At 37.3% G+C, this 144179-nt stretch overlaps 6 protein-coding genes and 1 long non-coding RNA gene across 29 annotated transcripts; 6 read left to right on the top strand and 1 right to left on the bottom strand.

Annotated features, from left to right (window-relative positions):
- The first annotated feature begins 10354 nt into the window (after nt 1-10354).
- Nucleotides 10355-11968, top strand: LOC131162874 (uncharacterized). The gene has a single exon (XM_058119479.1). The coding sequence runs from the start codon at nt 10355-10357 to the stop codon at nt 11966-11968; it is 1614 nt and encodes a 537-aa protein (XP_057975462.1).
- A 1050-nt stretch (nt 11969-13018) lies between these two features.
- Nucleotides 13019-14770, top strand: LOC131162873 (uncharacterized mitochondrial protein AtMg00810-like). Its single transcript, XM_058119478.1, has 3 exons — nt 13019-13079; nt 13299-13441; nt 13685-14770. The coding sequence occupies exons 1-3, from the start codon at nt 13019-13021 to the stop codon at nt 14768-14770; spliced, it is 1290 nt and encodes a 429-aa protein (XP_057975461.1).
- A 23760-nt stretch (nt 14771-38530) lies between these two features.
- Nucleotides 38531-46251, top strand: LOC131161457 (synaptotagmin-2). Of its 2 annotated transcripts, XM_058117227.1 has the most exons (12): nt 38531-38981; nt 40165-40263; nt 40359-40409; nt 40494-40617; nt 41214-41332; nt 41469-41570; nt 42044-42118; nt 43460-43536; nt 43632-43878; nt 44021-44371; nt 45573-45704; nt 45906-46251. In XM_058117227.1, exons 1-12 carry the CDS (start codon nt 38871-38873, stop codon nt 46035-46037), a joined length of 1620 nt encoding a protein of 539 aa, XP_057973210.1. In that variant the 5' UTR covers nt 38531-38870; the 3' UTR covers nt 46038-46251. The 2 variants fall into 2 exon arrangements, with proteins under 2 accessions (XP_057973210.1, XP_057973211.1); XM_058117228.1 differs by lacking the exons at nt 38531-38981; nt 40165-40263; nt 40359-40409; nt 40494-40617 and having other exon boundaries at nt 41320-41332; nt 41459-41570.
- A 4440-nt stretch (nt 46252-50691) lies between these two features.
- LOC131161456 (uncharacterized) lies at nt 50692-53465 on the top strand. The gene is made up of 3 exons (XM_058117226.1): nt 50692-50792; nt 52561-52780; nt 53047-53465. The coding sequence occupies exons 2-3, from the start codon at nt 52578-52580 to the stop codon at nt 53330-53332; spliced, it is 489 nt and encodes a 162-aa protein (XP_057973209.1). The 5' UTR covers nt 50692-50792; nt 52561-52577; the 3' UTR covers nt 53333-53465.
- Nucleotides 53466-84238: 30773 nt separating this feature from the next.
- On the top strand, nt 84239-113799 carry LOC131161453 (uncharacterized). 22 transcript variants are annotated; one of them, XM_058117222.1, is made up of 5 exons: nt 85401-85753; nt 87055-87140; nt 97780-98054; nt 98333-98449; nt 113433-113799. In XM_058117222.1, exons 3-5 carry the CDS (start codon nt 97780-97782, stop codon nt 113479-113481), a joined length of 441 nt encoding a protein of 146 aa, XP_057973205.1. In that variant the 5' UTR covers nt 85401-85753; nt 87055-87140; the 3' UTR covers nt 113482-113799. The 22 variants fall into 22 exon arrangements, 20 of the variants coding, with proteins under 20 accessions (XP_057973201.1, XP_057973198.1, XP_057973205.1 ...); XM_058117221.1 differs by having other exon boundaries at nt 85517-85753; nt 97755-98054; XM_058117224.1 differs by lacking the exon at nt 113433-113799 and adding an exon at nt 109587-109810 and having other exon boundaries at nt 85517-85753; nt 97755-98054.
- LOC131161455 (uncharacterized) lies at nt 100477-116651 on the bottom strand. Its single transcript, XR_009138472.1, has 5 exons — nt 115522-116651; nt 113411-113575; nt 104496-104589; nt 102729-103539; nt 100477-100688 (listed from the first exon to the last, which is right to left on the bottom strand). It is a non-coding gene; the product is annotated as an uncharacterized LOC131161455 (long non-coding RNA).
- A 1037-nt stretch (nt 116652-117688) lies between these two features.
- LOC131161452 (receptor protein kinase CLAVATA1) lies at nt 117689-121249 on the top strand. The gene is made up of 2 exons (XM_058117204.1): nt 117689-120641; nt 120741-121249. The coding sequence occupies exons 1-2, from the start codon at nt 118001-118003 to the stop codon at nt 121085-121087; spliced, it is 2988 nt and encodes a 995-aa protein (XP_057973187.1). The 5' UTR covers nt 117689-118000; the 3' UTR covers nt 121088-121249.
- Nucleotides 121250-144179: the final 22930 nt, after the last annotated feature.

Here is a 144179-nt window from a genome sequence, read left to right as displayed (position 1 = left end):
TTTGAACTAGGGATTTGGTCGACCGTCTCAGGGCGATTTTGAACCCTTTCGTGGGTTTGGTCGACCATGGTTAAGGTTCGGTTGATCGCACATATGGTTTAGTCGACTGTGGCCAAAATAAACTATACATTTGGTCGGCCGAACAGTTGGAGTGTCAGACGTTAATGGTTCGGTTGACCGAGAACGGTGTGTTCAAAACAGAACGATCGATCGAGCAAAGTCAAACATGTTGACTTCTAACTTGTTCGGTCGACCGAGGCATTTATACTATCAAGGATTCGGTCGATCAAACTTTTAAATTAAGCCAAAAAATCCAACGTCGGTCGACCAAAGGCTTTGTTTTTGCCCCAATTTTGACCCTAACCAATTTAAAGTATGAATTTAGTTGTTAAGAAAAAGGTTTTCTGTGAAGAGTATTGGTCCCTAGGGTCTGTCTAGGGTCATTCTAAGCATTTAAACATATCATGCGGATGCATGCATTATTAGAAACCAAAATAATAAAAATTAAATGTAATACAAGTAGAATCAAAATGTCTTCTTCTTTAACTCTTCATTTTCCATGAAATTTTCCAAGAAAGAGTGAGCTTTATGTTCCTGTTGGTATCCCATTTTCAGTATTTTATGTTCGTGCTGAAATGAAAACATTTTCACACACTAAATGCATACATAAAAAACTGGTGCTTTGTCAACATTGTTAGCTTTGGTGTATTCCCAAGAGGGGGGTTGAATTGGGTATTTAAAAATTATCGTTTAGGTCTATCTGTTTAACAACAGTATTACTCAACCTAAGGTTTGTTTATGCAATTGTAAACCCAATCATTCACAGTAGTAAAATATAAGCATTCATGTGCTGGAATTTAAAATGAGGAAATTAAAAGCACGCATAAGAAATGTTATCGGGGTTCAGCCAACTGTACCTACGTCCCTACCTCTAGCTCGCAAGCTCGAGGATTCCACTAAAGCTCACTTAATGAATGGAGCGACACCGATTACAACCAAGTCAATTAACGGGGTTGACCTCAACCAACACGCCTTACTAGGATGACGCACCTAACTTTCCTAATCGGGTCTAAGTCAGTTCGGGACTATTTAAATAGAGCTACTCTCCCTCTTTAGGCCCGTTCCTGGAATACAATCAATATGAAATTTTCATACAAAGAAATGTGCTTCTCAATTAAGCAGGTATGTACTATAATACGCACAGTATACTCAATCAACCACACATCAACAATATAGGAAATGTAAACTCAATGATGTGATTTTGTGCAAGCAACACTCAACAAAGTATTATCACTAATATGCTCAAGAGTGTTCTAAACAAGTTGTATCTTTGAAACAAAATAAATGAAATCTCAATAGCAAATCAGCGTTTCAAAGATGTTAAAAAAATATTCAAACTAAGATTTCCTTCAATGAAATAAGTACACGAGTAGTTTGAAAAATATTTTAGCTTGTAGAAAATATTTTGCACAACAAAATCAAAACTATGAGACACTTGCAATGACAATGCAAATATCCTAAGCTTACTATTTTATCCCAACACAAGATTTATAATATTGAAATTTATAGGATAAAACTTAGCCAAACTCCCCAAAAACAATATCAATAACCAATCAAGCAAATGAGAGTTTTAGCACTATTTAGCAATTACAAGCACACTCACTAAGCTCTTACAATACCGAGATTTATCAAAGGAATGAGTATTTAATGGTATTTGAGTAAAGTGGAATTTTGAAATAAAGAAGATTTTTATTAATGATTTTCTGCTAATCACACACTAATCCATACAAATGAACTCATATATATAGGTTAGGATAAAATTATAACCGTTTGGGACCCATTGGGCATTTTTAGAAAATTTTTAAATTGTTTAAGCATAACTAACCCAAAATAACCTGAACTTACCACAGTTAAAATTTTTTTAACCCGACGAGGTTCGGTTGCTCGAACAGACACAATAATAAAAGCCTTTAAAATCAGTTCGACATCCCGAGTTATAGTTTGGTGGCCCGAAGTAAAGTTAGAAACATTTCTTTGAATTTTTGGGTGCCCGATTATAGGTTCAGTAACCCGAGCTCGTGTGTTCGGTCGCCCAGGGCTCAATTTGAACTAAACAGCTCGGTAGCCCGAGTTGGTGGAATGTCCTTTTCAAGTGGTTCGGGCGCCTGTGGACGGTATGCATAAATTTGGTCGGTCGCCCGAGTGCCTAAGTCAATTGTTGACTTCTTAACAGTTCAGGCGTCCAAGGAGTTTTGAACTCCTAGGGTCGGTCACTCGAGCTCTCTTAATTTCCCTAGTAATATTCAATTTAAGTGCATTTTTAACACTCTTGTATTTTTTATGATATATGTGAGAGTGTTGGGACCTAAAGTCATACTAGGGTTGATAGACTTGGTGTATTCCCAAAAGGGGGGTGAATTGGAATTTTAAAATTTATTTCCTAGGTTAAACGAGATAATCATATAATACAACCTAGGATCTTTCTATGCAATCCAAAATGCGCTGATAAATATAATATGCAGAAATTTAAATTATATGCATCATTCAGTAAATATAAAGTATGTAAATATAAACAGACACACGATGTGTTATCGGGGTTTGGCCAACTGTGCCTATGTCCCCCACCTCTAACTCGCAAGCCTAAGGATTCCACTAATGGCTCACTTAATGAGTGGAGCGGCACCGATTACACTTAGGTCAATTCAAGGGGCTGACCTCAACCAATACACCTTACCAAGATACCGCACCTAACTTTTCTAACCGGGACTATTCAACAGGGCTAGTGTGACGACTTGCTTAATTTTCATGATTTTTTTTCCATAATACAATAAAACCCATATAATAAATCCAGTAGGTCATAATCCACCTAGACCCTTGGGTACTAGGGATACATCAGAAACATATAACGGAAGCCTAAGCACAGGAAACATACAATCATAATATCATAATTACAAAATCATCCATCACAATACCAGAGTTACTACATCCACTGTATTTAAGTATATACATCCCAAAAGAAAGACCTAGGGACATTTTCCACAAAATTCAACTGTCCCTACCAAAACTTACCCTTCAGAGAGGGCAGATCAACAGTATTAAATCAGCGGAGCTTTACCCGCTCTCCTACCAGGGGCTTCTGAAATGTTTATAAAATTTTGGGGTGAGACACCTCTCAGTAAGGGAAATAAACTAACACTAGTGTGTGACAACATGAGTATTTCCATGTTCTATATATAATCATACATAAACATATCAGTATAACTATCTGTATCATATCTGGAAAACATATATTCTCATATCATGGTAGAACATACATGATTTTCATAAACATAATTCATCTCTTATAACATAATACGAAAACAACCATAGTAGATTAGCTGGCTGTTGTCATGTATTACCCTCACATGACTGGGTTGTGTGGCTTGAAGGCGTGACTTGACAATGGTTGGTCGACCACTGCCAAGTCAAAAGTACAGTCTGTAAGTCCGACGGGTTTGCCAAACCTAGTACGTACACCAGGGGCGCTCACACTTCTTAAAATCATATCGATCATCCAACCTCACGCCACTCCGTATAGCAGCGTTAACACAAATATCATGATAAATCATGAACACATAGGATATACTGAAACTATGATACATAGATATTTCATACCATTAATTACTAAATCAATTATATCATTTTGCATATGTACGTATATCATGAAAATCATCTGCCCGTACGCCGGTATTTCACATTTTACCATAGCTCAGCCCGTACGCCGACAAATAATATCCATAGCTCAGCCTGTATACTAGCAAACATATCTATAGCTCGACCCGTACGCCGGCAAACATATCCATAGCTCGGCTCATACGTCGGCAAATCATATTCATAGCTCGGCTCGTACGCCGACAAATTATATCGATAGCACAGCTCATACGTCGGCAAACATATCCATAGCTCAGCCCGTACGCTGGCAAATCATATAAAAATCTCAGCCCGTACACCGGAAAACATATCCATAGCTTGGCCCGTACGTCGGCAAATCATATTCATAGCTCGGCCCGTAGGCCGGCAAATCATATCCATAGCACAGCTCATACGCCGGCAAACATATCCATAGCTCAGCTCGTACGTTGGCAAATCATATAAAAATCTTGGCCCATACGCCGGTAAACATATCCATAGCTTTGCCCGTACACTGGCAAATCATATAAAAATTTTGGCCCGTACGCCGATTTTCATTATAAAAAAAAAATCCATATCTTTATCATATTCCTAGAAAACAGTATTTCATTATAATTTCTACTCATGCCACACGAAATAGGTTCCATACATATTTAAACATATTATCTTTTACAGTAATATTTTTCCAAACAAAAGCATATATATAAATATATTTATTTTCCTGAAATAAGATGTTGTAATAACATACATACATTTTCATAAAATAACTAACTTAATTTATCCCCTTACTTGATTCTTGTAAAAAGCCCCTAAAATAATCAACTCAACACCCTGATTCTCATACTACGCTTTCTATAACTGTCAAATAGCCAAATACTGAGTAGAAAGCCTTACCTTGAATATGGAATGAATTCCAAACTTGTCCCACCAATAATCCGCTCTGACAAATTTGAAGAGAACTCTCCTAAGAGTGCCGTGGTGGCTTCAGATCGTCGAATTGACGAAAATTCGGCCCAAAAATTGAGAGAGAAGGAAGGAGAACCGAAGAGGAGAGAAAAAATGAGAGTTGTGCATGAGTTTTCGGCCAAAAATGAAGATTTGGCCAATTTATACACTGGCCTTCGTCGACAAGGTCAATAGGCAATTCGTCGACGAACCCTTCACTCGCCAACGAAATTCAGAGATGTCTAAAACCCCCTCTCTGTATTTTCTCGTTGACGAAGAGTACCCTCGTCGACGATCCCAATACGTCGTGTCGTCAATGAACTTAAAGCATTTGTCGACGAAGACCTTTTTACCCCCTTTTAACTTTCCTTTTCTCCCTTCCTTTTATTATTTTGATATTATAAATTCTCTGGGTCACTACAGCTAGTCTCCCTCTTCAAGCCCGTGCCTGGAATACAAAAAATGTGTATAAATTTTTGCATACACGGGAATGTTTCTTACACTAAGCAGATTATGTACCACTAAGCACAGTATAATCAATCAATCAATGCACATCAATAATATAAGAACTATAAACTCAGTGCAGATACTACTACAACTCTCAAGATAATGTCACTAGTCAATCCACGTGTGAGAGTGTGTTTGCAATCTACCTTTGAAACTATATATGGATATATATATCAACAACAAATAGGGTTTCAAAGATTTCCAGAGAGTGTAATCAAAATATCTTTAAGATGATTTTCTTAAGATTTTGACACAAGAGATTGTAAGAACTCGAACTGTGATAGGTGGGTTTCATTAATTAAGAGAGGGGCGAGAAGGTAATTAAATAGGCTTCGTTGACGAAGCAAGAGTTCGTAGACGAAGGTCTTACACTTTTCGTCAACAAAATTCAAAGGCTCGTCGACGAGGAGAAGCCGAGGGTTTTCAAAAAATCGAAAATCCCAAGCTTGTCGATGAGGCCATCGTCTCATCGATGAGCTATCTATAAGGCCTCGTCGACGAGGACGCAATTCGTTGACGAGAATAGCTGAGTCAAGGGTACTATAAATATCCATTTTCATTACTTCTCAGCTAAGAAATTTTATTTTCTCTCTCTATCTCTCTAGAAACTCTTCCTACTCTCCATCTCTTTAGATTTCTTCGCCGTTCATTGTGAGAACCGTTAATCCGATGTTAACACAAGGATCGTGGAAGGATTCTCTACAAGTTCAATGGATTGGAATTTTATTTTCTCTCTCTATCTCTCTAGAAACTCTTCCTACTCTCCATCTCTTTAGATTTCTTCGCCGTTCATCGTGAGAATCGTTAATCCGATGTTAACACAAGGATCGTGGAAGGATTCTCTACAAGTTCTATGGACTGGATTTTCGGTTCGGCTATTTTTGGGTTTTGGCTCAAAATCGAGGTAAGGCTCGGTTTTCAATTCTGATCCTGTAGTTTTGTAGAGAACAATGTTGTGAGTATTTTATGTATTGGGATTTGTAGGTTTTGGAACTTGGTTTACTGTTTAGGAGCCTTGGAGTTCGGGATTTGATCATTGGGGGAAAGGTAAGGGGAATTATGTTTATGTCGGTTATTTTTGAAATCGGACTCGGTAGAACTATGGTTCACGGTTTTGTGTATGTTTTGACTACTCATTTGGGGGAATCTAATGGGGGAAAACTATGAGTTTTTCATGATTACAATTTTGGGAAAAAGGGGTCGACGGGCTACATCCCTGGTTTTGTTGAAAACCGAATGTATATGATGATTTATACTGTGTTATAGGGATGGTCGTGTCTTAACTTGTTTAAACTGTATATGTTTGGAAATTCATGATTTTAGATTATCAAATGGGTATGGTTTGTTTGGTTATATGAGCATGCATGTGTGTGTGATTGGTTGAAATGCGAGTAGGAACGTGGTTCCGAATTTGTTCCAGGTACTGAGAGTGTCTGACTCTATATCCGTGGGCGTATGAAATCGCTAGGGCATGTTGGAAAGAGTGTCCAACTCTATATCCGAGGGCGTGAGCCTTACCGGTCGATCATCGAAGGGTGTGGATCTACTAGTTTGCGCCGGTACGATGCCATGAGAGTCTGGGACTAGCCATGTGCCGATGGCACCGTGTTTTGCGGGTTGGCTACGGGCTAACGCCATATGTCGCTGGCTGACTTCGAGCTGAAAGGTGTGACGACACCGAGATTGCTTGATCATGTGTGTGTGCATGTATGCACTGTTGTAAAATTAGTACTAGAACTACATTTAACTGTGTATGTATTGTTGTCATGATAACACTCAAATGTTACACACCGATATAACTTGTATTCTTCCTTACTGAGAGGTGTCTCACCCTTACTGCAAGTACATATTTTTTAGGTCCTTCGAGTAACCGGAACTAGCGTCCTTGTGTCGGTAGTATAATAGAAGGTGTACTGCGGGTAGCACTTGGGTAAGTGCTAGGACTTGTGTTTTGCGGGTTGCCATGTTGAGATATGTTTTGCACCCGGATGTACGTTGTATGTTGGAGCCTTGACTCTGTTTATGTATAGACTCTGGTATGGTATCATGTTTGTATAGAATGACCTTTTTTTGCTGCGTATATTCTGTTGTGTATGGATGTGTATAGGGTGTCTGGGAATCACACAGGGTCGAAGGGACCCTCATCCATTGTCCTGTATTTTGGATGTTTTGTTTGATATAGAGACATGTTAGATTACATTTTCACCATTGGATTCCATTTTTGGGTTCGGGGCGTGACAGTTTGGTATCAGAGTTAACTAGATCGTTACTGTCGACACTTCAATTTTAACTAGGCCATTTTTGAGGAGACCCAGCATATGAAGAATTAATTTGAATCCCGAGAATGGGAGGATTTAATCAAATCCCGGTGAATTCTTGAATCTGGATGAATTTTTGAGTCCCGACGAATTTTAGTTATGGTCCAACATTCTAATTGAATCCTGGAATTCTAACTGAATCTTGGTGAATTTTGGATATCCCAGTGAATTTTAATTGAGTCCGGGTGAATTTTAATAGAGCCCCAGTATTTTAATCGGGTCTCGGTGAATTTTTAACCGAGTCGCTTGTGGGAGAATAAAATTGGGAGGAAAATACATCCACATAAAAAATATAATAAGAAAATAAAAAAGGAAAATTTTAGGTTCCCCCCCGATCGCCCAGTGCCACCTGGAAGCACCTCCCAAGCCTCCCTGCGCATCAAAAAAAGAATCAAACTATTAGGGGGGAAAATAAAATCCCAAAATATCAAATGCGCAGGGAGGAGGACGTTAAAAAAATATTCCCTGTCAGGATCCTGTTAAGGCCATCGCGAAAAGAGAGATTTTGGCGCCAAAATTGCACCACCCAATTCCTATAAGACCACAGTTCATGCATACGCAGAGTAGGAGAGAGGTCTCCAGCTGATCTGATTTCTCACGCAAGGCTGAAAAGATGGTCTGATTTTTTTCTTTTCTCTGGCACTGACCAACTCCCATCTCCATTTTCTCTCACCCTCCATTTCCTCTCAGCTCACCACCAGCTGCAACTCCATCGACCACCTCCAGCCGCTCCCCTCTGCCTCACAAACCACCACCATCCCTCACCACTTGCTGCGACACCCTCGGCCACCTCCAGCAACCCCCCATTCCTTTGCAACCGAAGAACCATCCCAGTTCTCCATATCCTTCACTCCAGCAGACCCAACTCCCACTCTCTTTGGCCACCTCACGACACAACTTCTGCCATAGCTCTTAACCCAGTATTACAGAAAATGATTAGTTTTTCAGTTTATTTTTTCAGTTGGGTTCTGTTAGTTTCTGTTCTAGTTTTTCTTCTTCTGTTTTCCCTTTCTTCTTCTTCCTCTGGTTATATATATATATATCAGAGGTCTCAGCTGTACGTAATACACATTGAATAAGAGAGAAAGATTTCTTTTCTTGCTTAACTGCTGCTATACTCTGTTTCATGGTATCAGAGCAGAAAGTTGAGAAGGTCCATGTAATGTCTACGTCATCCATTTCAATGAGCAATATGAAAGAAAAATGTAATCCATACCACTTACAGAGTGGTGATTCACCAGGCACAATGCTAGTTTCGAATGTCCATACTGGGAAAATTATCACACATGGAGTAGATCCATGATGATGACTTTGAAGGCGAAGAACAAGATTGGGTTTGTAAATGGAATAATTGCCGAACCATCCTTAACAGATGCTTTGAATGCTATGTGAGAAAGATGCAATAATATGGTATCTTCTTGGATCATTAATTCAGTATCAAGAAAAATTGGGGCTAGCATTATTTGTTCTCACACTGCCAAGGATATGTGGCAAGATCTCAAGAACAGATTTACACAAGGAAATGGACCAAGGATTTTTCAACTTCAAAAGGATTTATCCATTCTAGTTCAAGAAAAACTAATCATTTTCTGTAATACCCAGCCCCGACACGCCTCTATCCCCTGAAATCAACAAACACCCAGCCTACTCCCAGGCTCTCCCCTAGACTCACAGGCTTCCCCAACCACCATCCCCACGCTCCGGCTCTCCCCCGCCCGTCCATACTCTCCTTCATTCCTCACACCACCCTCACCCCCTCGCTTCTCCGGCGTCCCTGCTCTCTCCGACGTGTTGCAAATTCACAGACGAAGGCGCCTGAACCTGGGGTTGAGTTCTCCGCGTTCTTGATTTTCTGTGCTTTGAATGGATTGCGAGGGATCGAGGGTGCCGATCGGCTTTCTCGTTGGGTCTGGATTTTAAAACGAAGAAACAAACTCTCGTTCTGGCAACAGGGTCGGTTCGGGTCTCACTGCCTCGTCTTTGTAGTCTGTGGTTGCTCAGGTGAGTCTCTTTCTGGACCTCCCTATCTGAACCGTTTGATGTTTTAGGTCGATGAGCTCGAATTTGTTCTGTTATGCTGCGACGAATTCATGTTGCCATGCAATCTTTTTTCTGAGAATGGGTCGTTTTTGAACGTGCAAAATGAGAGCTGTGATTTGAGATTTAATTTTCCAAATTCTGAAATGGTTTTTTAAGTGACGTTTTTATTTCGGGATTAATGAATGTTTTGTCTGAGAGTTGCGACCGAGTTGTCGATAATGGCGGTGTGTCAAATAAATTCAGAAATCTAAGCGGTGCGATTAATTCTGTGAAGTTAGGGGGACATGAGTTTTGTGTCCGGTGAAGAAAACGGACACAGCAGGTCTCTGCAGATGAGATTGATGGCTTTGGGGCAACGAGATGTTGATGCAGAGATCATCGTCGCCAAGGAAAAGGCAGAGGAATAGAAGAAAGCCAAGGGAGGAAGAGCGTGTTGGAGCTTACAAGATGCCTTGGAGCAAGATCAATAACTAAAACAAAATACATAAAGCTATTATAACTAATATGTGTAGTTAGATTAGTTGTTCAATTGCTGTTATTGTATCTATATATAAGAAGACTACTTGTATAATAAAATAGTTGTTCTGTTTTTCTAATGAAAGAAAAGATAGTTGATTCTTTCTGCTTACTTCTCAAAGGCATTCCTATATTTTACATGGTATCAGAGCAAATGGCTTCCGACAGACAATTGATTGAACTTCACAGGGAAATGCTTATTGCAGGAGCAGCATAGTCATCTTCAAAATTCGAAATTCAACTGCAGACACAGCTGTGGTTGATCAAGGGAGTTTTTCAAAATTCAGAAATTAATTGATTCAATTTCTGATTGTTCTCTTAAATTTTTTTTTTTCCTTTCTCTTTACTGTTCCATTTCTATGGTGGAACCTGAATCTTCTATGCATTCTGCTTCTATGGCAAATGCTGATGAATCTTCAAGAAATCTGTCGGATGATTCTTCAAGTGTATATTATTTGCATCCATCGGATAATCCTGGAGCTCTTTTAGTTTCTGAAATCTTGACTGGTGCAAATTATATTGCGTGGAGTAGATCTATCTCCATTGCTCTTACAGTTAAGAATAAAATTGCATTTATAGGTGGTACTCTGCTTCAATCAAATTCTGGTGATTCTCGGATTCAAATTGCTTGGTTAAGAGCAAATAATCTCGTTTTATCTTGGCTAATGAATTCAATAGCAAAAGAAATTCATGGAAGTCTGTTGTACTTCACAGCTGCGTGTGATGTTTGGGAAGAACTCAAAACAAGGTATCTTCGAAGTGATGGTCCAAGAGTCTTTACTCTAGAAAAATCTCTTAATTCAATTTCTCAAGGAGCAAGATCAGTCACTAAATATTTTAATGAATTCAAGACACTCTGGGATGAATATATTAGCTACAGACCAATTCCAAGTTACAGATGTGGAATTCTTGATATATGTTCTTGCAATCTTTTAAAGATTTTTACAGATAGGCAGCAATCAGATTATGTGATGAAATTTCTCATTGGTTTGCATAATTCTTACTCTATGATGCGAAGTCAATTACTTCTCCAATCACCTTTGCCTTCTATGAGCAAAGTTTTTTATTTGCTACTACAAGAAGAAAGTCAAAGATCATTGTCTAATGCTGTTGGTTTTTCCATGGATTCTCATGCTATGATTGCTGCACAAACACAGAAATTTGTTATTACTAATGGTACTCGTTTCACAAAATCAAAAGCCAGAGGAAATATTATTTGTTCTCATTGTGGATATACTAGTCACCTTGCAGATAAGTGTTTTCATTTGATTGGATTTCCACCTAGATGGAAAGGTCCACGAGGCAAGAAAATTATTACTCCTCAAAATGGAAATACAAATACAAATTTGTCCAATGCAAATATTGCTTCTTCTTTGGAATTAAATTCAAGCATCTCAAATATATTTTCTCAAGAGCAAATTCAAAACTTGTTGTCTCTTGCAAATAGCCTTTCAAATACAAATGTAACCCCTACAGCAAATACAGTCTCTACATCAGGTATCATTTCATGTCATGTTGTTTCAGCTGACAAAAACTCTTCTCCATGGATTCTTGATATAGGAGCTACAGATCATATGATTTGTTCTCCTCATTTTTTCACTTCAATTCATCTACCAAAACAACCATTTGCAGTCCATTTACCGAATGGTCAATCTGCTCTAGTTGTTTTTATTGGAACTGTTCATTTTTCAGCTGATATTATTTTACATAATGCTTTCTATATTCCTTCTTTCAGTGTTAATCTCATTTCTGCTTCAAAGCTTACTAAAGAAAATTCTATTGGTTTATTTTTTCTTCAATCCAAATGTATTTTGCAGAACCTAATCAGTTGGAAGATGATTGGTCTTGCTGAAGTAAAATCTGGCCTATATCATCTACAACAATCTCCTGTTATAGCAAGGGATAAATCTGATCTCAAGTGTAAATCTTCTGTTTCTTCAGCAAATAATTGTACTATCAATGCTGATATTTGACATTTTTGCCTAAGACATATTCCCTCTACCAGAATGAAATTTATCAATGCTATAAATTCCAATGTATCAGCAAATCCAATTCATATATGTGAAGTTTGTCCTTTAGCCAAACAGAAAAGGCTTGTATTTCCTGTATCAAGCAGCTATTCAAATAAAGCTTTTCAATTAATTCATTGTGATATTTGGGGTCCTTTTTCACCTATTTCATATTCTGGTTTTCATTATTTTCTTACTATTGTAGATGATTATACAAGATTTACTTGGCTTTATCTCATGAAAACCAAAACAGGAACTCGTAATATTCTCACAAAATTTGTTTCTTATGTTCATACTCAATTCAACACATTTATTCAAACTCTTAGAACTGATAATGGCTAGAAGTTTAACATGCTTGATTTTTACAATAGTCATGGCATAATACATCAATTATCCTGTGTTGAAACACCTCAACAAAATGGTAAAGTTGAAAGAAAACATCAACATTTACTTAATGTGGCAAGAGCTTTGCTTTTTCAATCCAAATTGCCACTTTCTTATTGGACAGATTGTGTGCTAACAGCCACACATCTTATCAATAGAACCCCTTCTTCTATTCTTCAAAATCAAACACCATACTTTCTTTTATTTCAAAAACATCCAACTTATAACTATCTAAAAGTTTTTGGGTGTTTGTGTTTTGCTAGCACACTCACTGCTCATAGAGGAAAATTCCAACCAAGAGCTTCGAAATGTATTTTTCTGGGTTATCCCCCAAATGTAAAAGGGTATAAACTTCTGGATCTTGTTACTCTCAAAACTTTTATTTCCAGAAATGTAGTTTTTCATGAATCCATATTTCCTTCCATACCAGACACAATTCATACACCTTTTGTTTTTCCTAATTTTCCCTAATATTTTGATTCTTTAAAGTCCACTCATTCTTCAACTTCTATTACACATATTCCCCATTCCGAGGACACTTCCATTGAACATACTCATATTGATACTCTCAGAAGATCTCAAAGGATCAGAAATCCTCCTGCATACTTAAAGAATTTTTATTGTGGTAATATGGCTCAAACACTTTCAGCCTCTCAATCATCTTCCAATTGCAGCTCAGCTTCTGTTAAAGGTAATCCTCATTCTATTCTTCATTATCTTTCTACTTCTCGGTTATCTCCTAAATATAAAACATTTGTTGCTGCTGTTACTTCCACTTTCGAACCTCACACATTTAAATAGGCTATTGTTCATCCTCAATGGCAAAATGCCATGGCAGACGAACTTAAAGCTCTTGAATTAAACAATACTTGGGATTTTGCTATTTTACCATCCAATAAAACTGCAATAGGTTGTAAATGGGTCTATCGTGTAAAGTTCAATGCTGATGGCACAATCGCCAGGCATAAAGCCAGACTAGTGGCCAAGGGCTATACTCAACAAGAAGGGTTAGATTTTTTTGATACTTACTCTCCTGTTGCTAAAATGACAACTGTGTGAACATTACTTGCGGTTGCTGTTATAAAACATTGGCATTTACATCAATTAGATGTAAATAATGCCTTCTTACATGGAGATCTTAATGAAGAGGTATATATGCAATTACCACTAGGCTACTCTTCAGCAAATGACCCTCGTGTATGTAAACTCAAAAAGAGTATCTATGGATTAAAACAAGCATCACGCCAATGGTTTTCCAAGCTATCCACCTCTTTGTTGCAAATTGGTTTTACTCAGGGCAAATCAGATTCTTCTCTCTTTATCAAAACAACTCCCTCAGCTTTTATAGCTTTACTCATTTATGTTGATGATGTTATTATTGCTTCTGATAGTATTGATCATATTAATGAAGTTAAGAAATTTCTCCATGATTCTTTTACAATCAAGGATCTTGTTGAATTAAAATACATCTTGGGTTTGGAAATAGCCAGATCAGCTAAAGGCATTGCCATATCTCGGCGAAAATATGCCCTGGATATTCTCCAAGACAGTGGTTTCTCTGGCTGTAAACCAGCAAATTTTCCCATGGATTCTACTCTGAAACTCAGCACTGCAGATCTCTCTCCTTCCCTAGCTGATCCTGCATCATTTCGAAGGCTTATAGGTCGATTTTTGTACTTAACTATAACTCGGCCTGATATTGCTTTTTCTGTTCAAGCATTAAGTCAGTTTATGGCTAATCCAAGTACACTTCATCTTCGAGCTGCTGAAAGAGTTCTTAGATACATTAAATCTACACCAGGTCAGGGTATTTTTATGTCTGCAAACTCATCTCTTCATCTCAAGGCATACTCAGACAGTAATTGGGGTGGATGTTTGGATACTCGCAGAAGTGTGACTGGTTTTACAGTTTCTCTTGGCGATTCTCTTATTTCCTGGAAATCGAAGAAGCAACCTACTATCAGTAGATCATCTGCTGAGTCTGAGTACAGAGCTTTAGCTACAACTACATGTGAAATTCAATGGCTTCTTTATCTGTTAGCTGATTTGCATATTTCTCATCCTCAAGCTGCTTTATTATACACAGACAGCAAACCAGCTTCTGAAATTGCCTCTAATCTTGTACATCATGAAAGGACTAAGCACATTCAGCTGGATTGCCACCTGGTTCGAGAAAAACTGCAAGCAGGCCTCATCAATATAATTCATATTCCTTCTAAGCACCAACTAACTGATATCTTAACCAAGCCTTTTGGTTCAATCCATTTTCATCATCTTATTCACAAGATGGGAATGATAAATATCCATTCTCATCTTGAGGGGGGGTGTTGGAGCTTACAAGATGCCTTGGAGCAAGATCAAGAACCAAAACAAAATACATAAAGCTGTTATAACTAATATGTGTAGTTAGATTAGTTGTTCAATTGCTGTTATTGTATCTATATATAAGAAGACTACTTGTATAATAAAATAGTTGTTCAGTTTTTCTAATGAAAGAAAAGATAGTTGATTCTTTCTGCTTGCTTCTCAAAGGCATTCCTGTATTTTACAGAGCGATCTGCCGTTGTGTTGATGGCTCTCTCCTGCAGCTCTGTTTTTACCTAATTGGAAATGGAAATATGGTCTAGGAAAGGTTCAAGGGTTTCCCACTTTTGGGTTCTTCACCAATGAAACCTTGATCAGAGCATGGCTTTTAGCAGCTACACCCTGGCCAGCGTGGTTCTTAGAAACCCCCATTTGTGTTTTCACCAACTCCATTCTTCAACACATACACTTACACACCCACGTATACATGCACACAATTTCTCAAGAACACATGCATGCATATTTTCATACCCACTTTCACACCTACACCAACATCACGATCACCGCAGCACCACCCATATAACTAACCCACACCACAACACATACCTCCAAATACACAATACACATGCAGCATCACCCACTCACACACACCGTTGCACACACTGAAGCACATATTCACACACGCATGCCACTCCTCACATACACATTCGTACATGCATTTATGTACCCTCACATGTATGTGCATGCACGCAATTTCTCACATAGTCACACATTCATAATCACACATACACACATGCATGCACATGCATTCACACACTCACACAAGCACATTGTACCCGTTCATACATTCTAACACTCATGAACATGCAGCACTTTCATAAATTCAAACACGCTCTCACACACACGTACTCATACATCCATACACTCATGCATGTACATTGTGGTCTTACACACACGTTCACCCACTCATGCATGTATATGCATGCAACATACACATTCACACACTCATGCACATGCATACTACGTTCATTCATGGACTTGCACTCACACCACCCATGTGCACATATACACACGCACGCCGTTTCACATAGTCACACCACGCATGTTCGCGCGCATGTATGTGGGTGTTCACACATACACACACATTCACATTCAAGCATATGCATGCATGTACTCACGCACACATTCACGTGGTAATGCACATACATGCGTGTCATTTCACACGAACACGTGTACGCAGGCATTTATGCACCGAACATCGTTCGTGCACTCTAACCCGCACTTGAACACAACACAAACCACGCATAAGGCAATGCGTGTTGACTCAATGGTCTCGACCAAGACCTTAAACTGGTTTTCCCCCATACCGGTCGACGTTGGACCGGTTCACCATTCCCGAAACCAGTTCACGCCGATTTTCTCCATTTCACTTGTACATTATTATATAGATATTCAAAAATTCACAAAGATCACAAAATTCTCAGAAAAATTCTAAAAATATTTTCACTCTTTGATTTCCATTAATTTTCTTTGTGTTATTTTGAAGTTCTGGAAAAATCATAAAAATCGCAAAAAATATTTTTACACTTAGGAAAAATCACAAAATAGGTATAGAAAATCATTTTCATCCTGAACAAATTTTGAAAACCTTCCGGAATAGTATTTTCCTATTTAGAAAAAATCTACATATTTCAAAACCTCCGAGAGCGTATTTTGTACCATATTTTCGATTTTCCTTCCTGATGATTGCAACCAATGGCATAGACTCTTCGGAGTATTGGATTGCCCCAATTCTGAGGGAATACCTATATGGTATTTTCATTCTTTTGATTTTTGAAAGGGAGTAGTTTTGAAAGGCTTGTCAAGTTTATTTTTGGAATAATTTTTGATTAATTTGGTACCGTTCATAAGAACGGGCGCGTAGGGGGTGTTAATACCTTCCCCTCGCATAACCGTACTCCCGAGCCCGACTCTGGTGACGCAGACCGATTCTACCCTTAATGGGGTAACAATCAAGTGTTCTAACCGCACTTCAAAAGGTTAGTGGCGACTCCTTCACACATGTTTTCCACGAAAAATCACATTTTCAAAATACACGTTCCATTTTCCCTTGTTTGCAAGCCGAACCCACATTTTGCGCCCGATAGAGTAGGTTCTCTCTCCGGGTTGGCTCCGGGACATCGCAACAATTAGGTCTTGTAGACTTAGTTAGACTTAGCTGTGTGTACATACCAAAGTAAAGGATGTTGGATGTGGGTAGAGTGGGTTGAGGGTTGTTTTGTTACTAGACCGGGACTTGTCGGCGGTATTTTGTGTTTTTCCTAAAATGACGATTTCAATAAAAGTAAGGCAGACCATTGATGACTTTCGTGTCGGTGTGATATGACAGACCTGAACCTGACAGGGAGTAGTTGACATGATTAGTGCTAGATAATTGTGTTAACGGTACATGTTGTAGGAGTCTTGATAGAACTTTACTGTGTTGCAGCATGGAGCCCAAGGATAACAACTTGGGAAGTGGCTTCGAGGAGACTACGAGTGATGAGTCTTCGACTATGCCTTGGGGACTGACGAGGCAGGTCCTACGGGAGATCGAGTGAAGTGTTAGGAGATGCGAATGCTCTCCTAATGCTGCGGGGTGCACCGTTGAGAGGTTCACACGCATGCACCCTTCGAAGTTCTCAGGGGGACATGACCCGGTGATAGTAGAGGACTGGGTGGAGAAGATTGAGAGGATTCTGGAAGTTTTACGCTGCACGGATAGGCAGCGAGTCCTTTATGCTAACGTCCAGTTATTTAGGGAGGTAGGTTGATGGTGGACTGCAGTGAGTCTACTGAAGAAGCAGAGAGCCAGTCCAGTGGAGATGACATGCAGCCGTTTTAAGGAAGTGTTCTTCGACAAATACTTCTCGGCTTCTATACGTGATGCTAAGGAGGATGATTTTTCTACTCTGACTTAAGGAAGTATGATGGTGCAGGGGTATGCGGCTCGGTATATAGAGCTATCCCGGTTCGTGCCGTGTTTGATCTTGACCGAGTATGAGAAGACTCAAAGATTCGAGAAGAGCCTGAGAAAAGATATCCGTAGATTGGTGGGTATGCTTCAGATCCGCGAGTTCTCAGTTTTGGTGGATAAAGTCACTGTGATTGAGACCGGTATCCGAGAGGACGAGGTGGATTAGGAGCTGAAGAAGAGGTCAGTACCTTCTGGTGCTCAGTCAGGATCTCGTCAGGATCGTGGAAAAAGAGGAACAAGGGCTTGGGTTATCGTCAGAATACTGAGCGTTAGGGTTCTCAGGTAAGCCAGACTAGTGATCGTTGTACTAGATGTCATAGATGGCACGAGGGTGAGTGCCGGTCATTTGGGGATAACTGTTACAACTGTGGTCAGCTAGGTCACATGTTTCGTGATTGTCGTGCACCGAAGCGAGACGTGCCTGCATCTAGTGTGAACTAGGGGAGCAATCAGATACCTCGGGAAACCATTCAGGCGAATACAGATCCAGCCAGAGTATTTTCTCTTACTCCAGCGGATGCTGAGCATGCAGTGAACGTAGTGACAGGTACCTTATTATTGCTTTCAAATAAGGTTTCTATTTTGTTTGATTTGGGTGCAACCCATTCTTTTGTATCTGTGAGTTTTATTAAACGGTGTGGGGATAAGACCCAAGTCATGAACGAGGTGTTATCTATTACTACACCATCTGGGAGTATATCATTCTGTAGGAGGATGTTGGAAGACTGCCCAGTGGTAGTTCAGAGGAAGCTGCTATCGGCGAACCTTGTAGTATACGATATGTTGGGGTTCGATGTTATTTTGGAGATGGATTGGTTGTTCTCCGGTTATGTTGTGATCGACTGTCGTAGGAAGGTGGTAGTTTTCAGACCTCCTGGGGAGCAGGAGTATGAATTCGTGAGATCATGTGTCTATTCAACGCCACAGGTTCTATTAGCACTACAGGCGAGGATGTTACTCTTGGACGGGTGTAAAGGGTACCTAACTTGTGTGAAGGAACCGCCGTGGGATAAGTTGAGACTCGAGGATATTCGGGTAGTCAACGAGTTTCGGAATGTGTTTCCAAATGATTTACCCGGTTTACCTCTGGATCGTGAGGTAGAGTTCGCAATAGAGCTGCTGCCTAGTAAGACACCGATCTCTAAAACTCCGTACTGGATGGCTTCAGCAGAACTTCAGAAATTGAAAGAGTAGTTACAGGAATTACTAGACAGGGGTTTCATTCGACCTAGTGTTTTGCCTCAAGGAGCTCCAGTATTGTTTATGAAGAAGAAGGATGGGTCGATGCGCATGTGCATTGATTACCGTGAGATTAACAAGGTGACTATGAAGAATCGTTACCCTTTGCCTCGTATAAATGATCTCTTTGACCAGGTGCAAGGTACGCAGGTCTTTTCGAAGATCGACCTACGGTCAGGGTATCATCAGGTGAGGGTCAGATATGAGAATGTTGCAAAGACTGCTTTCCGAACCAAATATGGCCACTATGAGTTCATGGTTATGCCGTTTGGGTTGACCAATGCTCTGGCGGTGTTCATGGATCTGATGAACAGGGTTTTCTATAAGTACCTGGACCAGTTCATAGTGGTATTCATTGACAATATTCTGGTATACTCGAGGACTTCAGATGAGCATGAGAGTCATCTGAGATTAGTATTACAGATTATGCGAGAGAAGAAGTTGTATGCTAAATTGAAGAAGTGTGAATTCTGGTTGGATCAGGTTGCATTCTTAAGCCATGTGGTGATTGGTGATGGTATCTCAGTGGATCCTAGCAAGATTGAGGCGGTGGTCGACTGGGCCAAGCCAAAGAATGTGCAGGAGGTTCGAAGTTTTCTAAGACTAGCGGGTTACTATCGTCGGTTCGTGAAAGGTTTTTCTAAACAGTCTGGGCCTCTAACTCGATTGACCTGGAAGGGAGTAAAATTTGAGTGGACCAATGTTTGTGAGTAGTGTTTTCAGGAGTTGAAGCACTGACTGGTCACTGCTCTGATTTGGACCATTCCTTTGGGGGATGGCGATTTTGTGATTTATAGCGACGCGTCTCTGAAAGGTTTGGGGCATGGCAGAGATATTCGAAATCAAGCTTATTTGAGAAATAATTTACAAAGCACAAGAACAAGCCTTTGAATACTTGCAACAATAATGCAAGATTCATAAGCTCAAACGAGTTATCCTAAAATAATATTTATTAATGAAATAATCTAGGATCAACTCAAGCTAACTCTCTAAAAATAATTTCAACAATAATAAATGAGAGAGTATACTAGTTTTAAAATAATGTATGAAAACACACAAATATACTCACTCTTCAAGTTGCAACAATAATGCAAATGAAGAGAATACAATAAACGCTCTCTTTATCAAAGATGGTTTTGCAAAGAAGAATCAAAGAGAGTGTATAAAATTTTCTTGGAATATTGAGTATATAGCAAAAGGGGTATAAAATATTTGAGAGAAATTTTCCTAATCACTTTTGCTAATCTAATACTAATTATTCCAAATGAGGGGGTATATATAGACATCCCCTTGATTAAAGTCGTCGAGGACACATAGGGAATTAATATATTTGTTTTAAACATTTTAACCAAATTAACCCTATTTTATTATTTTAATTGCGGTAAAAATATTAGGGCAACCCGAGAGCACCGGTAGACCGAAGGCAAGTTCGATTGACTAAGTGTTTCAAGTTCGATCGATCAGGTGAGTTTTGAACTAGAAGTTTGGTTGACCAGATACCAGGGTTCCAAGGTGATTTTTTTTTATTGTGCGGTTCGATCGATCTGGAGGTTTTGAACTAAGTAGTTCGGTCAACCGGAGTGTTGAGTTCTCACACATGGGAACTCAGTGGACCAGGGCGTTGGCTTAAGAATTTGGTTCGATCAACCGTATGGTCAATTTGTTGACATTGAGGGAGTACGGTCAACCTGGTGAGAATGAACTAGCAAGTTCGGTTGACCGGGAAGTGGTCAAACTGTTGACCCGACACTGGTTCGGTCAATCAGGTGATATTGTACTTGTACAGTACAGTCGACCGAACATGCATATTTAGTGCATTTTGGTTAATAACACCCCGTGGTACCTTCACTGATCTGTCAGCCAACTGTAGCACAATGGAGGTCTTCTTCAGCTCACTTAACCCTAATTGCTCATATATTAAGAATGGTAGCAAGTTCACACTACTCTCCAAAACAAGTAGAGCTCTCCCAATGCGAGATTCATCGATCATAATAGAGATGGTGCGAGAACCAGGATCTCTGAGTTTCTGAGGAGTTTCACTCAATATTAATGCACTGACATGCTCTGTCAAGAAAGTTTTCTTCTTTACATTCAATTTTCTCTTCACTGTGCACAAGTCCTTAAAAAAATTTGCATACGAAGGAACTTGCTGAATGGCATCCAGAAGCGGGATATTGATTTTCACCTTCTTGAAGATCTCCTGAATCTCAATATGGTATTTGTTTTTCTAACCAGTTGTCAACCTTTAAGGATAAGGTACCATAGGTCAGTACTCTTTACTTGTCTCGGCGTCCACATCGACTGACTTCTTCAATTTCGGACTTACTTCCTCTGATTTTTCTTTGGCCTCATCTGCCTTAGCTGCTACTTCCGGTGTCAGGGCAACTATTTGCCTCTTAGTGGATATCTCAGGTCAAGAGAGTTCTTTCCCATTTCTCAAAGTAATGATGACCTTTGTCGTCTCAATAGAATCCCTTTAAATATTATGCATTGGCTATGACGTCTCGATTTTCATACAATTTTTTTTCCAATAATAAATAAATATTCACTCGTCATCCATAACATCCATAAATTGGCCACGTCAACAACCCTATTACCAACCATACGATCCAACCCTCATTGGGTACCGGGTAAACAATCATTTTATTTAAACAAACTAATAGCAAAAGACAGTATATACATATAAGTCAGAATACAATACCCAGAGTATCAACATACATCTATATACATCACCATAACATACTCAAAAACAACTCAACTCTAGACGAATTACACCTCTCCTAGTCCAGAAACCCACCCTATGTGTCAGGGTCCCAGCTCCCTATGATCATAGAGCTCTATCACTTAACCTATCCCTGTTCCCTGAAAAAATTTAGATAATTTGGGTGAGATACATTTCAGTAATAAGGAATAAATTATTTATAGTGTGTGGCCATATAAGTTCAGTTATAACATGCTTTACTTTTCAAAACAACATTTCATTTGAGAAAATACACTGATAAATATATTCTCATAATCATATAGATATACAACACAAGCTTTTATAAGTTTTAAAATCATTTCTCAAAATCAATCATTCTAACACATTTTTACCTGCGAAAGTTCCTGAGAATAGGGAAGATTACCCGCCCATACAGGTAGCTTCCCTTTGCCTTAACACGTTATGCTACTAGGTATGGCCCCATCTGATACCTATCAGGGCACTCACCTTACTCAGTAAGCCTTCAGGCGGAGAGTTTCACTTCGCCCTAATTATTTATATTATTAACTCACACGGTTCCATTTCTCAATTTTATCATTTTTTATTTCTCAATTACCATTATTTCTTTCATTTCTCATTTTAGCTAAGCCAATTTTATCATTTTTTCACTTTCCATTCCATTTTACTATCCATCTTATGAGTATCCTTAGTACCTCATACCAACATCGCGTCTGTAACTCATGGCTACCCTAAGGATCTTTCTCTCTACGTCATGCTTCCCCCCATGGTCAAGGTTGTGCAGCCTGAAGGCTAGATCTAAGCACAGTTGACGGACCCAGTTAGATCAAAATATCATATCGCGTCTGTAGTACGACTGACTGACCTATAGCCCTGATCTGGACTGAAGGGGCCCAACAACCCTACAAAATGGCTCAATCGACTATCACGCCACACGCTCCAAGAGTCCGTATGGTTGCACTACACCACTAGTAAAGGTACCGTGCTCAAAATCATAACCATCCATCAAGGTTCACTACCACATACCCACAATTATTATGCGGTATTGACATTTCATTAATCATATTTCAGTATTTCTCAATTCAGTTCAATATAAATATTCTTATCATTTTCTATGCACATTCCATCATCTTATAATAGTACATATCATATTTCACGTATTTCGACATTTCCCAAAATACTTATATCAGTAATTTATAAAATCTCATTTTTCATGCAAATAATTTATACTCACAAATAAATATCACATTTCATTATTTTCCACTAATCACATCAATCATTCTCATTTCAATATTTTCTCAGAAAATACCCATCGCTATATTTCACATTTTTCAACACATGTCATGTGGCACACAGTTTTCATCTAATATTCATAATATATTAAGTTCACACTCCAAAACATCACAATTTAATATTACTCAAATCCCACACAATTTATCTCATATTTATATCATAATAACTTTCAGGCAAAATTGTAACAACCTCAAAAATCTTAATATAAAATGAAATATAATAAATAGAAAAGTCAACCCGAACCCGTGGGTAACGGGGACACCTGTCAATCATAGCGGGAACCTAAGCAGCAGTAAATATAAATCATATTCTCAAAACCATAGAATACATAATATACCTAATACCAGAGTTCACTACATCACCAAAATACTGTATTTTTATACAACCTCCAAAACATCAAAATAGTCCTAGGATCATACAACAAAAATCTCCTGATCCTAGATCAATGCTTACCCTTCTAGTAGGGAAGCTCAACTCACTCAACGGCGGCCTTGACCCGCCGGTCTCTCTAGATTTCCTGAAAATCATTTAATATTTGGGGGGTGAGACATTTCTCAGTAAGGGAAAATAAACTAAATACAGTTGTTTGGCAACATGAATATTTATTGCAGTTATACATACTCAGTACATTTCATATATCTAAAAACATACATCATAACATGGTGGAATAATCATTTGCTAATAAATCATACTGGTCATGAAATTTCTGTTATAGCTAATAATACTGAAAACACACCCAGGATGAATAGTTAGTTGATGTCATGTATTACCCCCCATGACGGGTTGTGCAGCCCGAAGGTGGGACCCGATAATGGCTGGCCGACCACTGCTGAGTCAAAAATGTCTGTAAGTACGATAGGCCCGTCATACCCTGGTCCGAACTGCTAGGTGGACGTCCACACTCTACTGAAAGCCACATCGACTATCCATCTCCTACCCCCTTGTGGGGTGGTTAAACCCAATCTGATCATAGATATCTGATCTACAAGCTACGGTACCGTGCTCCTAAACTGAACTAAACTAACATCCGAGTTTTGATAACATATAATACATGATATTATAGCATTTTTCATCATTTCATAAATACTGCCTCACACCGAAAATCATTTCATAAATATGACCTCGCGTCGAAATCATTCCATATATACGGCCTCGCGTCAAACATTTCATAAATACGGCCTCGTGGCAAAATCATTTCATATATATACGGCATCGTGCTGAACATTTTATAAATACATACGGTCTCGCGCCGAAATCATTTAATAAATATATACAGCCTCGCGTCGAAATCATTTCATATATATCATTCTGAAAATAAATCAATTGTCATGTATTTTTAACATCATTTGTACTGTAACATTTCATATTCTTGAAAACATGTTTCATTCGTAACAAAGTCATATCGTAATACATTTCACATAAAGTAATATTCATGCCACATATTTGCTGTATAAAGTCATACATTGTATTCTAAAAATCATAATTTCTGGCATCTCATACATATATATACAATTCAACATAATAGCAGTATTTTCCCAAACGTGCATTTCCTTTGTAATATACATATATAATACATGCTTTCCTGAAAATAAGTTTACTCATACATAATATTAATTTGCATGGAAAATAACTGTTTTAATTTATTCCATTACCTGGCTACTGGGAAAAGCCCCTATAAATTCTAGTCTCACACCCGTAGGATTTCCAAATCAATACCTTGAAAATGAAAACTCCCACTACTAAACTTCAGTATTTTCATGCGAATATCATTTCCTATAACTATAGTAGGACCAAATTCGACATAAAAAGCCTTACCTCCACTCGGGAATGATTTTCAACAGAGTTCCACTGACGATCTGCTCCGGCAGATATGCAGAAAACTTCTCCAAGAGCATCGTGTGGCTTCAGATCATCAATCTGGTAAGCGACGGAGCCGGAATCAAAGAGAGGAGGGAGAGAAACCGAATGGAGAGAGAGAGAGAGAGAGAGAGAGAGAGAGAGAGAGAGAGAGAGAGAGAGAGAGAGAGAGAAAGTGAGATTTTTCTAAATTTTGACGTTTAAATTTGGGTTTTTGATATTTATAGGACTGGATTCGTTGACGAGACATGTCACCTCGTCGACGAGTCCTGTAGAAAGTTCGTCGACGAACCTGTACTTTCGTCAACGAATTTCAGACTTCCCCAAAACCCTCTCTCGGTATCTTCTCATTAACGAATCCTGTCTTCGTCGACGAGGTCCTCTTATACTCTCGTCAACGAATCCCCTGTGTTCGTCGATGAGGCCGTGATAATTTCCCATCCACTTTATTTAAATTACATTATTATTATTCGGGTCATTACAAAAATACCATATACTCATTTTCACATATTAATTTAAATAGTAATTCTAAAAATGTTGCTCTAATTTATTCCCCTTGCCTGGCTTATTGAGAGTCTCATTAACACCCAGATCCTACGGCCTTGGCGCCCGAAACTTAACTTTTGCAATTTACATTTTCTCCAAATTAATTAACTTATTTCCCTAAAATAATACCCATCTAACCTTTCCTAGGCTCCATATACCCGAAATTAACATTTAAATTAACATTTAACACCCCCACTAAATTCTCTAAATTATGCCTGCGGGTCCCAAAATTACACCTGCGGCACTCACCCGGGCCCTAAATTTCAGAAATCATACTTCAACCCCAGATGCTCAATATTTTAGCATATCTAAATTAATACTAATTAATTAAAAATAATCCCCTTAATAACCCCTATATCCCAAATTTAGGGTTTTACCCACAACCCCACAAGAAATCTGTCCCCCTAGACTTGTAGAGAATCATCCCTAGATTCTCGTTGTGGTGTCCGATTGTCAATCGGACTTATAATTTGCAAGAAATAAGGTAAAAAGGAAGATTTGGTTTACTCTAGGAGATATGTCTATGCCACTCCTACCACCAATCCGCTTTGGTAGAAATGACGGCATCGGAGAATGGTGCTCAACGATATTTTCTGATTCCCGATCAGACGAGTATTCATCGGGAAAAATGAGGAGAGAGAGAGAGAGAGAATGAGGAGAAAGAGAGAGAGAGAGAGAGAGAGAGAGAGAGAGAGTCCTGCGCGCAAAGAAGAAAAGAAGAAGAAGGGGAAAGGAAGCTTGAGGAATGATTAATAATAATAATAATAATAATAATAATAATAATAATAATAATAATAATAATAATAATAATAATAATAATATATTTTATTAATAAAAATAAAAATAAATTTTAATTATTATTATTTTTCTTTTCCATAAATTCGATTAATTAATTATTATTATTTTATTTTATTTTTTTTGGGAATCACTCCACTAATCTTGTATAGCCCTTTTTTGGGGGTTATTACATTGGCTGCTATTGCTACCGATATACCTGAAGATTAGGTTGAGGTTGTGCTGGGAATTTCCCTTTCTCCAAGGTACTCAACTGTGGTCTGAATTTGCATGAATTGCTAAAGAGTATCCTCAAGAGACCTTTTCGGTGGAACAGGTTCGATATTAGATGTAAATCCTAGAGGTGAGTAGTGCTGAGAAATCGGATGTGGCTGATATGGGTGCTGAGGTGATGGTGCACAAGACTGGGGAGGCTACTAAAACTGTGAAGAAGATTGACTAGACTGATCATTTCTCTATGAAAAATTCAGGTGATTCCTCTATCCTGGATTATAAGTGTTTGAGAAAGGCTGATTGAGAGCTCTATTAACCCAATTTGCTGACTGAATCTAATTAGACCTAATCTCCTGTACTACCATCAAAATCAGAAAATCCTGGGCCTTATGGCTAGAGTAGGCGCATAGAGAATACACCTCAATTGATTTCACCGCTTTCACCTTCTCTAACTCCATAACCTCTACCCTCCCAGCTAATGCAGCAATACGAGCTTGGATATCATTTTCCTCCTTTACCTTGTATTTACCTCCACCACCAATTGCCCTTAGAGGTTGCACCACCATTGGTGCCCGATCAAATCTTGTATTCCATTGTTATGCACTTTTAGCTAAGTAATCAAAGAATACTAGTGCCTCATTTAGTTCCTCATCTAGTTCCTTGCTAAAGAACTTCCCATGACACATAGTCAGAACAAACTGCTTACAATCAGGAGTGAGAGCAGTACAGAAATAATTTACCAACCTCCAAGACTCAAACCCATGATGCAGACATATATTTATCAACTCTTTGAACCTTTCCTAACAAGTCTGGAAGATCTCATCACCTCTTTGCATAAACTGACTGATTTGCTCCTGTAGGAACTGGGTTCTCTGAAAAGGAAAAAAATTATGTAAGAACTCATGTTGCATGTCAGTCCAATCAGTAATAAAATTAGGTCTTAGAGAATTAAACCAGATCTTTGTTTTATCTTTCAAGGAAAAATGAAATAAACGAAACTTAATGTATTCATCAGTTCCTGTTCTAGTAATGAAGGTAGTACATGCTAACTCAAAATCTGTCAGATGCTGATAAGGACTCTCAGAATCCATCCCGTGGAACTGAGGTATTACTGACAACATACCATGCTTAATTATGAAATTTTGAGCATTATTTGGCAAAACAATACAGGATGGTGTGGTGGTGCGTGTAGGTTGCAAAAAGTCTTTCAAAGTGGGTGGTGTAAGTAGAGGTGCAAGTGGATGTTCAGCCATAGTTTCCTCAAAATTTTCTTCAAAAAGATCACTCAAATCAATTTCAGTGTCCTCACTTATAACAAAAACAGGAAACTTACTATCTGTATTAGGTGACAGTTTGTATAGCCTATGTGAAATGTCTCTAACCCAAGACATCAAACATCAATCCAAATAGCAGACAGTCACCAACATAGTAGCAGACAAGCATTATAAAAAATTTTTTGTTTTTTTGTTTTTTTTAATATTATTTTTTTTTGTATTTTTTTAAATTATGAGAAAAATCAAAATAAATGGAGAAACACTAGTTTGAAACTAATTTTGGTACTCCCCAGTAAAGACGCCAAAAACTTGACTCACTTCTAAAAATGAGTAGCACTATGACTATCCCAAGTATAGGAGTTATGTCATGTAATAATTAGCCCAAACAGGCCAAATCGTCTCCTCGAGGAATGCATATTAGTTTTAAACCAGTGCGAAAAAGGAAAAGTAAATAAGAAAAAAAATTTACTGAACATGGTTCAGATTTGAAATCTTGGGGGTTTTGAAAATTTGTGGTGAAATTGAAATGACGTGAAACCTAAACCATAAACCTAACATGCATAGAACCAACCAAACACTCACTAATTAAACTTTCAAACAACAACTTCAACAAAAATAGGTAACCTCGGCTCTGACTTAGGAATTATAAACCGACTCAACATAATAATGACCTAATAAAAAAAATAAAGCAAGCAAGACTCACTCATTAATAGACTCAACTCAACATGTTAACAACTTAAATAAGGTAACAAAGCAACGAGATCTTAAACAAGAACAAAGAAAACTATATAACAAGCTAAAAAAAAATTGATGAAATAATAACCTAACAATGCTTAAACAAAAATGCTCTCAATAACCAACCCAAACTAAATATTAAAATGAGGAATAAAAAAATAAATAAGCAGTAAGGAATTCTTCAACAAAGAAATAGATTAAACACACTAATTAACCTAAATCAACATTTAACTCCAACACTAAATTTAAATAAAAACAAACTGAGCTCCACAATAATATAACCCAAACTAGATTTAACGGCCTTAAATAAAAAACAAATTGACTTCAATACTGACTATTAAACTAAACAATAGTTAACATTTAAAACGAAAAGAGAGAGAGATGTATACTTAGCTAAAATAATAAATTAATTCAAAGTAGAAGCATTCAAAATAACAAGTTGAAGGACAAGAAAATAATTAAACTAATACACTATTCAACCAATAAAGTAAACACTGATTTAATGCAACAATAAAATTTTCCCAACATTGTATTTAAAATAAGCATTAAAATAAAGTAAACAAGAAGAGAGAGAGAGAGAGAGAGAGAGAGACAGAGAGAGAGAGAGAGAAAGCAATGGAGTGGTGGAGATATGAGCTGGAGAGAAGAGCTTAAGCTGCTTGGGTCTCCACAGCAGCAGCAGAGCGGCGCAACTCCCAAAGAACCAGCAAACAGCACCCTCCCAATGTCCCACACGCAACACCTCAAAAACCCTAGCCTTTCTCTTTTTTTTTCCTAGCTTTTCTTTTACCTTCCTTCCCTCCTGCCAGCGTGCCAGCACCAGCAAAAAACCCACGACCAGCACACCCATTTTGCATTTTGAAAAGCCCTCCAGCACACACTTGCATTGTAATGACCTGCTAAATTAATTAGGGTTTTTTTTTTTTATATACTGTAAAATTTATAATGTTCTGATACCTACTAGATTAAGCCAAACCATCAACTTAAGTAGCGAGAAGCGGAATTCATATAAACACAATCAAGAAAATATACAATACCAGAGTGCTAAAATGTTCCCCAAAATATACATATATGATTGTTTCCCAAAATACCCTAAACTGTGCTAGGGCTATACATAAATACTCCCAAAAGTACTCACTCTACTAACAAGGCAATATTGAAGCCCCTCTATCTGCGACTCTGATCTGCTCGCTTACCTGAATCACCTAAAAAATGTTAAAGTAATAAGATGAGAAAATGCTCAGTAAGACGAAATATGTTATTGCTAGTGTATGGCAAATGAGTTACAATGATATGAAGATATGTTTCTATATAATCATGTATAACTGAATCTGTAAATATAGTACAAATGATATAAACCACCACCTTTTTTCCATGTTGCTTAACATATCTGTATTTTAGGTTTCTATACATAATACTTTTAATATATATACATATATCCCCTATTTCTGTAAAACTGTATATACATAATAATAACTGAAAACTTCCCTAGATGGATAACTGTATGTCATATGATTTAACCCCTCATGACAGGGTTGTGCGGGGATCTATTATGGCTGGCTGACCAGGATAAACTACTATACTCCGTCAGTCTGATTAGTCCTCCTCAACCCATATCTGATGAGGAGCCTGTCCACACATGGGCTCTATACGATCAACTTACATACCACGTATTATCTGAATAGGTGGTTGCACTTTATACTATATGTAGCAATGGTACTGTGCTCTGTAAACTGTATTTGTATGGTCCATCAGGGTCTGATACTATATACAACTATCTATTTTACCATGATTCTGTAATAACTATATTAATCATGACGTTGTGATAAATTGTATCTATATCAACTGTATTTTTGAAATGGACTATAAAATTGTATATCATGGTACTGTAAACTGTATAATTATGGTATTCTGTAATTACTGTAAAATATATCCACTGTCTGTATATTCTGTAAAATATAACTCTGAAAAATACTGTAAAACATGTTTCTGTACTATATCTATATTCTCAAGTCACGCAGTAATTTAAAACATATTATTCATAATTAATAAATTGTATAAAGTTCTACTGTGAATAATAACCTGGTAAAATATACATTTCATACTGAAAATCATTCTAAAACTGCCTAACATAACATATTTCCCTTATCAGGTTCCTACTAAAATTCCTCTACTATGACGGGTCCTACACCCGCAGGGTTTCTCCACTCAACACCTTGAAAATCATATATCCCAAAACAAAATATTGCTTGTGACGACCCAAAAAAATATTGATATTCAAATATTAAAGAGAGAGGAAAATAGATACAAAAACAGAAGGAGGCCGCAGATTTCGTCGACGACATTGCATTTTGGAGATAATATTAAATAAAAATAATTTCAGAAAAATTGCCAAGTTTCGTCGACGAACACAGGATCTCGTCGACGAAGGTCTTCAGAATTTCGTTGACGAACACAGGGCTTCGTCGATGAGAAAATACCGAGAGGGTTCTGAGGCAGCCTGAATTTCGTCGACGAATACAAGGTCTCGTTGACGAAATCCTCTGTTTATATATACGTGAATCCGAGAATAAATTCATTTTAAGAAGTCTCTCTCTCTCTCTCTCTCTCTCTCTCTCTCTCTCTCTCCTCTCTCTCCCTACGACTTTCTCTCCCTTCTCTCTTTGTTTCCGGCCACACCAGTCGCCGGATCAACGATCCGAGGCTACCACGACGCTCCTGGTGGAATTCTCTACAAGTTTGTCGGAGCGGATCGTCGAGAAAACGAAGTTGGATTTCATCCCAAATTCTGGGTAAGGTCTTTTATTGAGTTTTTGGCTTTATGGTAGTTAAAAGAAATGCCTTAGGCGGAAAAATAATAATATTTTGTTTTGGGATATTGTGTTTTCAGGAGGTTGATCTAGGAATCCTGCGGGTATAGAGCCAGATTTTTATAGGGGCTTTTCAAAGTTGAGGTAAGGAAAATATGCTATGCTAGGAGTTTTAATAGAGTTAATAGAGGTTTTATAAGCATATTTTTATGTCAATCTATTATACAGTTTTTATAGAAAATGAGCATAAATGTTTGTGTGGCCTAAGTAGACTTTCATATGAAGAATGAATTTATACAGTTGTTATGAAACATCATACTATACTAAATACAAAGATATAGATAGTATATACATTTGATATGGTTTTCCAGCATATGAGATTATATAGAGATAGATTTATATTCGCAGAGAAATGTACATGCATATACAGTTTTTATATGAATAGTTCAAGAAACAGATATATATATATATATATATATATATATACACACATATATACAGATACATGTATACAGTATTATTTAGATAAGTATTTATACCACAGCTTTATACAGAATTTGTTATGCCATGTTTCCTATTACCGTAATATACAGATAGAAATACAGAGGTAGCATCAAGATGCTACAGATGCAGTATACAGTTTTACAGTATATATATATAGTACATAAAGACAGCGTTATGGTAATTTTGGAAACATGATGAAAATAGTAAAAAAGTATATATGTATATAGTAACAAATCCCTGAGGAAAGGTACACAGACATATACAGATTACAGAGCACGGTACCGTTGCTAGATATAGATAGAGTGCAACCACATATCTCAGATAGTATGAGGGTACCGTCAGCCGTGCTCGGAGAGTATGCAGCTCCCCAGTACACTGGGTTGAGGGGGCCGATTTGACGAGGTAGTAGCCAGTCCCGAGCTTAGGAGAGGATGCAGTTTGGCCGGGCTGAGGTAGTGTAGAGTATGATGACATATCTGGAGGATCGACCAGATAGAGTCCCGCCTATGGGCCGCACAACCCTATCATGAGGGGTCAAATCATGACGTACAGAGTCCCAAGGATAAAAGCACAGTTATATATATATTTACAATTTTACAGTATATGATGAGAATAGTATGATATATATTATCAGTATGAAAAGTAGAAAATACAGACGATACATTGTATTTTAAATTGAGAAAGATAGATATGTTTGAAAGATATGTTTTACAGATTGTTGCATTATAGTTCAGTTGCTATATTTTAAAGTACCTTTAACTTAGTTGCCACACACAAGTGATAACATATTTTCACTTACTGAGCATCGACTCACCCCATTACTCTAACATTTTTTAGGTGAGCCAGTGAGGCGAGCAGACCAGGCTCGCAAATAGAGTGTAGCTCAGATCACCTTGGTTGTAGGGTGAGTTTTTGGCAGAGTTGTGTATGTTTTTGGGATAGATGATACTGGAGTGGCATTTTTGTATGGTCTGTATATTTTAGAATCTGGTATTGTACAGTTTATGTATAAATGGTTTTATGATTTGTGTTTCTGTTGCGTAGGAATGTTTATTGTATATAAAAAAAAAATAATGAAAAATGATAAGAATTTTGAGGTCGTTATATTACTATTTCTACGTCTACAACATTTTCTACAACTGCTGGAAAGTCAAATTTCAACAAAAATACCTTACCCTGAATCTGGGATGAAATCCAACTTCATCCCACTGACGATCCGTTCCAGCAGACTTGAAGAGAACTTCCCTAGGAGCATCGTGGTGGCCTCAGATCGTCGATCCGGTGACTAACGGGGCCGAAATCGAAGAGAGAAAAGGGAAAGACCGTAGGAGAGAGAAAATGAGAGAATTTCGCTAAAAAATTATGCTTTTAACCCGGATTTAGGCTATTTATACTGTGGGATTCATCGACGAGCCACGTCACCTCGTCAACGAGTCCTGTAGAAAGTTCGTCGACAAACCTGTACCCTCGTCGATGAATTTCAGACTTCCCAAAAATCCTCTCTCGGTATCTTCTCATCGACGATACGGGACCTCGTCGATGAGATCTTGAAGAACCCTCGATTAGCCAAGTTAAGTCCAATCTATGGACCGCACAACCCGTCATGAGGGTGAAACATGTCGATAAGTCCAATAAGGAAGGTTCTTTATGCAAATATGTAAATTATATAAATGGGGCCAAGTATGGGCCGAATTTTATGAATGGAAGGGAAAGTATGTATATCTAATTATATAGGCATAAGTAATAGTTTTTAAATGCAATTTCCTTAAAGTTAAACTAACGGTTATATTTTTTGTCCATATCAAAACTCATGTTAGTCACACACTGATGATAATCTATTCCTTCTTACTGGGAAGTGTCTCACCCCAATAAACATTTCAACTTTTCAGGACCTATAGGAAATCAAGCTTAGAAAGCTTTGGGAAGGGATTAGAAAATATAGTTTAGAGTAAGTGGATTGTATGGACTAAATTAACTTTGATTTTATATTTCCTTGGGATGTAATATTATTACTTTGAGATACCTTTATGTTTGTGATGGTTAGTACTCTGGTATAGCATTTGAGGTTGTTTAATTTATTCTCGCTGCTTATTTTGGACTAAATTAGGGAAAGTCTCATCCTGGACCCCCACAGGGTTCGGTTCGTATGATAATTGTGGTATCAGAGATTTTAGTTATTTAAAAGTGGCACTTCGGACCAAAGTTTCGGGTTCGGGCCGTTACAACTATCGAGTCACCTTCACACACTTTCATTTCTCCACATTCAAACTTGTAACAATATCCATTACAGTCTAAAATACCCAATGAAATAACATTCTTTCTTAGACCCAGTTCATGCTTTACATCACATATCATTCTTACAACACCATCATATATTCTGATTTTCACATTTCCAATAAAAAATATTCTACATGAAATATCATTTTCCATCAAAATATAATCAGCATAAACTAACCTGTAGGTGTCAAACCATTTTCTAGGATAAAAGCGTTCGGTGTCTAAGATCCAAGAATTACTTGTGAGGCACTCCGAACTTGATGAAACACATAACATATCTTTATCACTACATTTGGAATCTTTCTTCACTACATTTGCAGTTTTTGATGAACCCTTAGACATATATCGACATTCCAATTTTCGCCAAACTAATACCGGAGATATCTCATCCATGACGCAATACAACACGCCATTAGCCAAAACAAGCCGAATGATTGCTCCCAATTCATTCCAAGTCGCTGCATCCATACTATCTGGTTGAATTCTGTATAAAACTTATACCATGCTTTACTGCACCACAAAATCCTTCAATGCAAAGGTCATACAATACGCTCTGATACCAATTGTTGTGAAATAATAATGCCTATTAAAAAATGCACAGCGGAAGAACAATATTGTTGTAAAGGATCAAACACACATTTGCAACAATCTAAATGATGAATACAGAATACTTCCACAAACATAACAACATAAAGAAAGCAATAATAAGAGAAACGACATCAGAAATTACGTGGTTCGGTAAAACCTACATCCATTGGAGCAATTGGCAAGAGTTTCACTATGAAGATCAAAGATACACAATACAATTGATTACAATGATCTTCTCTCATTCTCTTACCCTCTCTCATATCAAAATATGCCCAGAAAAACATATATAACAACCTCTCAGAGGCTTTCCTCCAAATACCCAACTGTCCCAACGTTCTTATTCAAAATTTGAATTTTTCCTCACAGCCCCAGATCACTTGTCGACGAGCACATGGCACTCGTCGACAAGAGAGAGAAGACCACTCGTCGACTAGTATGGCCACTCGTTGACAAGTCTCAGAACTTTTGCAATTTTCAGGCTCTCGGTATCTACTCGTCGACGAGTCATTGCTGCACAGTACAAAGTCTTCATCCATATGTTTTTCTTCCTTTATTTATGATCCCAACAAGTATAAGAGCCACACACAAATACAACAACCATGATAAATTAAGACATAAAAATAATGATAAATACTCCCAAAAATATTATTAAAAATATATTACACTCTCTAACAACTTGCTTATTTTACTTTTATTTAAAATGTTTCTCACTTGAAACTTAATTATCTATGCTAAATGATCATTTATGCAAACATAAAAATATTAATTGTAAAATTTATGACACTTTTTACAAACTAACATGAAAACTGATATTTTCAAGAGAAAACTTAGAAGCATATGTTATTTTGTCCTTTAAAAAAAAAAAAAAATAATAACTTCAAAATTTTGTTATTGTTTTGACAAACGACAAGGTCCAACATGACCCGTGAAAATTCAAATATTGTTTTTGATACTTTTACTCTCTTCAAGATTCACCAATTTCAATCGGATCTTTGGTATAGTAATTCATCTTTTCATTATCCTTTACAAATATGAGAATTTAAATTCATTTAGGAGTACTTGAGTACTTGGGATTTCGAATATGTTTGTTATCATTTATGATATTTGATTATTAATTTATGAGCATTTGTGTTTGATTTATTACCTTTGGTTGTTACGAGTTTGTCCATATTAGAGATGTGTACATACAATTCTTTTAAAATATTGATGTTTAATATTAACTAAAGGAACAAATTATAATTTTTAATCTTTGTTTTATATGCTTTATGTTTTCAAAATGTTTTATTTTTAGGACAAAATATACTAACCTTATATGAGATTTGACAAAAAGATAATTATCTCTCCTAAAGTTTTAAAAATCGTAAGAGCCTCCTCTCAAGTTTGTGAAAAAAATACAATCCTCCTCTTGAATTTTACAAAATGACAAATTTTATTAGATAAATTTGTATCTTTTAGGCAAATTTTAGGAAATGTCTTAATATTTTTGAAATTTCGGATGAGTTTTGGATCATTTTTAAAATCTCAGATGAGATTTTTATATTTTTATCGAAAGGTGAATGTTTTTTATCGTTATTTTTATAATTTCTTATATAAAAATTTGAAAACTTAATCGGAGCCCAACCCAAACGCGAATCGGAATGGATAAATCTGTCGGCCGTAGTGAGTAGTCAATAGTGATAAAAGAAATTGCCGACTTGATTTGTCTTTCTGGATTGCCAGGATTGGATTTTATGCACTAAAATATGCAACGTTCCATGCCCCACGTTTCATGCTGGCTGTTGTCCTGTTACCAAAATAATGAGAGGGGCAGTTTTGTAATTTCGGCAGAGGCTTCGGGGTAATTCCGCCACTGGGGGCCAATAATTCAACGGCCCTCTTCATGACACCCTGAAGCATTGGTCGTTGGAAATGGTTTATATGGCGGGGTGGGGTCGCCCATGTCTGACCGTTCAAACTTATGATTTTTTTTTTCAATCTTTAAATTTACTCTAACTTTAGAATGATGTAAAAAAAAAAATCATCAAACCAAATTTTATAAAGGATTCATTTGGTTTAAATATTTTACTTAAAAAAATAGAATGAAAATTTTTTTATTGTATTTTTATTTATATTAAATTCTATTAAAAGTAAAAGTTTATTTTTATATGATTAAATTTTTTTTAAAAAATAAATAAAAAATTAAAGTTTGTTTATAAATTTGATATATTTTTTATTATATTTCATACTTTTCTCGATAATCAAACATGGAAATATGAATTTCTTTATATTTTCTTTTCTTTTTCATAATATTTTTCAAATTTCAAACAAAGTCAAAAAGAAGAAAAAAAAAATTATGTTAGTGATTATATATTTTAATTGAGCGCTAATTTTTTTCATATATTTTTTAAAAGTTAATAATTGATATTTTGATATTAATTCATAAAAATTAGAGTAAAATATTCTAACATTTCCTGAAATTCGACAAAAAGATCATATGCTCTATTAACATTTCAAAAATTTTAAGATCTTATCTTGAGATTTCAAGAATTTTAAGGATCTCTCTTAAAGTTTGTCAAAAAAACACAAACTTTCTCTTATATTTTACAAAAGGGTTCCATTTTTTTGGCAAACCTCTTATGAGATCTGTGATATTTTTAAAACTTTAGGAAAGATGCATGATATTTTTTGAACCTTAAAGAAGATGAGTATTTTTTAGCTTAAAAAATTATAATTTATCTTTATATTATAAGAAATTCTAAAAAGATAAATATTTGTATTTATCTTTTAGCTCATCGTACTCAATAAAATTTTTTAAAAAAAATTAGAAGACTTAAAGGGTGCTTTTGGCTATGTTCTAAAACTATAATATATAAAATTTCAATCGTATGATTAAGAAAAGAGTCAATTATTATTAAAGTTTAAAGATAAAACATCTCATAATTTGATAAACTACATGTCAACTAAAATGAGAGCATGTGCTAATTGACATACTTACCTTGATATTAAAGAGTGGATGTGGAAGTTTGACTTCATGTATTTTGATTATAAGAACGTTTTAACATATGTTTGAAATTTTTGTCACATATGCGATTCATCATGATTTAAAATCTTGCAATAATCAAATGTATTTTTATTGATTTACTCAAAACCTTGACTTTCATTATTCGTAATTGTATTTGACAACTAATAGAAATAGTAAATGTTTTTTTTTTCTAACATAAGGAGCAATGAATAATGTAATAAAGAAGAAATTAGGGTAACAAAACTACAACAAGAAGAATAGGGGCCATTTAGTCTCAAGTGAGTATATTAATTTATAATTTTCAGTATTTGTTTTAAAAGCTTGAAAAAAATTTATTTTTAAAATTAATTTCTAAATTTATAATATAAAATATTAGGAGAAAAAACTTTGAGCTCTTATTTAAATAGATTAGAAGACTTTAGGAATAGGATAATTATGGTTTGAAGTAGTCCCTCAATGTTCTTTTTTTGGCAAGCAACAATTTGAGTTTAGAGGAATAATAGCGCAATTTAAACTCATTTCCTTACTTGACGTTGTCTCCTTCGAATTTCAAGATAGATAACATAAACTCCTTATGACCAGTTTCAAAGCTGCCTCGTCCAATAACAATAAAAACTCTAATAATAAACCTACTTATCTAATAATTATTATAGATAGGAGTTCTTTATCATTTAAAAAAATTAAAATAACAGTTGAAAAATTGAAAAATAAGATCATAATTCTATTTCTAAGTCTTTTAAAATCAAAAATCAAAAATCAAAAGTAAGAAGTTTATTTTACCGCCGGCACAAGCCTTGATTTTGGAGAATTTTCATAATTGTTTATCCATTGATCATGACCGTACAGCACTATGCCGCCCAAAGCAGGGCGTCCCCAGTTTCTGGGGGGTTCAAATGATATCTGCGCTAGTGCATTGACAAAAATAACCCCGGCGGAGGCCTTACCGACACCACACGTCCAGTTGGGGAGTTCCCTTTTCGGGTTGTTGAACGCTTGAACGGTGGATTGCCCACAAATAAATGCTCCCTTTATTGTTCACTGATCAGCTTGCTGAGCCTGTTCACAAGCCCTCTTCTTCTCTCTCTCTCTCTCTCTCTCTCTCAGCAATGGCGATTTCATGAGTGTAGTTCCCTTCTTTCTTTCTTCCTTTTTTGTTTATACCGGACGAGTTTCTGTTGTGGGAAATTCAAAATTTCAGCATTTTTTCTCTTTAGTTTGAGTTTTTGTTTTGGGTTTTTTTTCGTTGAACGAGATATTTTGTGGGGGCAGTGAATTGGGAAGTTGGGGGGGAGATCTGGAAGGAGATTGGAAATGGGTATCATCAGTACTGTAATGGGTTTCTGGGGATTTGGAGTAGGAACTTCGATTGGGATTGTTATTGGGTACTATCTCTTCATCTACTTCCAACCCACCGATGTCAAGGTCTTCTCACTATCCTTTCTCTTTATTTTACACCTTGTATGCTTCCCTTTTAATTTCTTATTATGTTTCTCTTGGTTGTGTGGTTGGCTTTGCGGTTGTATTTTGTAAGTTCATGTTTGTGGTGAAATGCGTCTGCTGATGCTGTTTGTTTGTCTTTTTTTGTTTTTTTTGTTTTTTTGTTTTTTTTGTTTTTTTAAAAACCTATAAGAAACTGCTAGAGGGTAGGCAAAGCTCATGGGCTTGTCTGTTTTTCAACTTTTGGTTTTGTATATTTAATGGTTTGTAACTTTGTGCGACTGTGTCTTCTTCTTCTTCTTCTTCTTTTTAAACAAAATTTTGCTTTGTAATGGTTTCTTTGTTTAAATCTAAATTAGACAATTCTTTAGGTTGCCTTTTGGAGCATGGTCTCCAAGGCGAGGATTTAGATTTGTGTGAATTTGGAGAAATTTTAGTACAAATTTTATCTTGGCTGACACAATTCCAAATCCAATGCTTGAATTCTCTACGCTCTTGAAAGCGTTGCCGCCTTGTTCCAGCTTATGCAGTATGAAGAAGAAGAAGAAGAAGAAGAAGAAGAAGAAGAAGAAGAAGTTGGATCTTAAGTCAAGGGGACAATGGTCACAAACATTATTCGGAGTATTTGGATGTGAGCATAAAACCTCGGGCTCAGGCAAACCTACTTGGGCATGACAATTTGACAGTCCCTCATGGTTTCCCTGCTTAGGTGCTAGATTTGTAAATGCCTAATATCTTGACGATGAAATTATTCTGAAAATGCCCAAAGTCATCTGTTTCTAATTCAAATTGTATGATTGTTCTACTGTTTTCACCTAGTATTTACTGTCACAATATTTTTGCTCCCAAGCATAAGTGCATAACATATTCGTAACAGCACATGTTTTTGTGTTTTGCAATTGCCTTGCTCATGGTCCATAGTTACTTACCATTCCGTGGTTCTATCCTTTTTCCAGTTGAACGGTATTTTGAATGTTGTTAATTCCACGGTCTAATCTTCTTTTCGTCATTTGTGGCATTAATTTCACCCTTGATGGAAATATTTATTGCACAGCAAAATCATAAAAAAAAAAAAAGTATTTTCTGAGTGCATGATTATCCCGTTTCAACCTATTAATATGTAATTTTTTTATATTGATGTTGTTTTATGACATGCTGGCGTGCTCAGGATCCTGTGATTCGCCCTTTGGTTGAACAAGACTTGAAAACTTTGCAGCGATTGCTTCCTGAGATACCTCTATGGGTCAAAAATCCAGATTTTGATCGTGTATGTTGTAATTGTTCACCATAAACTTTTAGATGATGGTGTATTTTAAATGTGATTTTTTATAGTGGTTTTCTTATAATTTTGTTTTCATGAAGGTTGACTGGCTTAACAAATTTATAGAAATTATGTGGCCCTATCTGGACAAGGTCAGCATACTTTTAATGACATGTGCGCTATTGAATTTTCTACTACCATTTTTGTATTCAGTATTGATGGTTTAATTGCCTTAGGCTATATGCAAGACTGTGAAGAATATAGCAAAGCCCATTATTGCGGAACAGATTCCAAAATACAAAATTGAGTCAGTTGACTTTGAAGCGCTTACCCTGGGCTCTCTGCCACCAACGTTTCAAGGTTGAGAGGCTCTCTCTCTCTCTGATACCTGCATGCATTCGCACCAACATTTTCAGTTAAAATATCATATATGTTCTTTTCATTTTTTACCAAGATTCTCTTTCTTGAAGTGCACCATAGCAACTTATTCCCTTTTCTACTAGAGTACACTTTCTTCGTTTAAGTTCTGAGAGAGGATTAGTACTGAGAAACTTCATCTATAAAGGGTCCAGGTCCACATAAATGTATGGGGTTTGGGCCATTTGAGACTTGGAATAGCTAATATTATCATTATGTCTCTGTATTTATGAAAAGATATCTATGGTGTTTATGTTATAAGATGATCTTGTCTTGTGCAACAATGATATCACTAAATGCATCACAAGAAGGAGCAGCATTGTAAGGTTGAAGGCAACAGAAAACAAGAGAAATGGTAATAAGGTTGTCAATTGAACAGTGACACTGTCTATGGTCATGCATGTAGAGTGCCAATCAGAAAATTTGTGTTTGTTGATACTCTTTGTCTGTCTGACTACCCCTCTCTTTTTCCTTGTACAATGATCTATGTTTTATGCCTTCCAGTGGTGGTGTGGATTCCTGATTTGATTTCATGCCAGGTATGAAAGTTTATGTGACCGATGAGAAGGAGCTGATTATGGAACCAACCTTGAGGTGGGCAGGGAATCCTAATGTCACTATTGGGGTTAAAGCATTTGGGTTGAAGGCCACTGTTCAGGTATCAGCTTGATGCTCAACACAAATGCACATAAGCACCCCCCCCCCCTCTCATGAGTTCCTCTAAAAGAGAGAAAGGAGATTTTGCTGCATGCCAGTGTCCAGTAATTGGCATTGATTTTTTCAGAGTATTTCAGGTGATTGACCTGCAAGTTTTTGCTGCTCCTCGTATCACCCTAAAGCCCTTGGTTCCAAGCTTTCCTTGTTTCGCCAACATATATGTTTCTCTCATGGAGAAGGTTGGTTGTAATTAAATTTGTTACATTATTAATCTAATTTATTTCAAAAAATGCTCTTTCTCTTTGTTTCTCTGCACAATCATCAGATTTTTTTTTGTCTTGTGTGCATTTTGGTGTTGATGCATAATATGTTATGGTGATGATCAAACCAAAGGTGACCTTAGTCTAAGAACCATTTTATATGATCTGGAGCTATCTCTTATGACTTGAACCTCCATAATCAATATTCTCTTCTGATTCAGAAGGGAATAACTTGCATCAGTATCTTAATTTCAATTCAAACATGGGTTTGATTTACACTCCACGCTCTGAGAAATATTTACCATCTGAAAAGAGGATAAAACAGAGTCTTTTGTCTAAAGAAATGTGTTGAGAAAGGGCAGATGTATAGAACCTTTCAACAAGACAGTGCTTTTTAGCATTTTAACTCCTCTCTATCTGTTTAGTTATGTTAGTTTCTTTCTGATATGCAGCCACATGTTGACTTTGGACTAAAACTACTTGGGGCAGATGCTATGTCCATTCCTGGCCTGTATAGGTTCGTCCAGGTATGGTTGTTTTAGTTACTTTCTCATGATATTGTTTTTTTTTTTTTTTTTTAAATCTTTTCATTTGATTTTTCATTTAATCTGTGTTGGGTTAGTTTAGTAATACCATTTGGAAGAAAATTTGAATACAACATTGTCAACAATAAGAAGAGCAAGACAAAAGAAAAGAGAGGAGTCTAATTCGAATAAGGGCATTAGGTGATAAAAATTCCTTGTCATTCTGAATTTCTAACGTAACAATTCAGCATTGAGATGTCAAACAATTAAAGCTCCTTGCTAGGATTGATGAGATCATGCCATCTTGTTTAGAGTGTCACTTGAGTTCATTCATTCATTTCTAGTTTTCATGGCAGTCGTGTTGAGTTTATTTCAGACAATGCATGCATGGGGGCATTCTTATAATTCTAAGTACAGTAGTTGTACCTTCAGTATGGGATGATCATTTGTAGAATGCAGCAGCAGAACATTTATAGTGTGTGTGAACACATAGATTCCCCTTCTTTCTTTTTATTGCAATGTATTTGCTTTTATCTGCAACTTGAGTCACACATGGCTTCTCTGATTTTGTTTCAAGTAGGGGTGTACAAAATTTACTGAAAAACCGAGAACCAGACCGAAATCGAACCATTTGAAACTTTGGTTCAATATTTCGGTTTCGGTTTTGAATTTATAAAAACCGACTCTCGGTTTCAGTTTCACTAAAAAACCGAACTGACAAAACCGAAAATCGATTATAATTTTAAAATGATTATTTTTAATACTGTAGTCCTTATATATGTGTAATGTAAAATATATTATTTCTTTAATTGTATAACTAAAAGCATTTAATACTTTGTTTTATTAATTAATTATTTTGACTTATTAAATTTGCATTTTTGTTGAACTTGCTCAAGGATAAGGAAGGGGTGGGAATGGGTTTTATATAAGATGCATGACTAAATACTTATTTGGGTGATTTGGGACGAGAGCAGTGGAGAGTGGAAGATCCCGCCGCTGGGTTGAGGGAACCTTTGTTCCACCTCGGTTGGTGGAAGAATAGAAGCTTCCTCCCTTCCCATGTAAAGGTCCATCAGGGCATTCTATTATTGCATTGATTAAGGCTCTTCATTCAAGTTGTGTGAGTGGGCCAACCCTATCTACATTCAGATGGGCTCGATTTGGGTTTGGGCTCTTTTGCTCTTGCAAATCTTTTTTATTTGCTATGATTTTCTTTTGTTTTTAAAAATATAAATTTTGCATTAAAAATGGAATCACTGGATTTTTGTGGGACATATAATTGGCATTTGGTTTATCATTGTTTTTATGCTAGTTCACCATTTGTTTTTATGCTTTTCTTTCCAGGAGCTTATCAAAGATCAGGTTGCAAATATGTATCTATGGCCCAAAAGGCTGGAAGTTCCAATAATGGATCCTGCAAAGTGAGTGGGTGATGGAGCGTATTTCTCTTCTAATCCATTATGACTTATTCTTAACAAACATTTGCCTTGACTAACAATCATTCCTTGGTTGGCAGAGCCATGAGGAAACCAGTTGGGATTCTCAATGTGAATGTTCAGAGAGCAATAAAGCTAAAAAAGAAAGATCTGCTTGGGGCATCAGATCCTTACGTGAAACTAAAACTTACAGAGGACAAGCTTCCATCAAAGAAAACGACTGTGAAGCACAAAAATTTGAATCCTGAATGGAATGAGGAATTTCATATGGTTGTTAAAGACCCAAAATCTCAGGCCTTAGAGGTTATTGTATATGACTGGGAACAGGTATACTTATTATGATTGTTACCCTTTTAGGTACTTCTTGTTTTCCAGACTACAAATTGAGGCTAGAAGTGGTGGTGTTGGGGCTTTATTATTATTATTATTATTATTATGTTTCTCAAGCTTGATATACCCGCTTGCCTAGGTTGGTAAACATGAAAAGATGGGCGTGAATGTCCTTCCATTGAATGGACTTGAACCTGATGAGGCAAAAGTTGTTACTCTTGACCTGCTAAAGAACATGGACCCAAATGATGCTCAAAATGAGAAGTCCCGTGGGCAGCTTGTTGTGGAAGTGACGTACAAACCATTCAAGGATGATGAAACGCAAAATTACTTTGAAGATGCAAATGCCGTGCAGAAGGCCCCTGAAGGAACACCTGCAGGTGGTGGTTTGCTTGTAGTCATCATCCATGAAGGTCAAGATCTTGAAGGAAAGCACCATACAAATCCATTTGTGCGCCTGCTTTTTAGGGGGGAGGAGAAAAAGACAAAGGTATGTTATAACCTCTATTTAGAAAAGCTGCGCCAACTGAAAATACTGGAAATAAGTCGTGCATAAAGTTTAATTGTCAATCTTTTATACTGATGAGTCATATGAAGTTAGTCTTGTGTCACCAGTCGTAATGCTGTGCCTCTAACTGGTCACTTTTTTGGATGACTCTATGCATCATGAGGCATTCTTTACATTGAAATAACTGGTTCTTGTTTTCTTGCATTTACTCAGTTAGTGAAGGCTAACCGAATAAAAGAAAGAATGTATTGCAAGAAAATATGAAGAGAAAAACAGAGTCTTGGAGAGGAAAAATGAACAATAAACTTTTATTAATTTCTTGCATACATTTTACATGAATCAGACCTCTATTTATACACATGAATTGATAACTAACATAACTAATAGTTAACTAACAGAACTAACATACTGATAACAGATAACTGACCAACAGATTGAAAACCGTTGACGGTTTGTTTGAAACTGTCGACGGTTTCTTCCCGAGGCTAAACCATTGACGTAACCGTTTACCAAACCGTCGACGGTTCTTCCTGAAGCCCAGCGTCCTTGTTTGTAGGGGTAAGCAAACGGTCAGTTCGGTCAAATTCGGTTAATTAACCGAATTAATCGAAATTTTCGGTTAATGAGAACTATTAACCAAACCGACTGAATAGAGGGGCCTCACCAAACCGAACCTGACCGAATCACCTTTTTGGGTAATTCAGTTAACCGAATTTAACCAAATTAATTTGAAATTAATTATTAAAAACATAATATAATTGTAGATTTTTTTATCAAATAACTAATTAACATATTAACAAATTAACATATTAACAAATTAGCATATACTAATTAACATATTAAAAAATTAACATATACTAATTTATATTTAAATTTTATTAATTATTAAATCTGTTATTTCGGTTAACCGAATTAACATTCCTCTTAACCGAATCGATTAACCGATCCTGTGTTCTTAACCGAACCGAACTGACCAATTTCGGTCGGTTAATTCAGGTTTTACCGAATTATGCTCACCCCTACTTGTTTGTTTCCTCATCATGCTTTTCCTGAGCATTAATCTAAGTCACAAATTTAATAAATGCTCTTTTTAACAAAAATATGAAGCTGTTCTTGACCGGCTACGTTTGATTACTGCAATGGGGATATTCTGATAGTGATGAGTTTGCTTCTACTGATACAGTATGTAAAGAAAAACAGAGATCCAAGATGGGACGAGGAGTTTCAGTTTATGCTAGAGGAGGCCCCCACTAATGATAGAATTCACGTGGAAGTTGTTAGTGCCTCAAGTAGGATGGGTTTACTACATCCAAAGGTACAAATTACATTCGCCTTGAATTATAATTTTAGTGATTTTGGATTACCTGTCTGCATTCAAATGTGATTGAAATGGGAAGTGTAGAGTGTAGACGAACTTTTGAGGTTGTCCAAATGCGTGGTAGCATCTATCTTCAATTCTGGCCTTCCGGGAGTGATGGACTCATAATACTTCCTATTTTGCATGTTCTGAAACTAGGAACTTCTGGGTTATGTTGATATAAACCTATCGGACGTTGTCAGCAACAAACGTATTAACGAGAAGTACCATCTCATAGATTCGAGGAATGGACGGATTCAAATCGAACTTCAGTGGAGAACTTCATCTTGACAGTATCCCATTTTGTTCTTGTAGCCATTGTAGTTGAATTCCTGTAAATCTATTCCTATGCAGAGCAGTTATCTGTTTCAGTTCTTAAATGTTCTGTAATTAGACTTTGGTTTGTGCAAACTCTTTAACTCCCTTAGACAGATAACTTCTAATATGCTAGCGTGTCTTGGTTCATTTTTAGGATATTAGAAATAAATGCTTCAGTTTGAAATAATGTCATTTTCTTTTCGCTGAAGAAATTAGAGCCAAATTGAAAGATTCCACATGGTGGAAAGTGTGCATATTTCTCTTGGCCTAAGAAATTAGACAATTTTTTTTAAAAAAAAATTTAAGATTTGTGGAAAACAATTTTTATTTTCCAATTTCAATTTTTGCAATACTAAACCTAAAATATAAATAAAAGCTTGATATATTTTCTAAGCTTGTGGTTTTCTAAAATGTGCCATGTTACTATGTTGGGAATCTATGATAATTATGGTTCCACTAAACACGCAATATTAATGGTAAATTACTCTTTCATAAGGTTTTTAACAATTGTTTTTGTCTTGAGATATTTTAACTATACACCAATTTTCTTTTAAGCCTCATTTGAACTATGAGCATGATAAGAAAAGGAGAAAAATATTAAAAAAAATTCTTTTTTAATGTTTGATTATCAATAAAAATCAAAAATAAAAAATAAAATCTGTAGTAAATAAATCATTAATATTTGATTTTTTTTAATTTTAATTTATATTAAAATAAATTTTAATTTCTAATAGCAATTGATACAAAGAAAAAATACAATGGAAAATGGATTTCCTCCTTTTTCTTTCTTCAAATAAAATTCTTGATTCAAATGAAATCTCGATTTTTTTATTTTAGCATTGTTTAATATATTTTGTAAGCACCAAGTTTTGGATCCAACATGTATATAAAGTCACTCATACTTTATTTTTTGGTGCGGAACAATTCTCACAAGTGGAATTTTCAATAAACTCTTCTTCACTTACGAGTTTTCATAACTCTTAGATGAGTGAGAATCATCTACCTTTGTAGTCGATTCAACCCTCCAACAATTGCTTAAATGGATTTTACCACTTCTTTGATACGTCTCAAATTGCATTTCACATACCATCAAACTTATCCTACTTTCCATGTGTTGACTTCATTTGAATCAATTAATCTACTTGACAAATTATCATTATTGGCCGTTGTCAAACACTTAGTTATCTAATTATTAGCACGTCAAAAGAATTTCCTTTTACATCTTGATTTACGATTTTTTTTTCACTTGGAGTTATGAACCACTAGCTCTGAATACCATTTGTTAGCAACGAAGAGTTCTCATGCAGGCTTGATATATATAAGTGGGCATCAACTTGATCAAAAAGATTAAATTATAAGATGATTCCCATTTAAGAGAGAGTTATAGAAACTTACATGAGGGGAAACATGTTGGAAATTTCATTTTTTTTTAAAAAAAGAGAAAAAAAAAAAAGAGGGTGAGGGTGACACCTCCTAACTTTATTAGAAAATCTCTCACTTATAGCGGAGGAACACCGTGATTCCAATCTTGAGACTTTGGACATCAAAAACAAACTCCAAGACCCTAAACTAACTTAACCAACATAATCAAAACCAATAAACCAATGACTAGCAACCAATCAAAAACTAAAAAACTAAACAACTATAAAATGGAAAACAAACAAAACTCTGAAAGATAAACACAAAACATTACGAGCGCAAAGAAGGAAATCCCAACAAATCCAATCGAATCATTCCCTTGATTTGCTATGGAAGATCATCCTGACAACTATATGATCGAAAAATACTAGATTCACCCTGTTTGGTAAAGAAATCTGCACTTTTATTCGCCTCCCTGTAATCATGATCCACTTTAAACTGTATGCCTCTCAATGCTAACATAAGCTCTTCCCATAGATCCACTACTTTCCAAATCGAGCACTTCCCAGAATTTAACCACTGAACCAACAAAGTAGAGTCACATGCAATCTCTACTTGATCAAATCCGAGTTCTTTACATAAATTAATCCCTAAAATAATCGCCTTCAATTCAGTCATGTTATTTGTTCCATAACCTAATAATGAGGAAAAAGCTGCTTTAACTAAATCTTTTTCATATCTTATTATGCCTCCACCACCACAATTACCTGGGTTATCTCTACATCTCCCATCCACATTCAACTTAACCCAACCTATCCCAGGTTTACACCATCCGACTATACGAGGAAGACGAACCCCCACATTTTTCACTTGAATATCCAAAGCACGAAGGACTGCAATATCCATACAAGAAGCAGGTGCACATTTATTTAACTTGTCTTAAATGGATCTCAGCCAATATTTAATATCAAGCCATACAATTCTCACCGAATCATGAATTGATTCCATCCTGACTCTACATCGATGAGTCCAGAGTCTCCAAATGATGAAACTAGGTATGAGACCTACCAAAATGCCTAACTGCGAGGCCTGTCTTGCACAACTAAACTAGACATTAACTCTACCTTTCCAAGTGCTCATTGCCATAAAACTAACACCCAACGCCGCTGCTTCTTGTTTCCATACCTGCTATGCGAAAGATCTAGTGCAAAACACATGGTCTAGAGATTCAATCTTGACATTTGAACAACAATCACATCGAGAGGCCATCTGAACACCTACTTCTTTAATACAAGTATCAACCGGAAGACAAGCAAACCAAGACTTCCACATACAAATTGACACCCTTTTGGGCAACATAGGATGTCAGATCTATTTTACAACTGAGAATTCCTCTTTACGTTTCCTTATAATTTCCCAAGCACTTGCCGTGGTGAGTTTCCCACCTGTTGAAGGTTCCCAAATTACTGTATCTGGACTCTCCTTGCAAGAAATATCAGAGTTCATTACCTCCTCAGCCTGATCTTCACCTAACAAATCCACTAATAAATCAACATTCTACCCATCTCTATCCCAACAATCTAATGTTCGAAGCTTATGGTTACTGATTTCCTGAACCTTAGCACAAAGAGGACCAGAGGCTAACCATCGATCAAACCAGAAAGAAGCCGACCCTTCTTTAATTTGAACACGGACATGCTCTAAAACTTCAGGAATCACACGAACAATCGATCTCCAAAACCTGGTTCCTTTATCTAGTTTCATTTCTCTCAAGTGGTGTTTCTTATACAAATACTTGGCTTTAAAGAATTGAGTTCACAGATTATCCATAGTTAACAATCTCCACACAGACTTCATAAGCAATGATTTTTTTACCTCCTTCAAATCCCTAATGCCCAAACCACCCTCACCAACAGGCTTACATATATTAGACTAGGAACACCAATTTCTCTTCCTTTTGTCATTTACTCCACTCCAAAAAAAATTTGATAACATAGAATTTATCTTTGTAAAGACAGTATTTGGAATATCCAATATTGCCAGTTGATGAACCACCATTGATGACAATACATACTTAATTAAAATTAGGCGACCCCCTTGAGATAAAAGTTTAAATTTCCAACCTGCTATTTTTTTCCTCAATTTATCAACTAGGGGCTCTAAAATATGGGCCCTAAAACGACCCAATACCAAAGGAACGCCCATGTATGTAGCAGGGAAACCTCCTTCCGCAAAGCCAGTCGTCTTTAACAAAGATCTCTTCCAAGCATAATCAATTCTCTTTGACAGAAAAAAATACTTGACTTTTCTTTATTTATCAATTGACCAGACCAATCCTCATATTTTTTCAGAGTCTTAATAAACATTCAAATGGAACTTCTCTTATCATTGGCAAAAATAAGAATGTCATCCGCATAGAGAAGGTGAGATACCAAAGGCGCCCCACGAGGTTGATAGTAAGCCCCTATCTTATTCTCCATGAAATTTTTCTTTAGAAGCCGAGAGAGAACTCCCTGTAAAATAGTTGGAAATTTCACTTGTAAGAGTTCTCCTATATAAAAAAATTAAGAAAAAAATGAGTGGTTTATATAAATGATTGAACTCAAGACCTAGTAGCTTAAGCTTTTAGATCAAGATAGAGCTCACTCATGTAAATATCAAGCCATGAAGACCAATAACAATGTACTTATATATGTACAACAAGTTTGCATAAATTGTTGTGAGTTGTTAGAGAACTCATCCTCAAAACCTAGGTGTCAAGAAGAGAGAGTTAAGAGATCTTATACTGACTTTAGAATTGCTCACAGAGATAATGTAGGACTAGACGCACACTAATATTCTCCCTCGAGCTCATAGGGGAAAATGAGGTCAGGAGAAGTCCAACTCACTAAGAAGCCAAACAGCCCAAGGTCCAGCTCTGATACCATGTTAGAGAATTCATTCTCAAAATTTAGGTGTTAAGGAGAGAGAGTTAAGAATATTTTATACTGGTTTTGGAATTACTCACAGAGACAATGTGAGACTGGATGCACACTAATATGAATAGTTAGGAAAAAAAAAAAAAGGGCAATTAAGTTTGGATAAGGATATTGGTAGTAGAATTGTGTTTAGTTTAATTAGTAATAGAATTGTGTTTAGTTTAACTAAGTTCATTTATACATACATATGTTCAAGGGGTTTATTTATATTTTATGAATTATTAGGGGTTTATTTATAAATTCTATGCTTTAATAAGAGAGAGAATTAAAACCGAAGCGCGAAGGCTATTTACATCATTCCCGCGTTGGCGCTTTTTGAAATCTGACTCGGCTCGCTCCTCAGCAACCAGCGGGGAATAGAAGATCCGTCGGCGGCGTCGAAACTGAGTGTGTATGAATCAATGCTTAATACCTTTGTTCCTTTGATTTCTCCTTTACTTTCTCTCTTTGGATTACATTTCTTTCCACGTTGCTTGTTTAAAAATCTCATTCTTGAGGTTTCTGTGATTTCTCCTTTCCTTTCTCAATCTCTTTAAATTACATTTTTTCCATGTTGCTCGTTTAAAAATCTCAATCATGAGGTTTCTTAAGCCAAAAGGTTTTTGCCAATCAAGAACACTCTTAGCTATGGGATTTCTCTGTCATATCTTTTATGGGTTTTTCACCAAGCTTTGATCCAGGGTTTTAGGAGGGTTTATACAACTAAAAGGCTACTATTATGTTTAAATTTTCTTTTCCTTGTTCTAAAAGGTCCAAAATGCATTTCCGAACAAGAATCCAAGGAGGTTTGGGATTTCTCTGTCATTTCTTAGTGGGTTATTCGCTAAGCTTTGCTCCAGGGTTGTAGGAGTGTTTACACAATAAAAAAGACTACTGATATGTTTAGTTTTTTGTTTTCATGTTCTTTAAGGCTCTGGGGTTCGTTATGGTAATTTCTATTCATACTTTTGAGCTTAACTAATTTTAGTGTTGTTTTATATCTTTATCACATAATTTAAGGTAATTTGGTTAGGGTTTTAGGGTTCTTTTAGAACCTAGTTTAAGTCTATAGCCTTTATAGAGGCCAAATAAAATTTAAAAAATTGGTTTGGCCTGTGTGTTTTTTTTTTTTCTTTTCTCCAGACTAAAATATTGTTTATTTTTCTTGGAAAAGTTTCATAGTTTTTGCTTTTGATATAATTTGAAGACTAATAAATGTTCTACCTAACCATATCCAATTTGTCTAAGAATATAAATTGCACTCTCTAGATGAACACTTTGTTCAGTTTGTTTAGGTATTAAATTCTATGCCTCCTTGGCCATAGCTCTTCTGAATTTTTATTGTAAAGTGTAATGCTACAATACTAGATCTTTATTTATTGTTTTCATAAATAATTCAGTGCATTGCTTCGCCATTTTTATTGATGGGGATCTAAATGATCCTCAAGAAATTTTTTTAATGATATGAGGTATTGTTGCAGAATTTGTGTTGTCTTAAAGATTTTTGGGCAATTTGAGAAATTTTTATACTTCCATTAATTTGTTTAATTGTAATGATAGACCTAAATAAAATTATTTAGATGTATATTTTAAATTATGAATTTGAAAGTAGCTGTTTAATTGAAGTCTTATATTTTAGGAGAACAGTTTATGGTCTAAAAAATTAAAATGCTTGAGAATGGCATCCAATTTGAAGCAATTTTCTTCATTTCTCCTTTCCTTTCTGTATTCTTTTCGATATCCAAATGGAAGAACAAATTGGTGGAATCTTCTCGTACACATTTTCTCTGCAATTCTCCTCACAAGAGAAAATGCCCATTAATTTATTACTGGCCATTTTGAATGCATGGGGCTGCTAGAGTCCATGGTGATTTTACAATGGACAGAAAATTATAGGAGAAGATCGATGCTTCATGCATTCTAGTGAAAAAGTGAGCTTTCAAGGTTTTAGCTTTTCTTTAAAAATGGAAAAAAAAATGATGATTTACACTGTGTGTTTATCGGATTGTGGATTCATACACATTGTGGTATAGATCAAGTAGGTAATCCTGCTTTGGTAAATGGCTTTGAAAAGCCATTTATCAAGGGAGACAATGGTATTGAAATGCCATTCATCTTCATTGGCATTTGACTATTTTAGTACTTTATTTTTAACCCTCCTTTCATCATATTTGATGTAGAATTATAAGGCGGATCAATGGGACAAAATCACATGCCTTATTGGTCAAATATTGTTGCTTTCCTGTGTCTTGGCATTTCTGTATATGCATTCTATCCCCAAGAACTGCGTCTGCACCTTCTGGCTCCCTCAACTGAAATCGCCTCTCTCAGAAGTGCAGTGATCGCCTGTCTTTACAGTATTTTCCATAGGTTCAAATGGCTCTTACTTCATTATGATCAGTAAGTTGAGTAATAACTTGAATCTGTCAGATAAATTTTGCATCCTTTTTCTGCTTTTGTGATACCTCAAAGACATCACAAACTTGACAACTTTTTATTTTTGTGATTTGAATCTTTCATTATGATTGGTAAGTTGAATATTTTCTGCGGCCTTTTTTATGGCCGGAGGAGCCGGGAGAAAATGGGATTCAACTTCCTCTAGTAATTTCATTGAGCACCCTGTCTCAAACTTGACACTTTTTATTTTTTTGTCAATGAGCATACAGGGGACGGGGTGAGGTTATAATGGAACTTGTTCATATTTTTAGTGAAAGTGTGCTCGTCATCTATTTCGCTCACATAGTGCATTCTTATGATGTGGAAAATTCATCTGATCTCCGTAGAGACATGGAAATTCTTGTGGGAACAGCTATCTTATTCATTCACGTCGTCTTCTGTCTCATTCTGCGCCTTTCCTGCTGCAGTTACGAGTTATCAAGGAGAACGATAGAAGTCTCAATTGCCGTCTCTACAGTATCTCATCTTTGTATGAATCACATGTCAATGCTTTAGACTTACATCTGTATCACGCCTTGGGTGTTTTGGTTAGCCCGTGAACAGAGCGGAAAATGTAAGGGTACATTTATAGCATGTAAATTTGCGAAGAGAAAATCAAACAGCTCAAAAGTTGTGATGAGTTGATAAACATGTCGGGTATGGCTCGTTTTCTTCTTCTTCTCCTTCTTGTTTTTGTTTTTACTCATTATTGTGGCACAACCTATTAATCACCCTTGAGTTGATTTAAGAACTCTGATAACATTTCAAAGTAAATTTATTATATAAAATATCAACGTTCACTATACAATTACAGCCGTAACTTAAGCTTTAAGTTCCGCTAGGTAGAGTTGCTTATAAAAATCATTTTTTGTCAATTCACATGATCAATTTTCACTGTACTTATTCCAAAAATGGATTAAGATTTGGCATTTTTTTTTTATTTTTTATTTTGTAACTAATGCTTGCTAATGTTGATAAGAACACTAATTTTATTTGAGGTTTTAAAAAAAGCTTTTACCTCTCTTTTATGTATTACAATATTAAAAAGGTTGTAGTATCCTTTATATGAAATTATTATTTCAATTATATTTAAGTATTTATATTTATATTTTACATTAATTCATTACCAGAAGATATCCAGCCAGACTTACAGAGAAAGATTGCTTCTCTCTCTGGGCCTCTCAAAGATATCTTCTTAGAAGAAATTCATCAACTGGCACTCACTGCTCTTGAGAAGTTATGTGACACTCATCAATTGTTCTCAAAGATGATCAAGCAGAATCATAAGTTCACGAAGTAATGCAAAAAACCCTACTTACAGATCAAATGTAAAGAAAAGAATTGTATCTGTAGTCCCAAAAAGAAGAAGCATTTCAAAGACTACGGTTCTAACAAACTTTCCAAGAAAGATCACAGAAAGAAGAAAAGATTTAGATTCTTCAAGAAAAAGAACCGAAGAGGACATGATAAATCTCCTCGCTGTTTCATTTGCAAGAAGAAAAGACACTATGCAAAACAATGCCCGATGAACAGGACAAAATCTGCAAAGCTTGTCCAACAGTTACAAAATGAAGAAATTGATGCAGATGCAGAATCCGTTCTCTCAGAACAAGAAGAGATGACTGAAGACAATATTCTCGTCCTCATAGATTCAGAAGATTCTGATTCAGACATTGATGATCACTCGGACGAATCCCTTCAAGTTCAACCAGTCCAGCTTATCCTCTTCTCTCAAGATTCTCATATTAGTCCACATGTCCAGATCCAGCTCCTTCCTGAAAAACATGGTAAACCCATTCCTGCTGTTGCATTCATTGATACAGGATCTCATAAGACCATGATCAATCCTAAAGTCTTACCACCAGATTGTTGGTCTTCCCATACTCATTTTTTAGAATTTAATACTATACTGAATTAGAGGAGAAGTTTTGATCTTAAGGGGCATAAATGCAAAGAATATCAAATCTAAAGCAAATGTAATAATTTTTGCAATCTTAAAATCAAATTACGAGTCTGTTAAAACCAAAGTGCAAAGGCTATATATATTTATATTCATTATAGCATTCTCTATTGGGTGGTCTTGGGCCTTCTCAATCCCAAAAGCTAGCTCATGGGGTGAGACTTTCCTTCATACTTAATAACTGACAACCAAGCCCCTTCCACAACCGATGTGGGACAAACGCCAACAATCCCCCCCTCACACATCGGGCTCCAAACTCCATATGAATTGGGCTCACCAAATTGACAGAACCACATGCCCAACATCCTAGGTAGAAACCATGGGCTCTGATACCAGTGTTGGATGATCTTGGGCCTTCTCAACCCCAAAAGTTAGCTCATGGGGTGAGGTTTTCCCTCACATTTAATAACTGACCACCAAGCCCCTTCCACAACCGATGTGGGACAAACCCCAACATTCTCATTCCCGCATTCTCACTTTTTGAAATCTAGTTGGTGGCGGCACTGAGCAGGGAAGAGAAAATTAGTCAGGTGTTTGTCTGCTTTCATGATTTCTTCTTTGCTTTTTCTCTTTAGATAACATTCTTTCCATGATGCTGGTTTTAAAATCTCATTCTTGAGGTTTCTGCAATTACTCCTTTCCTTTCTCTTTTTTGATTACGTTTTTTCCCCCATGATACTTGTTTAAAAATATAAATCTTAAGATTTCTTAAGCAAATGCGTATTTCCAATCAGGAACCCAAGAAGGTATAGGATTTTTCTGCATTTCTTAAATGGCTATGCATTAAGCTTTGCTCTAGCAGGGTTTTACACTTTACACCAAAAAAAGCAGCCTCCTCGGGTTTTTTAGATTTTATTCCCCCATGTTATAGTACTACGGGTTCGTTCTAATCATTTCTATGAACTTTTTAGAGAGTAATTGTTGTGTCGGGCATGCCACTTGTGCCAAACACCAATACTAATGTTATTGAAAATATAAAGAACTAAAACAAATGCAGAACCTAATAATGAAATACAGTAAAAAAGAAAAAAATAAGTCAAGAATTTAACGAGATTCGGTACAGAATTACCTATGTCCTCGGGCGCCGACGATCAATCCACTATTTCTTGACAAAGTACAATTTTGAGGTGTGTTTTACAAATGGAGAGTTGAGCTCTTTATATAGCTTCAACCTTAAGTCTAAAAAACACTTCTCACCAATGTGGGACAAATAATACAAAAAATTCAAAATAACTTTTTATATTAATGTGGAACTATTCTACCAATGTGAGACAAAAAACAACAAATCTCCACCTTGACGATAAATTCAACAAATTTTTCAGTCACTTACATTTTCTGAAGTTCCACATCATTGACGCCTTCCAAAAATATTCAAACTTGCAGGATATTGATCAAGTCTAAATAATGTTTGAACTTGATTGTTGTCACAATCTTGGTCAATATATCTGTGGGATTTTCAGCTGTAGCAATCTTCTGAAGAAGTATTTTACCTTCATCAATAATATCCTGCATAAAATGAAATCGAAATTCGATGTGCTTCATTTGTGTATGGTAGATTTGGTTTTTTGGCAAATGAATAGCACTTTGGCTATCACAGAACACAACAATGTGCTTATGAACAACTCCCAAATTTTCAAGTAAACCCTACAACCAAATAGCTTCCTTAACAGCCTTTGAAGCTGCCATGTACTCTGCTTCTGTTGTAGACAAGGAAATGATAAACTGTAAGGTATAACTCCAACTCAATGGATCATTAGCAAATATAAAAACTTATCCAGTAGTTGATCAATGTTTATCCAAATCACCTGCAAAATCAGAATCCACATATCCAACAACCCATTGTTCAATAGTATTATTTTTCTCAAATACTATACCAACATCAATTGTATTCATAATATATCTCAAAATCCATTTCACAGCTTGCCAATGTCCTTTTCCCGGATCATGCATATACCTGCTCACCATACTAACAGCTTGTGAAATATCAGGTCTTGTACAAACCATTGCATATATCAGACTACCAACAACACTTGCATAAGGAACTTGTGACATATACTTACATTCCTTGTCTAATTTAGGAGATAAAACTGCACTAAGTTTGAAATGAGGAGTAAGATGAGTGCTTATTGGTTTTGACTGCTTAAACATGCCAAAACTCTGTATTACCTTCTTCAAATACTGTTTCTGAGACAAACTAACTCTTCCTCTCATTTTGTCTTTGCGAATCTCCATGCCAAGTATTTTCTTTGCTTCACCAAGATCTTTCATCTCAAACTCTTGATTTAACTGACTTTTCAACTTGTTGATTTCTTCCTTATTCTCTGAAGCTATCAACATATCATCAACATACAAGAGTAAATATATAAAAGATCCATTTTGTAGTCTGCAAAAATAAACACAATGCTCATGTTTGTTTTTGATGTACTTCTGACCCATCATAAACTGAAGAAATCATTTGTACCACTGTCTTAGAGGCCATTTTAAACCATACAACGATTTACCCAGTTTACATACCCAATTTTCTTTTCCAGTGACCTAAAATCCATCTGCCTCAGTCATATAGATTTCCTCTTCCAAATCACCATGTAAAAATGCAATTTTTACATTGAGCTGAACCAGTTCAAGATCAAATTGTGCTACCAAAGTCAACAAAATTAGAATGGAATAATGTTTAACAACTGGAGAAAATTCCTCATTACAATCAATGATTTCCTTCTGTGCGTAGCCCTTAACTACCAATCTAACTTTGAAGCAAACATTATTTGCATCTGGAAATCCTTCTTTCTTTACATAAACTCATTTGCAACCAATTATTTTTTTACCCTTGGGAGGGCTAGCTCCCAAGTTTGATTCTAATGAAGAGACTGCATTTCTTCATCCATCGCTCTTTTCCACTTGTTTGATTCAGATTTCCTCATTGCTTCTTTGAAAGTGTAAGGAACATTATCATCCACATCTGGAAGTGCATAGGCCACCATATCAGTATACCGAGCAAGTTTTTGAATTTCTCGTCTTGGTCTCAGAGAAATAATTGATTCTTATTGTTGTGAAGATTTTCGAATTGAAATCTCCTCTTTTTGTACACTATTCCCCATCGTAACTGGAGAGTTACCTTGTGTAGTCTCATTTATCACTAGGTTTTCCAAAATTGTCTCAACCTCCACCTGTTGTTGAGTATCACTGGTCTTCTCTTCAACTTGTGACTCCTTGCGTATTATTTTCTTCATCATCACAAGTTCATCAAAAGTCACTTCCCTACTTAAAATCATTTTTTTTGTCTCAAGACACCAAAGACAGTATCCTTTGATTCCTAAACTTATCCCCAAGAATATTGCTTCCTTGACTCTTAGATCCAACTTAGATTCTTTAACATGATAATAAGTTATAATATCAAATACATGTAAAGAATCATAATCACCAGCAGGCTTTTCAGACCATACCTCATAGGGTGTTTTTTTCCCTATTGCAAATGATGGTAGACAGTTGCTGAGATAATACACATATCTAACAGCCTCAGCCCAAAACCTTTTGTCTAACCCAGTATTAGACAATATACATCAAACTTTCTCCAGCAAAGTCTGATTCATGTGCTCTACCACCCCATTCTGCTGTGGTGTACCTCTAATTGTGAAGTGTCGAGCAATACCTTCATCCTGACATACTTTCATAAATGGGTTACTCGTGTATTCACACAATTATCTAATCTGAGCCGTTTAATTTTTATGCTTGTTTGAGTTTCAACTATTTTTTTCCACTTAAGGAAAATATCACACACTTCATTTTTATTCTTCATAGAATACACCCAAACTCTTCTGAAAAAATCATTAACAAAAGCGACAAAATAATGCATACCACCCTATGAAGCCGTTTTTGTGGGCCCCCATAATCTGTATGTATGTAATCTAAAATACCTTTAATTTGGTGGATTGCAGTGCCAAATTTCACTCTAGTCTATTTTTCCAGAATGCAATGCTCACAAAATTCAAGTTTGCACACCTTTGCACCCTTTAACAAACCTCACTTAGCTAATTGTTGTAAAGATTTTTCTCCTGCATGTTTCAATCGCATATGCCATAACCTGATCGTATCTGAACCTGTATCTTTCTCAAAAACAACAGTTGCTGAGCCAATAATTGTACTGCCTTATAAATAATACAAGTTATTTTTCCTTATTCCTTTTATTACCACCAGTGCACCTGATTTTATCTTTAAGGTTCCATATTTCAAAGTGATAGTGAACCCTTTAAATTCCAAGGTACCTAATGAAATCATATTTTTTCTTTAGGCTTGGAACATACCTAACATCAGTCAATGTTTTAATAATTTCATCTTGATATTTCAATTGTATTGATCCTATTCCAGTTGTTTTACATGTATTATCATTTCCCATAAAAACAACCCCACCATCTAAGTCTTCAAAATTAGAAAATAATTTCCTATCAGGACACGTGTGATAGGAACAACCAGAATCCAAAATCCACTCACCAAAATAATGTGACGAAGATGTTCCAATAAGAAAAAAATCTGACTCACTTCCATCATCATTGGCAATATTGACATTAGAATGTGTTTTGCCTTTATTCTTTTGCTGTAATTTAAGGCAATCTTTCTTCCAATGCCATCTCTCATGACAAAATGCACATTCATCTTTAGCAGGTCTCCCATGAGATTTACTCCTCCTTCCAGGCTTACTACTCTAAGAATGTCCCTTTATTGTTAGTGTTTTTGTTGTTTCCTTATGAACCATCCGATCCTTCTTTCTGCATTCAGTACTAATCAATGCAGTACAAACAATATCAAAATTAACTTTATCTTTCTCATACAATAAAGTGGTGGTCAGATGTTCATAATCATCAGAGAGAGAGTTCAACAACAATATGCTTTATCCTCATCTTTAACCTTTTCATCCAAATTTAACAAATCGGCCAAAATTTTATTGAAAGCGTTTATGCGGTCATTAATCGAAATACCTGGTTGATATTGGAAGTGAAACAATTTCTTTTTCAAATAGAGTCGATTTTCCAAACTCTCGGTCATAAATGTATCTTCCAATGTCTTCCACAATTTCTTTGCAGATGTCTCCCTCATAACACAATATTTATGATTTTTAGCGAGACATGGACGAATCGTACCACATTCCCAATGATTGATCTTTTCCCAATCTCTATCACCCATATCCACTGGTTTATAATCCAAAGCAATATCTTATTCTTGTTGATACAGGATGTCCATCACCTCACATTGCCACATACCAAAATTATTGGTACCATCAAATGTCTCCACCTCAAACCGAGCATTAGCTATCCTCTTTGATGTCGAAGTCGAAGGGGTTAGAGTTCTTGTGGACAGAGTTTCTTCTATTGCTGCACTAGTTTCTGCCATCTTCGATATATTCAATAGCAACCAACAAAGTAAAAGGCCTAGGATAAATAGTACGTACCAATTGTGTCTACTCTGTTTTATCCTATGAAATTCCAATTTTACCAAACCGACCTCCAAGGAGCGACTGAGCCGCAATGGTCTCTAAGCACTCGCTTAGACAATGTCTTTTTTAGGTATCAAACATGGAATCAAGGATCCGAACAAAGGAACACCTCCATATTGACACTATTCAACCTAACTCTGATACCAATTGTTGTGTCGGGCACCCCACGTGTGCCAAACACCAATACTAATGCTATTGAAAATATAAAGAACTAAAGCAAATGCATAAACTAATAATAAAAGACTGTAAAAAAAATAAGACAAGAATTTAACGAGGTTCGTTACAAAATTACCTACGTCCTTAGGCGCTAACGATCAATCCACTACTTCTTAACAAAGTACAACTTTGAGGTGTGTTTTTCTAATGGAGAGTTGAGCTCTTTATATAGCTTTAACGTCAAGTCCAAAAAACACTTCTCACCAATGTGGGACAAATAATACAAAAAATTTAAAACAACTTTTTATACCAATGTGAAACTATTCTACCAATGTAGGACAAAAAACAACAGTAGCTCAATAAATAGATTCAATTTTTCTAAGAATATAAAATTGCATTCTCTGGATGAATACTTTGTTCAATTAGTTGGGGTATTAAATTCTATGCCTTATTGACCATGGCTCATCCCAATTCTGATTATAATGTGCATTGCTTCAACATTAAACCTTTCTTTATTATCTTCACAAATAATTCAATACATTGCTATATTGATGGGGATCTAAGTGCTTTTTAATCAAGGTTCATTCTAGAAATGTTTTAATGATATCGTATACATTGCTTCAAAATTTGTGAGCATTTTGAGAAATTTTTATATATCGATTGATTTTTTTATTTTTAAAATAGATTAAATAAAATTATTTAACTGCAGAATTTGGATGATTTATATGAAAGAATCTGTTTGATGGTGTTGAAATAAAATGCTGATATGGAGAAATATAATTATGCGAGAAAAATAAAGACAAGAAAGTGACACACACATTTAACGTGGTTCGACAAATTGCCTATGTCCACAAGAGGAAAGAAGCGAGAATGATTCACTATGGAATTGAAAAATTATAGGAGCATTTATCACTCACTTACTCAAAAATACCCAAATCCCTTTTACACCCTGTTATAACACAGAGAAAAATTTACAACGGAGCAAAGCCAGAAGTCCATTTTCTTCTTCTTCAGGATGCCTTTTATTGAGAGATCGCAGAGTGACCTTCACTGCGATAGACCCACGCACAACATTGCAGCCCATCCTTTCCTGCTGCATGTGTGTGCGTCCTATACACTGCCACACACCCATGCACCTGCTGCAGTGTGTGTGCGTCCCATACACTCCATCATCCCATGCATAAATATATATATATATATATATATATATATATATATATATCTGCGTGGAAGAAGCTTTGTGCGCGTGAGGCCTCCATTATCAAGTAGCAGACAAGGTAATCAATGTCAATGAATATATATCTGCATGGAAGAAGCTTTGTGCATGTGAAGCCTCCATTATCAAGTAGCGGACAAGACAATCAATGTCAATGAGTAAAAACAAACCAATCTCCACCATTATCAAAGGAAATGACAAACAAGGTTTTTGTGCTTTGCAAGCCAACAAGAAAAGGTAGGTGGGTAATAAATGAATAAAGCCAACTCACTTCACAGATCGTAGTGTTAATAGTTAAGGAATACAATTTATGGTGCCGAAAAATTGAAATGCTCCTTCCCTTTCCTTATTCTTTTTAATATCCAAATGAGGGGAAAATTTTGGTTGAATCCTCTCCTAAGGATTCTCTCACCGATACTCCTCACAAGAGAAAATTTTTGTTTTGAATGGCATGGGGTGCCACCAGAACCAATGGTGATTTTACAGTAGATAAAATTATAGCAAAAGAAGATCAAGGCTTGATAAAGCGGAGAATTAATTGTTTCTTGGTTATGAGTTCAAAATGACATATAATCATCTTATAATGAAAAAAAAGAGCTTTTGGGGTTTAAGCTTTTCTTTAAAAGTGAAAGTTTTATATGATTTATAGTGTGTTTTTGCACTTATATTTTCAATAATATTGGTTTATCTATAGGATTGTTGATTCATATATATTGCTATATAGATTGATGTGAGGAATTTCCAAATTCCAATAGAAAACATGACACGTGCCTATTAATTAGATAAAGTAACTATGCCTAATTTTTTTGGTAAATGGCTTGTGGTTAACCATTCAAAATACTTAAGCAAATAAGAAAATCCATTCATCTTGACAAATGGCTCGACAAAATTTTGTACCTGTGTTTGTGTTCATCTCTCATGGCCCATGGCCATTTGGGTATTTACTGATGATGCTTATTTCATGATGTAGAGTTAAGAGGTTGATCAATGGAATAAAATCACATGGACGGTCTTGGAGGAGAGCGACATGTTGAAGTTGAAGAGCATGCTGTGTTTATTTGGTCATGCGTTCTTTCTTTATTAGGGTACCTTTGCACTATTGCATTTTTTTGAAATTTTATTTATGAGAAAGATTCATTTTGTCCCCGAAATCTGCACCTTAAGGCTTACTCATTCAAAGTCATTTTTATCATGAGTGCAATGATGGGCTTCTGTTTTCTCTCTTTGTTGTCGATTCCACTGCCTTTTGCTTGGGTGCCAATGGTTAGTTGTGTAATAACTTGAGTTTGTGAGATAAATCTTGCATCTTTTTTTGCTTTTGGGATTTCTCAAAGACAAATTATGGCCAAGGCTAGGAGAAAATTGGATTCAAGTTTCAACTCCCTTTAGCTTTTGGCATAAAAAAGCAAGGCCTTTGATCCAATCTATGAAGAAAACAATGCCTATGATCAGATAGTAATTTTATTGAACAATCTATCTCAAACTTGACTCTCCCTCCCTCTCTCTCTCTCATACACACACAAGGGACAGAGGGAGGTTATGAAGGAACTTTTATATACTTTACGTGCAAATGTGCTCCTCATCTTTTTTGGTCGCAAAGCACATTCTTTTGATGTGGAAGATTTACCTGAATTCCATAGTTTCGTGGAACGTCTTATGGGAACATCTATCGTATGTCTTCTTGTGGTTCTCGATGTCATCTGAGCCTTTCCTAGTACAATCACTTGTCCTCAACCAGAAGTAGAAGTCTTAATAGTTATTTCTAGTTAGCTCGTGAGGCGTGGAGTGTACATATCTTGACAGCAAAAGACGAGGGTACATATTAGTATATTACTTAGTTAATTTGTCACATTACCTCTTGGCTAGCCCATGAAGTGTACATAAGACATGTAAATTTGCGAAGAGAACCCACAGTTAAAAGTTGTGATGCTGGTTTTTGTATATGCCCGACCTATGATTCGGTCTGGCTAAACTTGTTAGTCTATAGAAGCTCCAATTGTAGCAAGCATCACTGTAGCAAAACATATGGGGCTCTATAAAACATTGCACCATTACAAATATGTATCCATGGCCCAAAATGCTTTCAGAAACCAATTAATCCTTAATCTAAAGAGCTATTGAAGATATCAATTGGAATTCGGAATATAGTGACCCGAAGAATAATAGTATTTAAATAATAATGAGGGAGAGAAATGGAAACAGAAACAGAAGAAGGCTGTAGGCTGACGACATTACATTTTGGAGATAATAATTTCAAGGAATTTCCAGGCTTCATCGACGAAGGTCTTTAGGACCTTATCGATGAGGTCCCGTCTCGTCGACGAGAAAATATCGAGAGAAGGATTTGGGCTACTCTAAATTCTGTCGACGAAGGGTAAGGTTTGTTGCGAATTTACTGAAGGACTCATCGACAAGGTGACGTGTCTCGTCGACAAATCTGACCCTATAAATAGTGAAAACATGAATTTTTATCCTATTTCAGCGCAAATTACTCTCTCCTCTCTCTCTCTCTCTCTCTCTCTCTCTCTCTCTCCAACGGCCCCTCCCACTTCTCTCTTCGATTTCAGCCCCATCATTTGCCGGATCGGCGATTTGAAGCCACCACGACGTTCCTGACGAAGTTCTCTTTAAGTTTGCTGGGGTGGATCGTCGGTGGGATCGAGTTGGATTTCATCCTAAATTTAGGGTAAGACCTTTTAGTCAATTTTTGACCTTCTGACAATTATAGGAAATGATGTAGGCAAAGAAATACTGATATTTTGTTCTGACAAATGTTGTGTAGGAGGCCCTGCGGGTGTTAGATTAGTATACCGTAGGGGCTTTCCAATAGTCAGGTAAGGGAAATATGCTATGCTAGACAATTGCATTATATTCAGTATAAATTACATGTATTTAATAGATGATTATTCACGATGGAAGTTATACAGTTTATCATTTATATATATATATATATATATATATATATATATATATAATATGGTTAAAAATTTCAGTGTGACTTGAGAATATGAAAATAGTACGGAGATATGTTTTACGAATTTCAGTACCATGATTATATGAATTTTAGTAAAATGATTATACGAATTTCAGTACCATGATTATATGAATTTCAGTACTATGATTATGCAGTTTTCAGTGTTATGATTATACAGTTCTCAGTGCCATGACGTACGGATTACAGTTACAGTTTATTCAGTATCATGATTATTACAATTATTTCATAATCATGGTAAATCAGATAGTGGTATATAGAGATATATTATATAGTATCAAACCCTGTTGGACCATACAGTTACAGAGCACAGTACTGTTGCTACAGATTTTTATGTTATGAGTGCAACCACCTATTTAGATAATACGTGGTAGTAGGTCGATCACTTAGGCCCTTGACGTGGATAGGCTCCCCATCAGATATGGGTTGAGGTGGGCAGATTAGATCAAGGGAGTATAGTGATTTACCTTAATCGGCCAACCAGTGTAGATCCCGCCTACGGGCAGCACAACCCTGTCATAAGGGGTTAAATCATGACACACAGTTATCCATAGGGAAAGTTTTCAATTACTATTATGTATATACAGATTTACAGAAACAGGGAATATACTTATGCACATTAGAAGTATTTTAAATAGTAACCTAATATACTGATATGTTAAGCAACATGGAAAAAGTAGTGGTTTCTATTATTTGTACAGTATTTTCAGATTCAGTTATATGTGTTTGTTGACTTAATTGGAGTTTTCAATCCTATTTTGATGATAACAAAATGAAGGATGCTTTAACATATGATGTTAAGTGATGTGTTTTAGGTAAAAGAACTCTCAAGGTTGATAAGTTGAAGCTCAATGTTAATCTAGTGAAAGCACCTCAGAATATTGAAGGCAAGGAATAACAAATGAAAAAGCTTAAGGGCAAGCAAACCCAAAGTCAAAAGTAAACCTCAAAAGGTTGAAGGAGGCTGAAGGATTTAAGAAGACCATAATTAGAAGAACTGTTGTAAGTATTTCAAAACCAAATGTCATTTAGATATGTGAAGCTCTTATAAAATCAAAAGAAACTAAGAAACACTTTGTTTTAAAGAGCTTAAAACATGTTTTTGAAATTAAAGTAACAAAGGCCTTAACGGAAGGAAAGTATTCAAAATAAAAAGTGAGTTTCTGATAAGCAGTGCACCTGACAGATGACTGTCTATCTATGGACAGATGACTGGCAAGTTAAAGGGTTTAATAAAAGTATTCTGGGTTTAAATTTTAATTATGACAGATGACTGCCATGTCATGGCAGATGACTGCCACGTGGAGCAAATTTTAGATCTCAAAGGGAAGCTTCTTGTTAAAATTTTGAATTTCAAAATTTAATTAACAATTTAATATTTTTTTTAAAGTTTACCTAATTTGATAAGGATAACATCTTTCAAAATTTTGAATTTCAAAATTTAATCAATAATTTAATGTTTTTTCAAAGTTTACCTAATTTGATATGGACAACATCTTTCAAAATTTTGAATTTCAAAATTTAGTCAACAATTTTAATGTTTTTTCAAAGTTTACCTAATTTGATGTGAATGTTGATCTTTCAAAATTTAGTCAACAAATTAAATGTTTTTTCAAAGTTTACCTAATTTGGTGTGGAAGTTGATCTTTTAAGTTGCCTATAAATACCTCTTTGGGTAATGAAAAAACAGATACTTGAAAACACAAGAAAAGAAAGAAATCAGACAAAATTTGAAATTCATCTTGTGCTGAAATTCTTCTGAAGTTCTTCTTTGCTCACATCTTTTGCTGGAGAGGAATTCTACAATTCTGGTAGATTGAAAATATCAAAGTTTGGTTCCGGGTTGCAATTCCATTTCTCTTTTAAACGAACCATTGGTGACTTCTAAAAACTTTAGAGCTTCATATATTCTATTTTGCTTTGGTTTTTTGAAGTACAATTTACATTTCAATTTGTACAACCTGCTCTAAATTTTGGGAGTATTTTTTGTACGCAGAATTTATATTATATTCTTGTAGATTGTGACGATTCCAGGTTTGCTGGATCGTTGGCTAGGCGAGGGATTATCGCTTAGAGAGGTGCTGCTCTAGCCTTCTGAAAGAGTGTATAAGGGTATTGTTCCACCCGGTAAAGGAACAGGTTTAGTGAATCCTTTGGTGGTTTTGCCAAAGGCGAGGACGTAGGCTGTGTTGAAGCCGAACCTCGTAAAATCCTGTGTCTCACTCTCTCTTTTCCTTACTCTTTATTTTCAGCATATTTATATTGCGTGGATGGTTTAAATTTGAAATCATATACACTACGTTTATTTGGAAATCAAACAAACTTAAAGTTTAATTTTGATTTGGGTTACGGAAACCGAAAGGGAGTACGTTGGTTAAACCATACTTTGCGGAAACCATACAGGAGTACGTTACTTGGTTAAAACACCTAAAGAAAATTAACTAAGAGTTTATTTGAATTCTGAATTTTGGAAAGAGTGTGGATGTGTGGTTGTAAATCATATAAAAGAAGCAAATTTATTTTAACAAGCATATCATTCAACTACAAGGCTTGATTCATATTTATAAGGCATACATAAACAAACAACCATCCTAATTTCTTACTACTGTATATCTTAATTTTGGTTTGGTTGTTTGCCTTCAAATTGTGTTTGGTTAGTTTGGATAGTGTGGTTAATTAAAAGGTTGATTGGTGATTTAGTTGTTTAAGTGCTTGTGTTGTTGATTCTATAAAAGAAACCAAGTTATTATTTAACAAATTAAACAAACAAGTAAAAGAATTAGATAAACAATAAAAGAAGTTAAGTATTCTTAAAAGGAATTAAAAAGAAAGTTTTTAAATTCCCAATTCACCCCCCTCTTGGGAAGCTATTCTAATTTCAGTGTTTATACAGAAACAAATTTTCATAGTATTATAACTCATTTGCCACACACTAGTAATAGCATATTTCATCTTACTGAGTGTTGACTCATCCCAGTGTTAAATCATTTTTCAGGTGATCCAGGTAGGCAAGCAGACCAAACTCACAGATAGAGGGGCTTCATTATTACCCTGACAGTGAAGTGAGTATTGTGGGAATATTTTTGTATAACCCTAGTCAGTTGAGTGTGTTTTGGGAAAACATATATATATATATATATATATATATATATATATATATATATATATATGTATATTTTGAGGATACCTTCTAGCACTCTGGTATTGTATATAATTATATATGGATATGTTTATTTGATTTCTGCTTTTCGCTACTTAGGTTGATGATTCAGTTTAATCCAGTATGGTATCAGAGCATGTTAAGTGTCATAGTATATAAAAAAAAACCTAGTTATATAGCAGGTCGTTACACGGAATGCGAGTGTTCAGAAGGCAATGAAGCTAAGAAAGAAAGATCTATTTGGGGCATTTGATCCTAATAGGAAACTAAAACTTACTACTGGGAATTTAATTATATAAAAATATTAAACTAACAAAGCACAAGCTTCCAAGTTCGACTGTAAAGCACAAAAACATGAATTTTGAATGGGATGACAAATTTAGCATGGTTATTAAAGACCCAAAATATCCCAGGCTTTAGAGTATATTTTATATGATTGGGAAAAGGTATACACATCTTGTTAAACATAATATTTTAAAATATTAAGCAGGATTCAAATGGAACTGAAAATAATGTCATTTTCTTTCTACAAAAGAAATTAGAGCAAAATTAGGTATCAGAGCTATGTCGTCCAGCACCTCTTCCTCTGCTGGAACTACGTTCAATTATTCTCAAAACCAAGTCTCCATCTTTGAAGGAGAAAATTATGGGTATTGGGCTGATCAAATGAAAATTTTCTTCATTGCACGAGACTTATGGAAGATTATTGAAGAAGGGTGTGATGATTCAACTTCAGCAAATGATGATTCATCCTCTACAAACACAAGCACAACAACCTCATCTCGAATATCTACCTAGAACAAAGAAAAAATAAAAAATAATGCTCTTACTTTGAATTATCTTCATCAAGGGATCAGCAAGACCATCTATCCATGCATCTTTGGCATTTAAAAGGCTAAAGACGCATGGGAAACACTGTGGAAGGAATTTCAAGGAAACAATAAAGTAGTCTCAATCCGACTACAATCTCTTTGGAAGAACTTTGATTGCTTAGCAATGAAAGATTCTGAAAGCATCTGTTGGTCTAAAAAGACTTACTAATTTTGTTTTAATGATAACAAATAAAAGGTAATTTAACATGTTTTGTTGAAAGTGATGATACTTCAGGAATCAGGTTTTTAAGCTCAAGTTCAAATTTATCACAAAACTCATTGCAAGAATGCATGAAAAAGAAATGGAAGCTCAAAGAACATATTCCAAAGACACCTTGATGAAAGCTTAGAGAATTGATGGAAGCATAAAGAATTGAAGCTCAGAGGCAAGATGGACTTAACAAATGACAAGCATGAAGACTCTAGGCTTGGAATATAATTAAATCTTAAAAGAGTCTCTATGTAAGTACTTCATTCAAATGATAATTTGATTAAATTTGAAGCTCATTAGGAAACTCATTGACTTAGAGACAATGTTTTGAAAAACCCCGGAAAATATTTTTCAAAAGTATTAAATTATTTTGGGGAAAGCAAAAGAGCAAAAAGAAATTGGAAACCAAATGAAAAATCAAGTTTTTTGTCTGTCCAGGCAACTGACAAATAAATAGACTGATTTTGAGAGAACCCGAGAGGACCTAGGCGACCGACTCATTGTTCCCAGTCAACTGACTCCTTGCTGAATTTGAAATTTTCAGTGTTTTAATGAATCCAGCCGACTGACTCTTTATTCCCAGTCGATTGACTCTTTGAGATTTCAAATTTTAAATATAACGGGAAGTTTCCAAATTTGAGTTTTTGAATTCTAAACGTTATGAAAATTTGGGAAACACTCCAAGTCACCTGAGGAACACGAAATACTTTTGTTTAAACATCTATAAATACCTCCCAAGGCTAAGAATTCAATACACCAAGCAATACACAACAAACAAGCTCTCTTACTCTCAAAGCTCTCTTGTTCTCAAATTCTTTGAAGTTCTCTACTGAGTTTTGCTGTGAAACTCTCACAAATTCTGAGCATATTCTGAATTCTTTCAATCAAAAAAAGAAAACTCACGGTGATATACTTCTAAGGTTTCAAATTATTTCAATTATTATTTTGAATTGAAGTATATTGTAGTGCTTAATTGTTGTACTAATCAGCTCTTATTGAGAGTTTCTTTGTACACCAAAGTCGCTTTTGTTTTTTTGCATACGGTTTAGGTCTTTGAATTGTTGTTGGACCAAGCATGGGGTATCGTTTGGAGTGGCGAACTCTAGCGTATTGAAGGAGAGATTGTAAGGTTGCTCCTGCCTATTAAAAGAGTGTGTAAGGTTGCTCCTACCTGTAAAGGAGTGGTATAGTGGAGTCCTTGGGCGTGTTTTCCTAAGGCAAGGACATAGGCGAGTATATAACCAAACCTCATAAAACTCACGTCTCGCTATTTTCCCTACTCTTTAATTTTCTGCATATATAAATTGCGTGGATGTTTATTTAAGTGTTGGAAATTAATTTGTAATTGAGATTGCGGAAACTTTAATTAAAGGGAGTACGTTGATTGATCTTTTGCGAAAACCTTAGAGGGAGTACATTGATTAATTGTTTGCGGAAACCTTGATTAAAAAAAGTGCATTAATTGATCAATTCCAAAGCTCATTAACAAATTAATTGGTTGCATATTTCATGTTACATATTTAACATCAATATTTGAGTTTTGGAAACTTGGTTTAATTTTCTATTGTGTTTCATATTGAAGAAATTAAGCCTTCCTTGTTTATAAAGGTTATTCATTAGTTATATACTTAAGCTCAAATCTAAATTTGAATATTGGAAGCATTGCTAAAATTGTTGTATGGTTTCATATTGTGAGAACTTATATTGATTAATTAGATTGAGTTGTTGGATGTGCTAAGGAACTTGCAAAGTATTCAAATTAGTATTCTCATTCATAAAGATTCAATCTTGAATTAATTATCCGTTGTATTTGTGATTGTGTAATTGCTGAATCCAAAAAGGGTTGAGAAAGGAATAATAAAAGAAGTTTCTAAAGAAATTTGTACTCCTAATTCACCCCCCTCTTGGGAATACACCTTACTTTTCAATTGAAAGATTTTTTTCTCCAAGGTTGCTGAAATAGTCAACCAAATCAAAGCTTATGGTGATCGGATAAAAGAAAAAAATATCGTCGAAAAAAATTATCAGAAGTTTACCACCAAAATTTGATCATGCAGCTGCAGGAATTGAAGAATCAAAAGACCTCTCAATTATGACCATGTTTGACCTCTATGGTTCTTTAGAATCACACAAGGAAAGAATTAAAAGATCTTCAAGCTAGCCCTTGGAGCAAGTTTTTCAATTAAAGCTCAATTTGAACCGGAAAAGTCAAGAGAGGAAGGGAAATTTTCAGCAACAAGACCAGCCTCAAAGAGGCCAAAATAATTAGTTTCTTGGTCGTGGAAGAGGTCATGGCAAAGGTAGGAATTTTGAGCTTCAAAGGTTCAGCAATCAAGGACAGAATTGCATCATATGCAAGAAGTAAAATCACACCTCTGTCGAATGCTATTTAAGGTGTAAAAGGTGCCACATTCCAAACCATTTAGATCGGGATCATTGTCACAAGAAGAATGAAAGTTCAAAAGCAAATTTCAACAAGGAAAACGATGAAGAGCAAGCGTTTCTCATTTTTCTCAATGCTGAAAGCAACAACAACAAGGTTTGGTACCTTGACAGTGGCTACAATAGTTATATGATAGGTAACTGTGAGTTATTTGTTAGAATTGATGAAAATGCTTCAAATTTCGTTATTCTTGGTGATGGGAAATTTGTAAAAGTTGAAAGAAAATATGTAATAGAAGTGCAGTCCATATCAGGTGAGCAAAAATTCATCCACGATGTTCTTTATGTCCCAAGTCTTACTCATAATCTCTTAAGTGTGGGGAAGTTAATTCAAAAAGGATATCAAATCCATTTTGAAGGAAATGAATGTAGAATCATAGACAAGAAGAAGAACTCACTGATGGCTAAAGTTGAGATGACTCAAAACAAGGTTTTTCCACTCTCCATAAACTACAAGTTCAGTGGCTTTGAAAAGTGAAATTTCAAATGAATTTCAACTATGACATCTCAGATATGAGCATTTAAATCATAAGGGACTGCAGCTTCTCAAACAAAAGGATATGGTTCGTGGTCTTCCCCAAATAAATCAAATTGAAGGAGTTTATGAAGGCTGTATTAACTGGAAGATGCACCACCTTCCTTTCCCCAAAACTTCTTAGAGGGCCTAAGCTCCTTTGGAGCTTGTTTATGCGAAAATATTTGGTCCCACAAGAACACCATCTCTTGTAAACAAAAAGATATTTCATCCTTTTTGTTGATGATTTTACTAGAATGATATGGTTGTATTTTATTCAGCAAAAATCAGATGCCTTCTCAATATTTCTGGAGTTCAAAGCCCTCGTTGAAAGGAAAAGTGGGCTGAAAATGAAGACCTTAAGAACTAATCGTGGAAGTGAATTCATATATCACTCATTCATGAATTATTGCAAGAAGGAAGGCATTCAAAGGCAATTAACAGTGAGTAGAAGCCCTCAGCAAAATGGAGTTGCTGAAATAAAGAACCAGACCATTGTTGAAATGGCTCAAAGCATGTTAAAAGGTAAAGGACTTCCTAATTCTCTTTGGGCTGAAGTTGTACATACCACTATTTATATCTTAAACAGGTCACCAACAAAAATTGTGAAGAATAGAACTCCCTATGAGGCTTGAAATGGGATAAAACCAGATGTTAGTCATCTAAAAGTGTTTGGTTGCCTAACCTATTCACTCAACAAAGCTCCTAATAAGGACAAGTTTGATCAGAAGAGAGAAAAGCTTCTGTTTATTGGGTACAGTGATGAATTAAAGGGCTACCGGCTGCTAAATCCTATTAATCACAAGCTGACAGTGGCAAGAGATGTCATCTTTAACGAAAGGGGAGTATGGCAGTGGACTTCCAGCGGCCAGAACTCAACAAATATTTCAAATTTTGTACCAGTTGAAGCAACAAGACCTAAATCAGTTACTAAATCTCAAAATCTAGCAATTTCAGAAGCTGAAATTGCACCCGAGAACCTTAGTTCAAAATTTGAAAATTCAAAAAATGAAGGAACTTCATCCTATTCACCTATCCTAAGAAGATTTGAAAGAATTAGAAGACATCCGGAGAGGTATGGTGATTTTAGAAGCTATTTTTCTCATGAAAATTCAGAATTTGCTCTTTTCTCTTGTGAGCCACAAAATTTTGAAGATGTAGTGAAGGATAAAAAATAGAAAAAAAGGCCGTGGAAGAAGAGCTGAACGTGATTGAAAAGAACAGCACATGGAAGCTTGTGGATCCTCTTGAAGGCAAAGACATTATTGGTCTCAAGTGGGTTTAAAAAACGAAGTACAATGAGGATGGTTCCATTCAAAAGTACAAGGCCAGATTGGTTACTAAAGGTTATTCTCAACAACTTGGAGTTGATTTCAACGAGACCTTTGCATCGATTGCAAGAATTGAGGTAATTCGGCTTGTACTTGCAATATCTGCCAAATTGGAGTTAAATGTGTATTAAATGGATGTTAAATCTGCGTTTCTCAATGGAGAACTAAATGAGGAAGCTTATGTTGAGCAGCCATGTGGATATGAAGTGAAGGGTAAAGAAGAAAAGGTGTACAAACTGAACAAGGCTTTGTATGGCCTCAAACAAACTCCACGAGCTTGGAATAGTAAGATTGATTCTTATTTTCAGAATTCAGGTTTTCAAAAAAGCTCTCATGAACCAGCTCTTTATTTTTTTTTTAAAAAGAAACTGATTTCATCATTGTTTGCTTGTACGTTGATGAATTGATTTACTTTGGAAGCAATCTTCATTTACTTGCTGATTTCAAGTACTCAATGATGAAAAATTTTGAGATGACAAACTTAGGGATCATGAAGTACGTCCTCAGGATGCAAGTTAAGTAAGGAAGAAGGGAAATTTTCATTTCCCAAGAAAGTATATAGCTGGTATATTGAAGAAATTTCATATGAAGCACTCTAAGGTTGTAAGTACTCCTATGGCTCTAAATGAAAAATTAAATTCTGATGATGGAGCTAAGAAATTTGACGAAAGTTAGTATAGGAGTTTAGTTGGATCCCTTATTTACTTGACTCGTACTAGGCCTGATATTACATAAGTTGTTAGTATGTTGTCTAGGTTCATGCACAGCCCAAGCGTACTTCATTATGTAGCAGCAAAAATGGTATTAAGATACCTTAAAGGCACACTAAAACTAGGACTGAAGTATAACAAAGATTCTGAGTTTGTTTTGACCGATTTCACTGACAGTGTTTGGGCCGAATCTGTTGATGATCGAAAAAGCACATCGGCATATGTTTTCTGCCTTGGAAATGGCACCATTTCATAGTGTTCAAGAAAGCAAAACACCGTTGCCTTATCATTTGCAAAAGCAGAATATATTTCAGCAATAGATGCTACTTGTGAAGGAGTTTGACTAAGGAAATTACTTTGTGATTTAGGACTGAAGTAAGAGGGTCCTACAACCATTTATTGTGATAATATGTCAGTAATTGTTCTAACTAAGAACCCAGTTTTTCATGCCAGAACAAAGCATATTGAGGTCAGACATAACTTTATTCGTGACCTTGTGCAGAAGGCAGAAATTCAGCTAGAATTCATCAGCACTAATGAACGACCAGCAGACATGCTCACAAAACCTATTAGAAGTTTAGAGACATGTTAGGACTCACGACTTTAGAAGGGAATTTGTGAGAAAGTCGTGAACCTACTGAAGTTAGTTAATTCAGTTATTTAGTTGAAAAGTCAGCAAACACCTCAGCTTATAGTCAGCAGAACATTCAACAATAAAATTATTCAATCAGCAAGTTGCAGCCAGTGTGATTTTTATTCAAAGTTCTGTTCAGTTTTTCAAAGTGGAATACAACTGTCATCCATTAATAGCACAAGAGTGAGTTATTTAGTCTAGGAACTTGTCATATTCTTTGCCTTATTTCTAGGTTTATTTAATGAGTTGTTAAGTTCCTAGAATATTAAAATTTCCCATCTATTCCCCATGTACTTTGCCCTATAAGTAGTGGGCCTTATCCCAGTCATTTTAAGTAGTGAAAAAATATAAAAGAATCTCAAAAATCCAGCAAAAAGTGTTGCAATATTGTAGCTTTTTATATATGTAATTTTTTCATCAAGTTAGTAAATTAAAGAGGCATTTTTCAGTTTTTTTTTCTTCTCTGTTTTTTCTATTTTTCTGTTTTTATGTTCAAACATTAGAAACATTTCACATGGCGGGAATAATATTATAAGGAGCACCTTTTCATAATATTAATCCCATAAAATAGGTTAAAGTTTGGCATGCTTTTTCGGTTAATGCAGAACACATAATATTAAGAGCGAATTGCATGCACTTTTCGCTTTTTGAGGTTTTAAGTGTAAGAACCTGAATCATGATAAATGGGTTTAAATAAATAAGAGAGGGGCAAATTGAGAAATTGGCAGATTTCGTTGACGAAGCCTTTGTTCTTCTCATCGACGAAATTCAGAGACTCGTCGACGAGGAGAAGCCGAGGAGCCTCGAAAAAACCAGCGATCTCAGATTCGACGACGAGGCCACCGATTCGTCGACAAAGTCAGTGAAAGATTTGTCGATGAAGGCACCATTTCATCGACGAATTGGGTCGGGTCAAAGGGCTATAAATAGAAATTTTCATTACTTCTTCATTACGAAAACTCAATTCTCTCTCTCTCTCTCTTTCTCTCTCTCTCTCTCTCTCTCTCTCTCTCTCTCCCTACTCTCTCTCTCTCTCTCTCTCTTTCTAGATTTCTTCGTCGATCGTTTCTGGAATTGGAAATTTGAAGTTACCACAAGGATCGTGGAAGGATTCCCTATAATTTCTATGGATCAGAATCTCGTTTCGGAGATTTTTGGGTTTTGGCAAAAAATCGAGGTAAGGCTCGGTTTTCATTTCTGATCCGGTAGTTTTGTAGGTAACTATCTTGTGAGTATATTTTGTACTGTGATTTATAGGTTTTGGAACTCGGTTCGCTGTTTAGGGGCCTTGGAGTTCGGGATTTTGCTATTCGGGGAAAAGGTAAGATGAACTATGTTTATATTGGTTATTTTTGAAATTAGACTTGGTGGAACTATGGTTCACGGTCCTCTGTGTGTGTTTGGCTACTCATTTGGGAGAATCTAATGGGAAAAACTATAGGTTTTTCATTATTACAGTTTTGGGAAAAAAGGGGCGATGGGCTACATCCCTGGTTTTGTTGAAAACCGAGGGTATATGTTGATTTATACTATGATATTGGGATGACCATGCCTTGACTTGTTTAAACTGTATTTGTTTGAAAAACCATGTTTTAGATTAACAAATGGGTGTGGTTTGTTTGGTTATATGAGCATGCATGTGTGTGTGATATGTTGAAATGCTAGTAGGAACGCGGTTCCGAAATTATTCCAAGTACTGAGAGTGTTCGGCTCTATATCCGAGGGCGTGCGCCTATTCCGGTAAATCAGACTGAAGGGTGTGGATTCACCAGTTTAGCATCGGTACGATGCCGTGGGAGTCGAGGACTAGCCATGTGCCGCTGGCACCGTGTTCGTGGGTTGGCTATGGGCCAACGTCGTATGTCGCGGGCCAGCTTAAGGCCGAAGGGTGTGACGACACCAGATTGCTGATCATGTGTATGTGTATGGGTGCGTGTGTGCACTGTGGAAACTTGTGTATGGGTACGTGTATACACTATGGAAATTAGTACTGGAATACATTTAACCACGTGTATGTTGCATCATGATAACACTCAAATGCCACACACCGATATAACCTGTGTTCTTTCTTACTGAGAGGTGTCTCACCCCTGCTGTACGTACATTTTTACAGGTCCTTCGAGTAACCGGAACTAGCATCCTGGTGTAGGGAGCGTAGTGGTCGGTGTACTGCGGTTAGTGCTTGGGTAAGTGCTAGGACTGTATTTTTGGTGGGTTGCCATTTTGAGATGTATCTGGGCACCCGTTTGTACATTTTTGATAGAGTCATGTTCTGACTCTGGTATGGTACTGTATATATATAGAATGACCTTTTCCGATGCGTATATTTTGTTGTGTTGGATGTGTTTAGGGTGCCTGGAAACCCCACGGGGTCGGACCCTCATCCTTTGTACTGTATCTGTGGATTATTTATATGATATAGGGATCGGTTAGATTACATTTTCACCCCTAGATCCCATTTTGGGGTTCGGGGCGTGACAGTTTGGTATCAGAGCTAACTAGATTACTAGATCTTGTAGACTTGGCTAGGCTTAACTGTGAGTACATATCAGAGTATAGGATGTGGATATGGGTAAAGTTGGTTGAGGGTTGTTCGGTTGCTAGACCGGGATTTGTCGACGGTATTCCGTGTTTTTCTTGGGATGATGATTCTAGTAAAAGCAAAGCAGATCATTGATGACTTTCGTGTCAGTGTGATAGGACAGACCTAGACCGGGCAGGGAGTAGTTGACACGATTAGTGTAGATCATGGTCTCAATTGTATGTGTCATAGGGATACTGATAGATTCCTATTGTGCTGCAGAATGGATCCTAAGGATAATGACTAGGGAAGTGGTTCCGAGGAGACTGCAAGTGATGAGTCTCCTTCTGTGCCTCAAGGTTTGACAAGGCAGGTGTTACGGGAGATCGGGCAGAGTGTGAGGAGAAGCGAATGCTCTCCTACTGCTGCGGGGTGCACTATTGAGAGGTTCACACGCATGCATCCTCCGACGTTCTCTGGAGGACCTAACCCAACGACAGTAAAGGACTGGATAAATAAAACTAAGAGGATTCTTGAAGTCCCGTATTGCACAGATAGGCAGCGAGTCCTCTATGCTACTTTCCAACTATCTGGGGAGGCGGGTTGATGGTGGATTGCGGTGAGTCTGCTGAAGAAGCAGAGAGCCAGTTCAAAGGATATGACATGGAACCGTTTCAAGGAGGTGTTCTTCGATAGATACTTCTCGGCTTCTGTATGTGATGCGAAGGCAGATGAGTTTTCTGCTCTAACTCGAGGGAGTTTGACGGTGCAGGGGTATGCGGCTCGATACATAGAGCTGTCCTGGTTTGCACCATGTTTGATCTCGAGCGAGTACGAGAAGACTCGAAGGTTCGAGAAGGGTTTGAGGAAGGACAGTGGGTATGCTTCAGATCCGTGAGTGCTCGGTGTTGGTGGATAAGGTCACGGTGATTGAGACCGGTATCTAAGAGGACGAGGTGGATCAGGAATCAAGGAAGAGGAGGAGATTACCTTATGGTTCTCAGACAGGATCTCGTCAGGGATCATGAAGAAGAGGAGCAAGGGCTCGAGTTACCGTTAAAATACCGAGCGCTAGGATTCTCAGGGGATCCGAACTAGTGTTCATTGTACCAAGTGCCTCAGACGGCACGAGGGTGAGTGTCGATCTTTTGAGGGTAACTGCTACAACTATGGCCAACTAGGTCACATGGCTCATGATTGTCGTGCACCAAAGCGAGATGTGCCTGCAGTTATGCTGTGATTGACTGTCGTAGGAAGGTAGTAGTTTTCAAACCACCTGGGGAGCAGGAGTACGAATTCGTGGGATCGTGTGTGCGTTTAGTGCCACAGATTCTGTCAGCTCTATAGGCGAAGAGGCTACTCTTGGATGGATGTCAGGGGTACCTAGCTTGTATAAAGGAACCGCCGCGGGATGAGTTGAGACTCGAAGACATTCGGGTAGTTAGCGAATTTTTGGATGTGTTTCTAGATGATTTACCCGGTTTACCTTCGGATCGTGAGGTGGAGTTTGCAATAGAGTTGCTGCATGGTAAGGCACTGATCTCTAAAGCTTCGTACCGGATGGCTCCAGCGGAATTTCGAGAGTTGAAGGAGCAATTACAGGAATTACTGGACAGGTTCATTCAACCTAGTATTTCGCCCTGGGGAGCTCCAGTATTGTTTGTGAAAAAGAAGGATGGGTCGATGCGGATGTGCATTGATTACCGTAAGATTAACAAGGTGACTGTGAAAAATCGCTATCCTTTACCGCGTATAGATGACCTCTTTGACCAGTTGCAGGGCACATAGGTCTTTTCGAAGATCGACTTGTGGTCAAGATATCATCAAGTGAGGGTTAGAGTGGAGGATGTAGCGAAGACTGCTTTCTGAAGCAGATATGGCCACTATGAGTTCTTAGTCATGCCTTTTGGGTTGACGAATGCTTTGGCGGTGTTCATGGATATGATGAACAGGGTTTTCCATGAGTACCTAGATCGATTTGTGGTGGTATTCATTGATGACATTCTAGTATACTCGAGGAGTATGGAAGAGCATGTGGAACATTTGAGGTTAGTGTTACAGATTCTACGGGAAAAGAAGTTGTATGCTAAACTGAAAAAGTGTGAATTTTGGTTGAGTCAGATTGTGTTCTTAGGCCATGTGGTTATTGGGGATGGTATATCAGTTGATCCTAGCAAGATTGAAGCTGTGGTCTACTGGGTAAGGCCGAAGAATGTGCAGGAGGTTTAGAGTTTTCTAGGACTAGCGGGTTATTATCATCGGTTCGTAGAGGGTTTCTCTAAACTTTCTAGACCTCTAACAAGATTGAGTAGGAAGGGAGTCCAGTTTGAGTGGACCAATGATTGCCAGCAGTGCTTTCAGGAGTTGAAGCATTGGCTGGTTACTACTCTAGTGTTGATCATTCCTTCGGAGGATGGTGGATTTGTGATTTATAGCGACGCGTCTCTAAAAGGTTTGGGATGTGTGCTTATGCAGCAAGGTAAGGTAGTGGGGTATGCTTCTCGGCAATTGAAAGAGTATGAGAAGAATTACCCTACGCATGATTTGGAATTGATTGTTGTGGTATATACACTGAAGATCTGGCAACACTATCTGTACAGGGTGCAGTGTGAGATCTTCACTAACCATAAAAGCCTCAGGTATTTCTTCACGCAGAAGAAGTTGAATATGAGGCAGAGATGGCGGCTTGAGTTGATTAAGGACTATGATTGCACGATCAGTTATCACCCGGGGAAGGCTAATGTGGTGGCTAATGCGTTGAGTCAGAAGTCGGAACCTGCAATTGTATCTACGATTGTAGCTCAGCATCATATCAGACGAGATCTGGGAAGCCTGGGTGTGGAGTTAGTGACTGGTGATCATCAGGCCTTCTTTGCTAGCTTGGTGGTTCAGCCGACCTTATTTGAGCGTATAAAAGCCGCACAAGCTAGTGATGCAAAGTTGGCAGAGGTTAGGGAAAAGGTACAGCAGGGATTGGCTATAGAGTTTAACATCTCTGAGGGAGGTGTGCTGAGGTTTGGGACTAGATTATGTGTTCCAAACAATGATGAGATTAGAAGGACAATTCAAGAGGAGGCTCATCATTCTTTGTATACGGTACATCCTGGTAGTACAAAGATGTATCGGGACTTATGTGAGACCTTCTAATGGTCTGGTATGAAGAGGCAGATTGCTCAGTTCGCAGGTGAAATCTGAACATCAGAGGCCGGCAAGGCCGTTGCAACCTTTGCCTATTCCGGTGTGGAAATGGGAGCATATTTCCATGGATTTTGTGACTAGATTGCCACCAGGACTAGCAGAATGCAATTTGGGTGATCGTGGATAGATTGACGAAATCTGCTCATTTCATACCGATGAAAGTTAGCTATCCTTTGAATAGGCTAGCAAATTTGTATGTGCATGAGATTGTGAGAATGCAAGGAGTACCAGTGTCCATAGCCTCAGATCAAGATCTAAGGTTTACTTCTCGATTCTGGGTGAACTTGCAGGAGCCACTGGGGACGAAGCTTACTTTTAGTATAGCGTTCCACCCCCAAACTAATGGACAGTCGGAGAGGACGATACAGATTTTGGAAGATATGTTGCGAGCTTGTGTGTTAGACTTCGGTGGTAGCTAGATATAGTTTATGCCACTTGTAGAGTTCGCTTATAACAACAACTTCCAGTCTAGTATCGGGATGGCACCACTCGAGGCTTTGTATGGTCGGAGGTGTTGATCTCCTTTGTGTTGGGATGAGATTGGTGAATGTCAGGTGTTAGGACCTGAACTTGTGTAGCAGGCGTCTGAGAAGGTGGATTTGATCCGGGAAAGGATTAAATCAGCTCAGAGCCGACAGAAGAGCTATGCAGATGTTCGCCGCCGTGAGTTAGAGTTCGAAGTGGGAGGTAAGATATTTCTGCATATTGCTTCGATGAAAGGGGTGATGAGATTCAGCAAGAAGGGCAAGTTGAGCCCGAGGTATATCGGACCATTCGAGGTACTTGAGCGAGTGGGTCCGGTAGCCTACAAGATTGCATTACCTCTAGCACTTTTGAGGGTCCATAATGTATTTCATATATCCATGTTGAGGATATGTTGGATCCTTCGCATGTTATTAGTTATGATGAGTTGGAAATTGGGGATACTTTAGCGTATGAGGAGATACCTGTTCAAGTTCTGGACTATAAAGTTCATAAGTTTCATACCAAAGAGATACCGTTAGTGAAGGTATTGTGGCGAAACCACGAGGTTAAGGAAGCTTCTTGGGAACTGGAAACGAAAATACGCTGGAAGTATCCATAGTTGTTTTGAACACTTGTACATGATCTTACTGTGGGTTGGGATAGGTGGTTAGTCGTCGGGAGTGTGTGTGTGTGTGTGTGAACTTTTGAGATAGTTATATATGTAACCATGGTATTCCTTCGCCATAAGTGAGGGTATGTATGTGTATGTGTATGATGGGACTATGCTGTAGTGGTCGCTAGTTTTTCTCTAGAGTGGTATATATGTGTTTTATTGTATGTATGAGTCTGTGAATGAGAGATGACAAATTTCGAGGACGTAATTTTTATAAGGAGGGGAGATTGTAAGAACCTGAACCGTGATAAATGGGTTTAAATAAATAAGAGAGGGACAAATTGAGAAATTGGCATATTTCATCGACGAAACCAGATTTCGTTGACGAAGCCTTTGTTTTTCTCGTCGATGAAATTTAGAAACTCATTGACGAGGAGAAGCTGAGGAGTCTCTGAAAAATCGATGATCTCAGATTTTTCGACGAGGCCACCGATTCGTCGACGAAGGCACCATTTCGCCGATGAATTGGGCCGGGTCAAAGGGCTATAAATAGAAAATTTAATTACTTCTTCATTAAGAAAACTCAATTCTCTCTCTCTCTTTCTCTCTCTCTCTCTCTCTCTCTCTCTCTCTCTCTCTCTCTCTAAACCTCTCCCTACTCTCTCTCTCTCTCTAGATTTCTTCGTCGATCGTTGCTGGAATCGGAAATCTGAAGTTACCACGAGAATCGTGGAAGGATTCTCTACAATTTATACGGATTGGAATCTCGTTTTGGAGATTTTTGGGTTTTGGCAAAAAATCGAGGTAAGACTCGGTTTTCATTTCTGATCCAATAGTTTTGTAGGTAACAATCTAGTGAGTATATTTTGTACTGTGATTTGTAGGTTTTGGAACTCGGTTCGCTATTTAGGAGCCTTGGAGTTCGGGATTTTGCTATTCGAGGAAAAGGTAAGAGGAACTATGTTTATATTGGTTATTTTTGAAATCAGACTCGGTGGAACTGTGGTTCACCGTCCTCTATGTGTGTTTTGGCTACTTATTTAGGGGAATCTAATGGGGAAAACTATAGGTTTTTCATTATTACAGTTTTAGGAAAAAGCGGGCGACGGGCTACATCTATATGTTGATTTATACTATGATATTGGGATGGCCGTACCTTGACTTGTTTAAACTGTATTTGTTTGAAAAACCATATTTTAGATTACCAAATGGGTGTGGTTTGTTTGGTTATATGAGCATGCATGTGTGTGTGATATGTTGAAATGCTAGTAGAAACGTGGTTCCGAAATAATTTCAGGTTTTGAGAGTGTCCGGCTCTATATTCGAGGGGGTGTGTTTATCGCTTGCCATGTGGGCAAGAGTGTCCGGCTCTATATCCGAGGGCGTGTGTTTATCGCCTACCATGTAGGCAAGAGTGTTCAGCTCTATATCTGAGGGCGTGAGCCTAGTTCGGCAGATTAGGCCGAAGGGCGTGAGCCTATATCCACCAGTTTAGCGCTCGTATGATGCCATGGGAGTCGAGGACTAGCCATGTTTGCGGGTTGGCTACGGGTCAATGTCGTATGTCGCTGGCCGGCTTCTGGCCGAAGGGTGTGACGACACCGGATTGCTGATTATGTGTATGTGTATGGGTGTGTGTGTGCACTGTGGAAACTTGTGTAGGGGTGCGTGTATGCACTGTGGAAATTATTACTGGAATGCGTTTAACCGCGTGTATGTTGCATCATGATAACACTCAAATGCTACACATCGATATAACATGTGTTCTTCGTTATTGAGAGGTGTCTCACTCCTGCTGTACGTACATTTTTACAGGTCCTTCGAGTAACCGGAACTAACATCCTAGTGTAGGGAGCGTAGTGGCCCGTGTACTACGGTTAGCACTTGGGTAAGTGCTAGGACCTTATTTTTGGTGGGTTGACATTTTGAGATATATCTGGGCACTCGTTTGTACGTTTTTGATAGAGTCATGTTCTGCTCTTGTATAGACTCTAGTATGGTACTATATGTATATATATATATATATATATATATATATATATATATAGAATGACCTTTTTCGCTGCGTATATTCTGTTGTGTTGAATGTGTTTAGGGTGCCTGGGAACCCCACGAGGTCGTACCCTCACCCTTTGTACTGTATCTGTGGATTATTTGTATGATACAGGGACCGATTAGATTACATTTTCACCCCTAGGTTCCATTTCAGGGTTCGAGGCGTGACATTAAGAACACACTAAAATCCCCTTTTCATGTTAGTTCCATAATTTCATCCATAACAATATTAAAGAGCTTGCAATATTCTTTGTATGTATTCCAATTGCAAAAACTATTTTGTCTCCTAATAGAAAAATATTTGAAAGGCATTTGATCCCACACAATGAATAAGTGACTAAAAGATATTGTTCTATTTTGAATTTTTTGTATACTATATTCTTTATTATAGATATGTATTTTACATACGTCAAATTCGTTTAAAGATAAACAATGTTCTCACAAATCGTACCCTCTAGTTTGAATCTTATTGAATCCATATTAAGATTAGCCTACTCAATAGGCTAGTTAATGATTAACTATTTAATGACACTAGTTTCTAGTATACGAAAGTGACTATTTAAAATTTTAATATTATACTCAATAAAGGACATAAGTTCATGTGAGACAATAATCTATACACAATATCCTTCCTTTACGAATACATATATGTAATTTTGCAATGAGTTGTGGCAATTCTATAAGGTCTGTATTAAAATCTAAGGGGCATAACGGCAAAATATATCAAATTTCAAATAAGGTAATGTAATTTTCAAAGGTCTAAGATGGATAAGTGATGATTAAGGAGGTAGATTTTGCAATTTCTTCTAAATTCAAATTAAGAGTCTGCTAATACCAGAAGCGCGACGGGCGACGGCTATTTAACATTCATTGTCATTCCCGCGGTCATGGTTTTTCAAAATCTGGTTGGTGGAGGAACTCCCTACTCAGCTCCAAGCAGGGAAGGGAACATCCAACTTCGAAATTAAGGGGTGCGTATGAATGCTTAATGCCTTTGTTTTCGTTTGTTTCTATCATTTCTCCTTCTCTCTCTCACTGGATTACGTTTCTTTCCTTGATGCTTGTTTTAAAATCTCAATCTTGGGGTTTCTATGGTTTCTCCTTTCTTTTCTCTATTTGGATTCCATTTCTGCATGATACTTGTTTAAAAATCTCAATCTTGAGGTTGCTCAAATCAAAACGTATTTCCAGTCAAGAACATATATAAGAAGGTATGGGATTTTTCTGTCATTTCTTGTAGGGTGTTTCACCAAGCTTTGCTCTAGGGTTTTAGAAGGCTTTACGCAATAAAAAGGCTGCGGATAAGTTTCAAGTTTTTTTTCCATGTTCTAGATGGCTCTATGGTTCGTTGCTTTCATTTCTTTGAGCTTTAAGAGTATAACAAATATTCAAAAAAAAAAAAAAAAAAAGATCTTCGTGGTGTCTTCTTGTAGGTTGCGTCCCTACTCTACAATTCTTATTACTCCTCTTGGGTTGTAAAGATTAGTACTGAGAAGGAATATCCAAAACATAATTTTTTGAACTCATCTTGTAATCTATCATGACCAAAATGATATGCGTCCCCAACAAATGATGTCCTTGTGTCATATCCATAACCTCCTATTTGCCCTTGCCCATAATCATGCATTACACCATCAATACCACCACCATCACCCCCAGCACCACTACCACTACTTACCACCGCCATCATCAACACTTGTTGTGCTCAAACCCTGGTTATAATCACTCTATATGGGCACACAGCAAGTGATAGCATACACTCAAGCTCTTGAGTGATTTGAGTTCAATTTCAAGCCCAAAATGGTGTTTTGAAAGGCTAAGATAGTAGAATGCTGGGTCTCATTAAGAACTTAGGAGAGGGGAAATAGAAACCAAGAGAAAATATGAGAGAATGACAGAAATTGGAGTATGAGTGGTCTCATACTGTCCTTTTCCATAACAGCCCATAATAGCCTGTTACAGCACAGAACAAAATAGGAACAGCTGTTACAGTAGCAGCACAACCACTTCTTTTCCTTCCTCCCTACATTAGCGATCTGAAGGAGGATAGACAATCTGAAAATCCATTACACAACAGCCATTACAATACATAGTGGACGTTATTTAAAACTATGCTTTGGGGTTAGTTTGTAATAAATATGTGATGCAAGTTTATCTCTTCTCCTATTCTTATTAATTTCTTCTTCTCCTCCTCTTCTCCTCTCTCATTCTCTCTGTTCCGTTCTACTCTCTGCCCTACATCAATTTCGTGTTACAGCAATTTTCACTTCAGTCCCACCATCTTCCCTTTTGCAGTCTGTAACTGATATTCCTTCATATCACGGCCACCACTGTTGTCCACTAACCCTATTTGTTGACATAAAGCCTTAATATTTTGGCCCACAACCTGCTTGAGCTTTTAGGTAAATTGGAAATATAACATGGTACTTGAGCCTTGGTTGCTAGGCGATACTGGGTTCTAGTCTTGCTGCCTCTGATTATTTTTTGTTTGTCAAAAATTACCAATTCTCTATAATGGGTGTTGTTTATTATTTGCTTATCTCTCCACATGCATTGGGCTACACGGAGGAATGTTAAGGATTAATATACATTGTTGGCCTATAAACTAACAATTTAAGCTTTTAGGTGAAGTGGTAATCTAATAGAGCCTTTTCGTTCATATCATTTACGGCCACACGAAGCACAGACATTCATGCTTGCACTGTTCATCGTCTGCAACTTTTCACCAAAATTACAGTCTGCCCGTGAATTGCAAACCCCATTTTCAACACCACTTTGCAACACTTCCACTACCATTTGCAATAGAGATACCTTTGAAAAGTACTTTTCATCCGAAAAGGAACGAAGCCCCATGCACCAACTAAGGTTTTCCTAGCTATTATCCCTTTAGTTCCCCACCAAAAGCTCAAAACTTTTAGTTCAAACTAGTGCTCACTCATTTATATCAAGCCCCCCCTCTAAAGACTCCAAAAGTTGTATCAGAGCCAACAGTTCGAGTTGGGCTCAACTTGCTCAAGTGATCATGCCTGTGATCAAGAATGGTTCCCTGCCTTTCCTGTGGTGGATCCTACTAATGCTAATCCCGTATATGATTGGACTCCCATGGTGTCCTTCCTTTCCTATGGTTGAGTAAGGGCTCCTCAATGGTTGTGTAGACTAAGTGATAAAAAATGGTACCACTCAAGGGAGTTATAGAGACTCGCAAGTGAAGGGTACACTTACCAAAGTTGTCCTAAATCTGGAAATTAAGTGGAGATGTGTGGCTTATGTACATGGTTGAGTTGGCTCAAAATCTAAAGCTTTAGCTTTTGCACGAAGTTGACGCTAACCCATGTATATCAAGTCCGCTTGTCAAGACTCCTCCAGCCCTAACAACGCCACCACTCGACTCACCATCCCTTGATCCACCAGCGGCTGAAAGGCCATTGCTGGAGGTTTCTCAGTGATTGCTCATGCACTCCATGTGCCGGCAATGTATTTGAAAAAATTCCTAGAGTATTCTGCAACTTTCAAAACTGCAGGAAATTGGTTTTAGCTACGAGATTTTGGATTTCTTCCTAGGATTTTTTATTTGTTTTATAGAAAATTGACTGATTATGTTTAGTTCACATTTGGAAGTGAATTTGGTACTCTATACACTCAAATTCTAACTTGAAGTGCACTATTTGTTGAAATTTTTGCTTGATATTCATGACTTTTGCAGGAAATTGAAGAAACAAACTCTTCTAGTGTTGATTTGAATTTGTGTTCTGAGAAATTTAGTACGCATGCAGGAATTTACATCCGTTGGTGAGTGATTCACTTTCCAGTTCGAGATATTGGTATTATTTGCAGTAAATTCAAAGATTTCTAATGTTACTTATCTAATTGGTGCTTGTTTGAATTTGCATTGGCACATTTTCACTCTTCAATTGAAAAAAGCAAATGATGAGTCACTTCCACATATCTAGATCCTGCCTATTTGGCAATTCTTAACAATTGATAAAGCGTAGGGTCTTTCAAATTTTGATGGTTGGTCAAGTCCTCATTTTTCCTTAAAGAGGTGGGATGACATGGAGAACTATTTTAATTGCTATGGATTGCATGACCACCAGATTATCTATTCGTTAAAACAAAACTTATTGGTTTAGCATAGCAACTTTGGCAAAAAGTTGAAAGAAAAAAAATAAAATCTTGGATAACACGTCCTTTTACATTTGGACTGAAATGAGATGTATTTTAACAGAAAAGTATGGCCCACTTATTGAGAGTGTTAAAGCTTGATATACATTGTTTACCCACAACCTAATACCATGATAGGGAACCACTTTACCTAAAAGTTTAAGCTATTAGGTTATAGGCCAACAATGTCTATCAAGCTTTAACACTCCCCAGCACGGGCAGCCTGACAGCACATGGAGAGATAAGCACACGATAAATAATACCCATAATAGGAAATACAGTAATATTTTTTTAAACACACACAATAAACGTGGGCAACAAGACTAGAACCCAGGACCTCCTGGTAACCAGCTCTGATACCATGTTAGACAATCACTTTACCTAAAAGTTTAAGCACTTAGGTTGCGGGCCAACAATGTATATCAAGCTTTAACACTCCCCTACACATGCAGCCCGACAGCACATGGAAAGATAAACGCACAATAAATAACACCCATGATTGAAACACAATAATATTTTTTAAACACAAACAATAAACGCGAGCAACAAGACTAGAACCTAAGACCTCTTAGTAACCAGCTATGATACCATGTTAGAGTACCACTTTACCTAAAAGCTTAAGCTATTAGGTTATGGGCCAATAATATACATCAAGCTTTAACAGGGAGCAATTAATTGACCATGTACTCTTAGGCATCTTTCTTTTAGTGCCACAGATTATTAACTTCAATTTAAAGACCTTATGGATTGTTGTGTTCTTAGTGAGGAACCTAGAGTGGTGATTATGATCAAAAAATGGTTTAGAAATGAAATTAGAAGGCTGATTATTTAGCAAAATTCTGATACCTTCCACCACTCAATCTAAGGCTAACCACATGGCTTTGGAAGTTGAGCGATCTCTCCAGCTACCCACCTGTAGCATCGCTTCTATTGTTAAAAGAGTTTGATTAGTTTAGATCAATTTCTAAGTGGTCAAGAGGTAGTCATAACCCCACCAAAGATGTTCAAGAGAACAAAAAAATATTAGTAGTGGTCATGTAAATTGTTGCATAATTAAGTTTCATGACTACAGAAATATTTGCATATTATTAGAGCACAATTTTTTTATTCTTCAATGGACACAAGTCAAGAATCTTCTAAGAAAAATAGGGCCATAAACTTGTCTTTAGTGACCTTTGCTGCTTCCAGGCCAGAGATGGACCTTGTCACCTAACTTGTGAGACTTGCATGCAACGAACTTCAATATGAGTTGCCAACTACTAAGACAAAAAATACATGTTCAATGATGCTGCTCTTCAACCTCAATTTTTTCATATATAAAATAAGCAACAATTAGTAGCTCCGCAGTTTGTTGAAAATTCTTTAATCATGGATCCTATTGTTGAAAATTCCCATGAGGGGATTTCTCCTCCATCCCTCACACATTCTCCCTCAACATCATCTTTAACCAAATCTACTGAAACATTGTCTATCATTCCAGAATATGGACCAAGTGCATATGTCCTTGAGCTGTCAATGGATTTGGATATTAAATTGATTTCTTGCTTGAAGTGGAGGACTTGTTAGTTTATTGGACGATACTGCACCTTCTATGCAACTTACTATCTGTTTTGAGTGTTTATCTGCTCAACTTTGTTTGCACTCGTGGAGTTAATGCTACTAAGTCATTTCAAAACTAAGGGCTGAGTTTTCTCTAAGGGGATTTTGATGAAGGACCACAAATGAAGAACTTTAATTGCTTATATTGTAGCTATAGATTTAGAAATTAGGATTTTTTATTTTAGTTTGGAAATTTTTGATTATTTTAGAAGTTTAGGTAATTTAGGGTTATTTTGTATATTTAAGTATTTTGGGATCATTTTGTAAGTATTTGTTTTAGCTCCAATGTTGGTTTCAGTGTGTTGTATTTAGATAGTTATAATATTTTGTATTCGGAATTTCAGATTTGTTGTCTCTCTCTCGTGCAGCCCTTTCTTCTTCTTCTTCTTCGAACCTTAGTGAGGGGCACGTTGAAGGCCATTAGATCCCTATCAATAAATATGGTATATAAATATACTGAACTATTTATCAAAATGATGTAGGATAGCAATAGAACCTTAGAAACACAGAGAGGGAGAGAGAGAAATTTAGAAAAAGAGGAGGACGAAGAGGAGAACAGAGAAGAAAGAGGGAAAGATGCTGCTGGGCAGCAGAGAACATAACAGAGGTGAAGGGAAGAAGAGGAAAGAAGGAGAAGAGGAGGGGAGTCTGCACCAGAAAATGTTGGGGGGGTGGGGGAGATGAAGGGAAGAAGAGGAAGAGGAGGGTAGGCTGCACCAGAAAGTGGGGGGGGGGGGGGTGGAAACTCAAATCAACAACTGCCCCATACATTACAAACAAAGTATTTATTCGTCTAAGATTACAATTTATAACAAATATTTACAAAACATCCCCAAAGAACTTAAATATGTAAAATAAACTTGAATTAACTAAACTTCTAAAACAACCAGAGTCTTCCAAAACCTAAAAAGAAGAAAAAAAAAAAAAAAAAAGAAACTGGCTACAATACAAGCATCTAAAGTTCTCCATTGGTGATTATCCATCACAAAATAACAAAGAAACATCAAATTCAAAAGAGCTATGGTCAAGTAGGCATGGAATTTAGTACCCAACAAACTGAACAAAATATTCCTTCAAGAGAGCAATTTTATATTCTTAGACATGCAGACCTATTCATGTTTGGTAGAATATCTTGAAAGTGTATCAAAAACCAAAACCATGAAATTTACAAGAAAAGAGGTAATATTTTGGATTGGAAAACAAAGTGGACTGGCCAAATCTAATTAATTTCTAAAATGTTAAGACTGCTTCTATAAAAGATTATAAAACTTAGTAAAAGACCTTGACCTCCCCTAAGGTTTCAAAATTCAAGCATTTCAGGAACCTCCCCTGAGGTTTGCCAAAAAGATAAAACCTCGTCTTTTGTTTTGCAAAAAGAAAAGTCTTTTGAAGGGAGATTATTGGGGATCGACCCAATTCAAACAACACACGCGCCAAACAAATGAAGAGCAATCACAAACGAGACAACAAGATTTGAAGTGGTTCGGCTCATCAATAGCCTACATCCACGGAATGCATACACTCGTCCACTAATGGCAAATACAAATTGGATTACAACAATGACAAGCACAAGCCTAGCCCAAAACTGTTGGTGTACGTCCAGTCCCACATCGCCTCTGTGAGCAGTCTCAAGCCAATATATAAATCCTCTTAGCTCTCTCTCCTTGATACCTAGGTTTTGAGGATGAGATCTCTAACTTGGTATCAGAGCTGGTTAGTGTTCATCAGTCATTGTAAAACTCACTAGCTATTGTCAACATGTTTAACCTACTTGCCTCCCTCGCTAAAACACAATGTCAACGGAGGTGTTGTTAATGCATTGCGTAGTTTCAATGTTTACTGCTTGTGTGTCACTGCTTTCATGATTGCTTACTGTTTCCGTTGCCATTTGATTGAATGCTAATGAAAGTGTTATGTGGATGAATGTTGGTAAACGATAGACTAGCTAGTTAAGCAAAAGTGCTTTAGCTAGTGCCGCATGGTCCTTTCACAAAGGTGTGAAAATAGTCAGCCCGTGACACTTGGTATCAGAGACAAGGCTCAGTTGCTACGAGAATTCAGTTACCTTCGTTGTGGGATTTGAAAAGCTTTGGTAAGTCACCATGGCACCAACCAATGTTGAGAGGATCAGCGTGTTGGAAGCACAGGCTGAGGCAACAGCCAATACTGTGGCTGCGGAGGTGGCCTAGATGAGAGAACTTGTTGATGAAGTGATGGGATCACAAAAGCATCAAGCAAGTTTATTAAGTGAAATGTTAGAGGACTTTCGCCATACATCGGAAACTTTGCAATCTCAGATGGTGGATCTAGATGCAAAGATGAATCTGATGGTTCTTGCTATGGGGAACTCCAACACTTTAGGAATTAGCAAGACCAAGGTACCAAAACCCAGGACGTATGGGGGTGTTTGGGATGCCAAGGAGTTAGAGAACTTCTTGTTTGATGTGGAGCATTACTTTCGCACTGTGAGGATGGCCTCAGAACAGCCAAAGGTGGATACTGCGACCATGTAATTGGTTGGTGACGCCAAACTGTGGTGGCGTACCAAGTACATAGATATTGAAAATGAAAGTTGTGTAATCGATAGTTGGGCATATTTGAAGAGAGAGCTCAAGGCCCAATTTTTTCTTGAGAATATTGAGTATAATGCAAGGAGAAAGCTGAGAGATCTCAAGCATACGGGGTCAATCAGGGAATATGTGAAACAATTTTCTACTTTGATGTTGGATATTCAAGATATGTCAGAGAAGGACAAATTGTTCTATTTTTTAGAGGGGATGAAATCGTGGGCAAGAACTGAACTTCATAGGCAAAGGGTTCAAGACTTGTCAACTGTACAAGCTGCTGCGGAACGCTTGACTGACTACGTTGGTGATGATAACGCTTCATTCAAATGGTTTGACGGATAGGGAAATAGTGGAAAGTCTTTCAAGAAAGGCAAACCCAAGAGGGGGCGAGCCGTACAGACGAAAGAGTCCTAAGGCATACATCTTCACCAGAGAATAGAGACAGAATGCAGAGTTTGTCCGAGCCTATCTGGAGAAAGCTTCTAAGCAGATGAAGAAGTGGGCATATTAGGGGAGAAGACTGCAGTTTCATGTCAGCTGCCTCAAGCTGTTCAACGCCGACACCGATGACCTGAGCAGAAGTCAGTCCAACAGAGTAGAGTTGAAGAAAGTGCAACTTGACAGACGTGAAGTTGAAGAGATCCTTGTAGACAGAATGTTCATATCCTCAAGGAAGAAGCGGCAAAAGTTCCTAGTGAAGTGGAAATGCCTTGATGACAAAGAAATCAGCTGGATTTCTACGGAAGATATTCAACCGTTCGTGGACAAACTCGAAGTGTACCTACCGCCAAAGTCCACGGGGACGTCGACCGCATAAGTGGGGGAGAGTGTCACGAGCTAAGCTTGTTCAGGGCATTATGCTTGCCTATGACCGATTGTCTCGTGTACTTGGGATGGGTTTCCATCATGTAAATACTAGTGTAGGGTTATTTTCTGCTAGTAGTGTCTTTGTATGCCAAATAAAGTAGTATGACTCCTTGGTCACTTTGATGTTTCCTAGTGTCAAGATGATAATTACATAAAAATCTCTTTAGCGGAGCGTGAGTGTTCATTAGTTATTGTAAAACTCACTAGCTATTGTCAATGTGTTTAGCCTACTTGCCTCCCTCGCTAAACATAGAATGCAATGGAGGTGTTATTAATGAATTGTGTAGTTTCAATGTTTACTACTTGCGTGCCACTGCTTTCATGATTGCTTACTGTTTCCGCTACCATTTGATTGAATGCTAATGAAAGTGTTTTGTGGATGAATGTTGGTAAACGATAGGCTGGTTAGTTAAGCAAGAGTTTTAGCTAGCGCCGCACGGTCCTTTCACAAAGGTGGGAAAATAGTCAGCCCGTGACACTAAAACACCCCCTCACACAAGTTTTGCCTCACACTTGCAACCACACTTGTTGCACTCTTCACAACTCTCTTCACCCTTGCTTGTCTTGCCACACACACACACTTATATAGCCATCAATGGTAGGTGGGAAGGGAGGTAGGTGGAGATGGGATTCAAATGAGGTGGGCAGTAGGTGGAGGTGGAATGGTGTATGGTGGCCGCCTACTCCATTACAAGTCATACCCTAACAATCTCCACCTTGGCGAGTATCAACTCCCAAGTCCACAGCTCCACCTTGATATGAATTCAATCAAAGCAAATCTTCATAGCTTGGCTCAAACGTCTGAACCATGCAAAGAGCATCGCCTTCTTCATCAACAAACCAAACTCGTCTATCCCTTCCTAACGACGTGCATCTATCATCATCTAAGGTAAAATCACTAACCACTGTGGTTCCCATCAAATGATACAACCCACGAGACTCCTTCCTAGTAAAAACCATTGAGTCATGTCGAGTCAACTCCATAGCTCCACCTACAATAGAGATTTGGCAACCTTTAGAAGCCAATAGACTAAGGGAAATCAAATTTTTTCGAATCTTTGGAACGAAGTTTACACCATCCAAAATACAGACCGCTCCAACAGGCGTCTTCAACTTCATAGATCCAATCCCTCTGACATTGCATGAAGACCCATCACTAAGTGATACCGTATCGCAAACTTCTTTGAAAATTGGAAAAATTCTTTCTTAAAACAAACATGAACTGATCTCCCAGAGTCGAAAACCCATCCATCATCGTTTGAACTGCTGCGAGCATTCATGTTCTTTCTCATTAATTTTTGGAACTCCCTCTTCATATAGTCGTACTTCTAGCAGTATCGACACTGCACATTATTTTGTTAATGTAAGTTGCTTGTCGTTACAAGGACCTTATCATTATCATGCCACGTAGCATGCTCTGATACATTGACACCATCTCGTGTCTTCTTTTGTTCTTTATTTCATTTTCAATCTTCACAATCCCTCTTGAAGCGACCCTTTTCATCACACCAATAGCATACAACCTCGCTCGTATCTCGTCCTCTTGATTTTGAACGACATTTTTTACCTCCGAGCTTTCGGTCTTTGCTTCTTCCTTGTCTCTCACTATTAACCACCAAAGCTTGCTCATAAGAAGTCACAATCGGCTTTTTTAGCGTCTCAAAATCTTGAAGTGATGTCATTACATCATCCAACTTCAAGGTATCCTTCCCCACAAACAATGCAGTTACCAGACCATCAAATGGAGCTAGTAGAGATGACAAAAGTATAAGCGCCTTATCCTCTTCATCAATTTTCACGCCGAGGCTCAATAATTGGGTCAAAATCTTGTTAAAATCATTTGTGTGATCAAAAAGACTAATTCCCTCATTTATTCGGAGTTGATAAAATTTCTTCTTCAGAAACAACTTATTAGTAAGGGACTTCGACATATACTTCTGCGCCAATTTCTTCTAAAGCTCCATTAGTGAAGTTTCGTCTAACACCAAATATTTGACTTCATTTTCCAGATACAATCGAATTGTGCTGACCGTCTTCATCTCCAATTCGATCCAACATTAGCAGCCATACTCTCCGGCTTCGTCTCGATCAATGGCTTGATCAAGCCTTATTGAACCAAAATATCCTTCGCTGTGTTCTGCCACAAGCTGAAGTTGTTCTACCCATCAAACTCCTCCACCTCGAATTTTGAAATGCCAACACCTACCATTCTACTCCGAATCTCACAAAACAGACACCGCCAATGGCTCTAGAACGCAAAAACTCCAGGGGCTGCTTGCAATAAACATAAACTTCAGTCAAACTTGGTCAACCCTAGTGAGTCAACTCAGCGAGTTGAAACAGTGCTTCTTCAACTTTCACCAACACAATCTCTTCCTGGTCAGGATAACAACAACAGGAAGCACAAGCCCTGGGCACAGACAGTGGACGAACCAAAATAGACCAGGCACCAACCTTGCTCTGATACCAATTGTTGGGGATCGGCCCGGTTCAAACGACACACGTGCCAAACAAAGGAAGAGCAATCACAAACGAGACAACAAGATTTAACGTGGTTCAGCACATCAATAGCCTACATACACGGAATGCATACACTCATCCACTAATGGCAAATACAAATTGGATTACAACAATGACTAGCACAACCCTAGCCCAAAACACCCTCTCTCACACAAGATTTGCCTTACACTTGTAACCACACTTGTTGCACTCTTCACAACTCTCTTTACCCTTACTTGTCTTGCCACACAATACACTACTCACACACACACACTTATATAGCCATCAATGGTAGGTGAGAAGGGGGTAGGTGGAGATGGGAGTGGGGTGGGCGGTAGGTGAAGGTGGGTTGGTGTATGGCGGCTACCTACTCCATTACGAGCCACACCCTAACAGAGGTTTGGGTCTTTTTAGTTGGGAAAAATATGAATGATTACCACAAATAAATCAATGGTGTAATGAAAATAATAAATAAAATGAGACACAAGAAATTTAAAGTGGTTCCCTCTGATATTGAGGTACGTCCACGGGACAGACGGTCCAAATCCACTATCACCAAATCGCACAAAGTGGGTACAAAAGGCACAAGCCTTACAAATACACAAAAGTGTATAGCAAATGTAGCAAGATGAAAGACCTCACCAAATGTTGTGAACAAAGCTCCAAAAAAAACCAACCAAAGTAGAGCACAACCGGAAAATCCCAATATGCTGATAATAATCCACAGCCAGAGTCGCAGGAGAGAAGGGCAACAGCAGGTTGCTGCAGTGGAGAAGACGACCGGCGCTGGCTGCAGGCGTGAGAAGCTGGTGAAGTGCTGTGAGTGGAAATCAGAATGGAGAAGACTGCTTCTTTGTTGCACAAGATGCATAGCCTGGGAGAAGCTCACTTGGATGGATGGTTTGAGTGGAAGACAAAGCATGCAAGGCATGCTCCAACATGCTTCCTAGAGAAGCCAACACACCAATAAAGAAAGGACCCACCATCAAGGCTTGTCCCCCACAAAGGAGGGACACCTGACATTTTTGGCAAACCTCAAGGGAGGTTTGTGGCATTTTTGAAACCTAAAGGGAGGTCGATGGAATTTTTGAAACCTCAAGGGATTTCCCTGTCTTTTTGCCAAACCTCAAGAGAGGTCACTATTTTTTGCCTTAAAACTAAATTACATGCTAAAAGACCCCTAAAACTCTTACAAATGACCATATATAAATTACGTGATAAAGGCAAAGAAGATTCATATGATGTGGTTTGTAGTTTTGGAGACTTGGATTACATGATTCATCACAATCAGATGAACAAACTAGTAGTTAATATCCACCTCCACCACCTTAAAATTATTATGATCCAAAAATCCTTATCCCAGCCAAGCTGACCCCAGCCCTAGCCCCAACCAATGGGTAATGAACCACGGATATGATCCAAGATATGGTTAAAGAAGAGATTATGCAGCTCATTTTTCAGTTGGATTTTCAGCACAAAGCTTCAGGATCTATTTCACAAAGGTGTGAGGATGATTCTTAATCTCAAACCCAAAAAGTGGCAGTAGAGATGGAGACTATGAAGAGCCAACAAGTCAATCTATAGAGTAAAGACTTGTAATGAATTTCAAATGTGTGTGTGTAGACTCATTTTATGTCTCAAATTTATTGGTTGTCAATTTCAATTATATTTCAAATTTTTTTAATCATTAAAGTAGTGAAAAGTACATGAAAAATATGACTTTTTTGCAAATGGCACACTAAAATTAATAAATAAAAATCATGTTGCCTATTAAAGAGTTTTTGTAGGTTGAATAAGAGTATCCAAAATCCATTAAAAAAAAACATGTTTTAGAAGATTCCATGCATATTCTTGAATTTGGGCGTGATGAGCGTGAAAAAAAAAAAAATATTGCCGTTGCGGTATGACCTGATGACCGTTACATCATATTACCCATGACCCCTTTTTAAAACCATGTCCCTAAAGTAAACTTAATTAATCAAATTCATAAAATAACCAAAATTTTCCAAACTAAAATAAAAATCTTAATTTCCATCGTTGTTCTTCTTTCGGATAGATCTTAAGAAAGTTATTTAACTGTAGAGTCTGAGTTATATATATGAAAAAATAATTTTAGTGATATGAATAGGTTGAACAATTTTCTTCAATTTTCCTTTTCCTTTCCTTATTTTTTTCAATATTCAATTGGGCAAAAAAATTGGTTTGAATCATCTCCTGTAAAATTTCTCCCCAATTCTCCCTATTGACTTAGCTCTGGCTATTCTGAATGCATGGGGCTCATGCAAGTCCAGTCAAAAATTGATGGTGATCCATTTTACAATGTTTGGAGAAAGCTACAAGTGAAGATCAATGCTTGATGAAAATGGATGCTGCATTGTTCCCTTGTTACAGATTCATAATGGTATATAATCATTTAGTGGAGAAGTGAGCTTTCTGGGTTTTAGTTTTCCTTTAATAAAAAAAACTTGTCTGATTTACAAAGTGTTTCTTTATGCCTATATAATTCAATAATATTGGCTTAGTTATAGGATTAAGGATTCAAATCTGATCCATATTCCAAGAAAAATGTCATTGACCATTCGAAATGCTAAAGCAAGATAATGATGTGTTAGGAAAGCCATTCTGTTTGTCTGTATCCGCCATTAGCATTTGTTGTATTCGATAGTTTTATTGTTAATGCCCATTTCAAAATATTTGTTGTGGAATTAAGAGGCAGGTCAATGGAACAAAATCAGATGGGTGATGGCGGAGGAGATCAACTGGTTGGAGAGGATCATGCGACTCTTTGGTGTCATGTTATGGCTTTGCTGGGGTACCTTGCCACTATTGCATTTGTTTTGCCTTGTATTTATCAGGACAATGCGTTCGATCTGCAAGAATTGAGCCTTAAGGTTTCCACATTCGACGTGGTCACTATAATGGGTGCGATGATTGCTCTTGTTTTCAGTCTTCTCTTTCGACTCCACAGGCTTCTCCTTGTGTGGCATCGCTACTGGTTGATTTATGACTTGTATGTGTGAGATAAAATTTGCATACTTTTTCTGCTTTCGTTATTTGAAGAAAATTGGATTCACACCCTTTTAACTTTGGGAAAATGCTTAACAACACGAGCCCAGCTGAGCTGACATGCTCTGTCTGGATCCCACACTGCATCACGCTGTCAGAGTATTCCACCTGAGCCCGTGTTGCAGTATGACCCCAAAAAAAAAAGAGGCAAAGCCTATGATCCCAATTTAATTTCACTAAGCAATCTCTCTCGACTTTTTTTTTTTCTGGTTTCCTGCGCAGGGGACATGGGGAGTTTATGGTGGAAATTCTTCACATTCTACGCACAATTCTGCTTCTCATCGTTTTAGTTCGCAGAGCACATTTTTATGAGGTGTTGAATTCAGCTGAATTACATTGGTACGCCGATCGTCTTATGGCAATATCTGTCACAGGTCTTTTTGTGGTCAGCTATTTCATCATGCGCCTTTTCATTTACAATCACTAGTCTCCAAGCAGAATGATAAACTGCAGAAATGTGCATATAGAATAGAACTCTCTTCTTAGTATGGCTCGGACCTAATTCTGCATTACCCCTTTGTTGTTCTAGTTAGCCCAAGCACATATTTTACAGGGGAAGGAAAAAAAAAAAAAAAGGTGTACATATTACCATGTTATTGCTCTTCTGCTGCTGCTGCTTTATTTATTTATTTATTTATTTTTGTTTCATGTTTTTTCCTTGTTTTGCTTTTCATTATTATTGGGAAAGGTTCTTAATATATTGAAGAATTAAATTTAAGCGTTCCCAGATTATTTTTGTTCTTATTAATGTTAAAAAAGAATTGTAAAGAAAATAGGCAAGAGTTTGAAGGGTATTTTAATTTGAATCAAGTTTGGAGAAAATAGTTAAGGGGTAAAGTTATAGGATTGTTTTGAGCATTCAAAAAATTAGAGTAAATTTGGGGAGTTGCCTTTTTGGTATTAAGAAATATAACAGTACGTATGGTGTAAAATTATTTTATTAAAAAATTATGTTTTAAAAATAATTAAATTTGATGATTTCCGGTGCTTATTGTTATGTTATTCCAATATTCAAACTTGAATTTGTGGACTAAATTATCTAATTTAATTAGTGTTTTTAAAGGCCCAATCGAGACTCACCACAAGATAAGACATGCTTAAAAGGCCTGAAGGTTCAATCTAGAATACCAAATTCTAAAAGGGTTGATACATTATATGTTGAAGCTTATGTATTTTCACAAGAAGCACGCTTTTTACACAGCCTTTTTAATTGAGTACGCATTTTAGGTGTATGATTCTTAACATGAGTTGATTTTTGAAACGTTTGAACTTCAACCTTTTCAAAATAATTGAGAGTTACATAATGTGTTTAAGTTAGTAATTTTTTAATGATCAACAACTAAGTTGTAAGGTATATATAATTTTTTTTTTTTTACATTATATTTGTGATTTTCTTATTCTTTAAAAATATATTATTTATTTATTTATTTTTATCTTTAAAATAAATTCTCAAAAGGGTTATGCCCCACCACCTTAAGACTTGTTGTGCCTTAAAATTTTTAAAAATTAAAATAATAATAATAATCATTCAAAAAACCATGTTTACCTTTTTCTATTTTCATGTAAAATAAAATTATTCTTGAAGCACAAAAAAGAGTTTAAAAAAATATATAATAACTAAAATTAATTTCCATCATAATATTTTCTAATTATTAGTTTTCTGTATTTAAAATATTTTACTAAGCTTCCTTATATTTTATTTAAGTCATGAACAAAAATGACCATGAGTTGAGTTAAGATTTTTTACTTTGTAGAAGTTTCAAAAATATAAATAAAATTGATTGTTTATTTTTTATTATTATCATTATAATTCTATGTAATAATATTAAATAAGTGATAAGATTTTGATTAATTATCTAAACTTTGATGCAACCTAAATTAATAAATAATTTATTTTATGGGTACAAAGACCAACAAATATTTTCTCCATACCCGAAGGCAAAGGGACGGAGTTTTTTTCCAATTTGTTATTATTTTAAAATAATATATTAAATAATATTCTATTCGGAAAAATTATTCACAAAATGACGCTCACGTAATCTCGATGTTTGATCCAGCGAGATTTAAACAAATCTCGTTGGACCAAGCGGCAAGATTTGTCACGTGTCAAGACCAGCTTTTTTCCTATGCAAATCTCGTTGGACCAAATAGCGAGATTTGCTTACCACGTGTCAACATTCGATTGTGCTATCATTTAAATCTTACTTGTCACGCCCCGAACCTAGTAATGGGACTCGAGGGTGAATAAGTAACCTAATTATGTCCCTGTATCATACAAATCACCGATGACACAGTACAATGAATGAGGGTCCATCCCCTTGAGGTACCCAGGCACCATATACACATTCACATATACCACGGAAACATAGCGGAAGATAAGTTTTTCTATAAATGTACAGTATCATACCAAAGTCTATACAAAGGAGTCTAACTCCACAAAATACAACACAAATCTGGGTGGCGGTCCAAACCTCCAAAAGACCACCCAATATAAGCTTAGGAGTTACCCAGGTACTTCTCGCAGTACACCAACATTACGCTCCAACACCAGGTAGCTAGCTCCAGTTACCTAAAGGGCCTGAAAAATATATACGTACAGCAGGGGTAAGATACCTCTCAGTAAGACAGATACAGGTTATATCGGTGTGTGACATTTGAGTATTGTTATGACATCAAAACATACACAGTTAAATGCAGTTCTAGTACTTTCACAAAACAGTTTCAAAACAGTGCATACACACACACACATGATCAAGCAACCTGGTGTCGTCACACCCTTCAGCCTAAACCCAACCCGCGATACTCGGCGTCGGCCGTAGCCGGCCCGTGATACAAGGTGTCCCCAGCACATGTTAAGCCCAGGCTCCCATGGTATCATACCGGTACAAACTGGTGGATCCACACCCTTCGGTGATCAACCGGTAAGGCTCACGCCCTCGAATATAAAGTCGGACACTCTTTCAGTACCTGGAACAACTTGGAGCTCAGTTCCTATTGCATTTCATCAAAACACAATCATGCATATTCATATAACCAAACAAACCACACCTATTTGGTAATCTATAAATCATGATTTTCCAAACGTATACAGTTTAATAAAGTCAAGGCACGACCATCCCTAACACAATACATAACACAGTATACCAAAGGTTTTCCAACAAAACCATGGATAGTAGTCCAGTACCCTTTTTTTCCCAAAAACTGTTACATGAAAAATCCACAGTTTTATACGTTAGATTTTTCCAAATGAGTAACCAAAACACACATAAGATCATGAACCACAGTTCTACCGAATCCGATTTAAAAAATAACTGGCATAAACTGAATCCCCTTACCTTTTCCCGAATGACAAATCCCGAACTCCAAGGCCCCTAAACCGCGAACCGAATTCCAAAACCTACAACCCACAATACAAAACTCACTCACAACTCTGTTACCTACAAGACTACCAAATCAGAACTGAAAATCGAGTCTTAGCTCTATTTTGGGCCAAAACTCGAGAATGCTCGAAAAGAAAATCCGATTCATAAAACTTGTAGAGAATCCTTCCCTGATTCTCGTGGTAACGTTGGATCTACGATTTCCGTTACATACGGCGAATAAATCTAGAGAGATAGAGAGTAGGTTGAGTTTCTAGAGAGATAGAGAGAGAATTTGAGTTTTCTTAACTAAGAAGTAATGAAAATATGTATTTATAACCCTTTGACCCGGCCACTCCTCGTCGACGAGACTCTGCACTTCGTCGCCGAGAGCTACAAAGATTTCGTCGACAAACTCTGGCTTCGTCGACGAAGCTTGCTTAATTACCAATTTACCCCTCTCTTAATTAATTAATTATCTATATCACTGTTCGAGTTCTTACAAGTGGTGCAACAATCTGCTCCACATGTTCCTTTGCCTAAGGAATCTCGGTATTCTGCTGAGGATTCTCGTTGTTATGCTGACGTGTCCTTGCACCTTCTAAAACATCATCCGTATCTACAAAGGTTGTTTTAGACTCTGTAGATTCTATTGTGTGTCTATCTTTGTACATCACATTTTCATCAAAAATCACATCTCTGCTTCTAATCACCTTTTTGTTTTCGTCATCCCAAATACGATACCTATATTCATCACCACCATAACCGATGAAAGTGCATTTTCGGGATTTCGAATCCTACTAATTCCTGACATGATCATTGATATGTACATATGTAACAAAACCAAAAACTTTCAAATGTGAAAGTCTTACCTCTTTATTACTTTATATTTCTTCTGATAGACTATAGTCCAATGGTACTGATGGACTCCTATTAATCAAATAAGCTGTTGTGTTAACTGTTTCTGCCCAAAACATTTTTGGCAAGCCTAACTGCATACGCATGCTTATGACTTTTTCTGTCAACGTTCTGTTCATCCGCTCGGCTACGCCGTTGTGTTGAGGTGTACCTGGTACAGTTCTTTCCATTCTGATACCATACTCATAACAGAATTTCTTGAACTCGGTATCATCATACTCACCACCGTTATCTGTTCTCAGCTTCTTGATTTTCAAACTAGTTTCGTTTTCTATCATTACTTTCCAAATTTTAAAAGCATTAAAAACATTAGATTTATACTTTAGAAAGTAAACTCATACCTTCCGTGAATGATCATCGATAAACATGACGAAATAATGTTTTCCAGCTATGAACAAAATGGTTGTTGGTCCTTATACATCTGAATGGACTAGCTCAAGTCTCTCCTTCTTTGGGATACTGATGTTTGTCTGGAAACTGACTCTCTTCTATTTCCCAAATATGCAATCCTCATATGTGTCGATCTTCATCGACTGTAAATCACTCAACTTACCCTTTGAGTGCATCACCCTGAGTCCCTTCTCACTCAGGTGTCCAAGTCGTTGATGTCATAAGTTACTATCATCATTTCCTGTAGCAATTGTAATAGACATGCATGCATCAGGAGTTAATAAAGAGTACCACTTTTCTTACCTCGAGCAATTGTCAATGCACCCTTCGAAATCTTCTATTCATCACTAATGAAAGATGTGTTATATCCTTCATTTGCCAATTGATCGACTGAGATCAAATTCTTCCTCAGGTCTGGAATATATCTGACATCTCTCAGTCTATAACGATCTGCTATATATTTTCCAATTCTGATTTTTTTTTTTATACTGTAAAATTTATAATGCTCTGATACCAACTAGATTAAACCAAACCATCAACCTAAACACCGAGAAGCGGAATTCATACAAACACAATCAAGAAAATATACAATACCTGAGTGCTAAAATATTTTTCAAAATATACATATATGATTGTTTCCCAAAATACCTTCAATTGGGTTAGGGTTATACATAAATACTCCCAAAAATACTCACTCTATTGACAGGGCAGTACTGAAGCCCCTCTATCTGCGAGCCTGATCTGCTCACCTACCTGGATCACCTGAAAATTGTTAAAGTAATGGGATGAGACGACGCTCAGTAAGACGAAATATGTTATTGCTAGTGTGTGGCAAATGAGTTACAATACTGATAACATCTATTTCTATATAATCACGTATAACTGAATCTGTAAATATAGTACAAATAATATAACCACCACCTTTCTCATGTTGCTTAACATATCTGAAATTAGGATAGCTTCCCAAGAGGGGGGTGAATTGGGAATTTAAAAACTTTCTTTTTAATCCCTTTTAAAAATACTTAACTTCTTTTATTATTTATCTAATTCTTTTACTTGTTTGTTTAATTTGTCAAACACACAATAACTTGGTTTCTTTTATACATTCAACAACACGAGCACTTAAACAACTAAATCACCAATCAACCTTTCAATTAATCACACTATCCAAACTAACCAAACACAATTTGAAGGCAAACAACCAAACCAAAATTAAGATATACAGTAGTAAGAAATTAGGATGGTTGTTTGTTTATGTATGCCTTATAAATATGAATCAAGCCTTGTAGTTGAATGATATGCTTGTTAAAATAAATTTGCTTCTTTCATATGATTTACAACCACACATTCACACTCTTCCCAAAATTCAGAATTCAAATAAACTCTTAGTTAATTTTCTTTAGGTGTTTTAACCAAGTAACGTACTCCCGTATGGTTTCTGCAAAGTATGGTTTAACCAACGTGCTCCCTTTCGGTTTCCGCAACTCAAATCAAAATTAAACTTTAAGTTTGTTTGATTTCCAAATAAACGTAGTGTATATGATTTCAAATTTAAACCATCCACGCAATATAAATATGCTGAAAATAAAGAGTAAGGGAAAGAGAGAGTGAGACACAGGATTTTACGAGGTTCGGCTTCAACACAGCCTACGTCCTCGCCTTTGGCAAAACCACCAAAGGATTCATTAAACCTGTTCCTTTACCGGGTGGAACAATACCTTTATACACTCCTTCAGAAGGCTAGAGCAGCACCTTTCTAAGCGATAATCCCTCGCCTAGCCAACGATCCAGCAAACCTGGAATCGTCACAATCTACAAGAATATAATATAAATTCTGCGTAAAAAAAAATACTCCCAAAATTTAGAGCAGGTTATACAAATTGAAATGTAAATTGTACTTCAAAAAACAAAAGCAAAATAGAATATATGAAGCTCTAAAGTTTTTAGAAGTCACCAATGGTTCGTTTAAAAGAGAAATGGAATTGCAACCCGGAACCGAACTTTGATATTTTCAATCTACCAGAAACGTAGAATTCCTCTCCAGCAAAAGATGTGAGCAAAGAAGAACTTCAGAAGAATTTCAGCACAAGATGAATTTCAAATTTTGTCTGATTTCTCTCTTTTCTTGTGTTTTCAAGTATTGTATTTTTTCATTACCCAAAGAGGTATTTATAGGCAATTTAAAAGATCAACTTCCACATCAAATTAGGTAAACTTTGAAAAAACATTTAATTTTGAATTTCAAAATTTTGAAAGATCAACATTCACATCAAATTAGATAAACTTTGAAAAAACATTAAAATTGTTGACTAAATTTTGAAATTCAAAATTTTGAAAGATGTTATCCATATCAAATTAGGTAAACTTTGAAAAAACATTAAATTGTTAATTAAATTTTGAAATTCAAAACTTTGAAAGATGTTGTCCATATCAAATTAGGTAAACTTTGAAAAAAAAATTAAATTGTTGATTAAATTTTGAAATTCAAAATTTTAAAAGAAGCTTCCCTTTGAGATTTAAAATTTGCTCCACGTGGCAGTCGTCTACCATGACATGGCAGTCATCTGTCATAGTTAAAATTTAAACCCAAAATACTTTTATTAAACCCTTTAACTTGCCAGTCGTCTGTCCATACACAGACAGTCATCTGTCAGGTGCACTGCTTATCAGAAATTCAATTTTTATTTTGAACACTTTCCTTCCTTTAAGACCTTTGTTACTTTAATTTTAAAAACATGTTTTAAGCTCTTTAAAACAAAGTGTTTCTTAGTTTCTTTTGAATTTATAAGAGCTTTACATATCTAAATGACACTTGGTTTTGAAATACTTACAACAGTTCTTCTAATTATGGTCTTCTTAAATCCTTCAACCTCCTTCAGCCTTTTGAGGTTCACTTTTGACTTTGAGTTTGCTTGCCCTTAAGCTTCTTCATTTGTTATTCATTGCCTTCAATATTCTGAGGCGCTTTCACTATATTAACATTGAGCTTCAATTTATCAACCTTAAGAGTTCTTTTACCTAAAACGCATCACTTAACATTATATGTTAAAGTGCTCTTCATTTTGTTATCATCAAAATAGGATTGAAAAGTCCAGTTAAGTCAACAATATCTGTATTTTAGGTTTCTATACATAATACTTTATATATATATATATATATATATATATATATATATATATATATTCCTTACTTCTGTGAAACTGTACATACATAATAATAGCTTAAAACTTTCTTGGATGGATAACTGTATGTCATGATTTAACCCCTCATTATAGGGTTGTGCGGCCCGTAAGCGGGATCTATCCTAGTTGGCCAACCAGGATAAACTCCTATACTCCATCAGTCTGATTAGCCCTCCTCAACTCATATCTAATAGGGAGTCTGTCCACACGTGGGCATTTCATTAACCTACTTACCACGTATTATCTAAATAGGTGGTTGCACTCTATTCTGTATATAGCAACGGTACCGTACTCTGTAAACTGTATCTATAATGCTCAATTAGGGTCTGATACTATATAATACATCTCTATATACAACTATTTGTTTTACCATGATTCTGTAATAATTGTATCAACCATGACGCTGTGATAAACTGTATCTATATCAACTGTATTTTTGAAATGAACTATAAAACTGTATGTCATGGTACTGTAAACTGTATAATCATGGTATTATGTAATTACTGTAAAACATATCAATTGTCTGTATATTATGTAAAACATAACTCAGAAAAATAGTATAAAACATGTTTCTGTACTATATCTATATTCTCAAGCCACACAATAATTTAAAACATATTATTCATAATTAATAAACTATATAAAGTTCTGTTGTGAATAACAACCTGGTACAAATATACGTTTCATACTGAAAATCATTCTAGAGCTGCATAGCATAGCATATTTTCCTTACCTGATTCCTACTAAAATCCTCCTACTATGACGGGTCCTACACCCACAGGGTTCTCCATTCAACACCTTGAAAACTCATATATCCCAGAATAAAATATTACTATTTCTACATTTACAACATTTCTTACAACTGTTGGAAAGTCAAATTTTAACAAAAAGACCTTACCTTGAATCTGGGATAAAATTCAACTTCGTCCCACCGATGATCCACTCTGGCGGACTTGAAAAGAACTTCCCCAGGAGCATCGTGGTAGCCTCAAATCATCGATCTAGCGACTAACAGGGCCGGAATCGAAGAGAGAAGAGGGAGAGACCATAGAGAGAAAAGAGAGAGAGAGAGAGAGAGAGAGAGAGAGAGAGAGAGAGAAAGAGAGCGTTTTTGTGAATTTGCTGCGTAAAAATCCAAGTTTCAACTATTTATAGAACCGAATTCGCCGACGAGACACGTAACCTCGTCGACAAGTTTTGTAGAAAATTTGTTAACGAACCTGCACATTCGTTGACGAATTTCAGACTTCCAAAAATCCTCTCTTGGTATCTTCTCGTCAACGAAACTTGTATTCGTCAACAAGTCCCTCTTGTACACTCGTCAATGAATCCCCTGTGTTCGTTAATAAGGAACTGATAAATTCTCTTAGGTCATTACATCTCAAAGTGCTTCCATTTCTTTCCCTCTTTATTATTTAAGTACCATTATTATTCGGGTCATTACACAATCTCCATACTGACCCATTCATTTTGATCTTCACTGTCACCTTACCGGCAATGTCGCAAGGTTGACCATTGCCCAAATATATTTTACCGAAATTACTTGATGTATACTCCTCTAGACAATCTCTACTGCAAGTGGTATGAAATGAAGCTCCAAAGTCTAACACCCAAGACTCATTTTTGCTCTCTAAAGAGCAGATCAACAAATCATCATTTTCTGAAGCAACATTGGCTTTTGTCTTTGCCCTCGTCTCGTATTCTTTTTTCAGACTTCTACACTAGTTCTTGTAATGACCATTTTTTCCACAGTTCCAACACTTAATAATTTTTGTGCTCTGGGAACCTGTGTCTTGAGAACCTCTGGGATTTATGGATTTAGACCACCTGGGCCTAGATCTGCCACGGTTGTTTGATCGTCCATGCTTGTTTCCTCTACCTCAACTTTCCATGTTCAAGGCTGAACTCGAAGTGGAGCCATGATTTGACTGCATTCTGATTTTCTTCGTCAAAATCATGTTGACGACCTCATCGTACACAAGCTTTGATTTTCTTGCGGAACTACTGATTGCAGTAATAACACCATTCTAACTTTCGGGCAATTGACTGAGAATCAGTAGGGCACGAATCTCATTATCAAAATATTATCCCGACTGAGGTGAGTTGATCCGACAACTCGTTGAAATTATTCAAATGTCTACTAAAACTTTCACCTGCAAACATGCTCATAGTAAATAATCTTTTCATGAGATGTACCTTGTTAGCGACTGATGGCTGCTCGTATATATTAGAAAGTGTAAGAACCCGAACCGTGATAACTGAATTTAAATAAATAAAGAGAGGGGCAAATTGAAATTTTGACAGATTTCGTCGACGAAGCCATATTTCATCGACAAAGCCTTTGTTCTTCTCGTCGACAAGGAGAAGCCGAGCAGTCTCGGGAAAACCGGTGATCTCAATTTCGTTGACGAGGCCACCGATTCGTCAACGAAGTCAGTGGAAGATTCGTTGATGAAGGCACATTTTCGTCAACGAATTGGGCCGGGTCAAAGGGCTATAAATAGAAATTTCCTTTACTTCTTCATTAAGAAACTTAGATTTTATCTCTCTCTCTAGATTTCTTCGCCGATCGTTGATGGAATCGAAAAGCTAAAGTTACCACGAGGATCGTGGAAGGATTCTCTACAACTTCTACGGATCAGAATCTCGATTCGGAGATTTTCGGGTTTCGGCGTAAAATCGAGGTAAGACTCGGTTTTCAATTCTGATCTAGTAGTTTTGCAAGTAACTATCTTGTGAGCATATTATGTATTGTGATTTGTAGGTTTTGGAACTCGGTTCGCTGTTTAGGGGTCTCGGAGTTCGGGATTTATTTTTCTGGGAAAAGGTAAGGGAAACTGTGTTTATATTGGTTATTTTTTAAATCGGACTCGGTAGAACTATGGTTCACGGTCCTGTGTGTGTTTTGGCTACTCATTTGGGGGAATCTAACGGGAAAAATTATGGATTTTCATTATTACAATTTTAGGAAAAAGGGGGCGACGGGCTGCATCCCTGGTTTTGTTGAAAATCGAGGGTATATGTTGATTTATACTATGTTATTGGAATGACCATTTCTTGACTTTGTTTAAACTGTATTTGTTTGAAAAATCATGATTTAGATTACCAAATGGGTGTGATTTATTTGATTCTATGAGCATGCATGTGTGTGTGATATGTTGAAATGTTAGTAGGAATGTGGTTCCGAAATTGTTCCAAGTACTAAAAATGTCCGGCTCTATATCTGAGGGCGTGTGTTTATCGCCTGCAAGAGTGTTCGGCTCTATATCCGAGGGCGTGAGCCTATTCCGGTAGATCAGGCCGAAGGGTGTGGATCCACCAGTTAGCGCCGGTATAATGCCATAGGATTTGGGGACTAGCCATGTGCCGATGGCGCCATGCTTCGCGGGTTGGCTACAGGCCAACGCCGGATTGTGGCAGATCGGCTTCGGGTCGAAGGGTGTGACGACACCGGGATTGTTGATCATGTGCTGTGTGTGCGTGTATGCACTGTATAAAATAGTACTGGATTGCATTCAACTGCATGTATGTTGCATCATGATAACACTTAAATGCTACACACCGATATAACCTGTGTTCTTCCTTATTAAGAGGTGTCTCACCCCTGCTGTACGTACATTTTTATAGGTCCTTCGAGTAACCGGAACTAGCGTCTTGGTGTAGGGAGCGTAGTGGCCGGTGTACTACGTTTGACGCTTGGTAAGTGCTAGGACTGTATCTTTGGTGGGTTGCCATTTTAGGATGTGTTGGGCACCCAGTTTGTACGTTTTTATAGAATCATGTTCTGCTCTTGTATAGACTCTAGTATGGTACTACATATGTGTATATAGATGACATTTTTTCGCTGCGTATATGATTGTGTTTGGATATGTTTAGGGTGCCTGGGAACCCCTCGGGGTCGGACCCTCATCCATTATACTGTATCTTTGGATGTTTTATCGGATACAGGGACAGATTAGATTATATTTTCACCCCTAGGTCCCGTTTCGGGGTTTAGGGCGTGACAAAAAGCGCATCCATCATAAACTTGGTGGATGATATATGCTTGATACTAAATGCCACAAACTTTGACAACGTCATTCTGATGGCTCCGAGAGTTTTTCAATCAAACAATTCCGACTCGTCCTCGTTCATAAATGCTGGCTTGCCCTTCAATGATAAGTGCAACTCCTTCCCAAACAAATAATCTTCTATTTGCATCTTCCAAAAACTGAAATTGTTGTCATTGAACATTTCAATTTTTGAGCTCTTTTCGTTCGACATCTCGATTTGCTGATCTATAGATGGAATTAGCTCAAATGGATAGTACGGTTGGATCTGGAATGGTCAAAAACTAGAAATGGTTCAAGTTGTTCGAAAAATGGACCTAAAACGACTTCGAAAAGCCCGGTCAAAGTTCTGGTCAACGCTGACATGGCAGAGTGCTGACGTGGCAGTGGGGTTCGCCTGCTGACGTGGTTGTGGGGTCCACTGCGGACGTGGCGGTGGGGTCCACCAACTAAAGTGGCAGATGACATAGCGGCTGACTCATCACTGACGTGGCGCTGATAGGGCGCCGCTGACATGGCCGGGTCAGATACTGATTCGGGTCAGGTGCGGATTAGGTCTCGGGTTGGTCCGGTCTAAGTGAGTATTCGGCTCGGGTCAACGGATCGGAGTCGGGTTGCTGGGTCGGGCTGAGGCAGTTTAGGCGAGGAAGACATGTGGACGAGCGTGTGGCACGTGAGCAGCAGGTCACCGGCGCATGCCTGGCGGGTGGGGAGGCGTCCTGCTCCGATGAGGCGCATAGTGGCGCACGTAGCTTCGTTTGAGCTCCTTTCGAGCTCCGGCTTGCACTGTTGGCTTCTTCTCGACGAGGTGAAGGTGATTGTGGCCTCAAAAAATAATTCTAAGCCACTGGACATAACTCTGTTTTCGGTGTACAACTCCAATCTGGCTTTTCCTGCTCCAATCGGACTCTGATACCACTTGTTAGGATCCTGTGAACAATTAGAAAATTATAAACACTAGAAATTTACGTGGTTCGATCAATATTAACCTACGTCCACAGAGCACACCACAAATTCACTAAAATCATCGTAAAAATGCAACTCTCCTCTCTTTCTCTCACTCTTCCTCCTCTCTTTCTTCTCTTTGCTCTCTGTGCCTCTCTTGTGTACATCTCACAACTCCACAGCTCTCTATTTATAGGGCTTTGGAATCAATTACAATTAAATACAATTAATCAAAAAGAGAAGTTTCATCTATTTAAATTAAATGGTGGATAAATGGCTCCAGCTTGCAACGTGTCATTTATCTCCTCAGGCGTGTCTCCAGCTTAGCGTCTATTGACTCCAACACAACAAAATATGGAGTTATAAGATATTTTAAAATTTAAAAGTTAGAATAATTTGTCAGAATTACTTATTACTTATATATTTATACTATATGATATTATTAATAATGAAAACCTTTAAATGTCAAATTTTTCTTAAAATGTATAAAAATAATAATTAGTAAAAGTCATATGATTTTTGGATAGATATATAGATATTTTTGGAGAGCATATTGTTAGACCAAGTTGTTAAGGGTCTTTCATTCCTACCGTATTTTGATGACAACAACCCATTAGCAGTTCTTAAGGTTACTAACGTTTCTCTCTAAGTCATGTTTCAGTTATACAGAACGGCATTTGAACCAATAAACAGTCAAAACAACTCATACCATGACCAAAAGCACAAGCCTCTCAACGCATTCATGAACGATACACAATAGACAAAGTCATCTGAAAAATGAATGTGAGAATGAGAGAGAGACCATCTTGTAAATATCTTGTATATAGAGTAAAACTCAAAACTAAGAGGAAGAAATGGGCGTATCACACACGCACAACAAAATACAAGTAAAGTTATTTAAAAGTGTGAAAAGAAACCTCCAGATGGACAAGGACCTTCTTTGTACTTAAAAGAACAAATCATAAGAAGGAACTCGTCGACAAACACAGGGCTTCGTCGACAAGTGTAACACAAACTTCGTCGACGAACACAAGGTTCTCGTCGACGAAGAGATACCGAGAGGCATCTAAATTTAGAGCCACAACTCGTCGACAAACACAGGGCATCGTCGACGAATATAATAAAGAACTCGTCAACAAACACAGGGTTCTCATCGACGAAAATATACCAAGAGGTACCTGAATTCAGAACAGCAACTCGTCGACGAACACAGGGCTTCGTCGACGAATTGACTGAAGAGCTCATCGACGAAGGTCGGACTTCGTCGACGAACGTCAGGCAGCAACGAACATTAAATGCCGCAGAACGGCTAGTTTGACCCCTGTCTTATATTCATAAATGCCCAACGGCTCTCCAGCTTTACCCTCGCCCATTTGATGTTTAAATAGGAGTAAATAGCATTTATTCCTTACCAAGAAAGTTTATATTGTAAGAAAATCATTCATTAGTGTTGGTATCTTCTAGGGTTTGGTTATACACTCACTTGCCCTCTTCTTACTGTTCTGAGTCTTGCTTCTACTCTATTAACAAGAGGACATTGAGTAAGGTTTTTATTGTTGTAATCAATTCAAAGGGAGTATTCAAGTTTACATTTATTTCTTATCTACTTCTTGTAAGGAAAAGCTCTTTGTGAGCTATTGTTGGGTGTCTCTAAGTGAGCACCTTGTTAAAAACTCTTTGTGAGCTACTGTGTATTGGCTTCTCCGCCCGAAGGAGGATTATAGTGGATTTTGGGAATCCTTGAGCTGGTCTCAAGGCATGGACGTAGACGGGGTGCCAAACCACGTAAATATCTTTGTGTTCAACTTCTCTTCTTTCATATCTTATTTATTATTATTGAGATTTCCTGCATCTTTACACAGCAACTTTATACACTTGCTCTTTGTAAGATTTTTTTGGTTGTAGAAAGTTACACTTCCGTGAAGAAAGTCTATTCACCCCCCTCTAGACATTCAATCGGGCCAACACATATAAAACCATGTAATTTTAGAAAAGTTGATCAATGAATAACAAATCAATACAATAAAAAATCTAAGCAACATAACAAATATAGTATTCAAAAATTGCAATTTTGTAACAAATAGAATTATCGAAATTATAATATCAAAACTTATCTTAAAAATTACAAGAAAAATCCTAACCTTACGACATGCAGCATACGATTGAAATTAAGAAAACTACATTACAGCATACAGATAAGAAAAACTTATCTTAATAAAACTACATTACAGCATACTAAAAATTAAATTTCACATAACACATGACAAATGAAATGAACCAAGACAAATCCTAATCTTAAATTTGAGCGTTTTCAAACGAAGCCTTCAATCAGCAAATTGAAGGAGTTATGTAGTAATTTATAAGGTAATTTGATCAATTAAACTGATAAACTTTTCAATCAAAAATATGAATTTTAATTTCAAAATAAATGAGCAAATGATATATATTTTAACTTACCTTATCTCCTCCGTTTATATAGGTACTCTTCAACGTTCATGAGGACCGTTCGACAAGCAATGGTCACCTGACACATGTCCGGCCTCTGTAATTTGCCCTCTGCCCTCGACAACGATTACCTGCACTCCTCTCCGGTCTCATTGTGTCTATGTAGCCCTCTGCTCTCTGTTCGTGTACAAAAGTGAAAGAGATAAGACTGTTGAAGGACCGAAGTAAATCTCGTTGAATGGTTCAGCGAGATTTGCCACACGTCAGCTTACAGATTATTTTTGAAGCAAAACTTATTGTTTCATCTAGCTAAATTTACGCAAAAACAATGCCCCGCATTACCACCGAAAGTCCTGTCCGTGATAAATCTAACTGGACTAAAGAGAAAGAGATTACGTGAGCATTATTCTGAAAAATACTTTTTTAAATAAAATATTATTTAATATAATAAATCGAGAAAAAACTTCACAGGAACGCCCCATATAATTATCTGAACAGACGAATATGACCGTTGCTTCCTAAACGCTTCATTTGATTGATCAGAATTCGTCATTGCAGAGAGAGAGAGAGTTGCATGGGGAAAGATGCATGGGGGCTGGCAGCCGCCGAGTCCATCGTATTTCTATCAATCTCTTCTTTCATCGCGAAGTCCCAAAAATTGTGAAAACTGAAAAGGCTCTGTTTGGCATGTAAATGTAACATTTTGCCACAAGAAGTAAAAAAGCACTAGGCTCTGTTTGGCATGTGAATGTAACTTTTTACCACAAGAAGTAAAAAAGGCTAGGCCCTGTTTGGCATGTGCCCATAGCTGCAGCTACTCTGCTTCAGGGTGAGAAAAGTAGTAGCAGTCAAGTGTACGAACCGGGTTCTTCCACAAAAACCAACACTTACCTCCACCAACTATTAATTAAATATACTCATCCTCAATTGAGTACAGAATCAGAACTCGGAACTCTAATCATGCACACTTGTGTGTATATTATATAATTTTATATATATATATATATATATATATATATATATATATATATACTTAAGGTCTTGCGTTTGGCAACGTGACTTTTAAAACTAAATTTTGAATCTGTGGGCAAATAAACGTATAAATTTATATTAATTAAAATTTTAATAGTATGAAGGAGATTTTTTTATGTTTTTTCTAATAAAAAAATCATATTTATCTTTATAATTAATCAATAATTATTCTATAATATTCTTTTAACTACTCACAACTATTTTAAAATATCTATATTTAAAAATATTTTAGAAGTGAAGTTATATTCAATTTGAACAAGATATAATATAAAATTATAATTAAATTTATTCAAATCTAAATCCAAGTTTAAATCCAAAGTTCAAAATTTTTGCTTCCAAATACAATGTTACCTATGTGTAAAGATACCTTATATTTAAATTTGTATTAATTTTAAATAAGATATAATATAAAAATATATTAAAATTTATATAAATCTATCTAAATTCAAATTCAAAATTAAAATTTATGTTTCTAAATAGAACATCATAATTATATCAAATTCATTCCTAAAACTACTCACTACTCCTAACTATTCTAAAATATTCCTATAATTATCTAAAACTATCCTAAAATATCTTATGCCATTTTAATTCTTTGTTATTAATTTAAAAAAAATTAAAATATATATATAAAAAAGTTGCGGAGCACACATAATAATTTATTTTAAATTCATTCTATTCAAACACTAAATCATATTTAATTCAACTATTTTTAAAATTAATTAAAAAAAAGAGTAGGCAGCCATGCATATGCATCTTTAATTATTCCATAAATCACTCATCACTTGAAGAGATTGTAATTCAGAATTCTCACGGAACTTGTTCTTCCTTTTCTAGTACATATTAATTAATATTTGTGAGGCAGAACAAATGCCCATTTTCACTCTCCCCTGCATATATGCTTTTATTCTTCTCTGCGTAAAGTGCATACCGCATTCATATCTATTTAGCCCAGCTTGGAATGTCTCTTATGCTTTTATATATATATATATATAGTGCTCATTTGAATTCATGAATAATTATTATAAGAGAAAAAGATATTCATTCAAAAAGATAAAAACCTTTTTTTAAGGTTTAAAAAAAAAAAAAACCTTGTTTGCAGTATTGATATGGAACCAAGGATGTGCTGAAGTCATTAATCACACCCCTGAACCAGAGAGGAATCAAAGCACTAGCCGACATGGTCCTCAACCACCGCAGCGCCGAGCGTAAAGATGCCAGAGGAATCCTCTGCCTCTTCGAAGGCGGCACTCCCGACAGCCGCCTCGCCGGGTCGCGATCGCGAGTTGGATTGAGGCAGCTGGCGGCCGCGTCACGGCGTTTGATTTCACGACGAAGGAGATTCTAAACGTTGCGGTGCAAGGGGAGTTGTCGAGGCTGAAGGACGCGAACGGGAAGCCGCCGGGGCTGATCGGAATAACGCCGGAAAAGGCTGTGACAATCACGACACTCAGTCTATACTTGTTTGCAGTCGTAGGAAAAATTCATAAGAAAAAAAAAATGCCTTAATTAATATTGAACCGTGGACCACACACATGATCAATGGAGAACAGTAGAACACACAGAGTCCGTGAACACGTGCCGGACGAATACGGACTATGCAGAGAGCAAAACAAAACGAGTAGACTTTTTGCGTGCAGCCAAATCGCAGCAGAGCCTGAACGGGGCAAAGCTGCCGTTTGGGAAAAGACACAAACTTACTTTGGGGTGGGATAGCCTTAACCCCACCCCCGTCCACATTCATCCCTCGCCGATCCCTAAACCATGTTCATGAATCATGTAAGACAAAAACAAAATCAAATACCCACATTTATATTTAAAAAAAAAAAAGATTATGGATGCAACTTTGCAGAAATGACGTCGAATCGCCTGCAGGTCAGAGATACAGCTGGCCGTCCTGACACGGGGGCGGAGGCCAGAGAGATGGGCGGGTGCGGTACGATTATCATGCGCTGGTCATTCAAACCTGCACCCTCTCGCCGTCGGACGAGTACAGCCCCAGGCCCAGACCCTCCATGGCCCACCTCAGACATTAATATAATCGGAATATATTACATTTTTAATTCTTTAAATAATTGTTAATTCAATTCATAAGTTTCACCAAAATAGACTTTAGTTTTTAACATTTTAATTTTTTAATATTTCATTTTTCATACCACAAAAGGATTTTTCTTTCGATTTTTGGTTTTTTTTTTCAAAATTTTAAAATACCTTATTACTGTTACTTCTCCAACAATTAAAAAAGAAAACATTATAAAACTAAGAATACAATTTTTAAATTTTAAAATTATTATTTTGTAACAAAATATTCCTAATTTCAATACCAATTAAGAGAAGTCTCAGCTTTATTACAAAAGAAAATAAATTAATTTTTAAAATCCTTTTAACACTTGACCAAAACACCGTATTAAGATATTATTTGAAATAAAAAATTATAAGTTTTAAAACTTAAGTCCTATGAGTCTTAAATTTATCATGGGTGAAAAGTTTTATCTAACTTAAAAATAAAAAAATAATAATTACAAAATTTATTGAATAAATTAATATATGAGTGTAAGTAAATTACTAAAAATTATTTATGAAAATTAAAATAATTACTTTTTAAAAAAATTATATAATTATTCGTGTCCTTTTTTTGAAATTGTAAATTCCTTAAAATTTGACCATTTGGTATAATTATGAAAATTAAAAATATTTAAAATTTAAAATAGAAATTAATATTTTTTAAAAATACAGCAAATTAAATTTAAGAGTGAATAAATGTTCATTTTTATCATTAAATTAAATAATCCTCTATAAACATGATTAAAAAATAAAAATATAAAAAATACAAAATTTTTAGAAAACAAAAAATATCATACTATCAGATTTAACTTTACAAGAATAATTTATATTATTGCTTTGATATTGCAAATTTCTTTAAACTCTATACAAATTTTAAGGATTGTTCTTTATAAATATAAATAATATAAGATTAATAAATAAAAATATAAACTAAAAATTAAAAATTTCTAATTAATAATATTAAAATAAAACAAATTAAAATAAAGATTGAACAAATATTCATTTTTCTGTCATTCAATCAAATAATTATTAATAAACATGATTAAAAAATAAAAAAAAACAATTTTATAATACAAAAAAATTATAATAATCATACTTAATGATAATTGCATATTTATAATTTTATGTTGTTGCAATTAAATTTTATTTAATTTTTTCCCTCCCCTTTTTTCGTTGATCCAAACTTACCCTTAAAACTCAGGTTCCATCTGTGTCCTGGCTAATGACTTGGAAATCACGCATGCATCTGCAGGCAGCAGCTATGCAGCAAATCTACACTTTCCCACGCCCACACCCACACCCACACCCACTCCCTCTCCCTCTCCCTCTCATTCTAGTTCGATTCTCATTCCTCTCTCTTTCGGACCCTTCGATTCTTCTCGAACAATACGCTGCTTAATTCTTCTTCTTCTTCTTCCTCCTCTACCTCCCGACGCTACCTACTCGCAGAGCTACATTCCTTTCCTTCATCCCTTTCCTTTTTCCGTCGAGAGCGGGGAAGAAGATATGATCAGGGTCTCTCTGCGTAATGTTCTTCTTCCACTTCTTGTACACCACATTGTTTCCATCTGCATCCTATCTTCACCCTCCCACGCCTACACAGACCTTGACGCACTCATGAAGCTCAAGACCGCGATGGTTGCGCCAACTGCTTCTTCGGGCGGCCTCAACGACTGGAATCCCTCGCGGTCTCCTGCCGCCCACTGCTCTTTTTCCGGCGTCTCGTGCGACGGCGACTTCCGGGTGGTATCTCTCAACGTGTCTTTTGTGCCTCTTTTCGGTTCGATTCCTCCCGATATTGGGTTACTAACCAGCCTCGTCAACCTCACCATTGTCAGCGACAACATCACCGGGGAACTTCCGGCGGAGATGGCCAACCTCACTTCTCTGAGACTCCTCAACATCTCCAACAACAACTTCAATGGCGGCTTCCCCAGGAGCATCGCGGCGGGAATGACGGAACTTGAGATTCTCGACGTTTACAATAACAACTTTTCGGGACCACTGCCTGTGGAGATAAGGAGGCTGAAGAAACTCAAGCATTTGCAACTCGGCGGGAACTACTTTTCCGGCGAGATTCCGGTTGCATACTCGGAATTGCAGAGCTTGGAGTACCTCGGATTGAATGGTAACAACCTATCTGGCAGGATTCCGGCGAGTTTGAGCCAGCTGTCGAACCTGAGGGAACTGTACCTCGGGTACTTTAATGCGTATGAAGGTGGTATTCCGGCTGAGTTAAGTTCGTTGAACTTGCTGCAGAAACTTGATCTGGCTTACTGTAATCTCACCGGCGAGATACCGGCGAGTTTTGGCCGTTTGAAGAACCTAGACTCGTTGTTTCTTCAGATCAATAGGCTTTCAGGTCACCTTCCTCCGGAGCTGTCCGGCTTAGTGAGCTTGAAATCCCTCGATCTCTCAATCAACGATTTCACAGGAGAAATACCGGAGAGTTTCTCCGAGCTGAAAAATATAACGTTGATCAACTTGTTCAAGAATCATCTCAAGGGTCCTCTTCCGTCGTTCTTCGGTGATCTTCCAAATCTTGAGGTGCTACAGATTTGGGAGAATAACTTCACTTTTGAGCTGCCGGCGAATCTCGGCCAAAACGGGAAGCTCCAGAAGCTGGACGTTACAACTAACCACTTCACGGGAACAATCCCTCGAGATTTGTGCAAGGGAGGTAAGTTGGATACCTTGATTTTGATGGAAAACTACTTTTTTGGACCTATTCCTGAAGAACTGGGCGAGTGCAAATCGCTGACCAGAGTGCGATTGACGAAGAATTTCCTCAACGGAACGATTCCCCCCGGGCTTCTCACCTTGCCATCGCTGACCTTGCTCGAGCTTGGCGACAATTACATCTCCGGCGAGCTTCCGGCAGAAATTTCGACCGCAGCGCTCGGAATTCTCACGGTGTCTTATAACTGGATCGCCGGGAGGATTCCCCCGGCTGTTGGAAATCTCCTGAGTTTACAGTCTCTGTCCCTCGAAATGAATCGATTTTCCGGTGAAATTCCTGAAGAACTCTTCAATCTGAGGAATCTCACTAAGGTTAACATCAGCGCGAACAACGTTACCGGCGAAATTCCGGGTTCTATCGGCAATTGTCTCTCCTTGACTTCAATTGATTTTAGCGGCAACAGTCTATCCGGAGCGATTCCGAAGGCGATCGATAAGCTCAAGATTTTGAGCACTCTTAATCTCTCAAGAAATCAATTGATCGGCGAAATACCAAGCGAAATTCGAACCATGGCTAGCCTCACGACTCTCGATCTCTCCGTTAACAACTTAGCCGGCAGAATCCCCACCGGTGGGCAGTTCCTGGTCTTCAACGACAGCTCTTTCGCCGGAAATCCTAACCTCTGCTCCCCGCGCCGCACTTCTTGTCCTTCTGCGCAAGGCCAAGTGGAAAACTTGAAGCGAAACCATACGGCTTCGTTCAACACCTCAAAGCTTCTCGCCGTCGTCATAATCTTCACCATAGTTAGCGTAGCACTCCCCGTGGCCTACATAATCAGAAAGAAAAAACTCAAGAAATCAAAATCCTGGAAGCTCACGGTCTTCCACCGACTCGAATTCAAAGCGGAGGACGTGCTGGAATGTCTGAAAGAAGAAAACGTGGTCGGCAAAGGCGGCTCGGGGATCGTGTACCGCGGGTCGATGCCGGACGGTGTGGAGGTGGCGATCAAGGTGGTACGAGGGGCGGCGGGGCGGGGGAGCGGACGTAGTGGTCGCAGCGGGTGGAGCGACGGCGGATTCACGGCGGAGATACAGACGCTGGGGCGCATACGCCACAGGAACATAGTGAGGCTGCTGGGATACGTGACGAACGGTGAAACAAATTTGTTGCTATACGAGTACATGCCCAATGGGAGCTTGGGCGAGATTCTACACGGCGCGAAGGGGGCGCACCTGCGGTGGGAGACTCGGCTGAGGATCGCGGTGGAGGCAGCGAAGGGGCTGTGCTATCTTCACCACGACTGCTCGCCGCTCATCATTCACAGGGACGTCAAGTGCAACAACATACTGTTGGATTCGGACCTCCAAGCTCACGTGGCGGACTTCGGGCTGGCGAAGTTCTTGCAAGAATCCGGCGCAGCGGAAATTATGTCTTCAGTCGCCGGATCCTACGGCTACATCGCTCCAGGTTCGTCGTCTCATATCCCTCCCTCGATCTTCATTCCATTACTGCTTATGTTGGTACTTGAGTGCGATGATTAATTAATTTGTGTTGAAAATGGAACAGAGTACGCGTTCACGCTCCGAGTGGACGAGAAGAGCGACGTGTACAGCTTCGGGGTGGTGCTGCTGGAGCTGATAACGGGGCGGAAGCCGGTGGGGGGGTTCGGGGACGGGGTGGACATGGTGAGATGGATCCGGAAATTGACGTCGGAGGAGATGTCTGGGCCGTCCGACGCAGCGGCGGTAGTGGAGGCGATAGTGGACCCGAGGCTGAGCGGGTACCCAGTCGCCGCCGTCGTGAATGTGTTCAAGATGGCGATGAGGTGCGTGGAGGAGGAGAGCTCCGCCAGGCCGACCATGAGGGAAGTCATCCGCATACTCACTAATCCTAGCTCACTAGTTTTAACTTGATTAGTTTGTTTAGCCTACTTTGTGGCACTCTTCCTTAGACGTTGTACATATTCGACTTCTGTGTAATTGCCGAGATTATAATCTCTTTCTAGATCAAATATTGTGCTCGACGAACGAAAAGAAAAGGAAATTAATTTTATTTTGTTCTTTTTTGGAATGAAATTTGTTGAGATATGGTCAAGAGTATTTCCTTTAAAAATAAGTTAATAATGTTTAAAATTAAAATTAACTAGAAAATCAGCTTGCAATTTGCACAAATGCACATGATTAAGAGTTTTTCCTTTCGAGCCCCCAGGGCGTAGCTCAGGTGGTGGAGCGGACTACGGGTGTGCCTCTCACGAGGTCAGCAATGAGCCTCCCGAGTTCGATTCCGCCCCTGGGCTCCTAGTTTACCCTCCTCGTGGTGATGTGGGGCCGGATCCACGGGCGTGGGATTAGTCGCTGGCCGGTGCGACGGATCGTAAAACGGACGTCGTTGACGGTAGGCGGATACCCGGGTCGTACCCAAAAAAAAAAGAGTTTTTCCTTTCGAATCAATTTTTACACATGTAAACTTTATTCTTATATTATATTTTTCTAAAAAAAAGTTATAACTAATGATACCATTGTTGTTAAAAAAAAAAAACTCAATTCCTTAAAAGTAATGGGCACAATTCAAATTTCAAATTCCTACATGAAATATCCTTATAAGTATTTTAAAATGTTCTTATAAATCATCATAATTAATTTAAATAAATCTAGACACCTTTCAACTTTCAATTATTAATTACATTTATGTTCTCCGCATAAATATAAAATTTATAAAGAAAGAAGGAAGGATCAAATAAACACATACTCGGAAAGATTTAAGCATGACCAAAGGAAATTTAATGTAGCCTTATATGTATTTAGAGAGTTTTTGAGGTAATCTATATTGTAATTCTTGCAGGTGTGTTTCTTGCATGATTTTTTAGCAAGAGTTGAACATTACCCGACACTTATTTTATAGGATTGTGTTAAAGTCACAAACTTACATTCATAGTTTTCAAAGTTAAAGTCAAAAACAATCATAAACTCAAAATATGACTTCAAAGGGTCAAGTTTTTAACATTTTAATTTTGATAACATTTTTATACTTGGTATCGATTTTGTCAAAGCATGATTAATGGCCTAAAACTTTAAGAAAGTTAAGTATATTTTTGTAAAAGGACATTCTAAGTATATAAGATATCAAATGATCTTTCAATTGTGTTTTTATAAATCAAGATATCTTATATTTGAGGAAAAACTCACTTGAACAAGTTTTAATCTTCATTAGACTTTCTATATTTTTTAGACTTTTGTCCAAAAATGTTTTAAGTGATTAAAAGGCTTTTTAGTTAGGTTTAAAACCTCAGTTATGCACCTCTCAAATTTCCTGAATACTTTTTGGTATTTGAGGCATAACTTTTGCTAGAAAAATTCAAAAAGGGTGATCTTGGTGTCTATGGAAAGTTAAGAAAAAATCTCACAACTTTCTTGTTAATGACTTTGATGGTTTCAGAAAAATAGTCGACGGTTACGATTTACATCGGGATTTCCGCCCCAACGGCTAGTCTGCATAGTTTTTTATTATTTTAAATGCCCAACGGCCATAAAATAGTTAGTAGCCCATTTTATCCTATAAATACAAGTCCAAAGACTTGTTTTATGATTGATCTTAATAGTTATATATCATTCTTAAGCACACTTCATTTTTATTCATATTTCAAGTGCTCAACTTTTCTCTTGCTCTATAATCTTTGTGTTGATTAATTACTTTAAGAGATGTTAGTTTTACCGTAATCCCAAGAGGGGGGGTGAATTGGTATTTTTAAATTTAAGGTCTAGGTCAATCACCTAACACCAGGATATTCACAACCCTATGGTCAATCCAGTGCAAGTAATGAAAGTGAATACCAGAAAGCAAATAAAGTAATTTAATTAAACATACATGCACCAGAAAGTAATAAAATAAGGGTGACGCACAGAAGTGTTATCGAGGTTCGGTCAATTGCCTACGTCCCCGCCTTGGTTGACAAGCACAAGGATTTCCACTATAACTTGCTCACTTAAAGGGTGGAGCGACATCTATATAAATCAGGTCAATTCAAAGGCTGACCTCAACCGTTACACACAATCCTTACCGGGCTGGATTACCACCCCCTCAGGGCATGCCTAAAAACACTCAGATATTACAAGCAAATTGTACAATGAAATAGTGTTTTCACGTAAAGCAAATTTGTACCCAAGTAATGCGCTCAATCACAAACACATCAATAGCATGAATATAGTGTAAGCTTAGTGATGTATCTGTTTTCTCAATCAATGCTCAACACAAAATAATCAATATGATGCTCAAGAGTTGTAATGACCCGAAAAATACTGATATTTAAATATTAAAGAGAGAGGAAAATGGAAACAAGAACAGAAGGAGGCAGTAGACTTCGTCGATGACATCGCATTTTGGAGATAATAATAATAATAATAATAATTTCAAGGAATTGGCAGGAAATTCGTTAACAAATACAGGGTTTCGTCGACAAGTGCATAAGGAAATTCGTCGACGAATACAGGGTTTCTTTGACGAGTGCATGAGGAAATTTGTCGACGAATACAGGGTTTCATTGACGAGAAACTATCGAGCGAAGAATGGACTGCTCTGAATTTCATCGACGAATTCAATAAAGGACTCGTCGATGAGGTGACGTGTCTCGTCAACGAATTTGGCAGTATAAATAGTGAAAAATCGAGATTTTTGTCATTTTCAGCGCCCCTCTCTCTCTCTACATCTCTCTCTCACTTCTCTCTTCGTTTTCGGGTCTGTTTCTTGCCGGATTGAAGATCTGAGGCTACCACGACACTCCTGGCGAAATTCTTTGCAAGTTTGCCGGAACTAATCGTTGGAAAAGTTGGGTTGGATTTCGTCCCAATCTCAAGGTAAGGCATTTTATTCAGTATTTGTCTTTCTCTCAGTTATGAGAAATGTTGTAGGTAAGAAAATACTGATATTTTATTCTGGGGGATTGTGTTTTCAGGATGTTGAGTTAGGAACCCTGCGGGTATAGAGCCAGAATTTTATAGGGGCTTTTCAAAGTTAAGGTAAGGGAAATATGCTATGCTAGGAGTTTATATAATGTTATTAGAGATTTCATGGACACATATTTATACTAGTTTATTATATAGTATTTGCAGAATATGAATTTAAATACTTGTGTGGCCTGAGTAGATTTTCACGTGATGAAGAATTTATACAGCTTTTATAATGTATCATACTATACTAAATGCACAGAAATTATACAGAGAAATCTACATGCATATACAACTTTTATACGAATAGTTTCATGATACAGATATATATATATATATATATATATATATATATATATGCATATACATGTATACAGTTTTACTCAGATCAGTATATATATTACAGTTTTATACAGAACAGTATGTACAATGTTATAGCATGCCATGTTTTCCTATTACCATAACATACAGAGTCTACAGATAGATATACAGAGGTAGCATCAAGATGCTATAGATACAGTATACAGAGATTACGGTATTTACAGTACATAAAGATAGTGCTATGGTAATTTTGGGAACATGATGAAAACAGTAAAAGAGTATATATGTATATATGTATATAGTATTAGATCCTTGTGGAAAGATTACAGACAGATACAGTTACAGAGCACGGTACCGTTGCTATATACAAATAAAGTGCAACCACATATTTCAGATAATGTGTGGGTACTGTCTAACCGTGCTCGGAGTGGATGCAGCTCCCCAGTACGCTGGGTAGAGGGGGCCGGTTAGATGAGGTAGCAGCCAGTCCCGCGCTTAGGAGTGGATACAGTTTGCCCGGACTGAAGTAGTGTAGAGTATGATGACTTACCTGGAGGGCCAACCAGGTTAAGTCCCGCCTACGGGCCGCACAACCCTGTCATGAGGGGTCAAATCATGACGTACATAGCCTGAAGGATAAAGTACAGTTATGTATATGTATACAGTTTTACAGTATATGATAAGTATAGTATGGTATTATCAGTATAAAAAGTAAAAAATACAGACGATACAGTATATTTTAAATTGTGAAAGAAAGATATGCTTTATAGATTATTCATTTCATTACAGTTCAATTACTACTTAAAAGTACTCTTAACTTAGTTGCAACACACTAGTAATAGCATATTTCCACTTACTGAGTGTCGACTCATCCCATTACTTTATCATTTTTCAGGTGAGCCAGTCAGGCGAGCTGATCAGGCTCGCGGATAGAAAGAATGTTGATTACCCTGGTTATAAGGTAAGTTTTTGACAGAGTTGTGTATATTTTTGGGTAGAAGATACTAGAGGGGTTAGTCTTGTATAGCTATGGTGAATATACACTGGATTTTGGTATTGTATAGCATAAATATGTGAATGGTTGTATGATTTATGTTCCCGCTGCTTAGGTATGGATATATATATATATATATATATATATATATATATATATATATAAATGGTTAAAATTTGAGGATGTTACAAGAGTATTTTAACACAAGCAACAACTTGGAATTCTAAATAGGATATCTCAATAGCACATCAATATTCCAAGTAAACTAAGCAAATAATCAAACTAGCTTCAAATAGATTTTTCTCAATAAAAGATGCACAATACTAGTTTGAAGAAATACTTGTTTGTTTGAAAAATCTTTGCACATCGAAAATCAAGTTATTGGACACTTGCAATGAAATGCAAATATCCTAAGCTTCCTTGGTTTAATCCCACGCTAGATTTATAATGAAGAAATCTGTGGGTTAAACTTAAGCTAAAATTCCCCGAGAGAAATAAAACAACCATACAAATGGGAGATTTTAGCATAGTATAACAATCACAATAACACACGAAGAACTCTCATAATCTCAGATTTTATCAAAGGAGACAAGTTTAAGAGTTTTTGGACAAAGAGAGGATTTTCAAGATAGAGAGAGTTTTTGCTAATCACTTTTCTAATCGGTGGTTGATTTTACAAATGAAGGTATATTTATAGCCAGGTAAAAAAAATAACCGTTCGGGATATGATGGGCATTATTAAAAAAAGTCTCAAACAATTAAAACTCAATTAGCCCGTCTTAACCCAGTTTTACCACGATTAAACTAATTTTAACCTGGCGAGATTCGAGTGGCTGAACCTAGGTTCGGTCGCCTAAGAAGATACAGCAATAAAAGATTTCAAATAAGGTTCGGTCGCCCGTATAATTGTTCGGCAACCTGAATCAGAGTCAGTAGCAAAGCTACGTAACTTTGGGTGCCCGGTCCTGGGTTTGGGTGCCCGAACTCTTGAGTTCAGTTGCCCGGGGCATATTTGAACTGAAATATTCAGTCGCCCGAGTTGGTGAGTGTTCCCTTTCGATGCATTCGGGCGCCTGGGGGAGATTAGCACAATTTCGGTTCGGTCACCCGAAGGCAAGTCAAAATGTTGACCTTCAAGGTTCGAGCGCCCGAGGAGTTTTGTACTCCAAGGTTCGGTCGTCCGACCCCTTTTAGTTTGCTTAGATATATTCCATTTAAGCACAATTATTTTTCACTCATATTTTATGCAATGTGTGTGTGTGTGTGTGTGTGTGTGTGAGCCTAGGGTCTTACTATGGTTAAGTTAAGCTCACACTATATCTTGTGTGCATGATGTGCAAGTGATAAGCATACAAACCATATCCTAGATTACTATTACAGACCTTATTACATAAATGACTAATATATTACAATGTAAATTGCAAAGTTTCACGGTCTTCTTGTTTCTTCAAGTGCCATCAAGGAAGTTTGATTTGAACTTGCACAAACACTTGACAAACATCAAATATCAATATTTGTCATTATCAAAATCGGGTGCGACCTATAAGGTCAACAAGAGAGTTGTGTGAGGTTTTGTATTGTATTAAATATCTGCTCAATCAAGGAGATTGAACAATGGCAGTCTTGCCACGGATTGTCCTTGGGTGAAGGTACTCGCCAAATACTCCATTTGATCTTTACACTCTGGATTTTACACCATTAAATGCAACCATCTGACTCTGATACCACTTGTTAAACGCCATACCTCGGGAGTATATATATGTGCCCCACAACGGCTATACAATGTAGAGTCAAAGGAGGTTGATTGACTCTTTTTGCATATTAAAATTTTTTCTCTATAAAACAATAGTCTTGACAAGATGACAAGCAATTATATCACAATATACAAAATATAAATCATGCACAAGACAATAAATAAAAGAGAAAGGAAGAAAAACTTAACACCGTCGTTTTAACGTGGTTTGGCATTTTGTAGAGACCCAAAGAATTATAGTAATTAAATAAAAAAATAAGAGGAAATAATTTTTTAAAAAGGGATTTCAGTAGGGTCTCGTCAACGAACAAGCTTCTTGGGCTCGTCGACGTGGACACATGTTTTGTCGACAACACATTACCGAGAGGGCTAATTTCAAGGCTTGAAACTTGTTGACGAGGAGTAAGTGTTCGTCGACGAACTCCATTCATGGACTCGTCGACGAGGTGACGTGTCTCGTCGACGAATCCGTGTTTTATAAATATGTCAAACTCAGGTTTCAGCAAAGGAATTTCATGCAAGTTTCTCTCTCTCTCTCTCTCTCTCTCTCTCTCTCTCTAAAACGTCTTCCCCTCCTTCTCTCTAAGTTTCTGATTTCGTCCTTCATCGGTTCGACGATCGGAAACCGCTACGCTACTCCTGAAAAGATTCTCTTCAAATCTACTAAAGTAGTTCGTTGGTTATGCCAACTTGGACACCATCCCAAAATCTAGGTAAGTTGGTTATTTTGAGTTTTATGAGATATTTGGTGTTTCTGGACTAAGGAAAATGCTTTAGATAGTGTAATACTGAAGTTTTTTTGGAAAAAATGTAATTTCAGGGTGTTGTGTTAAGGAACCCACGGGTGCAAGTTTGGAATATTTTGTGGGCTTCTTAGTAAGTCGAGTAAGAGGATAAATTAAGTCAATATTTTTTTATGAAATTATTATGAATTAAACAACATTTTTTTTAGGAAAATATGTATGATATGGAACTATGTTTGGGAATACTGCCGTTGTACAAGGAAATGATTTTTACACATTTTATATGGAAATATGATTTCATAATTAATTATGAGTTTATAAGGCTATGTACATTTGTGTGGCATGAGTTTAATATTTCCCTGAAAATTATGCTATATTGAAATATTATGAATTTTCCAAGACAAGCAAGTTATAGCAATTTTCAGGAAAACCCTAAAAACAGTACAGGAACTATGTTTTTAAGATTATGTTAAATACTGCAAGAATATATGTCACAATCCGTACCTGGTAATGGGCCCTAGGGGTAAATTAGTAACCTAACATGTCTCTGTATCATACAAACAATCATGATACTCCATACAATGATTGAGGGTCCAACCCCGTGGGGTTTTTAGGCACCCTATACACGTCTATATACAAACCATATACACAGCAGAAAAAGGGCATTCTATGCATATCATGTACCATACCAGAGTCTATACAAAAGGAAACTAGGTTCCATAATACACAACACAATCCCGGGTGTCGGCCAAAACCACAAAAGACAACCCAATACAGTCCTAGTACTTACCCAAGTACCACTCCCAAAACACAAATGACTATGCTCCCATTGTGACACCCCGATTTTTGTACACTTTTTTTAAAATCAATAATAAATAAATATTCATTCAATCTCAATAACATTCATAAATTTGGCACGTCAACCACCATAGTACCATTCATATGACCCGACCCGCATTGGGTACCAAGTTAAAAATTATTTCATTATCCAACCTAACAGCGGAAGACAGTATATACATGTCAGTCAGAATACAATACCCAAAGTATCAACATACATCTATATACATCACCATAACAGACTCAAAAACAATTCAACTCTAAGGGAATTACACCTCCCCTAGTTCAGAAACTCACCCTATGTGTCAGGGTCCTAGCTCCCTATGATCACGGAACTCTATCACCTAGCCTATCCTTGTTCCCTGAAAAATTTAGATAATTTGGGTGAGACACATCTTAGCAAGAATGAATAAATTATTTACAGTGTGCAGCCATATGAGTTCAGTTATAATACACTTTTCTTTTCAAATCAACATTTCATCGGAGAAAAATACACTGATAAATATATTCTCATAATCATACAGATATACAACATAAACTTTTATAAGCTTTAAAATCATTTCTCAAGTTCAATTATTTTCAACACATATTTACCCGTGAAGTTCCTGAGAATAGGGAAGATTACCCGCCTATACAGGTAGCTTCCCTCTGTCCTAACACGTTAAGTAGCCAAATGTGGCCACATTTGATACCTATCACGACACTCTTTTTACTCAATAAGCTCTCAGGCGGAAAGTTTCACTTCGCCTCAGTTATTTATGTTATTAACTCACACAGTTCATTTCTCAATCTTATTATTCTTTATTTCTCAATTACCATTATTTCTTTTATTTCTCATTTTAGCCAATTTTATCATTCTTTCACTTTCCATTCCATTTTACTATCCAGCTCATGAGTATCCTTGGTACCCAGTACCAACATCGCGTCTGTAACTTATGGCTACTCTGAGGATCTTTCTTTTCACGCAATGCTTCCCCCCATGGTCAAGGTTGTGCGGCCCAAAGACTGGATCTAACCACGGTTGGCCGACCCGGTTAGATCAAATATCGTATCACATATCGCGTTTGTAGTATGACTAGCTGGCCTATAGCCCTAATCTGGACTCAAGGGGCCCAACAACCCTACAAAATGGCACAGTCGACTGTCACACCACACGCTCCAAGAGTCTGTGTGGTTGCACTACACCACTAGCAATGATACCGTGCTCAATATCATAACCATCCATCAGGGTTCACTACTACATACCTGCAATCATTATGCGGTATTGGCATTTCATCAATCATATTTCAGTATATCTTAATTCAGTTCAATATAAATATTCTCATCATTTTTTGTGCACATTCCATCATCTCATAATAGTATATATCATATTTCACATATTTCCACATTTCCCAAAATACTCATATCAGTAATTTGTACAATCTCATTTTTCAGGCAAATAATTTCTACTCACACGTAAATACTATATTTCATTATTTTTTACTAATCACATCAATAATTCTCATTTCAATATTTTCTCAGAAAATACTCATCGTTATATTTCACATTTTTCAATACATGTCATATGCCACAAAGTTTTCATCTAATACTCATAATATATTAATTTCACATTCCCAAAATATCACAATTAAATATTACTCAAATACCACACAATTTATCTAATATTTATATCATAATAATTTTCAGGAAAAATACCATATGTTCATTTTCACATATTAATTCAAACAGTAATTCTAAAAATGCTGCTATAATTTATTTCCCTTACCTGACTTACTGAGAGTCTAGTTAAGACCCAAATCCTACGCCTTTGGCGCCCGAAATTCAAATCCTGTAATTTACATTTTCTCCAGATTAATTAACTCGTTTCCCTAAAATAATACCCATCTAACCTTCCTTAGGCTCTATACACCCCAAATTAACATTTAATCTAATATTTAATACCCCCACTTAATTTTCTGAATTATGCCTGCGGGGCCCAAAATTACACTCGCGGCACTCACCCGGACCCTAAATTTCAAAAATCCTACTTCAACCCCAGATATTCGATATTTTAGCATTTCTAAATTAGTACTAATTAATTAAAAATAAGCCCCTTAATAACCCCCATATCCTAAATTTGGGATTATGCCCACAACGACCCCACGAGAATTCCATTCCGCTAGACTTGTAGAGAATCATCCCTAAATTCTCCTGGTGGTGTCCGATCGTCGATTGGGCTTATAATTTGCAAGAAATTGAGAAAAAACTGAGAGATTAGCTTACCCTAGGAGATATGTCTACGCCACTCCTATCACCAATCCACTCTGGTAGAAATAACGACAACGGAGAATGGAGTCCAGCGGTATCTTCCAATTTCCGATCGGGTGAGACTCCGTCACGAAACTTAGGAGAGAGCAGAGAGAGAAACTGAGGGGGGGGCAAATTGCTCTTGCGCAGCTTCTCTCTTTTTTTTATAAAGACAACTCTTGATGCTTAAAGAAGCTTCAGGAGTGAATATATATATATATATATATATATATATATATATATATAATAAATATAATTAATTAATTTTTAAATTTTTAAATTTTTTATTTTTTTTGAAAATCACTCTACTAATCTTGTAGAATCATTTGTGGGGTTATTACATACCAGGGCGCTAGTTTCGATTACTCGAAGGAGCTGTAAAATATGTACGTACAGTAAGGGTGAGACACCTCTCAGTAAGGATGAATTAGGTTATATAGGTGTGTGGCATATGAGTGTTATCATGACATACTAACATGCATAGTTCAATAGTCAAAATAGTTTAAATTAGTTCCAGTACTTTCACAAAACAAGCAATACAATTTGGTGTCGTCACACCCTTCGGCTCAAAGCCAGGATGTCTTGTAATGACCTGCTTAATAAACTGGGTATATATATATTTTTTATACTATAACATTCTACATGCTCTGATACCATACTGGGGGAAAACCTAATCATAAACCTAAGCAGCAAGAAGCAGAAATCACATAGACATAACCATATGAAAATATATATACAATAACAATACCAGAGTACTAACATGCTTCCCCAAAATATACACATATATATATGTTTCCCAAAATGCCCTCAACTATACTGGGATATACAAAAATCCTCCACGAAACTCACTTCACTGACATGGCACTATTGAAGCCCCTCTATCTGCGAGCCTGGTCTGCTCGCCTACCTGGATCACCTGAAAAATGATTCAACATTGGGATGAGTCAACGCTCAATAAGACGAAATATGTTATTACTAGTGTGTGGCATATGAGCTACAATATTATAAAAATATGTTTTCATATAATCATGTATAACTAGGTACGTAAGTACAGTACAAGTAATAAAATACACCACCCTTTCAATGTTACTTAACATAACAGTGTTGTAGGTTACTATTCAAAATACTTCTAATGTACATAAGTATGTTCCCTGTTTCTGTAAATCGGTACATACGTAATAGTAACTGAAAATGTTCCCTGTGGATAACTGTGTGTCATGATTTAACCCCTCATGACAGGGTTGTGCGGCCTGTAGGCGGGATTTACCCTGGCAGGCCAACTGGGAATAAATCACTATACTCCATCGATCTGATCTGCCCACCTCAACCCATATCTGATGGGGAGCCTGTTTACGTCAAGGGCTTAGGTGATCGACCTACTACCACGTATTATCTAAATAGATAGTTGCACTCATAACATAACATAATATATGTAGCAACGATACCGTACTTTGTAACTACATAGTTCAACAAGGTCTGATGCTATATATTATATCTCTATATACAACTATCTGATTTACCATGATTTTGAAATAACCGTGATAATCATGATGTCGAATAAGCTGTAACTATAATTCATACATCATGATACTGAGAATTACATAATCATAATACTGGAATTCGTATAATCGTGGTACTGAGATTCATATAATCATGGTACTAAAAGTCGTAAAATCATGATACTGAAATTCATAAAATCATGGTAGTAAAATTCGTATAATCATGGTACTAAAATTCATAAAATATGCCCCCGTATTATATGCATATTCTCAAGCCACGCTATACTTTAATACATAATTTTTATAATTAAATAAACTGTATAATATTTCAAAATTTTCTAGCATAGCATATTTCCCTTACCAGACTACTAAAAAGCACTATGGTTTACTGGCCTAACACTCGCAGGGCCTCCTACACAACACCCTGAAAACAATATTTGTCATAACAGAATATCAGTATTTTTTCGCCTACATCATTTCCTATAACTGTCATAAGGCCAAAAATGTGCTAAAAGGCCTTACCCTGAATTTGGGATGAATTCCAACTTCGTTTTCCCAACGATCCGCTCTTGTAGACTTGCAGAGAACTCCGCCAGGAGCGTCGTGGTAGCCTCAGATCTTCAATCCGGCGAGGAACAGGCCCAGAAACGAAGACAGAAGTGAGAGAGGGACATAGAGAGAAAGAGGAGAGAGAGAGAGAACGGCGTTGAAAATGGATAAAAATCTGGTTTTTAGCTATTTATAGGGCCAGATTCGTCGATGAGACACATAACTTCATCGACGAATCCTTCAGTAAATTCATCGACGAAACCCTGTATTTGTCGACAAAATTCAGAGTAGCCCAAACGGTCTCTTGGTATTTTTTTGTCAACGAAACCCTGTGTTCGTCGACGAAATCCTAAAGACATTCGTCAACAAAACCCTGTGTTTGTCGACGAAGCTTGGCAATTTTCCTAAAATTATGATTATCCCTAAAATGCAATGTCGTTGACGAACACGAAGCATTCGTCGATGAAGTCTACTGCCTCCTTCTGTTCCTGTTTTCATTTCTCTCCCTCATTATTATTTAAATAATATTATTCTTCGGGTCACTACATGTTTGGTGGTATTTCACACTCTTCGGTAAAAACTGGCAATCTGGTGATATCTCACACCCTTCGGCAAACGCCGGCAGTCTGGTGATATTTCACACCCTTCGGCAAACGCCGTTGCCTCCAGTAACTTGGCATAGCATCAGCCCACGACGTTGAACCGATGCAGATCTGGTGTTCGCACACCCTTCGACTCAAATGCTAGCCGATCTAGTGGTATTGCGCACTCTTCGAAAAAAATCGGATTTCAAAACCTAGAACAATTCGGAACCCCATTCCTATTTCACCAAAACACAACTCATGCATGCTCATATAACTAAACAAAACCACACCCATTTGGTAATCTAAAATCATGATTTTCCAAAAATATACAGTTTAAACAAGTCAAGGCACAGCTATCCTTATAACACAATCTATATATATATATCACAACATATATCTACGGTTTTCCAACAAAATGAGGGATGTAGCCCGTCGCCCCCTTTTTACCAAAATTGTAATACGAAAAACTCATAATTTTACCCATCAGATTTCCCCAAATGAGTAACCAAAACACATAAGGGACCGCAGATCACAGTTCCACCGAGTCTGATTTCAAAAATAACTGACATAAACATAATTCCCTTTACCTTTCCCGAAATGGTCAATTCCGAACTCTACGGCCCCTAAACAGCGAACCAAGTTCCCAAAACCTATTAAATACAGTACCGAAGATACTCACAATCCTATTCCCTACATAACCACCAGATCTGAATTAAAAACCGAGCCTTACCTCAATTTCAAGTCAAAACCCAAAAATGCCTAAAACGAAGATCTGATCCGTAGAACTTGTAAAGAATCCTTCCCTGGTCCTCGTGGTAACGTCCGATCAATGATTCCCGCAACAAATGAAATCTAGAGAGAGAGTATGTTGAGTTCCTAGAGAGATAGAGAGAGAATTTGAGATTTTTTAGCTGAGAAGTAATGAAAATGGATATTTATAGCCCTTTGACTTGGCCGTCTTCATCGACGAGACTGTGACCTCGTCGACGAGCTTGAGATTTTTGGATTCTCGAAATCCCTTGGCTTCTCCTCGTCGACTAGCCCCTGCATTTTGTTGCATTCACAAAACCTCTCGACTTCTCCTCTTTGACGAGCTCCTGCACCTCGTCGCCGAGAAACATAAGGCCTTCGTTGACCAACTCTGGCTTCATCAACGAAGCCTGCTCAATTACCGTCTTACCTTTCTCTTAATTAATTAAATCCATATATCACGATTCAGGTTCTTACAACCTCCCCTCACAAAAATTTCGTCCTCAAAATTTGCAATCTCTCATTTATGAACTCATACACACAACCAAATACATATACATAATTCTAGAAAGAAACTGGCGACTACTACAATGCAGCCTCATCACAATATATACATACCCTCACTTATGTCGGAGGAATACCGTGGTTACATACATAAACCGTCTCAGGAGTTCACAACAATACACACTCCCTAAGACTAACCACCTGTTCCAATACAAAGTAGGGTAATGCACACATACTCAGAACAACTATTGATACTTCCGGCGTATCTCTGCTTCCAATTCCCAAGAAGCTTTCTTAATCTCGTGATTCCGCGACAATACCTTCACTAACGGTATGTCCTTGGTATGAAGTTTCTGAACTTTACGGTCCAAAATTTGAATAGGTACCTCCTCGTATGCTAAAGTATCCCCAATCTCCAAGTCTTCGTAACTAACAACATGCGACGGATCCAACACGTACCTCCTCAACATGGATACATGAAACGCATCGTGGATCCTCGAGAGTGCTGGGGTAGTGCAATCCTATAAGCTACCGGGCTCACTCGCTCAAGAACCTCGAATGGTCCGATATACCTCAGGCTCAACTTGCCCTTCTTCCCGAATCTCATCACCCCTTTCATCGGAGCGATCCTCAGAAATACCTTACCCCCCACCTCAAATTCTAACTCTCGACAGCAAACATCTGCATAATTATTCTGCCGACTCTTAGCTGATTTATTCCTATCCCGGATCAAACCCACATTCTCAGACGTCTGCTGTACAAGTTTAGGTCCTAACACCTGACGTTCACCAACCTCATACCAATATAGAGGAGATCGACACCTCCGACCATACGAATCCTCGAACGGTGTCATCCTGATACTAGCTTGGAAGCTATAGTTATAGGCGAACTCTACTAGTGGCATAAACTGTATCCAATTATCACTGAAATCTAGCACACAAGCCCGTAACATACCCTCCAAGATTTGTATTGTCCTCTTCGATTGTCCGTTAGTCTAGGGGTGGAACATTGTACTAAAAGTAAGCTTCATCCCTAGTTCTTCCAGCAAGCTCATCCAGAATTGAGAAGTAAACCTCGGGTCTCGATCTGACACAATGGACACCGATACCCCGTGCATTCTAACTATCTCATGCACATACATATCTACTAGCTTAACTAAAGAGTAGCTAACCTTCATCGGTAAAAAGTGAGCAGATTTCATCAACCTGTCCACAATCTCCCAAATAGCATTCTGCCCGTGAAGTGTTGGCGGTAATCCGGTCACAAAATACATGGAAATATGCTCCAATTTCCACTCCGGGATAGCTAAGGGCTGCAACGGCCCTACCGACTTCTGATGTTCAGCCTTCACCTACTGACACGTCAGACACTGCTCCACAAACTAAGCAATCTGCCTCTTTATACCACTCCACTAGAAGGCCTCGTGCAAATCCCGATACATCTTCGTACTACCCAGATGTACCGTATATAATGAACGATGTGCTTCCTATAGAATTGTCCTTCTGATCTCGTCATCGTTCAGAATACATAGTCTGGTCCCAAACCTCAACACCCCTCCATCAGAGATGTTAAAATCCGCAGGAATACCTGTTGTACCTTCTCCACAATCTCAGCTAACTCTGCATCACTAGCTTGTGCGGCTTTAATATGCTCAAATAAGGTCGGCTAAATCACCAAGCTAGCAATGAAAGCCTAATGATTACCGAACACCAACTCTATACCAAGGCTTTCCAGATCTCATCTAATAAGATCTGAGCTACAACTGCAGATACTGTAGTATGTTTCGACTTCCGACTCAATGCATCGGCTACCACATTAGCTTTCCCCGGGTGATAACTGATGGTGCAATCGTAGTCCTTAATGAACTCAAGCCACCGTCTCTGCCTTATATTCAACTCCTTCTGTGTGAAAAAGTACCTGAGGCTTTTGTGATCAGTGAAAATCTCGCATTGCACACCGTACAAGTAGTGTCACCAGATCTTCAGCGCATAAACAATAGCAGCTAACTCCAAATCATGTGTAGGGTAATTCTTCTCGTATTCCTTTAGTTATCGAGAAGCATATGCTATTACCTTACCCTACTGCATAAGCACACACCCCATACCTTTCATAGACGCATCGCTATAAATCACTAGATTGCCATCCCAGGAAGAAATGGTCAAAACTGGAGCAGTAACCAGTCGGTGCTTCAACTCCTGAAAGCACTGCTCGCAATCACTGGTCCACTCAAACTTCACCCCTTTCCTGGTTAATCGAGTCAGAGGCCCAGAAAAATTAGAGAACCCCTTCATAAACCGACGATAATAACCTGTCAGTCCTAGAAAACTCTGAACCTCCTGCATATTCTTCGGCCTCACCTAGTCTACCACAACTTCGATCTTGCTAGGATCAACTGAGATACCGTCCCCAGACACCACATGGCCTAAGAATGCAATATGATTCAACCAGAACTCACACTTCTTCAGTTTAGCATACAACTTCTTCTCCTGCAGAATCTGTAATACTAACCTCAGATGGCTTTCATGCTCTTCCGAACTCCTCGAGTAAACTAGAATATCATCAATAAACACAACTACAAACCGGTCCAGGTGCTCATGGAAAACCCTGTTTATAAGATCCATGAACACTACCGAAGCATTCGTCAGCCTAAAAGGCATAACCAAGAACTCGCAGTGGTCGTATCTGCTTCGAAAAGCAGTTTTTGCAACATCTTCAGATCTAACCCTCACCTGATGACACCCTGACCGTAAGTCAATCTTCAAAAAGACCTGAGTCCCCTGTAACTAGTCAAATAGATCATCAATATGAGGCAAAGGGTAATGGTTCTTCACAGTCACCTTGTTAATCTCATGGTAATCAATGCACATACGCATCGACTCGTCCTTCTTCTTCACAAACAAAACTGAAGCTCCCCAGGAAGAAACACTAGGTCAAATGAAGCCCCTATCTAGTAATTCCTGCAACTGCTCCTTAAGCTCTTACAGTTCTGCTGGAGCCATCTGGTACGGAGCTTTAGAGATCGGTTCCTTGCCAGGCAGCAACTCTATCGAAAGCTCCACCTCATGATCCGGAGGTAAACCGAGTAAATCCTCTGAAAACACTTCTGGGAACTCGCTAACCACTCAAATATCCTTGAGCCTCAACTCATCCCGCTGTGGTTTCCTCATGCAAGCCAGGTACCCCTGACATTCGTCTAAGAGTAACCTCCTCGTCTGTAGTGCCGATAGAACCTGTAGCGTCAAACGCACACACGATCCCACAAATTCATATTCCTGCTCCCCAAGAGGTCTGAACACCACCACCTTCCTACGACAGTCAATCACAGCAAACTGGAGAATAACCAATCCATCTCCAATATTATATCAAACCCCAACATATTGTAAACCATAAGTTTCACCGGCAGTAGTCTTCCCTGAATTACCATTGGGCAGTCTTCTAACATCCTCATACAGAATGATACAATCCCATATGGTGTAGCTATAGATAACTCTTCATTCATGACTTGGGTCTTTACCCCACACAGTTTCACAAAATTAACAGATATAAAGGAGTGGGTTGCACTCGAATCAAATAAAACCACAACTCTACTTAAAAGCAACATCATAGTACTTGTCAGCACATTCCCCGCATGCTTAGCATCAGCTGGAGTAAACAAGTACACTCTCGTTGGAGATGTGTTCACTTGATATGTCCTCTAGGATACCTGATTATTTCCCCGATTCTGACTCGAAGAAGGCGTACCCCTCTTTGGCATGTGACAATCTCGAACCATGTGACATAACTGGCCACATTTGTAGCAGTTGCCCCCAAATGGCTGGAATGCACCGTCATGCCACTTGTGGCATCTGACACAGCGATCAAGCGGCTGATCCACCTAAGAACTCTGGCACTCGATATTCTGATGGTAACCCGAGCCCCTGTTCCTCTTCTTCCACGATCCCTGGCGAGATCCATACTGAGCACTAAAAGGTACTAGCCTCTTCTTTGGCTCATGATCCACCTCATCCTCTCAGATACCGGTCTCTATCACAGTGGCCTTATCCACCAAGACCAAAAATTCATGAATCTGAAGCATACCCACTAATATGCGGATATCCTTCCTCAGACCCTTCTCGAACTTCTGAGTCTTCTCGTACTCGCTCGAGATCAAACACGGCGTGAAATAGGATAACTCTATATACCGAGTAGCATACCCCTGCACCGTCATACTTCCCTGAGTCAGAGTAGAAAACTCATCCGCCTTAGCGTCACGTGTGGAAGCGGGGAAGTATCTGTCGAAGAACACCTCCTTGAAATGGCTCCATGTCATCTCCACCAGACCGGCTCTCTGCTTCTTCAGCAAACTCACCGCAATCCACTATCGACCTGCCTCCCTAGACAATTGGAAAGTAACATAGAGGACTCTCTGCCTATCCGTGCAGTGTAAAACCTCCAGAATCCTCTCAGTCTTCTCAACCCAGTCCTCAGCTATCATTGAGTCAGGTCCTCCTAAGAACATCAGAGGGTGCATGCGTGTGAACCTCTTAATGGTGCACCCCGCAGACGTAGAAAAGCATTCGCGTCTCCTGACACTCCGCCCAATCTCCTACAGGATCTGCCTCGTCAATCCTCGAGGCATAGAAGGAGACTTATCGCTCGATCTCCTTGGAGCCACTTCCCAGGTCGTTATCCTTGGGCTCCATTCTGAAAACACAATAGGAATCTATCAATACTCCTACAACACATACAGTTAACACAATTATCTACCACTAATCATGTTAACTACCACTAAAAGGTCCAGGTCTATCCTATCACACCGACACGAAAGCCATCAATGGTTTTCCATGATTTTACTGAAATCGTCATTCCAAGAAAAACATAGAACACCGCCAACGATTCCCGGTCTAGCAACAAAACAATCCTCGACCTATTCTACCCATTTCCAACATCCTATACTCTGGTATGTACACACAGTTATGCCTAACCAAGTCTACAAGACCTAACAACCTGATTAGCTCTGATACCAAAGTTGTCACGCCCCAAACCCGGTAATGGGCCCCAGGGGTGAATTAGTAACCAAACTTGTCCCTGTATCATACAAATAATCATGATACTCCACACAATGATTGAATGTCTGACCTCGTGGGGTTTCCAGGCACCCTATACACATCCATATACAAACCATATACACAACAAAAAAAGGGCATTCTATACATATCATGTACCATACCAGAGTTTATACAAAAGGAAACCAGGTTCCATAATACACAACACAATCTCGGGTGTCAACCAAAACCACAAAAGACAACCCAGTACATTCTAGTACTTACCCAAGTACCACTCATAGAACACCGACCACTACGCTCCTACACTAGGGTGCTAGTTCCAGTTACTCGAAGGACTTGTAAAATATGTACGTACAGCAGGGGTGAGACACCTCTCAATAAGGATGAATCAGGTTACATCGATGTGTGGCATATGGGTGTTATCATGACATACTAACATACATAGTTCAACAGTCAAAATAGTTTAAACCAGTTCCAGTACTTTCACAAAACAAACAATACAATCTGGTGTCGTCACACCCTTCGGCTTGAAACCGGATTGTTTGGTAGTATATCACACCCTTCGGTAAAAGTTGGCAATCTGGTGATATCTCACACCCTTCGGCAAACGCTGGTGCCCCCAGTAACTTGACATAGCATCAGCCCACGGCGTTGAACCAGTGCAGATCTGGTGTTCGCACACCCTTCAGCTCAAAATCTGCCCGATCTAGTGGTATTGCGCACTCTTCGATAAAAATCGAATTTCAAAACCTGTAACAATTCAGAACCTCGTTCCTATTTCACCAAAACACAACTCATGCATGCTCATATAACCAAAAAAAACCATACCTATTTGGTAATTTAAAATCATGATTTTCCAAACATATACAGTTAAACAAGTCAAGGCACGGCTATCCCTATAACACAATATAAATATCACAACATATATTTACGATTTTCCAACAAAACCAAGGATGCAAACCGTCGCCCCCTTTTTCCCAAAACTGTATCACAAAAAACCTATAATTTTACCCATCAAATTTCCCTAAATGAGTAACCAAAACACACACGGGACCGTGGACCACAGTTCCACCAAGTCCGATTTAAAAAATAATTGACATAAACATAATTCCCCTTACCTTTCCCCAAATGGTCAATTCTAAACTCTACAGCCCCTAAACAGCGAACCGAGTTCCCAAAACCTATAAAACATTGTACCGAAGATACTCATAATCCTATTCCCTACATAACCACCAGATCAAAATTGAAAACCGAGTCTTACCTCGATTTCGAGCCAAAACCCTAAAATGCCCGGAACGAAGATCTGATCCGTAGAACTTGTAGAGAATCCTTCCCTGATCCTAGTGGTAACATCGGATCAACGATTCCCGCAACGAACGACGAAGAAATCTAGAGAGAAAGAGAGTATGTTGAGTTTATAGGGAGATAGAGAGATAAATTGGGATTTCTTAGCTGAGAAGTAATGAAAATGGATATTTATAGTGTAATGACCCAACCCTTTACACGGAACCAGGTGGCTACCGAACATACGGAATACTTGTATCTGATAAACATGCACGAATAACCCGCCCTAAACAAGGAAAAACAGGTGTAACACATACATAACTGGGATATAAATGTAGTAGAAAAACATAAACATCCATCGGGATTTCCTATTAGACATATACCAGAATTTACTAACTGTAACGTCAAATACAAACGTCCATAATTAGAACATCACCAGTTCTTACAATCTCCCAAAAAGGTACTCCGAATAAGTCTATTACAAAAATAAAATAATCACGTAATCAAAACTCAAAACAAACTCCCCAGTCCCTCCAAGCAACTAGGACCGACGTCCAAAAGGACCTGAAAACAATGGTTGTAGAATGGGGTGAGACACTTCTCAGTAAGGCGGAAGATATTACAATCAATGTGTGACCATATTCTGTATTCAATTTAAAACCGATACATTAAATGAACATTTTCAATACTGAAATGCGAAAGATATATCAACATAAATCACATGAATTTCCCATAATAGCTTTTAAATCATGTATATGAGTGTTAGAACAACGACCAGCTTGGTATGATATAGTATGCCTATTTTACCCTGTGGCACGGGTTGTGCAGTGATAACTCTAACAATGCTTTGTTCGTGCAGGCACTGTTAAGTATCTAATATATAGTCCGACTCCCCCCATCTGGTTTATTATTTCACTAGTGATTTCATTGCTCCTACTAGCTGACTATCTATGTGTACCCACACTGATTTACATGTGTGGTTGCACTATATCCTTCCAGCTGAGGAATATTCCCTGCCATTTTGAGTATCTTTCAACCCCTATTACTAAAGCTTTTTCAACTTCTTACACTGAAGTATCTTTCAACCCCTTTTACTGGAGTATCTTTCAACTCCTTTAGTAGCAAGTTGTGGTTCCATTTATCATATATACAATTTATAATAAAATATAGTAACCTGTGCAATTCCAGTATTTTCACAAATTCAAATGATCACATCGGGTTCAAACCGGCGCCTATCCACTCGGTTTACCCCTTTTCACAAATACAGCTCGGTGTATCGCCGGCCTCTGTTTTCCACATACTCAATATAACAAATTGGAACTTCGTTCCCATAATCTATATCAATAGCATAGAAAATTCATACGTATCCATTTCAACATATATCACACGAGTTTAATTCAAAAATCTACTAAATGATATAAATCCAGCAAACATCATTTGAAAGGAAAAGTAAAGGATTCAAGCATCTCTTATTACAATATAAATGCAAATAAGTGATTTTCATAAGGTTTGGAGATCATACGCCAAAATCCTCGTTTTTACCAAAAACCATAAAATCGTAAAATCGGCATTTCTACTCGGTAGAATTTAGCAACTAAGTAGTTAAATCATTCATATAAGTATAAACTAGTTTTTTAGTAGTTTAATTTTTCCAAAAATGCTGTTGTAATAAAATTCCCCTTACCTTAAACTCGAAAATGAAAACACGAATGGTTTGGTCCAAAACAACGACCTCAGATCCTCGAAACCTAAAAACCACATAATATTACCTCACTGCAATCCCGACTACTATACAAATACCTAATTGAAATCGGAATCAAATCCTTACCTTGATTTTTGGGGAAAACCTGAAAATCTTCAAAACGACGATCTGATCTGCTATAGTTGTAGAGTTTCTCCTTCTAATCCACGCAGGAACCTTCGATTTTCGAAACAGATGATGAACGGAGAAGGATCTTAGAGAGAAGAGAGAGAAAATAAGAGAGGGGAGAGAGAGAGAGAGAGAGAGAGAGAGAGAGAGAGAGAGAGAGAGAGAGAGAGAGAGAGAGAGAGAGAGAGAATGAGATAATTTATAGAATAAAACCTAACTTAACCTTTAAGTAATCTAAATAAATATCTCATCCGAGATATTTATATACAAATATCTCAAAATATCTCCTTTCAAAATATCTTCTCCAAAATATCTCTTTATTTATTTATTTATTATTTATTTTTATTTTTTATTTTTTTTTCGGGGTCAATTCCGAACCCAGTACCTACCGCTCACCTACCTGATCCCAGAACAACAGAGATTAACACCGGCAACCATACAGTGCCTCATAAGGTGCCATCTCTATGCTAGCCTGGTAACTATTGTTATACGCAAATTCAACAAGCGGTAGGTACCGTATCCAACTATCACCAAAATCCAGTACACAAGCCCGCGACATATCCTCTAACGTCTGAATAGTCCTCTCAAACAGTCCATCCGTCTGCGGGTGGAAAGATGTACTGAACGTCAGTTGTGATCCCAAGGCATCTTGTAGACTCTTCCAGAAATGAGACATAAAATGAGGATCTCGGTCTGAAACAATAGAAACAGGAACACTGTGTAGTCGTACAATCTCTTGCACGTATAGCTCTGCCAGCCTATTCAGAGAATAGCTGGCTTTGATTGGTATGAAATGTGTAGTCTTCATCAGCCGATCTACTACAACCCATATAGCATTCTGCCCATGCACCACCGCAGGTAATCCCATCACAAAATCTATCGAAACGTGCTCCCATTTCCACTCGGGGATGATAAGTGGCTGAAGTGGTCTTGCTGGCCTCTGGTGCTCTGGTTTGACCTGCTAACAAGTCAAACACAACTCTACAAAACGTGCGATCTCTCTTTTCATGCAAGACCACCAGAAAGATTCCCTCAAATCCCGGTAC

Source organism: Malania oleifera, chromosome 8, assembly GCF_029873635.1.
Source record: "Malania oleifera isolate guangnan ecotype guangnan chromosome 8, ASM2987363v1, whole genome shotgun sequence".
NCBI classification, from domain to species: Eukaryota; Viridiplantae; Streptophyta; class Magnoliopsida; order Santalales; family Ximeniaceae; genus Malania; species Malania oleifera.
Note: the sequence above shows the minus strand (reverse complement) of the source record. Positions and strands in the feature narration are given on the sequence as shown.

Bases quoted from the DNA above. Each gene is read 5' to 3' on its own strand.
- LOC131162874 (XM_058119479.1), top strand. From the start codon at position 10,355: ATGGTGGAACCTGAATCTTCTATGCATTCTGCTTCTATGGCAAATGCT.
- LOC131162873 (XM_058119478.1), top strand. From the start codon at position 13,019: ATGGCTCAAACACTTTCAGCCTCTCAATCATCTTCCAATTGCAGCTCA. The intron at 13,080-13,298 runs GTAATCCTCATT...AAACTGCAATAG, and splicing joins CAGCTCAGCTTCTGTTAAAG to GTTGTAAATGGGTCTATCGT. The intron at 13,442-13,684 runs GTGTGAACATTA...GGTTTTACTCAG, and splicing joins CTGTTGCTAAAATGACAACT to GGCAAATCAGATTCTTCTCT.
- LOC131161457 (XM_058117227.1), top strand. From the start codon at position 38,871: ATGGGTATCATCAGTACTGTAATGGGTTTCTGGGGATTTGGAGTAGGA. The intron at 40,264-40,358 runs GTATGTTGTAAT...GTTTTCATGAAG, and splicing joins AAAATCCAGATTTTGATCGT to GTTGACTGGCTTAACAAATT. The intron at 44,372-45,572 runs GTATGTTATAAC...CTACTGATACAG, and splicing joins GGGAGGAGAAAAAGACAAAG to TATGTAAAGAAAAACAGAGA.
- LOC131161456 (XM_058117226.1), top strand. From the start codon at position 52,578: ATGGGACAAAATCACATGCCTTATTGGTCAAATATTGTTGCTTTCCTG. The intron at 52,781-53,046 runs GTAAGTTGAGTA...ATGAGCATACAG, and splicing joins CTCTTACTTCATTATGATCA to GGGACGGGGTGAGGTTATAA.
- LOC131161453 (XM_058117218.1), top strand. From the start codon at position 97,765: ATGGAACAAAATCAGATGGGTGATGGCGGAGGAGATCAACTGGTTGGA. The intron at 98,055-98,332 runs GTATGTGTGAGA...TTTCCTGCGCAG, and splicing joins TACTGGTTGATTTATGACTT to GGGACATGGGGAGTTTATGG.
- LOC131161452 (XM_058117204.1), top strand. From the start codon at position 118,001: ATGATCAGGGTCTCTCTGCGTAATGTTCTTCTTCCACTTCTTGTACAC. The intron at 120,642-120,740 runs GTTCGTCGTCTC...AAAATGGAACAG, and splicing joins CTACGGCTACATCGCTCCAG to AGTACGCGTTCACGCTCCGA.